The sequence below is a fragment of the Spodoptera frugiperda genome, chromosome 25, assembly GCF_023101765.2.
Source record: "Spodoptera frugiperda isolate SF20-4 chromosome 25, AGI-APGP_CSIRO_Sfru_2.0, whole genome shotgun sequence".
Lineage (NCBI taxonomy): Eukaryota > Metazoa > Arthropoda > Insecta > Lepidoptera > Noctuidae > Spodoptera > Spodoptera frugiperda.
Window position 1 is genome coordinate 19320743 of NC_064236.1, and position 144179 is coordinate 19464921.

The 144179-nt window shown below is 34.7% G+C and overlaps 1 protein-coding gene and 1 long non-coding RNA gene across 13 annotated transcripts in view; both read left to right on the forward strand.

The window, feature by feature from the left end:
- The first annotated feature begins 15306 nt into the window (after nt 1–15306).
- Nucleotides 15307–103899, forward strand: LOC118261935 (alpha-1,3-mannosyl-glycoprotein 4-beta-N-acetylglucosaminyltransferase A). 12 transcript variants are annotated; one of them, XM_050704257.1, is made up of 15 exons: nt 41445–41666; nt 56212–56348; nt 66005–66117; nt 67382–67484; nt 70431–70639; nt 71355–71467; nt 72017–72245; nt 73053–73265; nt 73641–73748; nt 77421–77620; nt 78098–78311; nt 78881–86824; nt 92777–92862; nt 93724–93922; nt 102515–103899. In XM_050704257.1, exons 2-12 carry the CDS (start codon nt 56219–56221, stop codon nt 78917–78919), a joined length of 1671 nt encoding a protein of 556 aa, XP_050560214.1. In that variant the 5' UTR covers nt 41445–41666; nt 56212–56218; the 3' UTR covers nt 78920–86824; nt 92777–92862; nt 93724–93922; nt 102515–103899. The 12 variants fall into 12 exon arrangements, with proteins under 12 accessions (XP_050560206.1, XP_050560214.1, XP_050560216.1 ...); XM_050704259.1 differs by lacking the exon at nt 102515–103899 and adding an exon at nt 102230–102504; XM_050704258.1 differs by lacking the exon at nt 102515–103899 and adding an exon at nt 101658–101935.
- Nucleotides 103900–137984: 34085 nt separating this feature from the next.
- The window catches only part of LOC126912459 (uncharacterized), an 18547-nt gene continuing 12352 nt past the window's right edge, over nt 137985–144179 (forward strand). Inside the window, exon 1 of the long non-coding RNA XR_007707173.1 lies at nt 137985–144179. This exon is cut by the window's right edge and continues 3720 nt beyond it. This is a non-coding gene — a long non-coding RNA (uncharacterized LOC126912459).

Sequence of the window (144179 nt, forward strand, 5' to 3'; positions counted from 1 at the left end):
AAAGTATGTCTTTAAATTTCTTTGTAAGAATAAACCACATACATTACTTCTACTACCAAATTAATACACCCTTTAATAAAAAAATATATCCTACAAGACCACAAACTATATACCACATTAAAACAAAATAAACAAAACACGTGAGCACTTGTGTGGACGAGTGTACTGGCTGTAATCTTAACACCGTCGATGAGGAGAAATTGTGCGAATGTTGTGAATGGAATCAACATTACGTGCCGTGCCTTGTGGAGCAAGATGCAAGCGACCGGATCAACTGTCTTTAGATGAATAAAGTGTAAAAAAGTGTGAGATCTCGAACTTAAAACGTTTGAGAGACCGATGGCTGTCTAGGCACTGTAAACCGGTCACTTACAATGGGATGCTCCATCTGCTTTTTTACCCATATGCTATAAAGTTAAATATAGGTAAATTATGACATATTACACTTCAATGTGATGATCATCTTATCGGAAAAAGGAAAAGAAGACTTATTTTGTCGTATGTATAGTATAGATATAATTAATACTTATATTTTTATATTGGAACAAAAGATGAGACTACTATAGTTACTTTAGGTTTTCTCTGATAAATAAACAAAAATAACAATATATTTTTTTTAAATCGATATAAAAAAAATGAAATTGTCACGTAACTCGCTACATCTTACAAATTGCACATAAAAATATATTCCTTGATGCGTACTTACGCAATGTATTCAAGATTCTAAGTCGTATTTACGCAATGGACGGCGCACGGTTTTTATTATAAGTATGAGATGAGATCGGCCGGAGCAGCGGATCAGCATCGCTGATTAACGGCCACGCTATCACGTAATCGCGAAATCTGGAGATTACGCATGATTACATGCTGATAATAAGTGCAACAGAGGAAGGACTGATGATCACGATGATGACGATAAATAAGTCCTGATAAGTGTCCGTTTTTAAAGATACATTAATTTAGTAAAGGAGATTTAAGAGTAGCACGAATGGGTCGGCTCAACCGGAGTTACACCACGACTTCACCGAAAACCGACGTGAAACAACCCTTGCGTTGTGTTTCGTTGTGTGAGTGAGGTTACCGGAGGCCCAATTCTCCCCTTCCCAATCTTCCTAATCCCCGATTCTCCAACAACCCTTAAATTACTAACCCTCAAAGGGCCGGCAACGCACTTGTAACGCCTCTAATGTTTCAAGTGTCCATGGGCGGCGGCGATTGCTTACCATCAGGTGATACGTCTGCTAGTTTACTTAGATCAATGTCAGAAAAATAATAGTCGATCAGAAACAAACTGTACAGTCAATATATAGGAGTGACATTGACTTGACCATTTACTAGTTTCAATAACTATTTGTCTAGAGAAACAGTATAAACTTAAAATGAAAGTTTTCGAAACAAGATAAATGGTTGTTTAAATAAATTGATCTACATTGAAACGCTGCCCTTATACATTCCTTGCACGTTCATTGAGAAGTGTATGGAGCAAATATACATTCCAATAAATTGATCATTTACAACTATTAAGCTGGATGTGAGCTACTTTAAAGAAAGTCTTGCTTAGAATATTAATTCTTAAATTTTAATAGAAGTCGCATTTTATTAAGTAGGACTGGGAACGTAAGTCAAAGACCTTTTAACCCAGTTCCAGAAAAAACAAAAAGGAAAACGTTTATTTACTCTTAGAAAAATATTTTTTGTGTAACTTTTTATTCAATACCTTCTAAGATTTCCTTCGTTAGTATAATAACAATCCAATAACATAATGGAATGCTAGAAACAAAAGTAAAACGAGAAGCCTTGCATAGGTAAATCAAAGTCTCGAAGCTTCGAAAGACTAAAGCAAAGAGGCGACGCGGCTCTTTGTAAGTAAACGACAATGGAAATCGCAAAGGTACTACTAACGCCATCTTCATTCGCTCAGGTAAACTAAAGCTTTACGTCTCTTGGCAGAAAGTTGTTTAATATTTTCTCTGTGTAATGAGTTCTTTAGAACAATCTGATGCTCCTTAGCTTGGATTTATCTGCAGCTTCAAAGGCAAAGGGGCTGCAAAGAGCGTAATTGTCTACAAGGCTAAATTCTAAAATAAATATTAAAGAAAAGAAGCATTTCTTTGCGTTTGTTGAAGTAATTAAATTATGCGCGCCGGGTACTGAAACCTTTTTATTAATAACGGTTTGCAAAGAGACTAAATTTTTTTAGTTTTATTAGGTTAGGCTTTGTCAGTCCTCCAACGGGTTATGGGTCCCTCAAAAACTAATAAGTACTGTCCAATATATCTTCTAATTAACAGAAAAATAGAACTGATGATACATCCTCTGACTGTTATTTTATTATAACTTTCTTGAGACATACTAAATTAATTATTATGTTATCAGCTCACTCACGTAACTGTTTGACGAGGAACTAAAGCCTACTCAACTAGTTTCAAGCCATGCGGAAGGAAAAACCAGAGGAACTAGTCGAAACTAGTCGAGTTCCTCGTCCAACAGCTACGTGAGTAACCCGATAACATAACAATTTTACTATGTCTCACACTAGTTATGTAACGAATATTCGCATTCGTATTCACGAATATCCTTTTCAGATATTCGCATTCGTGAATTTTTAAATATGACATTCGGTAAATCACTAATTCACACATAGATTCTGCAGAAAATTCTTTCTACTGCTTGCAATCTTTTAATACGGTGCATCGTGTTAAACAGCATTGTGATTACACCAAAATACTCAGTACACTATGCAGTTACCCTACGTCTTTTATCACATATCCGACCTAACTGGTATGTTGTTAGGATTATCAAATACAAGTGTCTTAACTAAATTGTGATCGAGCCCATTCCGTTTTGGTACAAAATCAATATTTACGCTGGATGACTGGACAACATTGTTCAATTTGCTTTTCCAATTTGCGGATATGTGCTATGCAGCCATGCTGCGAAGATGTGAAACTATGTGACTATTTCCACTGATACTATGCGAATTGGATGTGCTATGAAGATGCACCGCCACAAAATAACTGCTGAAAGTACTCTGCACATAGCTACACCATTTGCGATCATTCATAACGCACATCCATAGCACATATCCATACTACGTATCTTTCCATATTAAAAAACGTAGTATCTTATTCATACATCAGTGCTATGCTATTACCAATGAATATGATTGGTGGTAGCCAAACGCATGCATAGCAATTATCAACATAGCATATTACATTTCTGGTGGAAAAGCATACTATTAAAATTTCACAGACCCTATATACAGGCACCATGCGCCCTTAATCCATGTTGCGAGTATACTCTATTAATTAATTTGGTACTCCGACATTCACAAAAGCTTTCAATCTTTTGTAATACCCTCTGCATTGAAAAATTCAAAATGCAGTATAATTATTGTGCACCCACCGTTTACACGCATGTTCACTGCAGATACTCTCATCAGATTTTTATTAAATTTTCTCTATCAAAGGGTAAAACTTTTAGTACAGAGGGTGGGTCCCCTCCTCCCTGCATGTCAATCTAACTGTTCATGACAGCACCCTCAAAGCGTTGTTTCGGACAATGTATATGGGAATCATTTATTAACTTAAGCTGCTTTGGTACATAGAGGGCCATGTATGTGATGTACGCGTTGTGTACAAGTATATAAGGGACCGCGGGATCAAAGCGTTCGTTGTACATTGATTTTATAATGAAATGCGTTGGGTGGACGTTGTAAAAGTTGCTATGGAAATGAGCATTAAGAGAGCTGATGACGGTGTTATTACCGTAAACTCTTACTTAGGTACCCATGTACTTAAGGTAGTGTATCTTGTCTATTTCAGGCACGGCTAGAATTGCAGTTAGGGACAAGAACAGGAAAGAGAATGAGAGCTTGTGTAGAGATTTAGTCGAGCTTGTGTAGAAATTCATCATCATCAGCCTCTAAGTGACCACTGCTGACCTCTTCTTGCACGGAGAAGGTTTGATCATTAATCACCACGCTTGCTCAAGGCAATGGCAATTTCAAACTTATAATAAGGAATTATAAGGCCAGGTTTCCTCACAATGTTTTCCTTCACCGTTAGTCGAGTGGTGCAAACAATCTTAGAAAGAAAGTACATATAACTCGGAAAAAGTTACATTGTACTTTGCCGTTGGTAGGTTTCAAACCCTTCATGCATGAGAAGCGGGCTTTTTAAATGTCCGGGCCACCATGACATAATAAAACAGTTAGCTTTGAAGTTATTGAAAATTTCCCTATGAATGTCCAAGTATTATTAATTAAATAAATGGTAAATGACCAATCCTGAACCAGTATCACAGGGACCGCGTCATTTAATCATTTCAATTGAAACACATCCATTTGAAACTGCACTAATACGAAATGCGCTTTGAGGGACATTTAAGCTAGATGTTCTTATGCAGGCTTTATTAGCGGTGGACCAAAAGCCTTATTAAATGGTGCACGGCTATTGGTAAACATAAGCATATTACGAAACCTTACCAAATTTGCACAAGGCTTAATTACATCCTATATTAGGTTTATACCTGGACATGGAGGTTTCTCAGTATCGGATACAGTGCAGTGGCTCAAAAGTAATGAAACGTTCTGCAGTAACTAATATTCTGTGTGTGGTCTAATTCATAGTTGGAAGAGTAATTATTTAGTTCAATTTTAAAGTCGTCAAAGTATTCGCTATAGTTAAAAAAGGGTACGTATACGAATGAATAAATATACAAATTCACATAAACATACCGATACCTAGGTCAAATTATTTTATTTGGATAAAAAATGGATTATCGTAATATTCTTGCCTGGTAGAGTCATTAGACTAGTCGAGTTCCATTTATAAATAAGTTGATAATTCAATTAAAACCTACAAATTCAATTAATTTATGCCCCTTTTTTGAGATGGGGAAATCATCCAATGACTTCTCGGCTTTTCGAGCCGAAGCTCCGGTATACCCGCTAGGTAATCCACAGTTCTAGAAATTGAAATGGCCAACAAACAAATTTTTTCTTAGATTAAAAAATTAAACTCGGTCATACAATATTGCACCACACATTAATGAAAACCGTCCATATTTGTTCAGTAAATACAAACTAGGATATTATGACGAGCTTACCTTACATCTAAACGTTCCCGTATGTGATCAAAGGGTTAATGTAGGTCGTAATCCTCTATTAGTGCATATTACATTACAATAACAGTGTGTCTATCAGCCCACCTGCAGATATTTCACGCCCGCATGATTTGCTAGAGAATGACGACTTTGTGTTAGTGACGTGTACCCCGTGTGCATTCGAGGTTCGGGAGCGCTTTCGGCCATTGTTGAAAGTGATTGAACAGTATAGATACTAGTGGCTAATGGACTTAATGGGGATTTGCAAATATTCCTTAGTTAGAGGAGATACATAATTAAAACTTAAGATTTATTTTAAGAACATGAAGTACTTACGATTGCCCTCACAACTGATGGCTACAATACTTGAAATATTTCATTCATTTTTTCTCAATTAGTGTTGCTCCGAAACAGCGTCACTGTGGTGGTTGCAACTTTGGATTGTCTCCCAAGTGGCGAGTGCTCAAACACAGCTCAGCGCCGTGACTCGAGCCGTCGCGCTCGAGCTACGCCATTGTAGCTGAGCACTGGCTTTTTGCGCCGTGTTGCTTAATTATTTCCTTTTTGTTTTGTTTTGCCTGCTATATTTTATAACGGTGAATAAACTGTTTTTTATTTCTTTCTTTCTATCATCATACACAATAAACACTCGCATTAACAAAGGTACCACGAGTGCTTTAGAAGACACTCACAAGAGGTTAGTAACGGCTATTTGAGAATGAGATGTCCTATTGCTCGTTAAAATAATTAAGAATTGTGACAATTTTAACCCCACTTTTATAAACAGCTAAACAACTTCAAAAACAAAATACAAATTTGCTATACCACTTCCTTTTCTAAAACCCTAACCAATTAGTAGCTCAGACTCGCAAGAATATCTACCCTAGTATTATCGATGCCCAGTACACGAACGCTTAGTCCATTCCATTTTGAAGCTTAAGTCCATACAATTAAACTGGTCTTAACGAAATACGGCGAACGGGAATTAGTGAAAGTATCATAATTATGAGCTATGTAGAATCAAATGTGGAATTATTGGAAACTGAGACTGAATTTGGTATTTTGCGAAGTAATGGACAAGTGAGTTCGCGGAACGTTCTGGAATGAGTTGAAAGGAGGTTAATCCTTCTAACTATTGATGAAAATATATTTTTAGAAATTGAGATGTTTTTAACTAGTGATGAATTATTTATAGGAATTGAGGATGAAGATCTCTGTAATATTAAACTTTGGCTAACAAAAACAGGATTCTTAGAAAATAATCTTATGATTATTCGTATTGAGCTTCCATTGTAAAAGAAGAAACATTAAAGACTGGACTGTCATTATCTTTAGAAAATATTCCTAAGTATCCTAAAAAGAATATAATCATATTATTATATCTTCCGACTGATTCTTTTGTATTTATTCACAATCAGCGACTGTACTGGTTTTGCCTCTTTGGCAGGCTTTTTTCCTGAGGCGAAAGGGAGAGTCAGATTTTTACTAACTGAAAACCACCTCATTCCTACTCCTGCTCCTCGAGCCGGAAAGGGCCCCAACAACCCGCTAGTTCGCAGTCTTTTTGGGACCTAGGTCATTTTTGAAAAATTTAAAAAATGAGAAAATATTGTATACTGACAGAGCTCATTTTATTTTGTAAGCAGCGCTGCACTTTTGGTCTTCATTATAGCCTTTCGTAGAATTATCTCAACTACCTCGTGCGATCGATATAATCGTCTGTGACCAGTGATTTCAAAGTACATTAGGGTTTACTTTGCACCCCCATTCATTCTATTTGCTCTGTCTCGACGTGGAAAGGGGAAGATTTTGGGGGACCACGGCCACAGCTCTTTCATCTCCAAATGCTTTCAAATAGATTTGCATTTTTAATTAGTGTTTTCGGTTTGATTGAATGTTGCTTTTTTATCATGGTTTTGTTTAGATAGTTGCTAACAAGCTGCAATACGCCACTAATGAAAGCGTCCACTCCTTTCAATTTCATGATCAATTCTTTTTTTGATTTGGCATACCAACATCTTGACTTTTTAATTGGATATGGAAACAATAGCGAATACCCGAGCTTGACTAACTGTCAGTTTAATAGTTATTATTTATTGTGTGTGATGGAGACAGTAAAATAGAGTTGTTACAATTGGTCAAAGTATAGCACTATTGGCATCTGTGGTGCGCACCAACAAACAAAAGGCTGCGTAATATGATCACTGCAATTTCTGCGAGTCCTCTGGCGAAACACTGTTTTTAATTGGACTAACATGGCCAAATTTTTCAATACCGTCTACCGTAAAAAATTGCAGCCTGCTATTTGCTCGCCCTTTCGTAGGGATCAAATGTCCGCATCGTCATATACACCGATTTTTATTTACGTCTGGTCTGAGCTTTGTGATTTCCATTTGTAGTGATCACTTGTATTGTCAAGTGAATCGGGTCTGTGAACACTGATTTGCATTTTGTTTTTATACCAATTAAAAATGCATGGTCTGATTAACACATACAGTATGGAGATCACTCATATGATAGAAGTTTAACACTTCGTCCACATAAGCATAATACAACTAAATACTTTAACGAAAACAAAAAGTTCAAGAAATTCCGAACAAAATAAATAGTTAATTAAATTAATCAAGTATTAAATTCTGTGTGAACAGCTCCATAAACCACAATGTTGTAGGTTGTCTAGGAATATTACGGATACGCGGCGCTGCTGTAATAAAGCCATATTTGTAAAGAGTGTTCAAATTAGCTCATGGAGAATAATGCACTTTTTGGCTTACCTACTGGGCCTATTGGCTATTTCGTAAACCGTCTGCCAAGACGATAACAAATATGTGCTTTAAATTACTTAATTTAATAAGAGGTATCCCCCGGTATGAATGAGTTATTTTATTCTCAAAATAAGTAAACTTTGTAACTCAAAGTAAACATATCTTGAAGGGTAGCCGGATGGCTACCCTTCAAGATATGTTTACTCAAAGGTGAGATTGGATAATCTCACCTTTGAGTCGAAAAGGCTGCGAACGACTGCAAACTAAAGCAAACTCCTCAGTGAAGCATTGAATACTTCGAATCTCTCTCTATTCTACCCGTTGCGAATTTCGTGCTATTCACAATATTGTCGGTTGGATTTTGAGTTTTATGAATAAAGGATTTCGACTTCATTTCGTATGCACACACGTTCAGTTCGTTTGTTAGTACAATATCTATGATTGCAGAATGTTATGCATGTCCAATCTTAGTCGATTGTGTACCTTTTTCCATACACCAATGTCCATTTCCACTCAATGCTATTTTCACCTTACAGATGGTAGATGAGTAGAAACATGTTTGCTAAGATTTGTTACGAAGATGCGAGTACTCAAGAATGCAGTAGTAAGTTTATTAAGGTTAATTGAAAAAAAAAACTGTTCCATAAAAGCGACGGGTCTGAGTGTATGACAGACCCACTAGAATCTCTAACATTTAGGAACAGTTATTTTCAGGGTAAATGCTAAGTAATAATATGCTGAAATCAATCGAACTAAAATCGAACATGATCAGAGGCCACAAAACTTTTTTTATGGAATAGACGGCAAACGATGACTCGTTTGCTTACCATCAGGTGACCCTGATGGTAAGCGATAATTTGAATTTTGAATCTAAAAAGGCCCCAATATCAATCTAAATACATTTAAGCCCTTCTGTACAAGCGCGCGAACATTCATGGTGTTCAAATTTTACAAGCGTAAAATAACATAATGTAAGAAGACTACAAAAAGCACGTTAATACAATATCCAGCAACCAAGTACCGTTCGTAAGCAAACAGCAATTAAGAACTGGGGGCCTACTCTAATTCAACGAAAAACGAAGTTTCGGACGAAACTGCGCAGATTGTATACTACAATTCCATTTATTGCAAACTTTCGTGAACAAAAATGAACGAATGAAATGATGATAAATAAATAGGTTTTGATATGAATTTAAAAATAAAACGTTATTTCAAGTAATTTCAGTAGTAAATCAATAAAACTTACGGCCGAAGATTAAACGAAACTTCGTATTCGAGAACCGGAGTAGGCCCCCTGATCAAATTTCCATAGCCATCATTACAACAGTTTTTATTGTAAATAATGATCTTTTTCTTTACAGTACCTTTAATTAACACCCGCTATAGTCGTATAGTTATGTAATTGGAATCCATTATTGTTTCCCATTAAGATCTGACCGCGGGCGATGTCGGGTTGAATAACTAGTTTACTTTGCACTTTCGCTGATTATTCTTGGGCATCTCCGATGTTTGATTGTTCGGAGTTACAATTGAAGAATTAAGTTATTGTGGACACTGAAACACGTGTTTCATTGTACTTTTTTAATGGTATTTTTAAGTTTTTGTATTATTTAAAGATGGCGGTTTAAGGTAAGCGTCCACAGGCCTGCATCGTACGCACCGCACGCAACGGATTTTAGTTTGTCTTGTATAGAAACTCATACAACTGCGTCCACTGATCCGCATCGTACGGACCGCATCATCAGCAATGCCTACAAGCGATGCGTACTGATGACGTCATACGGAATGCGTACGACGCGTGCGATGCGTACAATGTGGGCCTGTGGACGCTTACCTTTACTCACCGTTGTCGGCAACATGTCGCGACGTCACGCACGCTCTTCATGAATAAGAGTCCTGTTGCGACTTGAGACTAGTAGAGCTTGTTTCAGCAATGTCATGTGAGTAAACTGTTATTTTAAATTAATATAAAATTTATTGGTATTGGTAAGTATTTAAATATTTACTTTAGTTAAGACAGAGTAAAAATCGTATTTCTTCACTCAATCGTAAGACATCCCCTGCAGAACAATGAGCTCCTGTTAATAATCAAGTTGCTTAGGGGATAGCATTTAGGTTACGATAAGGCTCGTTATAGCCTCGGTGGCTGCTTACCGATCTTTGCCAATTTACTTACTCTGAATAGAAACTAATTTAAGAGTGCTTCTCCACCAGAGATGGGCAATGCAATGATGCTGTGGATGCGTTTGGAACATTGAAACACATAGCTTAGTGGACTTGGTGTACGCGGGCTCAGCTAAACTATTTTTTTTTATATCCAGCTTTCCTGGATTATTATTCGCATAGCTAACATAGCTGAGTATCAGTACCGTATCTAAATAATCTATAAAGTACGTACGTAACTTTGAAAAAGTCACATTGGAACTTGCGGTTGGTAGGTTTCGAATCCGCGCGTTCTTTTATGAGAAGCGGGCTTAAGCGTCCGGGTCACCAAGAATTTTTCTTCCGATAATCTGATATCTAATTCCTTCAGTGCAGTGCCGTCTTACCTTAACTACCTATGAAGCTTACCAAGCCACATCCTCCATTAGATTATTACATGAAACCTTACTTTAAAGGTTTCACGTGGGTCAGGGATTACTTTTGATCTGAAATACTAGTAACGACTAGCTGTATGATACCTGTGGCCAATTTTATGCACCAATTTATTATGTTAACAACAGGTAGGTCTTTAGCCAATCAATGATTCGATTCTGGTATATATTTTTTTATTTATTCAATGTTATTACTATAAATAACGACTGGGACAGATAATGAGTTAAGGATAAATTAAATTAATAAAGTTGTTTATTTTATTTTAACATCCATACAATAAATTAAGTTCTATTATATTCCTTAATCTTGCATTATATTTTTAATTTGAACAAATCACGGGTGCAGGGTAAATTAAAGGGAATCGGATCACAAGATCAATCAAACTCTCATGAATTTACATAACAATTCCCGATATAGTAGTAACAGTACCGACCGTTATCGAATAGCTACCCAACAAGAACGGTATAAATATTACAAATACGGCCATATGGCCTATGCCCTTCTCAGTGACAATAAGACAACAATCTTGTCCATCTACAATGAATTACATAAGTGTTGCGAAAGGGCAGTGAGTTCGAAACTCGAGCGAAACAATACATGGGATGAGCTTAATTATGGGGCTTGTGTTACGTGTGAATGTTATAATGAACTATGTTTATAGGAAGACATGCTTTATGTAATGTTTTGGGACCGAAATTGTTGTAAAATCATTTTTAATGGATATTTAATATCTTACTGTTATCATAGATGGCAATGTTTGTGTGCACGTTTGTTACTCAATCGCTAATCGATAGTACAAATATGGACATAAACATTTATACAAAAAGCCGGCTAAAGCACGCTTTAAACGTATGATAGATAATACTTTACTATTAAGCGGTATCTATTTTTGATTAGATTATGATTAGACGGTATCTATTTTTATGTTCATCTATTTTTTTCGTTTTGTTTAACATTTTATATGTAGTGATGTCAAGTACTTACTATTTAATACTCAACTTAAAATTCCCGAGTAGTTTTGCCGTGAATTTATAACGCTGCATTCACACTCTCTGTGTCTTTTTTTTTTTTTTTTTTTTTTTTTCAGGGGGAAAATCATCCAATGACTTCTCTCGCCAGGGCAAAGCGAGAGGGAGTGTCAGACTCTTACTGACTAAAAACCACCCCGTTCCTTCTCCTGCTTGTCAAGCCGGAGCCCCGGTAAACCCGCTAGGTAGTCCGCAGCTCCGGATAAGCATTAGCCCTATTGGGCCCCATCTGTGTTGGTCTGATGGCTCTTTGAGGCGCGCGCGGAACGCAACGCGCCGCACGCACGGGTCTGGTTCTGGTCGGGCGGCGAGCTACCCTTGCTCACCGTCCGCAGACACTCTCTGTGTCTGATGTTATATATGTGTAGGGTTGTCTGAGGTTGCCTCGTTTGGGCAGGGTTTAACACTGGTACTGCGTTAAGTGGACTCGCCGCGCGGGGCCACGCGCCTGGTGCCCGTCGCAGTTTCTACGTATCATTAAAAACGGACTGTCATTTTATTTTACTCTTCGTCGTTTTGTTACATAAATTATTTTTTGCATCGATATGACTCTTAATACACACACACGCGTATAGTTGAGTACACGCTGCTCACGCGCCCGTCACGGACGTAAAGTCCAGTTTCAACCCTAAACATACACAAAATCAATACCTAACAATTTCATTTCATGTAGAACGTTGCAATATGTGGACGTGGTTCGTGGTCCGTCACGTACTCCGAAGGCTTATAGTCTCAAGAGGTAATCGCCACACCCAAGGCACTAAGCAAACAAGACCACAAACAGGTGGTCACGTACATTAAAAGCCGGAGACCGTGCACCACTTCACTATAAGTCTCCTCAACATAAACCGTGTTTGCCATTATCTTAACGCTTGGCCGTTGGAAATCGACGTTAAATTATTTTAATGCATCAAGTATTTTTGTAGTAATACTTAATATAGTCGTGGTTAATTGTAGTGTGTGACATAGGTACCTACTATAAATATTAATTATACTTATTATTTAAAAATAATTGATGAGAAGGGCACGGACCAAGAGTCCAAAGAACTAATATTATAAATAAAAAAAATTAAAAAATCGAAGTAAGGTTCAACTATATTATTATGTTACAATTCCTTAGTGGGATTTTACGATATCCTAGTAAAACAGAGGTGGTGACCGAAGTATTTTATCCTATCGACGCCTCCAGGATGACCACTTAGTAGGTACGTCTCTAAGCCTCACTTGTTTAGCTCTGTTCTGTTCAAATGTTTGCACTTCAGTACCGTGTGCATTATTACACTATGCAAACTCCAGTTCTGTTTGCTCTTAAGTACCGTGTGCATTACACTATGCAAACACCAGTCCTACCTGTTGATCTTGACTGGCAGACTTCAGTGGGTAATATCCTGCCATCTCGATTGCCTTTTTACGTGGAAAATGTTTAAGTGAACTTTCTTTGATCTGCGCTTGACTATGATGTGTTTGGGCAACAGACTTGTACATCTGTATCGACATGTGCTAGATCCCAAAATTGATTTTTCCTGCTTCAAGGGATATTATGGAGTAGACAGATTTTTTTACAGCACGGTGCCGCGCTCGCTCGTTGCTTTGATTAATCTTTTTTTTAAACGTGCGGGTGTGCTTCGTCTGCGCCACCCACCGGCGTCTCCTCATATCCTGAATCAATACCCTTTGCGTCAATCCCCTGCACTTTTCCAGTAAATATTAAATTACCTTGCCAATCTGATCTAGGTTTCTATAGAAACTTGTTTACCCATAACATCACTTCAATCTCCCATTCTCCGATCAATAGCGTCTAATGGATACTCTCCTTGATTGACATCTTCATTGAAATTCAGTCATTCAGACGTAAGCTACATTATCTGCTATCTAGCCTTAACATAAACCTTGGCTAACTACAATGGTGAAATGACAGAATCCATTAGGTATCCCTAAAGGGTTACTTAGTACCGTAAAAGCTCTTGCATTCCTCATTAGCTGATAACATGGCTGTAACTTGATACCTGATACATCATGAAAGAACTCCTAAGAGTTTTTATTATAGACTCCTACGTAGGAGAAAGGCTAGGGTTGAATTTATTTTGTTATAAAGAATCGCTTTGAAAGCCCGGTTCAGCTTGACGTTGTGGCGACACATTGACAAGTGACAGATGACAGATGACAGAAGTCGCACATAGACTATCGACGAGCAAATCAATGGATGACGTCACAAATATCCTGCATCGCACATATTAAGTTTGCATGCGAATTAACACGGATAGAAAATCCCAACGAACAACAGTTGGGCAGAAAGCCCGCCAGGCTGATCACCTCGCCTGGTCGAAGGATCCTCCTTTTCTTAGGGAACTTTACTCGCTGTTCCCTAAAGTGGTGACCCCCGACGTGATTGAAACCAACCTTCACGGAGCAGATCAGCACCGTCATCCTCATCGCCACCTCCCTCACCCATCACTTCTCCGCTGAGCGGTAATCAAGTCGCAGCCAACCAGCATCCTCGGCCTCATCAGGGACCACCACTCGCTACATCGAAGATATGCAGCCTGGTTCTTCCCTACGGCCTCATCAGCGTCTAGGCACAGCACTCTCTGCACACGGTCTGAGGACGTCTTCTTCCCGTCAACGCAGACGCCAGCCACTACGCACCTACCCTCGCAGCATCAATTCCCCGACTCACCGTGGGACACTGCGAGCTTCACTACTCCGACTCACTGGAGTATCACCCTGCACCGCTCACCCGACTCACTGGGCATTCAGCGGCACAGTTCCGACTCACTGGAACTAGGGACATTCTACACTGGCTCTGGCACCGCTCATCTCAAGCATCGACAGCCGTCTCAACAGGATCGACCTCCGGTCTTGGGGGGGAGTGATGTGGCGACACATTGACAAGTGACAGATGACAGATGACAGAAGTCGCACATAGACTATCGACGAGCAAATCAATGGATGACGTCACAAATATCCTGCATCGCACATATTAAGATTGCATGCGAATTAACACGGATAGAAAATCCCAACGAACAACAGTTGGGCAGAAAGCCCGCCAGGCTGATCACCTCGCCTGGTCGGAGGATCCTCCTTTTCTTAGGGAACTTTACTCGCTGTTCCCTAAAACGTCATAGTCATTTTTTTTTATATTTGATGGGTCGACGTTTGGCCGCTATCTCGCCTGGTGGTATCTAATGATGCGGCCTACGACGGAACCATTTACGGCCTGAATAAAGTGCATGTTGCACTTAACGCTTGTTATCTGAACTTTAGGCTAAGGATTAATGAAATAAATGTTTTGGCTTTAACTTTAACCTTAACTTCTTGTCTATCGGTACTTATATTATTACTTTCTTTAATTTTAGATTTTTTAGTTCTTAAATTACTTCGACAACGGAGGCCTAATTTCCCCCTTGCCAATCTTCCCAATCCCCAACAACCCTTTATTTCCTAACCCTCAAAAGGCCGGCAACGCACTTGTAACGCCTCTGGTGTTTCAAGTGTCCATGATCAGGTGATACGTAAGCTCGTTTACCGGCCGTGATCCATAAAAAAAACTATTTATAATTTAATTATATCTTAAACACTCGCCGCACTAAAGTCAATATAGCCGGTGTACTTGTAATTTCGTAACAAAGAATGAACAAAAACATTTTTTTTAATAGCTAGGTACTAAATAGTACCTACATTATTGGTACCTAGTATAATTTCCTTCGTTATCAATGCTTAATTATCATAGACCCGCCATTAACTGCCTCCCATAAATCCTGCTCACTAAACTTTTAATTAAGTAAACACATGAACGCCGCATATCAGTTCATCGGCGCGGGCGGCGTATTTTGTTCCATGTGAACAGTTTCGCGGGGCGCGGTACGTCGTTTGTACTAAGTCTTGTCTGCGAAACAAGAGAATATAGAAGAGTTGTGATTACTATCCTGAACAATAGTCTAGTGGGAGTCAGTGAGCATACGGATCACCTGGTAAGGAAACCCTTTAGCTTTTCCTCTTACACATCATCGTATAATAACTCAGCTTTGTCTACATGCCAGTTACTCAGTTCGCTTCGATCCAAAACTTCGATGGCCTTCCATTCTGTAAATATCTCGATCTGTTGAACGCGTGCCAATTAAAAACGATAAATTCTTTCCTCAGTGTTGCTATGCGTGGAATTGTAAAGAAATTTTGTAGGAACATTCCCTTGTCGTTTATTTATTTATTTTTTTGTATTTTTCCCATCATTGCTATATTATAGATTATTATCTTATACACACTAATTATCGTCAAAATATCTTCTTATGATGATAATGTGTTGTAGTAATATATTATTTACAAGTTGTGCACGACGAACCTATACATAGACTACTACATTTCAAATATTTGGCGCTTTAAAGATATTAATAATCGCAGAATGTATGGGCTGTTATGTGGCTTGAAACAAATCGAGTGACCCCGTCAAACAGTTACTCGAGTAGACCACGACCCCGCGGGGTCGTGGTCTATAGTCTATAGTTATTATTTATTATTATTATTTATAATATTTATTATTTATAAATAGCGTAGTAAAATATTCTGCCTCGTTGGTCGAGTGGTCGCAAGTGTGACTGCCGAACAAGGGGTCTCGGGTTCGATTCCCGGGTCGGGCAAAGTATTGCTGGGCTTTTTCGGATTTTCAAAAATTTCTCAGTAGTAGCACGGAGTCTGGAATTGTGTCCAGGATATGGCAATAGGCTCACCCCCTATTACATGGGACTTATAATACAAAAATGGTGAAAAGTGGGTGTACATTGTATAGCGGCATTACGTGTCGCAATGTGCACCTCTGCCTACCCCTTCGGGTATAAAAGGCGTGAAGTTGTGTGTGTGTGTGTGTGTGAAAAATATTCTCTAATTGAAAAAAAAATCCTTTAAAGTTCCATCGATTAAACTGGAAACTTAACTAGTGATCCCCATTTCATGAATAAGCAGTAAAACGTACATCTTAGGTCTCATCACAAACAGCCATAGTGGATCCCTCGCTGCAAGCAAAGTAGATGTGACCGCAGACCAACTTATACAAGACGTCTGGCAAACTGGCGCGCTGCACTTCATATTTCCATGCATTTACAAGTACCTAGTGCATAAGTTTTGAACTAACTGAGACCTACAACATTATGTTATCTTTCCCGGCTTGGTTGAGGATAGAGGGAGTGTCAGATTCTAAATGACTTAATCCAATGTCGATCAATGTAGTTAGAACGGGGTGGTTTTTAGACCACCCGGTTCCTACTCCTGCTTTTCGAGCCGAAGCCCCGCTAATCCGCTAGGTAGTCCGCAACTCTGGGTCGGGCATCAGCCCTACTCTTGTTCTAGTCGGGCCGTGAGCTGCCCTTGCTCCCCGTCCGCACACTCGCAATATTGTGTCATTTGACGTTGTAGTTTGATATACAAGCCTTTGATGGGAAATGCAAATTAAATGAAGTATTTCTTAAACGTAAAATTACAAATTAATATTCAACTAATACTTCAAATAAAAGTTTACCACTGAAAGCAACTTTAAAAATAAATATTCTAGGTAAAACCAATGTCTAGAAAGAATAGGTCTTTGACTGATAATAATGAATTTATATACTTAATATATTATAAATAGAACTAAAGATTGTAACTACTACTGAAATAAGGTTAATCGAATATTCAGTTGCAGGTTAAAATCGATTATAACATAACCGCAAGAAAATCTCAACTCACACAGTCTGCAATACGATCGAAAATTGCTTTTCATTATACCTTCACCCTGTTTCGTCGAAAACATAACAGCTTATTCCGAAGCTACTTTACAGGAACTGGACAGTGCGATTTTGGAACCCAAAATAAAATAATTAGTTTTAAAAACTCCTTTTAAAATCATTACGACCTTGTCATCAGGGCAATTAATTGTACAAATCATCTTCAATTCCATTATTAGATCAGCAAATAGTTCCTTAATATTGCATAGACACGGCGAAGGAAAATAGGAATCCTATAAGTTTATGTTATTAATTTGAAATCACCAATCCGCCTTGAGCAAACGCAAGGCAATTAATGCTCTTATCTTCTCCGTGTGAGAAGAGGCCTTTGCTCAACAGCGGGCACTTATAGGCTGTTAATGGGTACAAGGCCATCTTATTTAGATCCGTATATAAAAAAAAATATTACCAATTTTCGTGATAGCACAACTATAAAATTAGAAATGTATGTAATTCAGATTTTTATAATATACCGCTAATGGCTTGTTTTAAAAATGTTAAAAGTAATGATGTATGTAAAGAAAATAAATCATATTTATTATACCCAGCCCCATATATGCAGGTTGCCCGGGAATTCTGGGAACTGAGCTCAGTAGCTCGGATAGGGGGGTTACCTCCCGTTGCAATATGCTATTGGGAGGGGGGGGGAGTTCCACCCGCCTCCCCGCGTAATCAAACATGTCGACAGCACTGGATTTCTGCATCACACCCTGATTCCGTGACATGTAGATGTAGATGTGTACATAGGATTTGTTCTGAATAAATAAGGATGTTGAGATTTTAATAATGATGTTCGTTTTACCCATAATTATATATTTGTACAATAGTAGATTGGTACACGAATGTAAAAAAATCATAAATAACTACATTTTACAGCAAAATCAATATCGTATTAAACAAACCTATTGTATAAAAACATTCTTTAAGTAGAAAATATATTCGTGTATTTAAAGAAAAATTTAGTGTAGTTTGTTTCGGCATTTCTTCTCAGAGTAGTCGGATAGGAAATGCCTCATCTAGCTATTTGAAATATTGACGTGTAAAAGTGTTATTTTATAATCTATTTACAGAAATAAATATCATTTATAATTTTTTATCATTAATTCGAAGAGTGACACAAAACTAAGTAGGTAGTTTTAAGATTTCCTGATGGGTATAACCTGGGTGTCTTCAAAGCCCGAGTGAATAGGTTGCTTATGGGCAGACGTGCTCCATCGTAGGCCGCATCATCACTTACCATCAGGCGAGATAGCGGCCAAACGTCGGCTCATTTAACATAAAAAAACATTAAAGTCGCCTGATGTAAAACCACGAGCAAATATTACGCACAGACACATATTGCATTGGAAACTGCACAGGAGGATTTATAGAGGACTAAAGGATTAATTAATTACGTAAAATATAAACTTTGTACCTTTAAAACAAACAAACTGATTGACAGCCCAACTTAATAGTATTTCTTTGTATAAACATTGGCGAATGGATAATATCAGTTTCCATCTTGTAAAATACAATTTATTGAATACCATTTTCAAAGTTCTCCGTATTGAAATAAAAACAAATTTTACGGAATGGAAAGGATTTTATATTTAAAACCTAGCATTTTTTATAAATTCTATATTTCACATGAATGCTTTGTATTTCTGAAAACTATAGGTACATGGCTATGTATTTGAGCTTAAACATTCAAAATATGACTATTACCTGTAACATGAGACGTGAATAAAATTAATTTAATTTCGCTCCAGGACCAATAATTGAATTAAATGGAAACGTATAAATTTCTACATTAAACATATACTTAATTAGCAAAATTACGCTCTATTATATCCATCAGTATTCAACACAATATCTGATCTGAAAGCAAATGAGTATTAATAACGCCTGCCAGAATTCTCACTGCAATGTGACTTAATGAGATTATTACGGATCGTTTTTCACTAGGCGCGTTCAGCATTCACACCATTATAATATCAATCAATGTACGAGCAAGTCACTGTTGATGTGCAATAACAATGCAGTTCCACATTAAACTGTCTGTCTGTATTGAAAGGTTGATATTCAACTGGCAGGTCCGGAACCCACCAAAATGAAGAGCATTAAGGACGTGATATTTGCATTTACAGTTGTCATAATGTAGTGAACTAGATTCTAGTCATTTACATTGTGTGTATCGGTTCATATACCTACATTCGCTTTTTGAGGATTTTAAACTATCAAGAGTCATTACTCTTGGGAATAAAGGGAATAATCTCGTGGCATGACTTTCTGTTGCTTGAGGGAAACGATTGAGATTTTTATTTTTAGACTCTGCACAATATGGGGATACAATATACATGTACCAGTCTCATAACATTTCACAGACAATAACCAAAAATCAGCGTAGGTACCTAAAAAAGGAGCATGGTAAAAGACTACCCCTTGCACATCATACTATCGATCGGAACCACCCTTTGTAGCCCGTAGGAACCCTAATAAAAATATTGCGTCATCTACTACAGGGTGGTCTTGCATCGTGATTGCGATACAGCCCTACAGCGTCGGCCTATTGTCGATATTCCCGTGTACTCCATCTAGATCATGATCACATCACACGTGCCATCAACTCTCATTGTGAAAAGAAACCTTAAATGTATTGCGGTAATAGAGCATTTCCCATGACAGTGTTCGATAATATAGTGTGTGTAATGTGTGTAGTTATTTCGGTGCAAATGTAATGCAATACTGACAGACCAATTTTGATTGGAAATTTTGAGGCTTCTGATGCTGAAGATTAAAATTTTCATTTGTGTTGATATTGCATTATGAATGTGAAACTTTTAGCAATGAATAGATGCTATATGAAAAGGATAACAAAGGATGAACAAAAATTAAAGATAAAAGTTAATTTTAAATATTTCCTATTTACCTACATAGCGTAGTGAAAAATTGTTCTTAATTCGATGAATGTTTGACATAACTGAATCAGAAATTCCAATGTTTTTATAAAGAAAAAGTGTTAAAAAAAAACAAAGAAAATTCTTCATAAAAATGGCGATAAAAATTTAGAATACTTGAAACGCTTTCCTCAAAAAAATCTAACAACTATTTTCCATGACTCAATTATTTCGTCTAAATAACGGAGTAATGGAAAAATACCGAACCGAGGACCGTCTTAATAAATTTTAAAGGAAAATGAGAAGGAATTTTCTTATAAAAGCTGATCTTTCAATAGAGAACCAAGTGGACAATTAAGGCGACATCGAGTTCATTGCGGGGCGGGCTTTTCAATAGCTCTCTCGCAGAGCAGACCTCACTCGAGACCTATTTCCTAGTCCAATAAACTGTCGGCAGGCATTCTTAACTTGCAGGGAAATGCAGCAAATTATTAAATATCCCTCAATATTTTCTATAGAATTTCAAATGACCGAGTATTTTGACAAGCAATGTACCAACGGATATTGCGAGTCTACCGTACTGTACATTATAGTACATTTTTATTGCATTAAATTTTTCAGTTTTATGTCGAAAGGTTCTTTTATAGACAATGTTCAGGGCAGTTAGTAAATCGTTGTGAAGTTTGATGTAATTAGGAGCACTCTGCGTATAATGGAAGTGCATGTAAAACGTTCAGGTACAATGAAATTTAGTGCCCTTTATGTTCGTTGGAAAAATGTATTCGTTTTTTTTTAAAGCTTTTTTAAGAGGGAAAAATCATCCAACGACTTCTCCCGCCTTGACCGAGGCGAAAGGGAGTGTCAGACTCTTACTGACGAAAAATCACCCCGTTCCTACTCCTGCCTTTCTAGCCGACGCCCCGGTAACCCCACTAGGTAGTCCGCAGCTCCGGATCGTAAATAAAAGCTAAGATAGTACAACATATTTATAGAAGAATAAAATTAAATAACCTTTGTTAATCTGATCACGCATTTTATCTAAGTTATGGAGTTTGCCTAAATCCACAGTATATATTATGTGCACCTACTAAATTAGTAGCGGCAAAACGCTGCTACGCGTCTCGCTACGCGCTACGAACCACGCGCTACGGGCGTAGCCCTCCCCCGCAACTTAAGAGCAAAATTAGGGCTAGGGGTATAGATTTTGGGATGGAAATGTAGGGTTAGACTGTTTCACACAATCAGATCTTATGTAGAGACATGAGATAATCAGAATGCTAAAGATATTTGATAATGTAAGCTACATCGTTTTTTCAACTGAAAACCAGTGCTGTGCTTTCTGTGCCCAGCTCATACCGAGGTGGCAACCCTTTCGGCTTGGGCATGTTGCCACCTTGTTATTTTATTTTATATTTTAATAGATTCTCTTTTATGCATATTATTATAAAGAGTCGTTGTTTTCTTGTTTTTTTCTACATCGTTTTTTATTCTATTGTGTTTGTACTGTGTTTATTTATTTATTTTATTTGTGTGTATTTTTGGTGCATCGTGCTCGGTGCTGGATAAATTATTTTTCTTGTTTTTTTCTTTTTTTTATTCTTCTTTCTGACTAACATTTTACTTAAAAAAAAGTTTTTTGTGAAAATATTCTAGTTATAACAACAAGTTTAATTATAAATGTAACCACTTCCAAAATAATTTCCAGTTACACAACTTCAGTATACAACACCACAAAACTTTAATACCATATCGTACTCCACCTAAACCGTTTAGTAAAAGCAATTACTCATTCGTGCATTACAAAAACAATGCACAAAATATATATTAACACGATCTATCAAAATACTCAATTAAATTAACCACCATGTTTATCCACCCTGGACATTTGGAAATAATGGGTGATAACAGATTCACATTACAGACTACCTCCTGCCCGCGACTTCGTCCGCGTAAAATAATGACTTCAAACAGATTTAGGGATTGTTTTTTAAAATAAAAGTAGCCTATATTATTCCTTAGTACATTTGCTATCTGCCAAAAAATACCTGTCAAAATAGTTTCAGCCATTTCAGAAATTAGCCGAAACAAACAGACAGACAGACAAAAATTGTGTTTTGGATGTATGCATAGTATTTATATTCATATACAATTATACATGTAGTAAAAAGCGGTTATTTCAATATTACAAATAGTCCCTCTAATTTTATTTATTAGTCTACATTTTGTAATTAATATTTCGATTAAACGGTTGGTTGTGCGGTTAGAATCTATTTATCTTAATTAGTGTTATTAATCAGTCATTTAGTACCTAACAATGTTCATGTTGAAACCTAGTTATGGAAAGCGATAGCATTAATAATATTTAAAACATTAATTATTATAGTCGTTGTTTTGGCCGCAAACTACCAGTAAATGAATTTAAATCAAGTGACACTAAGTGAAAGGTTCATTTTAGTAATCAGACCATTTGATCTGGATACTTTTTTGAGATTTATAGTGGAAAATCTTGGGTATCTTATGTATAGTAAATATGTATTGTAGTATATAATACAGCACTACATAGTATAAAACAAAGTCGCTTTATCTGTCCCTCAGTCCCTTTGCTCAAATCTTTAAAACTACGCAACGTATTTAGATGTTTTTTTTTAAATACGTAATTCAAGAGGAAGGTTTATATGTACAACTCTAGAATAATATATTACCACTGCACCCATGTAAAGCTATTGCGGGTCGCTAGTTTTTTTATAAAGATAAATAAACATAAACAACACAGATCTAGTATTAAAAAAAGTTTTTTTAGTTTCACTTGTATACCTAATGTTTTTTTACACTTTTAAGTTCAGCTTCACATTTATTAAAAACACGGGCACAAAAAAAGTAAAAAATAATTCCTTTGTGTCACACCATAACAGGGACTGAAAACATTGATTGAAACTGTTGTAAAACAATATGTGAAATACGTGTTTATGCCCCGCGGGCCTATAGCAAAAAAACATAAAAGAATCTGGTAAAGTGCGAGTCAGACTATAGTATGATGGTCCCTATGTTACTTATTTTTTTTTATTATGTAAGTTCTATGTTATAAGTAATGTAATAGGGGGTGCGCCTATTGCCATATACTGGGCACATTTCCAGACTCCGTGCTACTACTGAGAAATTTTCGAAAAACCCAAAAAAGCCAGTAATTTTTTCGCCCCTACCGGGAATCGAACCCGAGACCTCTTGCCTGGTAGTCGCACTTGCAACCACTCGGTTAACGAGGCAGTCGAGTCGAGAGAGAGTTATATTAAATTTTATATCAAATTCCAAACTGAAATTCAAATTAATTTATTTGTGAACACAGGTAATGCAAAATGGGTATTAAAATAAAATATTCATTAATAGTATCTCCATTTTCTACCAATGAAATTGGTGTACAAATAGTTTTTAAATATGTTAGGCAAATTACAAAACATCATTCATCATCAATTAAACAGGTACAAAATCATCATTAGAGTATGTCAAAATTTATCATTTATATATTGGTCAATTGACAAACAATCACATAAAATCTTAAACTTAATTTACAGCTCCAGAGCTGCGGCCTACCAAGCGGGTTTGCCAGGGCTCCGGCTCTAAAAGCAGGAGTAGGAACGGGGTGGTTTTTAGTCAGTAAGAGTCTGACACTCCCTTTCGCCTCGCTCAAGGCGTGAGAAGTCATTTAATGATTTTCCCCTCTTTAAAAAGTTTAATCTACGGCTGTGTATAGCTGGTAAAGTCTATACTAATAATAATTATTATTATGAGTTTTCTACTTACCGAGGTACCTTATAACGAGGTAAGTTGTCTAGTTTCAAAGCCACGATGGGGACTCAAAGTCGTGAGCAGAATTCTGCGACAGGACAGCCAACTCGTCGCATCTTTTTGTAATGCCTATAAAAATAAAAAAAAAATCAAGTGTGAGTATGGGAGTCAACTTACAAATTTCTTTTGATATTACGGACGATTATAGGAACGAAGGAGTCTTCTAACAATTTTATTTTGGTATTTAATGGTCATAGGAACAAGGGACATATTTTATACATTATTTATTTTGTTCAATCAAATTATTTCAATTGATTTAACTACCACTGTTCATTAGATTCAGTTTGGACGGACAGACGGACACTAGACGGATGGACAATAGGATTTTAATACAAAAACAGTATATTTTACCATTTGGAAACGGAACCCTAAAACAAAACAAAGAGGTTTTCAAATATAACGCTTTTTCAAATAAAAACGTATCAAAATGATAGTATTTTTATTTATTTATTTCCAAACTTTATTACAAACTTTGTTTGGACTGTAGAATTTTGTATTCTACAGTATTGCTATTAAATGCAAATACCAAAAACCCATAGGAAATGAGATATTTCCAAAAAAGCGAAAAGAAACCATATTTGGGACCTTTGGACCTTAAAATTTAATAGTTGCAACACCCTACCATATGTAGGTTTTGAGACAAGTTTTAGGGTGTCAATATACAAGTATATACAAAATTACAGCTATAATTGATATAATGCGAGGTACCCATCTCGCATTCCGAGATTCTTACCTAATTTAACCTTATTTGACTGGACTATAAATACTTTTTGTGTCCTATTGTGTCCACGTTGTATCTATCTAGTCAAAATCAATACACACTAATATTGATGGTACATGATTGTACAATGGATATTACCATTCTGATATATTTTTTTGAAACATTATACTTCCAAAATACCTACGTGTTAGACTAAAATGCAATGCTAACTTTCTTTTGCTTGCAAATTGCTTGTAAGCTTTTTGTTAACAAATCCTTTAAGAAATAAATATAAATTCAACTGCATTATATAATCTCCACATTACTACCAGTAAACACAAGTAACAAATTTTGTTACTATACTACTATAAAAGCCCTGGGCTAAGAACCTTTTAGTCCGTGCTATACTCACACGTCGATCACAATTACGCCGCAGACTGCGACGCCAAGATCGATACTACCATGTGGACTGCATTATCTATCAAGATTGAAACTAATTCACTGTATATAGAAGCTTATGAACTGACAACCAAATAAAGATAGAGAATTAAACAAAATGGTATCAGAAAAATAAAAAGAAAAGGAGTACAAGACTATCAGACCACCACAGATGGAACTCAGCACGGTTAGTGCCCGATATAGAACCGCGGATTACTTAACAGGTTACCTGGCTCGAAGAGCAGCAGTAGAAACGGGGTGGTTTTTAGTCAGTAAGATTGTGATACTACCTCTCGCCTTTTTCAATGCGGGAGAAATAATTGTCTAAATTTAGCTCACCAAAAAAGAAAATGCGCCCTCCAGGCAGGGGGCTAGGTGGACCGAAGATTTCCGTAAGGTGTCCGACTACATACAGCTAAAAATCGAGCCCAGTGGCGTGCTACCACGCCAAAGTAGTCTATCTCCAGCTAAAAATTACATCACACCATGAGAGTAAGTGATCAGAAAATGCATTAAACATTATCCGTGCAATTGGCTAGTTTCTATACGAGTTTAACCACGGTTACCGAAATCGGTTAGGGAATAGTTCCCACACCAACCACAACGCCACTTAATTACAACTTTTGCCTGATAAAACGTTTTAAACATTGATTTTCCAACCGAAAATAATGCAATTATCTCATTATTTGGTAGCACTTTATCTAAAATGGGGTTTTAACCAAATCAGCGTTCACTTGTTGAACTTTGAAGAGGTATCACAATTGTGTTCACAGGTAATTAAGTAAAAATAAATCGAGGTTGGCTATGGAATTAATTTGTTGACCAATCAGAGAAAAGTACACAGTTATAATAATACCATTATGGTCCAATAAATTTACTACATGATATTTCGAATCCGGATTACTGTATGTAAGCTGCTTAAATATAACTGTGTATATTTTAAGAGTACATTTAAACGTTCATTAATTAGTCGCCATAATTCAAAACAGATTGCACTAAATAATTAACTAGTTCATAATACGCATTAAACTATTGTTAATTATTGCAATCAAACATAATGTTACTAGCTAATAGTATTAGTATTAAAATTAAATAAATACAATGAAAACGTTATAAAATTCACTAATTCAATTGTTAGTTGCGGTATTAGTGAACGGAACCAACACTCATAAGTCAACAAAGGCTTCCCCCTTAGTCCTCCACGAAGAACGACAAGCCGCCACCTGCGTCTATTGTTTTGTATGTAGGTTTAAAAATAACTGTTAATCCAATATCGCGAAATTAACCACTGATCGGCTACTCAGGCAAACAAGGATTACAAGAAAGACTTAATCGTTTAAAATCTAACAATATACTTTAACAATAAATCAAACCATAATACAAACATTTGTTTGGACTACAGGTAAACAGATTTTCTACCCCCTATTGTTCCAACATTGTAACTATAAATATATTCAAATAAAATTAATATACACTACTACATTGATAGCACATATCTGTGATATAATTTTTAAACATTAGTCACCAAAATAGTTATACGTTTTAGACATAAAATGTAATGCTCACTTTCTTATGAAATTTTATTACAGCTTTTCTATATACGGGAACAATACCAAACTCTCATCGCAGCTATCACTTAGAATTTACTTAAACAACAGCAAATCTATCTTTACAAAATCAACCTTTATTTTCTGCATACAATTTGGTTGACCGAACAGCCACGCAAATACCAAAATAACTTTTAACTTAAAAGCATGTTACCAATCAAATTACCTAGGCACGTATTGGGGGGAAAATAATGGCACAAGCCAATTGAATGGGCTTAAAAGAGTCTGACACACAGTTGATCTCTCGCCATGAATGCACAGACCAATGTATTATTTAGAACTGGTTTCTTTAACGTGATATTTTAGAGTATATATTATAAAAGGAATGAATGACAGTCCCTAATAGTCTGATGGTAGATAAAGTCTTTATGCCCACATGTGGCTGAACCTTCTCAGTTTGACTGACCTAATTTAGTTAAGTAAAATGAACACTGAATACATGGTAGTGAATACTCAATTGTATATTGACCATGTCATTATTATTATAAACCAAAGAATGCCCAAGGTTAATAAAGGGTTGGATCCAGTTTGTTTAAATAGTGGCGCAGAATCCAATATAAAGCAAAATCTTAAAAATATTTTTTTATGGAATAAGTACGCAAGCGAGCAGACGGATCGCCTGATGGTGAGCAATCGCCGCCGCCCATGAACACTTAAGATACTAAATAGAAAAACTTCCTTACCTTGCTGTCGGCCTTTTGGGGGTTAGAAAATTAAGGATTGTTGGGGAATCAGGGATTGGGAAGGTTCCCCCTTTCCTGGGCCTCCGGTAACCTCACTTACACAAGCATTGTTTCACGTTGGTTTTCTGTAAGGCCGTGGCATCACTCCGGTCGTGCCGGCCTATTTGTGCCGAAGCATGGCTGTCCTACACTTTTAAATATAAAGATAATTTTATCCATATCTGTTCGCTCATAGCATGAAGAAGACTGATGGTAACACAGTAGCTACTATGGAGTTCAGCTAATTTGATTAGCTTTTTACCCTTCACGAGGGATGGAGCCACCATGTCCATTAGTCTTGCACGGGATTTAAATCTGTCTATAGGATTAACTAGAAAATAGCTAAAAGCAACATGTTACAGGACGTCGATAAAACTAATTTGTCTCACTGTACTTAGTCCGACTGTACTTTGCCAAGCAAAAATGCATAGAATGCCAAGTACAATCAGTTACGTTGTTTGGTATGCAGGCAAGAAAAAGGATTGACATATATTTTTGTAATAACTATCGTGACACTTATTAAATTAACTAAAATCACGGTTTACTCACGTATATTAGCGGAGAAAAACTCTATTATTTTGCGAGTCACAAAGGGACTCTTAGCATAGGCACTGTTAGCCATGATTTATGAACTTAGCGGTGGACCGTGAACAGTGGCTCGCGGTGTGGTGCGCGGTGTGGTGCACCCCTGGACGCTGCCGCGCCTGTTAGCGGATTTACTGTTTACTACTCTAATGTTTCTCATAGATATAGTTAGTATATCATCATAGTTAGTATAGTCATCAAGCATATCTGATCTCTTAATGAATGATAGTATTCAGATAAAAACAAATTGGACACGTCTACTTATATTATTGTATGTTTGCAAATAACTAAAATTTTAAAAAAATACTCGCGAAGGGGAAAAAGGGTTATGAGGACCAAAACTTGGTCGTCTTCAACATAATATAGGGGTTTATGAACATAAGAATCATAGTTGAGTGAGATCACACGATGTTTTTTTTGTGGGACAAGCCCGCCCCAACTTCCCATACCGCTGCCACTCCTGTAAGCCAGAATCTACAGTAGATACATGAAAACACCAGAACATTGAAGTCCGGCGCGTCCCAGGGACATGAATGACTGTCTTGGATCCCGCAACGAAATAAATCAGAAGATATTATTAGAGGAGAAGAAAAGAAAACGATAGTTTCCATTTCCCTCGGTGAATTTAATGCAGGAGACAGAATGACTTAAGCCTTAAGGCACAAAGAGAATCCACAACTGGGAGAAGCCCAGTCACCAAGCACCACGGAAATTTGACTTAGAACTAAGTGGGTCATATGTGTGAGCTGTTATACTTGCTTCCAATAATAATAGGTATGGCAAAATCGCCTAAACGCACAGAAATTTGTCCTAGATTCCACAAGGTCCATATAATAGACAACACCTAATGAAACAATTAAATTATCTAACATAGTGTTACGCTCAGATTGCCAGAGACCGCACTCCCAGAGTATGTGATGGGCGGATTGCTCATGTTGGAACTCCGCTGTCGAACATTGGACATACTACACGAAATTGACAAATATAATTCAAACTACATCTAATATACAAAGAAGGGTGAAGAAGGTAAAAAGAAGAATAACATAAAGATTCCTAAATAACCTAATTTGTTTCTAGGTTAACCATAAAAGACAATATTTTTCGCGGAATAAGCCATCACTCCCCATTGATAAATATTAAGCAGACCATTGTAGTGACACATGTGACCACTGACCCTAAAGGTTAGCGGCCATCATTGTGGAAGATCAATTTTGAAATAAATATATATTAACTAAAATCAACGTCAAAATATCATCGGGCTTTGCAGTTTCAGTTACCATGACATTAATTATGGTCATACTTTAAGCTTTAACATCATTCAGTAACGTTAGTAATAAGAGTTGCAAAATTATTAATAGGTAATTGTGTTCTAGGGATACAAATGACATTAAGTCTTAGTTAAAATGTTTTTAGAATTGTATAAAAGTAAGTACTTTAAAAGCATTTGATTAACGGCCAGTTTCAATAACCTATCTATCTGTAGATTTGCCTACTAGAGATAGTATTTTGACATAAGCTTAATACAAAATGTGTAAAAATTCTATCTCTAGTATGCAAATCTACCGATAGATAGGTTCACAGGATAGGTTATTGAAACTGGCCGTATGTATATGTAAAAATCATCAGCTTGTGTGGATAGGCAAAAAATTTTAAGAAAGCGACATCTATATTCCTTTTTAGTGAATTAAAGAAGTCAACATACCTCTGTTGTCATAGCAACGCCTAATATAACTTATCTTTTATCCGACAGAGGCCACTAGGGGTCTTGATGGTCCCTTACAGAATGGTAAGAGTGTTTGGGTAATTTTGTTGGAACCGTTGCCTACTAACGAAATAAGTTTTAATGTATGCTAGTAAGCTAAGTGTACCTTATATTATTTTGTAAGAATAGAAAAATGTACGTAGAATGGTGATGGTGAACGTGAGTTGTGTATTTGTTAAATCTATTATTTTACAACTTCATTCATGTGTTATATAGTGCTGTTTGTTGTCCCTAATGAAATAAAATAAAATTAATTAACTCGGTTTTATTCAATACTAGCTTCGGCAGTTGCGCCTGAGTTACCCGAATTAAAAGTAGCCTATGTGTGAATCCAAATTGTGATCTAATTTGAATTCAGACAAGAAGTACTCTTTAGCAACAAAGTTACATAATTGTATATTATGCTTATAAGATTTTCACATTTTTAATATAATATGCAGGATGTTGGACATTTTAACATATCATTCTTTGCTTAATATCCGTTCAAGGTCATTGTAACGAGCTGAGAACACAAATCACCCTTTCTTCTCATATAAGGATATGTGATGCAAGGTGCAAAAAAATGGGGTGTCTGCGAATTCTAGTTGAAACGAGTTTATAAACATATACAGTTTAATTGACCGTCTCTGGATAGTCGTTCCCATATTCGTTCGAATAATGAGGGAAATTCAAAGGATATGGGTAAATGTCTCGCACATTTTACACTGCTACCCTTTACTTGATGCAGACTTGAGACATGTACTCTTCACAGGTACATGATTTGCTTTTTAAACGATTTCATTTAAATTGATCTGTTTGTTTGTTTGGGTCTAGTTTAGTCATTGGCATTTTGCACCTTTCCTGGCGACAGATCGATATGATATTTGGTGCACACTCTTAATCTTGGTGACTATATAATATAATAAATCATCATAATCATTAAAACCGTTCAACATTAAAATGTAGTTCGACGCTTTATGTTATTTTATTTCTTTTTAGGTATTTTCAAGTTGTAAATACTTGAGTCATGGTTGTTATTTAGTTTATATGTTATAATTTTTGTTATTTTTTAATTACAAATAAAAATAATTTATAACATAAAACAATATTTGCATGTATTACTTGTTTTCATTAATATTAATTGTTTATCACACGCGATAAAATAAAACTGTTTTTTAGATTCAAGGGTCACTCTGCAACAGATGACGATAATGATAGATGAAATTAAAAGCTTCACCGCTAGTAAATTTGCTAACTACAAAAACAACTCATTAAATGTGTAACAAGTGGTACAGAACCCCTCTTGCGCACGAAGGAATAGAGGTAAGACGGTAAAGAATCTTCGCGAAAAATAAATGAGAAGGTTTTTAATAAGATCGATTCTAATAAGATAACTGTATAGTGCAGTATCTGTGGGAGGCTAAAAGTCCGGAGATAATGCGAACCAATTAGCAGAAGGGAAAATGAAATGCCAGACTTAGGGTCTGTTCACACAGCTCGCCGCCCGACCAGAACCAGACCCGTGCGAACGGCGCGTCGCGTTCCGCGCGCGTCTCATAGAGCCCGACCACCACAGATGGGGCCCAGTAGGGCTGATGCCTGATCCGGAGCTGCGGACAACGTAAAAGGTTACCGGGGCTCCGGCTCAAAGCAGGAGAAGGAACGGGGTGGTTTTTAGTCAGTAAGAGTCTGACACTCCCTCCCGCCTCACCCAAGGCGGGAGAAGTCATTGGATGATTTTCCCCCATCAAAAAAAAAAAAAAAGGGTCTGTTCACACAGACTGACTCATACATACATACTCATACGCTTGGAGTGATGACGGCATAGCGGAGTCACCAACTATTTCACATACTGCCCTCAGAGACATTTATTAATTACTTAAACTATTCCTTAAGTAACGAATTTTTATGGAAAACAATTTCCTAAGGACTGGGTTGAGTAACCATTAAGTGACTCTGAGTGTGACTGGCTGGAAGCGCTTATGATTTCACACCAAGCGGTTTTAAGCACTTTTAAGGACGAACACAGTGCACATTAAAAAATAAACCTTAATACAAATACTTAAAACTCTGTTTCCAACGTGATAAAAATTTGCTCTGCTCTCCGCGCCGGTCTGTGTGAACACCCTAAAAGTTAGCCCTAGGCGGTAAGGGCGGACTGGCAGGAGAAAATTCAGGTTAAAAAGAAATTATGAACTGATACCGACTGCGGTGACCGGCGTAATTAGTAAACTGTCTGGACTTTTACAGGGAGTTTTTGCTCGTGCATTCAAAGGGAAAAAGTTTCATGTTTTTCTTTATCGTTTCCTAGATTCTGTTTAGATAGAGTTGGATAAATAACATTAATTAGTTAACTAATAACTATGAATGATTTGAAATATTTTATTACTGAATTTTGAAACACATGTTGACGAATCTGAAAAGAAATCCGGTATTATGTGGTTGTTTTAGTATTTTGACGAAAAATGTTTTGGAAAAAGAAAACATATTTAAAAAATCTTCAGCGGGTCTATAGTAGCATAAGTATATTGTATTATTAATATTAACCATCCCTAATATATTATATTTAAAATACCGGCTACATAATTAGTTGTTTCAAATTAAAGTCTTATAATGTTACTGCTCACCACTGAAAGGTCTTTTCAGAACATACACCGCGTGGTGTTGTTAGGGTCTCTGTATAAACAACGAGGGGAGATGTTACTTTGAAGTATTGAAAGGCATGAAGTGTTTAATTTCTTAACAATTTGTTACTGCGCAGTTACAATTTAGAGAGCTGACCCATTATAAAAATATGACGAAGGGTGAAGAGTATGAGCTGCGGACAACATAACAGGGACTACGGGGGCTCCGGCTCAAAGCAGGAGAAGGAACGTGTGGTTTTTAGTCAGATAAAAATCCCACATTCCATAATCTTTCTTTCCAAAAATGTAGGCGACATCGAAAAAAAAACACATTAAATTTAATATAAGTTTCAGTAAACTTGTGCTGCTTACCTTAATAATATTTTTACAATTTATTAAAAGGAGATTTAAATCAAAGGCCAGTTTTATAACAACAAAAAGTTCACTAAAGTCAACAAAACAAAAAATTAAATCCGCTAAGATCTCTTAGCGGGTTTAAATTTTCTTATAACTTAACTAGACTAGATCCTCTATCAGTTTGCCCTTCATCGTACCGACTCGACGTCTAGCGATCAACGATCTAATTTTCCATCCAATTAACTCATACTACTGATACTAACTGATCATATTTATTAGAAAAAATAATATCTGCTTCAATAGAAAAGTTTTCAATTTATAATAATTTCAATTGCTTTACATTAACATTAACATGATTCAAAGAAATTGCGTCTCAATTATTTAATAGCAAAAAGTTCATTTCTCCTTATTACACGTATAAAACGATTTACCACGAAACGTTTCAAGAAATCAAATTATTAGTAAAATTAAAAATTGAAGTTGATTTTCTTTGAGCGAATGAAATTTGAAATTAAAATATCGTAGGTTTTCTAAAACTAAGTAATATGTAAATACATGGTTTTTAAGATTCTAGTTTCAGATATATTTTTGTATTGTAAATTTTACATTAGTAGGATATTACTACATAATTGTGTTCAAAGTTCTAGGCTAAAGTTTACTATTATGTTTTCAGATCCTATTTTCAGATAAACAGTATTGTACATCCTACATTTCAATGCAACAAAGTAAAATATCATAAAAATCTATGTATCGTTAAAAGGTTGAAAGTTAACATGTGGAAATTAATGGAATATACGCATGAGGTGATCATCATCACCATAAGCATTACCAACACACAATGTAAGTTAAGTTATGGATACACCAAGATACCCAATAATAGAAGACAGAATATTTTACATTATAAATACGGTACCACTAGACATATACATAAATCAATAATAAAAAAATAATTAGCTAACATAACTATTCAACAAGGTTACTCAACTAGTTTCCACTGAAATCAGTGCCCATATTCATGACAAAAGTACATGTTTGTCATGAATATGGGCACTGATTTTATGGAACAGTCGAAGCGACGCGAAACATGTCGAATATACGTAGGTATCTCTCTATTGTAACCCATCTTTACACGAAACGCAATTACATTTCGATTTAGTTTTCAGATTTTTAAGATGTCAATAAACCATATTACGAGATACGTCAGGATTTTTGGAACTTTCATTACTTTAAATTAGTTTTTAAGTAAACACAACATCGCGTACGATCACGATACTACAGCGCAAAATTTACGTGACCTTACTGGTGTAACTGTTTAATATACATAAAAAAATATAAAGATCAGCACAATAATTTACGTGTTCAAAAGAAAAATCACAGTAAGGCTGACTCCAAATTCGCGTGTAATAATTGAACATTATCATCATCATCAGCCGAGAGACGTCCACTGCTGAACAAAGGCCTCCCTTTTGTCCTCCACGTGGAACGACAAGTCGCCACCTGCATCCACTGTATAATAATTGTAATTGTACTCGTACGATCTACTTAAAATGTTTCCCCCTGTCTTACGTAGCGAATCGCACATAAATGATAACTTCTATTTTAAAAGGAATATTAGTAATCCTTTATTTTACAATGATAAATAATAACATAATAATTATACTAAGCCCTGATCACCGGTAGCTTGGATTTATCCCGTTACTGGTGGGCTACTGCTTTTTATATTTTTAAATGTTTTATTTTTTTTTCTTTTAATTTAATATTTAAAAATGTAACAACCAAGTAAAAGAAATAAATGAATGATCAAAATACTAACCATCACAGCTAACAATAATATGAGAAAACTTGAAATAGAATTTTCCAAACATTTTCTCATACGGACACCCGTCTCCATTATTTTTCTTCTCTACACTAAATGAAATTATTTTTCAATTTAGTTTTCAGATTTTTATGGTGTCAATAAACCATATTACGAGATACGTAAGGATTTTTGTAACTTTAATTACTTTAAACTAGTTTACAAGAACTTTTAGTTAGTTTTCACTATAATCGGGTACCATTACGATACTACAGTGCAGAAATTACATGTGCAACCATAACTGTTTACAAACAGAATCCAAATTAACACACTAGTTTGCGTGTTCGAAGGAAAAAAGACAAAAAAGCCGACATCAAATTCGCGTGTAATCATTGTAGAATCGATTCAAAAAGTTTCCCTTACCCTTACGTAGCGAATCGCACATAAATTATAACTCCTATTTTAAAAAGAATATTAGTAAAATACCTTAGAAATCTTATAAAAAAGTCCTTAATTTTATTATAATAACATATACTAACAATCACAGCTAACAATATTACGAGAAAACTTAAAACAGAATTTTCCAAACATTTTCTCATACGAACACCTGTCCTCATTATTTTTCTTCTCAACATTTAATGTGATTATTTTTCAATTTAGTTTAAAGATTTTTGGAATGTCAATAAACCATATTATGAGATACGTTAAGATTTTTTAAACAATAACTACTTTAAACTGGGTTTTAAGTACATAAATTGGAGTTGAGTTAAGTACGACTACGCGGGAAAGTACATGAATATAATTCAAGTTTCATTTCGGTTCTATTCTGTACCGTCAACCAGACTGCACGGTTGGTGCAATGGCATGGGCAACTGGCTGCCGCGCAACGGGTAGCGGGTTCGATTCCCGCACGGAGCAACTCTTTGTGTGATCAACAAATCATTGTTTCGGGTCTGGGTGTCATGTGCATGAATGATCTTGTATGTTTGTAAACGCACCCACGACACAGGAGAAAATCCAATAGTGTGGGGCAACGCACTTTTTTGCGAAAAAAAACCAAAAAGTACTGTGGAAACCAGAATCTTAAAAAGAACTTTACCATAATCCCTATACTTGGCTATAATTTTCCTATATGTGACTATCACAGCTAAAAAGCCTTTAATTGGCTACTAATATTTAAAACATCTCAAATATTCCGACCGCGAGCTATTCTCTCTACGTACATAGGTACGCATCTCTCAATTGTAACTCATCTCTACACTTAATGTAATTATTTTTCGATTTAGTTTTCAGATTTTTAATATGTCAATAAACCATATTACGAGATACGTAAGGATTTTTGAAACTTTAATTACTTTAAACTAGTTTTTAAGTAAACACAACTTCGCGTACAATCATGATACTACAGTGCAAAATTTATGTGACGTTACAGGCATAACTGTTAACTGTTTAATAAAACAAATATTAATATTAGCACAATATGTTACATGTTCGAAAGGAAACAAAACACATATAAGCCGGCTTCAAATTCGCATGTAATAATTGACCGATCGACTCAAAAACTTTCCGCTTGTTTCACGTAGCGATACGCGCATAAATTATAACTCCTATTTTAAAAGGAATATTAGTAAAATACCTTAGATATCTAATAAGAAATCTTTTATTTTACAATTATAAATTAATATACCCTAACCATCATATAAAAAAAAAATTAAACAGAATTTTCACCAATTTTTCTCGTACGGACCCCCCGCCCCCATTATTTTTCGTCCCAGCATTTAATGTGATTATTTTTCGATTTAGTTTTCAGATTTTTAGAATGTCAACAAACCATATTGTAACATACTAAAATAATTTCGAGACAATTATCACTCTAAACTAGTTTTTAAATCGCCCAAACTTTTGCCGGCGGCAAACTGACTAATGGGTCATAAAGTTCGATCGTCGACGTGATAAATTCGACTCAAAGTACTAAAATATTGAAAACTATGAAGTGAAATCATGTTCGATGAATATTTGGCGATTAACATTACATGAATATCTATTTTCAGGTGATTTTTATCAGTGTTTACTATGTATTACAAGCGATATATTGACTCATGTGCATACATTTGCATAAGAAAATTTTAAATGACCAAAAAACTGAGAAAAAGTTAATAAATTTTTGACGAAACTTTTATACGACGCTTGGTTATACGTTATACAATATTTTGATATAAAATATTTTTTTCTAAGATTATCTTTTCTAGTCTAGGCCTAAAGATTTTCTAGCTTCAGTGAAAGACAAGCTTCAGTCAATATTTTCGTAAAGTTATAGTTGTTTCGTAATTAAAACATAATTTTATTTGTTGTTACAGTAAGGCGTGATCTACACTCGCGAGCAACCAAATCGACTCAACCTACATGTACGCATTCGTAGATGTTTTCTTAAAAAATACTGAATTGTTTTTAAAAACCGATTTACCATTTGAAAGCTTACAACTTCAGCTTTAAATTGGTACCATTATTATAAAAATTGTATCAGCACTTTTTAAAATATTTAAAATTCAGTGGACAAGATATTTGCTCACTGTTATAATACAAACTACCCCTATAAAACCTCCACATTAAGGTTAATTTCGAGCTTATCGAAAGTTGATCGTACACATCTCCGTAAACGCTTCATTTTATTTCCAAAAATTTGGATAGGACACCAGAAGATCGCTCAAACGTTTTACCGGAACAAGGCTTAGTCAGCGAAGAGTTGCTGCTCCGCTGAGTTTGAGCCAATCCGCAGTATCAATAGTGTACAGAAGGTATCAAGATACTCGTGCCTTCAATCGAAGACCAAGAATAAGCCGCCACCGGTCCACCTCGGAGAAGACGACCGTTTTATTATTTCAATTACGAAATCGTCACTATGACCGGTGTCGATGTTCAACAGGAACTCAGAAAGTTCGATTAGTGGCTGTCAGCGAGTGGAATATTTGAAGGAAGCCAACCTCACCCCTTGCGACAGGCCCGAAATTGACGACCCGCCATCGGCAAGCGCGCATTATTTTTCTCGATTTAGAACAGTGGTGAGTCCTATTTTGACGAATGCAGTGTTTGCGCGGTAGTCGTTTTACAAGTGTTCAATTGGATATGTCCGGGCTAAGCACAATCCATGTTCGTATTCCGCTGTAGTGCATTGTTGCATAGTTGTTCTCGGGCAAATTTTGCCGAAACTGACTGTGGCAAGGGGTGAAACCGTCTTCGTACTGTCCACTCGCTGACAGCCATTAATCGAACTCTTCTGAGTTGAACATCGACACCGGTCAAGTGAATTTCGTAGTGAAGTTAAATTAATAAAACGATCGTCTCTCTCCGAGGTGGACCGGTGGCGGCTTTACTTGGTCTTATTGAAGGCACGATGTCTTGATACCTTCTGTACACTCTTGATACTGCAGATTGGCTCAAACTCAGCGGAGCAGCAACTCTTCGCTGACTAAGTCCTTGTTCCAGTAGAGCAACGAGTTGAGCGGCTTCTTCTGGTGTCCTATCCATAATTTTTGGAAATAAAATGAAGCGTTTTTGCGGAGATGTGTACGATCAACTTTCGATAAGCTACAGATAAAGTTAACCTTAATGTTTTCTAAGAGTTTGTGTTATAACTTGTTGGTAGTCTAGGCCTAAAGATTTTCTAGCTTCAGTGAAAGACAAGCTTCAGTCAATATTTTCGTAAAGTTATAGTTGTTTCGTAATTAAAACACATTTTTATTTGATGTTACAGTAAGGGGAGATCAAGAAATAAATAAACAGCAACATTTCGTTTTATTAAGTTTTATTTTAAACCAACTTATACAGGACAAAGTTCAAGAAAATGTTATTGGCATCGTTCCAGGTTATAGTCTCTCAATTCCAGGGCTGGGTAGGTACCTGAGCTGCCACAAGAAACAAGTGCTTTGTTTTCCACAAACAATCACGTTTTCCAGTCGACAAACAATCAAGTTGGACCATTGTACGAAGTTAATTCAGTCACAAAAGAACTGCCCTCATTAAAAAAGCATTTCTTTCAACTTCCAACTTGTAAAGGCCGAAGCACTAGTAGTGGTACAATTAAAAAAAAAATACAAAAAGAAAGCTAGAAGTTACTCTAACTGACTTCCTTTTGTTTAGAAAACGTTTATAGCAAGTCGGTAACCGAACGCCGGCGAAATGACGAAGAAACTGAAAAGGTTTCAGTTTCAACACAACTTGGAGCAGCAACAGGTAGCTTACCTCTCAGAAAACAAACAATATTAAGTAAAAAAACTGAGTTTAGAAGACATTTTTTCCTCAACGTGACCTCTTTTCTTCGATTATATAGTTAAAACGTGATTAGGACGCGTGAAATACCACGAAAATGGGGTTTTCGTAATAGTTTTCGTAGTTCTGTGCTGTAGCGACGTACGTCCGTTCCCTGTGAAAGTCTGAGCGACACTGGCTCTCATCCCCTGCGCTGGTTCCACTACACTTTGACATAATCGCGCCGCTGCCATGTTGCTACGTTCGGATCTGCTTCTCTCGGCCTGTTGAATTCAGTTTAGTGTGGTTTTCCCTTTCAGGACGTGTTATGAAACCCACATCAGTGAGTATTGTATTCATTTTCTCTAATTTTCCTGCCTTTGTTCTCGTTACAACGTTGCTTTGTTGTTTTTTGCCGTTTGCTCTATCAAAATCAATTTTGTGCGGTGTTTGTGAGTATTTCTTGTTTTTATGAGATAGTTTCAATAAAAAGTGATGTGTTTTGACCATTTTTACATTGCTATAGCCTATTTTTGTTAGATTTTCTTCGATTAATGTGGTTTTTAAGGCAATGTTTTGATTTTGAGGTTATGTTGAGCGTTCATTGACCCAGTTTCGGGGTGGTTGCCTCACCCCACCGTGCGCGAATTTGTGCTAGTCGCCAAAAACAACTTGTGAGATTCCGAAAACAAAACACGATCGTATTGGCGTGTAAACTCTCTAAACACGGGAGTTATTGTTAACAGATCCGATTAAACGTGTAAATTACTTAATATTGGAGCTTATTATTTTAAAAATAGTGTTATGGCTTTATAACAGGGGTAATAAAATTTTGTATACACAATGTACTAATAGTAAAATAATAAATAATTATTTTTTATGACAAATGGTGTCGTTTTAGTAATTTTTAATAATTTGTCGATGAATAAAACTAATAAAGCTTTAAAACTAATTATTTTTTTTAGATTTTTTGCGTAATTAACACGCTACAAAATTTACGACGAATAATTTAAGAAAATAAAAATAGTTATTTGAATATTTTTGTAGAAAATATGAAGTTAACATTAAATCTTATAATTTTATACCAAAACTAAATTATTAAAAATCACAAACAATCTGGGTACACTATTAGATAATATAATATAGATAGTACATTATTAGATTTCATGCTAATTTTATATTTGTCCAAAAAATATATTATATCTAATAATTTCATACCACAATAAGTTATTAAAAATCACAAACTAACTTGGTACACTTAATTTAAAACAACTTACCATTTTAATTTGACTTATCCAACTACAACGAACTAACAGACAACAAAACTTTGCACTAGTAACAATTAAAACACATTAACAATTCACAGTCGTCATAAAAAAATAATTAACTTACTTTACACTTTACGTTATACTTTTTCAAACTTTTACAACAACATCAGTCCAGTATATGAATGAAAAGTACACTGAAAAGTCTTTAAAAATAGTTTTTTTACACTTTCACACGCGAAATTTTCACTCATAAATGAATATTTGATTGCCGTCGGCAAATTTTATAACCCCATTAATGATAAAAACTTCATAACTTTGTCAAAACAATATTTTTAAGCTTTATATGTCAATTTTACGGTAATTAATAAACTTTTCATATTTTTTATACTTGTAAAAACTTTTTAAACTGTCTATAAGTATTTTATTTTCACATAACTTTGCTTTCCGTCACTGAAGTTAGTCTTTTATATACTTTTTTTCGTAAACGCCACTTTTATACTTAATAAAAACACATTCGTTTAATGTAAAACGATTAAATATGACGAATAAATAGTAATTTAACTCGATAAAATTATTTTATTACAGTTTTTAAGACACATTTCACTTGCCGACGGCAACTTGAATTTCACGGAACACGTTAAAACTTCCGTATTTTTCGCCGCAACTTCGTAATTTTTAACACGATTGTAATAACTTATTACGACGTTCGGAAAAACTTATTTCGGCACGGATTCCACGTAGTTTCCCGAACTTAGTCGTCCGGAGACTAAGTCCATGTATGGAGTTTCGCCGGAACCAACCAATTTTCCGAAAAAAATCAAATTTTCCACTATTATCTTTTACCAAGTAGCGGCATATGCATTTATTTAGAATTTGAACGATTTTTTGAAGAAAATGTGATTTTCTTAATATTTTAAAATTCGATAAATTTTATTCATAAGGTTCAATTTCCCGTGCAGCCTCGAATGGGCGTATACCGGGGTTGGGGTGCGTGGGGGAGGGGTAGAGTGGGATAGCAAGCATCCCGAATTTTCTCCGAAGCCAGGAACCTCGTGGTTGAGAATGATACTTAAATAATTTTATTTTCCACATTTTGCATTAAGTTTCGTATTTTCTTGCCATAGCATTAAAAACTATAATTATTTCCCTAATTTTCATCAAATCTTTTTCTCTCTAGATGAATTCTTTAAAGAGTTATTGGACAAAACGTAAAACGGCGTAGAACATTCTAGAAAAAGGAGAGAACGGGATGAGAGAACTTTTGCCCCTCTCGTATTTCCCGAACGCAACCATCCCCTTGCACGATAATCCTTCTGCGCATGGCGCAGAACCCAGCCCACTCCCGGGCTGTATAAAAAGGAGCGCCAGGGAGAGGAAATTTCAGAAGATCGCCGGGTCTCGTACTAGCAAGACGTCTGTTCCACGGTCGGGAAATCAGTATTCGCCTGTAACTCGTGCCGAGTGGTCGTGCCGCGCTCCTCCGCGTTCCCCTGCCTTTCCCTTCCTATAAAAAAATATCTTTTCCAATTCGAAAAAAAAACTTTAAAAATAACCGGGTTAATTTCGCGTAAAATAAAATGCAGTGTGCTGTCCTGTGGCGGTGGTAGCAGAATCGCAAGTAAGTGGACTTAATTTTTTATTTCAGTTTTATTTTATTTTGAGTTTTTCTTGGTTTAACTTGATTTTTTTCCAGCGAATATTATTTTTTATGTTATGTTTTATAATTTTTCTTACGTTTCTTATTTTTGCGACCGTCAATAATTTATTTCTGCTTGATTTTTTATTATTTGCGATTATTTTACAGGGATAAAGAGAAATTGTATTTTACTCCAAGCGAAAACTTTCGGGCAGGAGAATAATTCTCCTGTACTGCTGCTGGCGTAAAAACTAAGTCCGCGAATGATCGGCGAAGCGAGTTTATAACTTTTCCTATGCATTGCAAATTTTTCCTAAGTTGAATTTGAACTTAGAATTTTTTCAAACCATGTCTTCACTGCAAAATTTTTCCTAAGTTGAATTTCAACTTAGAAATTTTTCAACCCATGTCTTCACTGCTAAGTTGAATTTCAACTTAGAAATTTTTCAAACCTTGTCTTCACTGCAAAATTTAAACTAACACTTTATTTTAAAAACTTCTGCGACTCCGAATTTATTTAAAGCTTAATTAAAATTTTCTAAGTCGGGTTAAAATTTAAAACACAAAATTCGACTTAGAAAAAAATATTTAAATTAAAAATATAGCACTCCGACGAAAATAGAGTTCAGTAAAATTATTTGTTTCGAAATTATTCGAAGTTCACAACGCGCGACGCGATTTCACGCACGGTAACTTAGTTTACGGCGGGCGTTCGCGACCGGTCAGACGTAGCTCACCGGGAACTCTGGCTGCCTTAATTTACCCGGCTTTTCCACCCGGCTCTCTAACTCCCCCGCGTCTGTGTCGGGATTGTTCGGAAATACTCAAATTGATCTTTAACCGCTCAGTAAAACAGTTTATTTTACAATAAATAATTCTCGCGCCGGGCAAATATTTGAAATATTAGCTACATTTTCTTAATTGCGATTCGACCCTTTTTTATTAGTCTGCGGACTTGTATTTAAAATGAAGAAAATGTTCGTCTTGTATTTTTGCCGTCGTCGGAGCGAATAATGGGCCTGATTTTAATCAGTTATGTTCTAAGTCCCAAAAATTGATAATTTCGAAATCGAAAATTGAAAATATTAATTCAACTGGCCTATGGAAGAAGATTGGACACTCAGCGACTTCGGACTTCGCGAGAAAATTATTTTCTTTAATAAAAAGCACAAGTAAAAATGTTTTTTGCACTTTAAAAATTCTTGGTGTGGATTTTGATTGCAAATGTGGTGCGAATAAGTATTTTTAAACGTTGTGGGTTCGATTCCTACAACGTAAAAATATTTTTCGACTTAAAATATTTTTTGTAAGGACTTGGACTCTGAATGTGATGCGAATGTGATTTTTTTATATATATTTTTTTAATTACGGGTTTGATTCCTGTTACTAAAAAAAATATGCTAAGTCTGAATGTGACATGTATGATTGTATTTTTAAAATATTGCGGATTCGATTTCTCCAAAGAAAAAAAAATATTTGTCTTAGAAAATTTTAGTTTTGGGACTATGAATGCGAATGTTGTTTATTATTTTTAAACTTGTGGGTTCAATTCCCTCAAGGAAATATTTGCTGAGACTTTGGTTCTGTATGTGTTGCGAATGTGACTTTTACAATGTTTTTAATGTTACGGGTTCAATTCCTGCAATCATAATTATGATGTATTACAAAAAAAAAAAATATCTCTCTGAATGAGATGAGTGAAAATAGTATTCTTTTTTAGTTATGCGTTTAAATCCTGCATAGGGAATATTTTATCGACTTCAAAAATTTTTTTCAACGCATATGACTCTGAATGAGAAGCGAATGTGAAGGAAACGTGGAAAGGAATGTGTGAAAATTGTGTGTAAGGAAAAAGAGTAATTTGGGAGCTCTTTATGTATATGGAATAATTTTTAACATTACTATGAGTAAAAAAAGTTATATAAAAAATACTTACTTGCACAAATACTTGCATTCAAGTACATACATGCACACATACCTGCATTCAAGTACATACATGCACACACATTCCTGCATTCAAGTACATACATGCACACACATACATCCATTCAAGTACATACATGCACACACATACATGCATTCTCGTACATACATGCACACACATACATGCATTCAAGTACATACATGCACACACATACATGCATTCACGTACATACATGCACACACATAGCTGCAATCACGTACATACATGCACACACATACATGCATTCACGTATATACATGCACACATACACCTGCATTCACGTACATACATGCACACATACACCTGCATTCACGTACATACATGCACATATACACCTGCATTCAGGTACCTACTTGCACACATACACCTGTATTCAGGTACACATACATGCACATACCTGCATTCAGGTACATGCACACACATACCTGCATTCAGATACATGCACACACACCTGCATTCAAGTACATACATGCACACCCATACCTGCATTCAGGTACATACATGCACACACATACACCTGCATTCAAGTACATACATTCACACACATACCTGCATTCAGGTACATACATGCACATATACACCTGCATTCAGGTACATACATACATGCACACACATACCTGCATTCAGGTACATGCACACACACACCTGCATTCAAGTGCATACATGCACACACATACCTGCATTCAGATACATGCACACACACACACCTGCATTCAGGTACATACATGCACACATACACCTGTATTCAGGTACATACATGCACACATACACCTGCATTCAGGTACATACATGCACACATACACCTGCATTCAGGTACCTACTTGCACATGTACACCTGCATTCAGGTACCTACTTACACATACACCCGCATTCAGGTACATACATGCACACATACACCTGCATTCAGGTACCTACTTGCACACATACACCTGTATTCAGGTACATACATGCACACATACACCTGCATTCAGGTACCTACTTGCACACATATACACCTGCATTCAGGTACATACATGCACACATACACCTGCATTCAGGTACCTAGTTACACATATACACCTGCATTCAGATACCTACTTGCACACATATACACCTGCATTCAGGTACATACATGCACACATACACCTGTATTCAGGTACCTACTTACACATATACACCTGCATTCACGTACATACATGCACACATACACCTGTATTCAGGTACATACATGCACACATATACACCTGCATTCAGGTACTCACTTAATTAAATAATTTGAGTTTAACATTAATTAAATAATTTTAATTAAACATTAATTAAATAATTTTAATTTAACTTTAATTAAATAATTTGACTATAACTTTAATTAAATAATTTGAGTTAAACATTAATTAAATAAAATTAAAAACTTTAAAAATATGATCATAATACAATTAAATTAAATATTTATATTAAAGCAAAGCTAGGATTAAATGAAACCGATCCTATAGCACCTGCCAAGCGTGGGGATTTTGGGGAACCCGTTTTTAGGAAGGAGGTCTTTTACTTACTGATAGAGTAAATAAAATATTTTGATATTAATTTTTGTACAAGCATTTATTTTAATGAGGATGCATACCTACTATTCAGTAACAATACATGTAATAACAATACACTCTGCATAGTATTGGATTAGATTTTTAATTATAAGTACAACACAGAGCAAAGAAACAATATGTGTTGAGATCTCCTTTATCATTGATATTATTATTTATCCGCTACTAAACATGACAGTGCATGGCAAAAAAAAATCATGCATACATGCATGCAAGCATGCCAGTTTAACTGAATCTTCAAAGTATTGCAACTTACTATGCGACTGGTTCACTAACTCACATGTACACAGGATTTAAATAATTTTTAAATAAATAGGTATTTAAAATAAAATACAAAATATATTTGCACGCATGCATAAATATACATTCAAATATCTACAATAAAACATTGAAATCTACTTGCATAATTTATTCCAAACATTAGAAAAAAATATTCAAATAATAATAATTATAAATCATTTATTTTTGATTTGATTAATCAATCATTAAATTGTATTGTTTGATTTAAAAAATAACTAAATAATTAATCAAACAATATTTTAAAAAACAATAAGCCTATGAAACCATTTTAAACAAATAGACATCACCAAATCATTAATATTTATTAACCAAGTACGAGCCAAGTATCTCTGGCCATTTAACAAATACGATATATTGTATGCAGTGATTATTTCCTAGACACAGTCTCGACATAATATTATGAACAGAAACAGCTGTTGCTTACACCTCATGTTTTGAAGGCACTCGACTCGATTCTATAAACATAGCGTACTCGAATGAATCGATGAGATTGAACCCGCTATGTATGTGTCATATGCAGGTGTAAATTGATATGCAAAATATGCATCTATTCAAATCGATTGTAGAGTTTTGCTACGATTTTCGTCTAATTTTGTTTGAAATTATTAGAAGAAAAAGATTTTTAGCTAAAAATAAAATATGATAGGAACACACCACTCACACTGAGCCCTACTTCGTGAAGTCTAGTCGGTTAGGAAACTACTTTATCTAAGCTGAGTTATGGCTGAACTGGCATTAATGCACACATTGATTTGAAGATCATAAAACTCAGTGTCAATGTTTGATGATCAATGTTTGGGATTGATAGTGACTCATTTCAATATTTATAATCATTATTATATCAGCCACAAGACGTCCACTGCTGAACATGGGCTTCTAAGTACTGGGTTAATTAACCTAATGTTGCCCCTCCCTAAACTAGGAGACACAGAACATAAAAACATCAAACCTATTTAAATATTGAGTTTTCTTTTCTGTCAGTCACCAACAACTTACGGCCCTGCTCGGAGAAATATAATGGTTACTTAAATTATTCCTTAGTAACGATTTTGTGGAAAAAACAATTGTTAAGGACTCGGTTACGTATCAATTAAATGAGTGAGTATGGTGTGACGTTAAATTCATAAACACTAAAACTCGACATCGTATCGTCACGCCATTTTATCCCCGGAGGGGTAGGCAAGAGAAGTGCACATTACGGCACGTAATGCCACTGTACAATGTAAACCTACTTTTCACCACTTGTGGTAATAAGTCTCATGTTATAGGTCAATGAGCCTATTGCCATATACGGGGCACATATTCCAGACTCTATGTTACTACTCTGATTTTTTCAAAAAACCAAAAATCAATAGTACCTACTAAAAATCTAACCAAGATATAGAAAGCCAATATTATGAATGGACACTGTCTTTAATCGATTAACGACAAAACATCAAACAATAATATGGACAGTGCCAATCGATACTGCAGTAATTATAACTCATTACTATCCGAGTGTAAACAACCAGCTGACACCTTTGTCTGGCGGTCACAATGACTTGCCACTAACTGCACATCAACATACACTCTCCAAGTCACTACAATAGACTTTAGACTCTGTCTTAAATATGTTAGAGTTGATAATGTGTTAGCAGTCGTAGGTAATTTGTTACTGCTTTGTTCCGTTGTGCCTGATACAGGCGCAATTCTAAGACTTTTCTAATCGATTTCCTTAATAAAAGTCTGCGGAAGATCGGTTTTGCAGTAGCGAATTTTATAGGCTAGGATAAAATTATAGTAACAAAAATGCCCATGATAAAATGTATTCTTCACTCTCATGATGTATTTGTACATATCTGGAATTCACTTCAAAGAATAAAAAGCATTCACAATGAAAAATGTGTAGGGACTTGTTTAATAACATAATTGTTCAACTGTACTGTACACGCCCATCTCCCCCTCGGGAACACACCGATGACGCAGTCTAAGGGTACTTTTCACAAGAGAAGTGCTTTGTAGCTATGCTACGATGATGTAATTGGTACGCTGTGAAACTATGTAACTGTTTCCACTGATACTAAGCTATGTAGCTTGGGTGCACGAGAAAGATATGCAGCTCGAGATGCCCCGATGTATCGATAGTAGGGAATAGCATCCCTATTCCATAGCAGTACATCCTATGAGGATCGCATTCATAGCTCCGACGCGCATTTTTCGCATATAAAAATATAGCTTAGTTGAGTCCATTTCCACCAATGCTAAGCTATGTGTACAAACAAATATGATTGGTAGAAGCCAAACGCATCTACAGCAACGTAGCATAGCACATCTCTGTTAGAACAGCACCCCGGGTGTAAACAGGTATTTTTTTCCATGGCACCAAAACTTCCGTGTCCGGTAAGTACCTGCGTCATTATTTACCATCACAGTTGACTTATCGATGCGATGGAAAATCTGTTAATTCTCTGTCAAATTTTACGGCCCACTGAATTATTGATGTTATATGACAGGTAACTGTTCCCGAGACACTCTCATCCTCTTTAATCAATCCACCTTCCCGGCTTCGGCATCAAATCCTTTTATTACAATCCGACTTCCTTCCGACAGTAATAATATAATATCGAAAAAGGCAAATGTTTGATGTAAACAGTAAAAAAACAAGGAATATTATATATAAATAAACAAACCTATTTTCCTTTTGTGTGTTTAAGCCTTTAACTGCCATCAGAAAACTGTTGAAGGCGAATCCTCCACTAACGTAGGTCACCGGTGTCCTACGCGGTAGTTAGCATGTTAATGATGGATAATGCCGTCAAATCAATTCGCCTCTGATCCCGTCCCACTCAATACGCTACACAATAACAGCAAATTATAACGAATAAAAGTATACGAATCGATGTACAGCGAGGCCCACGCGTGCCCTAATTAAATTCCCCAGAGAAATCATAGAAAAACTATGACCTCTAACGATATAATATCATGATTAAGTATTTAAGTAACCGACATACCTGTAATAACTCGCATTACGGCCATTCAAACATATTCCTTCTACTACTAATAAGGTTCATTTTCCTCTGTCGCTATCGAAGTAAATATTTCTCGTGATATATTGCCATACTTGTAGCTTAATACATTTTTAGTCGAACATCAACAACTTCGTTCAATATAAATGTCGTTATTTTTTTTCTATTACTGCTAGAAAGTATTACTCAAGGCCGTAACAGCTCAATTATGAAATGGCGAAGAATACTTGATCATTATAGATAGATAGCATGGTTGAACAAGGCTACATTCCCATGCATTGTCGACCATTGTGAATATAAATAATTTAGCAGCTAACTGCGCGAATTCAAAAGACTTGACTTCATAGAAAATCTTCCTTTTAATAACGAACTAAGTTCTCAATTTACACGTCTGTACTCAGACATGTCAGAGCTCTAACAAATAATTTCGAACCCAAAAAATCATATGATTTACATTAAACGTTCCAAAATGAATCCTAATACAAAGAAAATAGAAATTGAAATCAGTTACTCTCATAAGAGCATTGAGAACGTCTAACTTTTTTTTCTCTGATAAACAAACTCGAACTAAGGAATTATGTGTTCAAATTAAAAAGTATTGGGAATCGAAGCCGCGAACTGTCCAACTTTTCTGATGACTTCTTCGAGTTTGTTAAAATTGAATAAAGATTCTGCAATTGAAGGATTATGGGGGATTGGAGTGCAGATTCAATTTTAATTATGTTTTTTTGTAAGTCTTATTGAATGGGGTTTTAAGTCTTAGGTTCGATTTCCGGTCGAGAGAAGATTGAATATGCATATAGGAATCAAGCAATAGGTTCAATGTCTATTACATTCTAGAATTTATAACGTGACTGAACTCTGCCTACCCTTTCGTTGGTTAAATACCGTGATGTTAAAGTTTTTCATCGTTCATAAAAATATCGCAATATTATAGTTCATATAATCGTCACAATAAAAACTCATAGTTTGTCCTTTGAATATAAAAACTCATAGTTGTAATTCCTAGATCAGTTTTCCTCATTTTGTAATAAGGAAATTGTAAATTATTTTGAGGGCCAGCACATCAAGTTATCCTAGTCAGTATTATCAATATTTTACTTTATTACTGGGTGGTACGGTTTTTAATCGACTGACAGAACTTGATCATTAAAGGTAGTTTGAATCGCTGCCACTATAGATTGCATTACTACACTCGGCGTCACAAAAATCGCACCTCTTGGAAAATTGTAAGTTTAAAACATGTCCCGCCAGTAACGAATAAAAACTCATATTTTGTACTATCTTATCCAATTCTTAGTTATATTTTCTTCATTTTGTAAATACGGAAATTGTAACTTAATTTGAAGAGGCAGCACATTAAGTTATCCTAGCTAGCATTATCAATCATTTCAGGGCTAGGGAGGGTAACACTAGGTTTTACGGTTGTTTATTGCTGATAAAATAAAATGTAACTTTGATCGTAACCATTTGCATTTGGCTCGCTTTTATTCCCTGGTATACAAAAAACCAAATCCATTGATTTATTCTTAAACTTAAATGAATTGCCTTTCCAATGATACCTTACAGTCATATGTCTGCCATTGATTAATAGGGTTAAAATGACTATGAAGGGAACTTTTAAAGAGGTGCGATTTTTGTGACGCCGAGTGTATTATGTGGCTGAAGTATGAGCTAATTAAAATCGTCTAACATTGTAATAATTGAGAGGTTACTTATTAGAAGATTTTAGGTTCGCTTTCAACCCGGACACTGACACTCCCTCTCGCGTCGCCCAAGGCGGAAGAAGTCATTAGAAGACCCCCCCCCCTCATAAAAAACCTAAACCTTGAAACCCTGAAATCTAAAATCCTTTTCTTGGCAGTCGCCGTACCAAAAACATTCTACAGCAGCCAATAGTATCCTTAGCATTTAAAACCAAACAATTTTGAACGTCAAACCAGAATTTCAAATCAGTGCCCGTCTTAGAACTAAGCTGCATTATTAATACAAATGAACTATAATAACCAAGCGTCATTTTACAAACAAACAAACTTGACAAGTAATTTAACCGTCAATACCTGTCACCCAGACAACAGCATGTCAACCTACCCCATTTCTCCAATGCATCTTCAACTTAAACCACCTGTAATTAAAGTCGAAAGTCTATTGGAAGTTAACAGTTGATTGGAGTAACTTGACGTGACGTTTATAAATGGCTAAATATTTTACAAAGCAAAGCATACCTTTGACAGGGTTCCAAGTAACATTGGGTTATAATACTCGTACCTTGGTATTAAATCGTGGCATTTTGGCTACAATTATTGGGTTAATAGTTAATTTTGACATGGTAGAGAAGGGGTTTGTTGCTGTCTATTTTCTTGCAATATACCTATTTGCCTGCTGGCAAATTAAGTATATTGCTTATTGTACTGCTGTACAACATAGTCAGGTAGCATTAACTATGTGGTGTGATGGAGTCGAATACAATTTCTCATAACCATTCCCACATTCCCTGCAAATGTCGTCAGACCTGAATAAGACACTACACATTTGATATAGCCCTGACAACAGCACTCTCTGATGCTTCATCAGATCTTAACCTATGAATAAGAAGATGAATCGTTGACTGAATAAAATAAAATAAATGTAATATTATTAAAAACTTGCCTTAATTGACAATATGAGATCAATTTAAGATTTTACTTTTATTTCTCCTAGTTCCTGGAGATCAGAGACTTGACTTTAGATATAGCTGCAGGGTACTTTAGAGGCACTCCATCAAACAAACAAAAAATATTTTTTTAAATCAGTCTAGCTTTTGTCTTAACAGCACCTAAAATATTTTCATAAGTTTTTTCATGTGAATATGTAAAAAAAATAAGGTAGGAAGTATGCCATTTTTTATATCATTTTATCTTTTTTTGAGATATGTTACATCGTTATAAGACATGGGGCAACATTGATCCATCACCTTAAATGTATCAAATACGGTATTTCAGAACTATTCAACACTTGACTTCTACGTAAGTTTCTTAAAATTTAAAAAGCCACACTCATCTATTAGAATTACATAAAAATAAATTCTCTAGTTTAAATTTTAGAAGACACAATACTACTGAGTTCTTTCGATAGTTCGATTCGTCATGCCATTGTTTCCAAGTGCCGGAGCATTGTTTAAATTAATCAGCGACATTAACTTGTTATGTATAGGATAATCATTGTCTGATTAACATTAACTAAATTATATACATTGAAATTCACACTAGACATGTTATTAAATTGCTATTGAATAATATTTGAATGTTTTGACTGTCTATCCGTTTAATTGATCGTGTGCATGTCCAGCTGACTGCCGCAGTCTGAGACATTTAATGATTACTAACTTAAACTATTACTTTCTAACGATTTTTTATGGAAAATAATAGCTAAGGATTGGGTTAAGTGAGTAGTAAATGACTCTGAGTACCGCGAGAAGAGTTATTAGACTTCTTATTGTAATGATATCTCAATAAGTGTCAAATAAACTGCATTTATAACGAATAGTTTGAATTTGTAACTAACACGTCGACAAATTTTATAAAATCAAAAAAACAATTTGTCCTCTATAATTGAGTCGATAACAGTTAAAACCTATAATATATTTCTTCATTTTCACAATCATACTTAACAGCCCGTCTTAACATCCCAATCAAAGTATTTCACAAAGAATTAGACGTAGATCTGAACAGTTTTTGCTACATCTCGAACGTGTGAAATAAATTAATATTATCTTTAGCCAACAAATTTTTGATTAAATATGCCACAAACAGTCGCGGTTACTTTACGAAGTATCTATAAAACTTTTCAGACAGCCAACTAGTGTAATAACCTCGAAACCCTCAGTTAAACGCGTTACAAATACGATTTTAGCTTAATTTCTAAAACGATGGACTTACGAAATTAATTTAAGTATTTCATTTAATGTTCAAAGATAAAGTTTGAAATTTAATTCGAGTTACAAGCAAAGGAAGAAATTAACATATTTTTCTTTGCTTGTAACTTTGAAAGTAGCCAACATTTTTGGTAAAAGAAATGTACCAAAAATATGCACGTTAGTAATGTTTTGGTAAATAATGTTACGTTTGGCTAAAACTCAAACGTTCAAGAAGAGATCGTTTTCCTTTTTAAAAGAGTGGCTATGCGCGTATGTCTTGTTTGGTGATGTGTGTGTCCATAGGCGGCACTGATCGCTTACTATCAGGCGGACTAATCCTTAAAAAATCATGCCTTGTGCATTGTAGTAGGCAGAAACTAAATGGTCTGGTCTGGTCATAGTATAATTGTAGAGACACACAACAGAAAATTTTAGTCGATCATACTTTTTAAAGAGAGACAAAGAAATTATCAGTACCGCATTCAATATCAATTTCGAATCACCACTTTTTTAAACAAAACACAGACACACTCAAAATTCTAACAGCGTCTGAAGTTTAAAATTAAATACCGTAGCCTCCACCCTCGTACCTCGGTAAATAAATGTTTGAACGCTACGTCTAGACGTCTCCCAGACCCCTAGTTGAGGGGATCGAACAATGCACTCTGATGTCCTTAGGGACCGTCTGGGATTCTCGTCTAACTATAGAACGTAGACTTTAAATAACCTCTAATCTAGTTATTAGACTTTCTTAAGTAATATTGAAAGGATTTTTTGATGTATTTTGTATTGAGCTTATGTATGTTCTATAGTTATAAGTTAAATCTATAGATTTTTAACGTGATAGGATTTTCTCCTGTGTCGTGGGTGCGTTTACAAATATACAAGTTCACATAGACATGACACCAAGACCAGAAATAAGAACTTTTGGAACACACATTGACTTGCTCCGTGCGGGAATCGAACCCTCTACACCGCACCAACCGTGCTGTCTTTTGGATAATAATACGTATGTAGGTAATAGGACCGGTCGTAACTATATCAAACTTAGATTTTAGATCTCTCTTAGATTCAAATTCACATAGTGACATAACTTGAACAGGTTTTAGGGATCTTAAGATTACAATTGTATTTCTAGTGTAGTAAGCAAATTTATAAAGAGACTGGCCTAGCTTAGGTCACATTCGAAGCGTGTGTTTGTTTATACATAGGCCTTTTCGTAGTATATAGGTATTTAAAGTATGTGTTGTTTATACGCCGGCCTGCCTCGTTGGTTGATTAGTCGTATAAGTGCTATAGTAGAGCAAAGAGCGTCGGGCTACTGATGGGATTTTCAATTTTTTAATCTTAGTTATTGTATGGAGTCTGGAATTACATCTAGTATTCGGTTATAGGCTCACCCTGTACATAATTGGAGTCATAACGTGTAAAAGTCAGTGTAAAATTCGGGAATTAAAAGGCATGACGCTATCGTGTAAAAGGTTCAAGTTCGATTGCCCGGTTAAGCCAATTCATTTGGTTTCAAAGTCATATCATTTATTCCAATTAGTGCAACAAAGGACTTGTGAAAGTTAAATAATAAAAGTTGGTGTGTCTGTCGCTGGGTGCTTAATTGTTTGTGTTGCTTATTGTTTTGTGGTGTCATTTGAAATTATGTTACATTGTTTAGTGATGTTATTGTGGATTTAAGTAAATTTTGAGTTTAACAACGAGTTGCACATCAGATTTTAGGCAACCTTCGTTGCATCGCAACAAAGTTAAATAAGGTATACTATGTGAGTGTATTGTACCCACATCATTATACTTATTCTCAGGCCTCATTATACTATTCTTCCTGCTTGGTCAAAGCGAGAGGGTAAAAGTGTCAGACTCTTACTGTTTAAAAACCACCCCATTCCTACTCTTGCTTTTTGTAGATATCAGCCCTTCTAGGCCCCATCTGTGGTGGTTTGAGGGCTCTTTAAGGTGTGTTTCACATTGGGGCTTATAATACGGTACTTATTCGAAAGAATTAACGACAGTTTATTCGAAAAGGTATAGTCGAAATTTTTAAAAAACATATACTTTAGAACTACCTCTCAAATATACAATGAAAAGGCAACAATGAATTACACATTCTAGTGCATTAGAACCTTATTGATTGACAATTAGACATAATAATTCTAGCTTCAAAACCAATTAGCTGCACTTCCATTAGACTGTGAATAATAAATACACCAATCACCAATTGCAGTCATCAATATTTCAGGATTTCAGGCGGTTACCGCTGAACGTGTCAGCTGGTTGCAGCTATTATAATAATTAATAATTATAATAGGGATGATGACGGGGTATGAAAATTTAAAAATCTATTTAGTCCGTCAATTGTCTTGAAAAAAAAGCATATATACGGTCGAATTGAGAACCTCCTCCTTTTTTGAAGTCGGTTAAAAATATTAGACACGTATCTTTTTATTTTGTCGTATGAGAAAACAATAAATAATTAAAGTTTAGGAGTGAGAGCTACTTACTTTTGAATATAAAACGTACAAAAAAGTGACGTCACGCAATATGTCGAAATTATTGGATTCTGTAAGAAAATAAATGACAGACATTAAAATAAATATTAATCACCTACTCTATTAATCACCTTTCTTCAGTACGTATGCACTGTTTTTATTATCTGTTTATATTTTCACTTCTGCCATTAATTACCGGAATTGTTTTGATAGGTTAGCATTAGCTGCTGTGGCTTTGAATAGGTCTACTTTCCGATAAAGGATTTCTCAGTTTTAATTTTTTTTTCTGATAATATGGATCGATTTAATATCTAAAATAACTAAATAATTTTTCATCCATACATACATCATAATCATTAGCCTATAAGTGGCACACGAAGAAGGGTTAAACATTAATCACCACGCTTGCTCAATGTGGGTTGGCGATTTCAAACTTATAATCAGAAATTAGAAATAAGCCTAGGTTTCGTCACGATGTTTCTTTCACAGTTTGTCAGTGGTGTCTAAATAATCTTCGAAAGTAGATATACCTAACTCGGAAAAAGTGACATAAGTATTTGTAACTCGGAAAGTACATATAACTCGGAAAAAGTGACGTTGTTAGTAGATGCATTAGAAGCGGGCAACCGAGCCAACAAATACATTATTTTTAATATAGTATTGTTAATAATATGTATATTTGCATTGGACCTCATTACTTATATTGGACAGGGCAGATTTTGTTTGCATTTTGGACATCGTTGATGTGCAATTTTATTTGTTTATTGTGAAGGTTACTGTTTTAACTGAAAGCCTTGTTTGTGGGTTATTACTTTTCGGGTAAATAAATAATATTTGAAATCAATTTTCCCGTAGGTGTTAATTATTCTTGTGAAAGTGACTATTGAGTCAGTTGTTTTGATGTTGATTATGGGTATCGAAAATCTAATGCTGAAGCGAATTTCGGAAGCGGTTTTACTTTATATTTGTTTTTAACTTCATCATTACTCGTGCATCGTAATTTTTTAATGAATATATGAACAATTATGTACGGCCTGGCTATTTTTTTTTTTTGGAAATCTCTCTAAATGTTACGCAACATTATGAAACTTACAAAACTGCGATTGTGTGCACTATCTCTTTCTCCTCTCCTTTTATCTTTTTTACTCCTTCTATCTTTTTTAAAATTAATTAAAACTTTATTCAAAACAGATATTACTGTTACGATTTCTTTCACACGTAACTTATGTACTTTTAAAAGGATATTAGACCTTATTTCAGTTGGTTATAAAGTCTTAATTTCTTTGTTACAGTCTCGAAATGGTGCTTCAGAACAAGGTGAGCCGCGCGCTCACTAGTCGCTTGATAGCACCAAAGAAGAGAATCGCAGCATGCCTTGCCGTACTACTAGTCGGGGTCTTTACATACATCGTGCTTTCCTCCGCTTCCTGTAAGTCTTAGAATCATAGTTTATTTTATTATATAGTAAGAATAATATGAGCAGACAGATCACCTTGCCTTAGTCGTTATTACAACTACTGTGTCAGAATGGTCGATCATTGAGCATTGCAAGAGGGATGCAGCTATGTAGGTTGTATAGCTCCGTCCCTCTTGCACTGCTCAATGATCGACCATTCTGACACAATTGTAATAGCAGACTAAGGCCCTGATGGTAAGCGATCATGTACACACAGACGAGAGACAAGTGCGTTTGCTAGCCTTTAGATCACTTCGTATCCACAATAAAGTCTATTTTTTGTCACCAAATACTCGTAGATGTCCAAAGAATTTCGTTAAAAGACAACAACTCAGTTTGATTACACAATGTGGCAGGAAAAGAGTGTAATGCTATTCGACTATTGACCGCCTTGTGTATATACGTAAAAGGACCTTTTTATTGTATTTTAAAATAATAAATATACGAATTGCTATATATTACTAATACTTACATAATAATATCTATTACAACGACTTTATTAATCAAAATCTGTGTCGTCACCTGTACACCAATATACCGTATGGAGACCTCTTATGACTTAATTTAAACCATTAATTTATTATCATTTTGACTTATATTATACGTCTCAGTAAGTTGGCCCAGTAGATAAGCCAAAATGTGCGTTGTCCTCTTAGAGCTAATATGAACATTCTTTACAAATAAGGCATTATAACAGCCGCGCCACATGTCCGTAACATTTCTAGACAACCTACAACATTATACTTCTTCTGTGGTCAGGGAACATGAAGCTGAACCCACAGATTTTAATAGATGATTAATTAAAATATATTTATTTTGTTTAAATATTTCCTGTTTTAAATTTTTGGTTTTCGTTGAAATATTTAGTAGTACCTATTATGTTTTTATGGATTAGTACGGTAATACTTGTGGTTTCATTTAAATCATATTATGAATGATCTCCATACTGTATTTTGTATTTATATCGTATCAGTCACTATTTTATTCACAAGACCACTACTATTGAACCAAGACGTTTCCCAATGACTGGTAGATAATTATTTACAAATGTCTTTTACCTTAACCATTCTGAACCATGCCATTCAAATTACCCCACGCGGTATGACAACGGTGGATGCACTCCACATCGCCTAACCACCGTGTAGTCAATCTGCCGCATATAATTAGGTAGCTGTCATGTGCAATTCGATGCAACCGTATCCATTACGAAATTATAGTTTATAGTTTTCGCATATTCCAGGTGCATTGGTTTGACTACACATAACTTACAGTTGGCCATGTGTATGTCTAAGTATTTAGAGGACAACTTTCATGCCACTAAGTGAATGTGCATTGTGCAGTAATTATTATTAACATCCTAAAAAATATCTTATTTTTTTACTTTCTGTGGCTAACTAATCGCTTAACTCGTTCGAAACTGTATTAAAATTCGTCACTAAGTTCCCTTTGAATAATAAAAAAAGACTTAAGTCCGACTGTCATATAATTGACAAGTCATTAAAAAAACCGAGTTGAATTGAAAATAAGCCTTATAAATATGCCTGTTCAGTCTAATCTAGAACAAATTATGTATGTGCATTTTTATAGGGATTTGTATCATAAAACTATGGAATATCTTCTCCTCAAACATATTACACAATACATGATAACAATATTTAATAAAATCGTCTGAAAAATCTCCTACAAAGGAGAAAACAATAAACTTCTGATTTAACTGTACCTAGATACAGTTTAATAGTTTATTGGTATAATAATTTATTTATAAGTAGCAATCACGATGAAAAATCCAATAACACTTTCCCTAACCCGGGTATTAAACTCAGGATATCGTTACGATATACCAGATCAAAAATTACCCACTTTAATGTGCGTATTTTTGCCACAAAGTGCATGTTCTTTGTATGGAAATTATAGAGTATTATTTAACTTTGTGGGAAGGCAAAGCGTAACGTGTAGGGTGTTTCCAGGATAGATAGTACTTAAATTATTACGGAACATATAGTATGTATACTAAACTATAATAGTTGGTTACTAAATAGACCGCGTTTTGTTTTCGATATTGCAGAATAAAAAGGGCTAAATAAATAGGTTCCATTTTTTTGCTTTTTATGTTAGGGTATTAAGACGGGGACTTTAATATACGGTTGTTGTGAGTTCAATTCTCGCATGAAACAATAATTGTTTGGATGATCGCTTTGTTGTTCTGGGTACAATGAGCATTTCAAACTGCTTATATGTTTGTAACAAGAGAAAATCTATTAGTAGAAAATACACCCACACAACGTTACGCCTTTTATCCCCGAAAGGGTAGGTAGAGATGCAAATTACGGCACATAATGCCGTTATGTACATTCATTCTTCACCATTTTTGTTGTAAATCCCATGTAATAGGAGGTGAGCCTATTGCAATGTACTGAGCACAATTCCAGATACCGTGCTACTACTAAAAAATTTTTCGAAAATCCGAAAAAGGTCCAGTAATATTTACTTTGCCCGACCCGAGAATCGAACCCTAGATCCCTTGTCCACTTGCGACCACTTGACCAGTTTTTAATCACTATAATAATTTTGGGACCATCTTATGTACACTTAGTTGCAATAAAGGGTTTGACTTTGGCCAGCAAGGCATTCTTTGAAAATCTGTATAAATATCTATGAGACAAGTTATTTACGCAGATACTTCTTTATATAGGGTCTACTGAATATGGTTCAAAAGTCAAGTTACAATTCTGCAATCTAGACTCCAGATAACAAAACCCAGGTCTAAACTGCATCATTGTTAAAATGCTAATATGAAAACTCTTGCACTAAAGGGTCCTGCTACATACAAAATCATTTTGAAAATATCTCCAATTTACATAAGACTTATTGTTCGAAATGCAACTTTGTATCGACGGAACAAAGGAGGATTTTCTATGATTCGTTCTGTTTTTTTTTCAAGTTCGTGACCTGACCTAGATTTCTTCTACGATTCTTAATCTTAACAATAAAGAGTATTGTTAAGTATGAATGGAATTTTTCCTATAAATGTAGTGTAATTAGCGGACAAACATCCAAACATCTAACAAGTCTAACATCAAAAAACAAACTTTAACAGTTATAATATTCTTAATGATTTGCCGTGTAACACTTTTACATGGCAAAGATAAATCTACAATGATCGCCTATGCATTCATGTTTTCCTGGTACCTACACTCTCCACTCCTCATGTGAAAACCACTTAGTGGATTAGGGGGCAAACGAGGTCACCTGATGGTAAGCAATCACCACGCCCATGGACACCCGCAACACCAGATGAGTCATATGTACGTTTCCGGAAAAGTGGGTCCTTTATTACGAACCAAAAAAAAATTGACTATTCTGTGATGGTACCAATCTATTTATACCATTACTTAGAAACCACACTTCTACTTTTTCCACCCCTTTAGAAAACTAGACCTTATTATGTCAGCCCAAGATTCAAAGTTCTAAGTCTACTTCTCTCAGTACCACAATACACTTTCCTTAAAATGAATATTGTAACATGACATATCATTTGTTACCTACATGCTGTTGTTTACTAGAGCTCTAACTGACAGTTTCAAGTTGGTAAATAATAAATATTATGCACTCGTCTTCTGGGAACATTTTCCCTCATTTTCTTTTATAATGAGGGGTCATTTCCTCAGTGTTTATTTTGTTGATAGATACGTTTCAATGTTGTAGACATTATAAAGTAAAAGACTGTTATTACTTTAAAAAGAAAACCTTGCCCCGAACTATGATATTCTCCTGTGTCGTGAGTGCATTTACAAACATACAATTTCACATGCACATGACACTCAGACCCGAAACAACGATTTGTGGATCATGCAAAAAGTTGTTCCGTGCGGAAATCGAACCCGCTATACGTTGCGCGGTATCCAGTTGCCCAACATGCAGTTAACTCTATCTGTACAACCAAACTATTTAGGTGTCACGAAAGCTGAATTATTAAATAAGCCATTATAGTGACATGCATAAATTATACCCATTATTCCACCATAAATATGACAATACCATGTTGGACGTCAACGACTAATTGTAAACGCATTACTTATGCACGTACTCGAATATGCGTTTTCAGTGTTATTTTAAATGGTGATCCGCCCTGGTTGAATTATTTATAATACGCTCACAATACATATAAATAACTAACATTTAGTTACTTTGCTATCGCACTCGTATTGAAAATCGAGCCAACAAGCTCTGTTAACATACCAGAACTGAATGCGAGTAAACCGTACAGAATTTTCACTCTCATTCCTGAAGCTAAGCATGGAACCTGAACAATTTAAAGATCTTAATTGCGCACTACATTAGAGTGTCAAGTTTGTGCGAAATATTCCATCGTAGGCATCTAACAAACAGAAGCATGGACAAAGCGATTTTGTACACAAATATTTGGAACATTTCAGCCGAGTACAAGCGATTGAGGCTTCGAAGCTTTGTCATGTCAAAATATGATAACAACTCAGCCATTTGCTGCTCGAAAATCTGAGCCAGCTATGGGAAAATTCATCTCGTTCAAATTGATTCAGTTTACTAGACTATCGAGCTATCAACTATGCGGTGGACGAGCATGTGTATTATTGTGTAGGTATGTGTAAAGCATGTGTATTATTGTGTAGGTATGTGTAAAGTTCTAGACTGTAGGTCGGTTTATGATGTTAGTGATAGATTAGATCTGGTTTAAAGTAAGGTTGTTTTAGGAGTTAGTATTGGGCTTAGTAGGTGGGTATTAGTGATAGCACAGCATCTTAGAAATAAACTAAGTGGTACAGCAATGTTAATTTCGATTTTTCGATCATCATCGTGATATAGAGGTTCGTTTTAGAGATATTTATTCTAAAACGAATCTTTCTTTCACCTCGATTGCAATTTAGACACATGAAAAAACGAAAAAGTTTTAACATAGATTTGATTAAGTAAAAATATATTATTCTAATGACTTCACACTTACTCAATAAGAAGTCAATCACATAACAATATAGTACAGTTAATTTTAAAGCTTAGTCCACATGAGTGGTGGTACCCGGTATATTCAAAGGGGCTACAGTTGTATACAGTTGTATGTCTGCTCGTCTGGACATGTCTTACTCCTATGACGTCACGCTGAGTTCGAGACGATACCTGTCGCGAAAGTAATGGGGGTTAAAAATAAACTAAGATTAAACCTAGTACACAGTAAAAGCTTTAAAATATTATGGGATAGGTACATTATTGTCAATTCGATAAAGTTAGTTTCAAGCTGAGTGCCGATGACAAGGCAAAGTTTTTGTAAAAACTCCAGATTAAGATCAAGGCTTCAGAGACATTTTTGATATTGAAAATCGATCAAATTTTAACGAAAATATTGTATACTTAATAGGATCTATCCTAGTCCGATGATTTTACTTTACCAAAGGATGTAAGGGCGAACAGTTTCATTAATGTTGTTTTAAATAGGTAATTATAGTTTAAAAAAGATTTCAAACTAAAATAATGTGGTAAACTTGATCTTATCAAGCCATATTTTTATAATAACTATCATGAGATATACTAAATTAACTAAATCTCACGTACATTAATAGAGAAATGCTCTACTAGTTTCGAGTCACAAAGGGAGTCTTCGTCATACGCAGCCGTTGCGCTTGTGATTAAACCGTGATTTTGAGTTAAGCGATATTGGCCCTTAAAAGCGAAGCTTAAAGTATAGCACAAGTGTGTGTGTGTCTATCGATTCCTTAACATGAAGTGACAAGCGGCAAGTTCCGCTCCTTATAATGTATAAAATATACATAATTTTCTATATGCTATATATTATACTATATAAACACGTTACCATCAGAAAATGCCTTTGATGCTAAATTCGTTACTAATCAAAGATTATCGCATAATATGACGTCATGTCAAACTGTGATACCTTTTCAGTCTTATTAAAAAACCTCGACTAGAACAAGATTAACTTTACTCTGAGGATTAAGTTTGAAGTATCTAAATTTAGTATTAATAAATGCGGAGTAAGGAGAGATTAGCTTGCGCTAATCCAAGGTTACTCTTAGAATAAAAGTTAATCATAAGCGCTACATGGTTTAACGAATGAGTAAGCATAGAGTATCGACTATTTTGAATGGTTTTTATAATATTTATAATCATCTGGCCAACTGTAAAATACCTTTTCTTGGTATCGACTGTTGTAATTACTTTAATTTTATGCTGCAATTTAGAAATATTCCGTTAGACAACTGTAAGGGCGGGCCCCCACTGGGGCTTGGCACGGCAAAGGATTTTAATACAAATTAAGTTATTTTGAACCTTTTTTCAATGAATTTAGAATTTATGTTACTTTATTTTGATACCACGATGCCGCGGCACGCCGCGGAATGTGTAGACAAGAGGTTGACATTTCTGTATCCTTTTATGCTTTCGACGTCAAAAGATTTTGTTTATTGTTTGACAGATATTGACAGGGTTTCGTGAAATGGAAGATTTACTTTACTTTTTGGAGTACCTACGTATATTTTTTACTATACTAAACGCCTCTTTCACCACCTTCATATATGTACCCGATAAACTTATATTATGACAGATAGTACATACAAATTACGTTATTAATTCAAAGTTATCTGATACATTGCGGCTATCATATTATGTAATGTATTGTTGACGTTTCAAAAGTACCCAAGTATATGATTTATTTGGAATAAATGATTTGACTTTATACTAAATATGAAACTATGTTTATAAGTCTTTCTTCGAAGTCACAACGAAATGTGTTAAAAGTACCATTTTTGTGTGTGGAAATAGGCAAGAGCCTGATGTGTAATACCTGCTACATATTTTTCTTTGAATACGCAGGTGAAACCGTATGTTAAGCTACTCATATCATAACGTTATTTGGCGAATAAGTTCAATGTTAAGCCTGTTTAGTTTACGACCATTTTAGTCCTTTATAGGCAAGCCTGTTACCAGCACATCTATGTATTAATGGAAATCCTGTCTAGACATTGCGTAGTAATGGACTATATCTCGGTATATAAAATAACCTTTAGCTTATATATATTTACGTTATACTTCGATCATCATCTTGCAGTACGTCTTAATGCCCTGAAAGATTAGATTCCGAAATCTAGCTTTTATATCAAGATTATCAGTACCATATAGGGTAAACAAAAGTATTTGATTTTGTTTGTTTGATATAACCTTGCTAACTGTACCTTAGAATGAAGTGAGATATCGAAAGAAAAATAAAACTTATAATTTTTAATTAATTTGTCAATTTATAGTCTCAAATACTTTTTAATCTAGGATTGTGATTAATACTCATTACCTAATCTAAGTGAGGCTTTTCACCGACAGTAGGAGAATTACAGGTTCATGATAATGTTTTAAATATAGTATATTTCTACTACTATTTCTATATTATTCCATGAATGCATGACATCACAGAGGAGTCGGAAAACACGCGACTTATCTTTTTTAAATTCATCTTGTTTAATACAAGTATCTGCACTGGTGTGACTGCAGTGATCGTGGCATACTTTCTGTCATCGACCTATTTGTTAAATATGCCAGTAGGACTTGGAGCATTTTAGTTCCTTAAAAAAGTAGTGGTGGCTTTTTAAACAAGTTTAAAATATTTATATTATAACTTTCGCGAGAAGTACAAAATTAATTATTATTATATTATCGGTTAACTCACGTAACTATTTGACGAGGAATTCGACTAGATTCAAGCCATTTCAGAGGCTCAAACAATGATTATTGTTATATGTAATTCCACTAATGTATACATAATATGTATAATACATATAATTCTTTCTTTCCATTACACTTATAGTAATTTTATTATATACAATTTTTATTGTTATCTCAAGTTCAATTCCCGGGGCAACAAAGGTCATTAATTTGTTTTTCATTTTAGTATCTGCATCTTCGGAGAGATTCGAGAAAATTCTCTCATTTTACGAAATATTCTCTCGCCTAGGGCTACCAGACATTAACACAGCCGCAGACATTTTGAAAAAAGAACGAGTACAGTCACCCCTGAATCGATTTTGTCGCCAGACAGAGTGGTACAGACGCAGGTGATGCTATCCCGATCTCTCAAAATTCGTTATTACATTTTAAACTTTGTACTAACGGGTTAAGGTTGGGAAATGTTTGATGTTGGGTGTACCTTGATGTATTGCTGGTGCCAGTGCATGAATTCGAAATTCTCTATTCAAATGAACTATGTTTCGCTGAATATTTTAGTTCTAGTCTGGGAATGAAAAATCAGATGCGTCCATGTTTTGCTCTGACGGTGAATAATTGTGTGGAGGGCTGTTATTAGATATTTTTTAACTATAATTATATTAATGATAAAATGACAATAGGTTACGATATATTTATCGTGAAAAACTAAATATGTTTTTTTAGAATTGCTCGTAATATCTACCCCATGGTGTGAGGGGTGATTTATTAAGCCAAACTTACCGTAGGTGATAATTACTTGTTTTATTAGGTACATACTTTAAGGTCCTTAACAAATCGTTCTTTGCAAACGTTCTAAAAACCATGTGGTTCACTGTGCTCTAAGCACATTTCTGTATACCCCTTAACCTCTCATACGGCGTATATATACGGTGTATAAGACACAATAGAAAACACATTATGTCTCGTGTCGATCTGTATTTGTATAACATTAATATTTCAAAATAAAATACGGTTTATTCACGACTACTAACCCATCATATTCTTTAGTCAATATTAAATACCCCATAAATACTGCAAAGGGTTCCTTTTCAATAATAATTTTCTCTTTTTCAATATTTTGTGTCAATATAAATAAATATCCTTTGTAGTCCCTTCAACTATGTTGTATATTTGTTTGACAATAGGCTATTAAACTATATTATTATATTTGCTAAGGACATAATATATGTATTCAAATATATAATATATGTATTCAAATATATTTCTTTTATCTATGGACTGATTGACTACGTCCAACTGGTTTTATTAACAGACAAAATTTCTTATTGACTGAAAAAGATATGTACTTAAATATGTTTTTTCAGTCAATAAGAAATTATGTCCAACTTCTCAATACGTACTTTACTCGTACTTAATAATATTAAAAAAAAACTGCGATTGATTCCTGATATACTTTAACTTACCTTAACTTTATTACTACCTTAACTCTTTTCTCTTCTAGTAAAGTTTCGTTGTCAGTATTTTTTTTAAAACCCTTGTAATAATAAAATTTACATTTGGTATTTCTTTGTCTTTCTGGTTTCTATTAAACGTACTTACACCTATTTTTACGTGAAAATACATTTTTTTTTTGTTTGAAAAAACGTTGCCCCACACTAGGATTTTCTCCTGTGTCGTGGGTGCGTTTACAAACATACAAGTTCACATACACATGACACCCAGACCCGAAACAACAATTTGTGGATCACACAAAGAGTTGCTCCGTGCGGGAATCGAACCCGCTACCCGTTGCGCGGCAGCCAGTTGCCCAGCCACCGCACCAACCGTGCAGTCTTATCATGTCATTTATTTTTTATTGTCACCGCCCTTCCTATCTGTCATATTATTTTGTCATTATTTTTTTTTATTTTAGCTATTATTTTATTTCACAGCTCGCCTGGAACGAGAAGAGCGGATGGAACAGTTACTAGCGAGTATGAAAGATCACCTCGACTATCTCGACTCCCAGTACAGGGGGAAACAAGAAGCGGTATTGACATTACAGGTAATTTGAACTTTATTGTTTACGCTTTATAGGCTACTTTAGTATACGGGAAAAAGAATTAAGCATTCTACAGTTGGATAGTTTCCTAGATCATGCTATTGAAGTCAAACATTAGATGACGTCATTCGTAAAGTCGCCAGTAGTAAATCTCAATTTCAATCTAGTTCCCCGATACCTTAAAAGAAAAGGCAGATTTTAAAGATCTTCTATAAATGACACACTCAATGTCACGCCTTTCATCCTCGTAGGGGTAGGCAGAGGTCCATATTACGGCATGTAATGCCATTGTACAATGTACACTAACTTTTCACCATTTGTGTTATAAACCCCATGTAATAGGGGGTGAGCCTTTTGCCATATACCGGGCACAATTCCAGACTCCATGGTACTACTACGAAATTTTCGAAATACCGAAAAAAAAAACCAGTAATACTTCGCTCGACACGGCAATCGAACCCGAGACCCCATGCCCAGCAGCCGCAATTGCGACCACTTGACCAACGAGGCTAACATGCACTAATGCATGCATGAAAAGCGGGTGTCTTATACCCCAAGCTAATTTGGCATCTAAATACAATTATACCTTATGTAGGTAATTACCTAAAATACTGGACTCAAATTAGTTCTTACCTACTTTAAAATAAGGTACATGTTCGTGCCAGTTCAGTAACTAATATAACTGGATTAGTGTCGGCGAGACTTCTGAAACACAATTATGATGACTATATCTGACATATTTCAGTTGAAAAACATACTCTATAACGTGGTTTATAAGACTCAATTTGTCAAAGCATCAAGTCTATGCTTAACATACATATTTGGATGTTTAGACATGTATTCTGAATCTAGACGTAATGTTGAGTTAGATAGAAATTATGCTGGAAAAGGCTCATTGTATTTTTTTATTGCCAACTAGTAACTTCAGTCGTGTTTTCGACGAAATATGTTCGACCGTGTGACTGCTCATTTGGTTGTTGTGTTAAGTGTCTCGGGTTCGATTCTCGTACAGAACTATGTTTACGATTACCTCAGAATTTCCTATATTAATCCACAACTAGGTATTATTTTAAATACTCTCATACAATCTTTAATAATAGAGGCATTTTTGAAATGCCTGCCACGATAGTAAAATGGTCGCAAGCATGACTGCTGAGGAAATGGTACCGGGTTCGATTCCCTGAGTATTTAAAAGAAATCTAAATACGTGGGATATCTTTGTATTGAAAATCTGTAGGTTTTTAATATGTTAATGTATTTTGTTCAGGCGAAGATGTTTTCCGGCCGTGGTAACAGCTCTCAGAATCCTCACGAAATCTCTTTGGCGTCACTGTCGCCATCTGTCCAAATACTACTAAAGAACATGACAGGTAATTATGACATCTAAGGTTTTGAGTATAAGGTCCTAATTTGTTTGTGGAAATTACGGCAAACGCCGCTTTCTTAATATAAAAGGAAAATTCATTGACAGTAGTAAAAATATCAATACAAAAAAAAAATCAATTGAAACATGCTTTTTTCTAATATTTCCATTTTAACATAGGATCTTAATATAATACTTATGTTATTAAGGCGTATTTTACAATTAATAATTAAGTTTTTTTTAGACTTACTGACAAATAAACCGATCTTAATGCATACGAAAATACAGCCCACATTTTTTGTAAAAGATAATCATGTAGATGTATGTATGTATGTATGTATGAGTATTAGAGTAATATAGAACGGTAGAACGATAGTTTAAAACCCGGGAAACGAAGTGTGATAGTTTTCATCCCAAAAATCTCACGGAAACAGGAACTACGTATTAAAATCTAACGTACGTTATAAAAATACGGACTCTCTCTCTCTCTTTTAAACTTTTAACCCTATTTGGTTTGGATACGTAACAACGATGCATTTAAATCTGGAAAGCAATAATAATATAAGAACGGAAACAATGCGTTAAAATCGCTAAACACTCTATCTTTTAAAAAACACAAATTCAGCCAGTCATTATTCTACGCAGTCAAAGTCGCGGGCAACTAGTATTATTATGTACTCGTTTATAATCTTCTTTTTTGATCTCTGATTTGATACTCAAATAGAATTGTAATAGAAGGATAAACCTTCAAAACTGCCCTTTGAAGGTTTATCCGTAAAATCCATTTAACGTAATCAATAACAATAACAAAACATAACTTTTGTAGTTGTTATAGTTATAACAATCACAATAGTTATGTTTTTGTTTCATATGTTATCATTATATTATCATACCTATGTGTATATTGGGTATCTTTACCCACTACCCTAAGGCCTACAATATCAAAGGTATCAAAATATGTATAGGTAATATAATGGTTGTTGATATTAAACACTACAGAATACTTGAGCACGTAAACAAGGCACTTAATATAGATAAAAGTATTTGATTCAATGAACATTTTCAACATTCCCATTCGAGTATTTCCGAGAAATACCTAATTAGGTAGATGGATTCAAACTAAAAATGTAAGCAAACATCTTTATAATAGGAATCCAAGGAAGGATATTGGATATTTTTTTAATAAATGTTATATTGAAAAAATTAAAAGCTTCTCTCGATCGTCTTTGATAGCTGGTTCCTCGAAACGTTTCGGTTAAATTCCACTTTTTATTCCTAACAATCTTTATTGAAACAAACATTTTACTCTTTCGCGTTGAAGATTGAAATCTATATTATATCTATACAATTACATGTATATAAAAATGTATTACTATTTATCAGTCTCACTAAAACTCGAAAACGGCTTGACCAATTTGGCTCATTTCAGTCTTAAACTACTTATATTTGTGAAATTTCAGGGTAGGTTTAAAACGTGAGAAAAAAAAAATTAAATACGTTACGGAGTTTGCTGGGTCAGCTACTAGTTTTGAATAAAAAAGACATTTTGCATGTTGCCCATGCCCATTATAGTTCTAATCTCTATAGTACCTGGTGTGAATTGAAACTAATCGTATAGGTGTAACCCAGTTGAATAATTAGTTACAACCTAATAAAATTAATGTTTAAGGTGCTTGAAATGGTCGGATTATTACATACGACGTTAATAACTTTTAATTTATATTTATCATATACGTATCATGTCTTCGCAAATTTCATACAAGGCATCGTACGTCTACTTTATCGCTACCTATTCTTTATTAAACACCAAGTTCGATTCGTTTCATTTTAAACCTAAATTGTAGACTAGCCTGGACAGATAAATGTGTCTAGACCTAGAATTTATATTTATTCGGACTTTGAAGCGATTTATGCTGAAGCTGTATTTGATTAAGATGGATAGAAATTTCAATGCCAATGCAACGTTACATTTATTTATAGGTCTTAAGTTTTTTGTTGCAATTCGATATTGAACGTTTAAGGTTATATTTATTTACATATTATTATGTCTCCGTCTTTTTACGGATCTCTCATGAAAGGGACTGCCCAGTTATGTTATGAATCATATGAAACGAGGGGTGAGCCTATTGTCATACATCGATCATAAATCCAGACTCCGTGCTGACTATTACTGATATGATTATCTTGTGCAACTTTACATTGTGTACAATACAATATACTTAACCTTTAAAAATAAATGTCGTAGAAATGTAGTGAAGGGTAGCAAACGTGACTTTAAAGACATTGTTAGTAACAGCAGTGTCATTTCTGCTACGCGTCAGGTCAGCATTGCCTAGCCCTAGTTTTTCTGATCCGGAGCTGCGGAATACCTAGCGGACCTACCGGGGCCCCGGTTCAAAAAGCAGGAGTGGAACGGGGTGGTTTTTAGTCAGTAAGAGTCTGACACTCCCTCTCGCCTCGCCCAAGGCAAGAGAAGTCATTGGATGATTTTCCCCCTCAAAAAAAAAGTTAAATCGTAGTTTAATTTTACTTGAAATTTTTAACATAGATACCTTCTATTAAAATTTCTCGCAACGCACTTATCGCTCCATTGTTGAGTCTAACGATGGCGATGATCGCTCGCCACTGGGTGATTCGTCTGCTCAGTTTTGTCTAATGTACCTATTTGAAGGCTTTACTACAAGTCCGATTACGAGACGCCTTTGCTAATATAAAATACTTCAAACGTATAATAGGTAGTTGATATTTTTCTTACTGTTATTTCGAAAATCACGGCTTTAAGATAGGCTTATTCTGTCTGTGAGTCAGCTTGACCTCTTAATTTTACAAACATTTCGACCTTATTTTTCAACTGAATTTTAATATTGTTCAATCATCAGGAGTACCTCTATAGCAAATTGTTTCTTCATCGACTTGGAGTAGCTCTAACCTCAAAAATGCTCTTCATCATTAGGTACTAAAGCAGCGTCAGGTATCTACACGAAGCACATCCAACAACTAAGGATTCCGTTCGTGTACCAACTGCTGCCGCACCTCATGGATGACCCTCAGAGTCTGAAGCCTGCTTACCACATGAGTGGAGGCAGGTCTTTCTGCGACATCGTCGTTGGGGTGCCAACTGTCAAGCGTGATAAGGAAAGCTACTTGATGGTGACTTTAACGGTAAGGGGCTTTTTGTTTTTATGATTTGTTAATGAAAATCAAGATGTATTTAAGTACATCAAAGCATACATTCGTCAGTTATGTTTCAATCCCATAATAACCGACATATTAATCCTTCGTATTAATCTGTAAAAGTACTAAGTATATCTAAGTTTAATTGAGGTACATATAAGCCGTACATTTGTATCGAAACAAGTTGCAAGCGTCGTTCCTCGGCGCATGTGTGGCCAGATCTACCCTGCACTACGTATACCTAGGACGGAGAGGGGTATACATAGAGTGGCATAGACTGATGGGCCCACCGCCAGTGCCCAGCGGGGGCTCAGCTGGAGTTCAGCTGTGTGCAGTCAGACTGTGTGAGCCGGTCCAGGGTACAATCCTTGAACCCACAGTGGTGGCATGCTCAAGCTTACAACTCTCAGCATCGCCACGGGTATGTTGCCGGGTAGCGCATTCATGCTTGATGACTAACCAAATGTACGGAGAGTAAAGCTCCACGTTAAGGCCCAGAAAATCTAATGCATGGTTTGTCTGGTCACCCTCGTGGATACATTTCTAGTTTTAAGTTATTTGTAGAAACCATCGTTGTAGATGGTATTAATTAGATATAAGACTTAGTGTAAACATAGTATTAAGGTACAGAAATCCCAGTGTTCTAGGTGGGATTTCTTAGTTATAAGTAGTTCGTAATTGTAATAAATAAATAATCCCCTAGCACCTCGTCGCTGAACTGAGTCCGGCTGATGTGAACAACACCCTCATCGTGGTCATGGTTGGGGAGACGGAGCTGGACTACGTGCTCCAAATCGCAAGGCAGATCGAGACTATGTAAGTACACACACACGAACATCCACTATTCTCTGTTAAGCCCGTATCCCTCCCGCTTTCGAGGCCATTTGACTCAAGAGTATGTATCCATACGGAACATTAATATCTAACCGACTGCTAAAACAGACATCTCTAAATCGCAGTTTAGTGAACGGTTTAAGAATACATTCATTCATTAAAGTGTTGTATAGACCCCGGTTATGTTATTAGACAACAATACTTAAGACACCAGTTAATAAAATAAAAGCTTGACTTGAGAATGGGCATTCTAGGGGAACCCAGATCTGAGCTACTACTACTAACTTCATATAGAGTTGTGGATTCGACTTCTTTTGCTAGAAGGATTCTGTGGCCTGCAGATAATGTCAAGAGGAGACTAGCATTTGTGTTTCCATGACATTGTCTAATTGAACATTAAATGAACTTCGTCTTCATGAAAAATATCTATTTCCATATACACTTCATTGTCATCTAATTCTATGTTAAGAAATACGTGTAACAATTTCCAGACGACAATAAAAACCACACGATTTTTCCTTTCCCAAACAGGTTCCCGAAACAGGTGGACAGTGGCTTGATCGAGGTCATATCACCAAGAGATTCCTACTACCCCGACTTCGACAAACTACCAGTGACATTAGGAGATTCTCACAAACGAGTCAAGTGGCGCTCAAAACAGAATTTGGATAACATCTTTCTAATGGCATACGCCCAATCAAAAGGCACTTTTTACCTGATGCTTGAAGATGACATCATAGCCAAGAAGAACTACATCCAGGTGAGTGGCATATTCGAGTTTTTAGTGACAATTATAAAGTACCACCGTACACTTTAATTGTGAATAAAGCGGAAGGCTCTTGAGGTCTTCACGACTTATTAAATGTACGGACAGAAAATTTCCCGAGGATAACCCTCTAAGTTAAATCATAAAATATGGTTTACTTCGAAAACCCGTGGATACATTCATATATAGTAGATTATTACAAATAATTCCTAATGTGACTCTGGTGAATGACTTCGTAATTTTTCTGACTATCTTAAATAAATAGAACTTGAGACACAACCTACAAAAACTGTATGGGAGATTTTACAGAACTAACATTTAGTAAAATACCCTATTTAAACTAGGAAATTCGGTTCAAAATGTTGAGTTTGAGAGGTTTACCTCAGTAATGGGACTCTGTAGCTGTTACGTAGGTACCTCGATAATTTAGAAGCCACCTGAAGTCTACTTTATTTCATTGCAGTCTCATTTCCCGTCAACGCCTGTAAGAAATTACACGGACATTGAAATCGTGGGAAAATCAGATTAGAAGTAAATGAGTTTGGTTGCTTATTTAGATACTTGATTGAGCAATTGAATGTGGTTTGTTTATCGAATTCATATTCAATTCCACATTGAAAATCAGAGGTTTATAATATAAACTAGCTATAGATAAAGCAGGGTTGTGTTCTAAAAATATCGAACACGACAAAAAAAAAATCTTATTTAGTCAAGCAGTTTTGAAGTTATGCGTGTACATCCATTTCAATCATCCGTCAGATTTCCACTTACCAAATGCTTTTATTTTCTTTCTTCCACCAGAGTATAAAGAAATACACAGCCGCAACTACTGTCTCCAATCCGAACTGGATTTTCATCGAATTCTGTCACGTCGGGGGCATTGGGAAACTGTTTCGGTCGTCGGAGCTAATAAAATTCATCAGTTATGCCCAGATTTTCTACAACAACCTCCCAATTGATTGGCTACTCGAAAGCTATTTAGCGGACCGAGTGTGCACCCTGGAGAAGACTGGCGTAAGTATTTATTTATTCTTTACTAAAATTGTATACTTTGGAATATTCCTAAGACGGATCAGCTTTATTTTTAAATCTACTCCAAATTAACAATGTTTATTGTCAAAGCTACATTTCTCCTGATCTTTCTTAATGAATATTCGTTTGTAACCCGTGGATCCTCGACTATGAGCTTGTTGTCACTCATAAGTTAATAACAGATACGGGATATTAACTTCTAGCCACCTACTAAACCAGAGATCTTCATATCTCCGTTTAGTGACAGCTGAGAGTACATTCGAGCATAATTTTTTTTGTATATTTACTACTCCTTGTAGAAAAGCATTCAGGTAAACAAGTTCTCCTTGATAGTTCAACCTTTTCGTTAATTTCCAGAAAAGCTGTGGAGCTGCCAAAGAAAAAGTCAGGCCTAAATTCAAGCCCTCACTCTTCCAACACATTGGTCTCTATTCCTCGCTGAAGGGGAAGATTCACAAAAGCGGGGTAAGTTGAACATTTAAATATTACATTTGTTTTAGATTATTTAAAGTCTCATTGTTATCTTCATACCTCCTCTAATATCCATAGCAAATAGGATTTGCAACTCTAGAATACAATATAATTACCTATATAAAGTGGCAGAGTCTAACCAATACCTATTGGAGGGAATTTGCCTAGATATAGAAAAGACAGACTTATTGCATGATCATAATATCACATATTATACGCGTACAAAAAAAATGTTGGTTGAGCAAGTTTTACTTGCGATGAGACTATACACAATACAATGTACGCAGAGTATATATGTATGTACTTTGTGCATACATATGCCACGTTTACAGTATCTTAATAAAAAAAAATACCAGCGCTTTGTGTCGGACTGATTTCTTGAATCTGTATAAAATAAATGTAATTAAAATGCTAAATAAACGTAATTAAAATATTTGTCTAAAAAATTTAAATACATGTATAATTTTCATGAAGTAAAAAGAAAAAAATAACAAGTCACTTGTGTAGTCCAAACAGTTCCATCTTCTATACAAGTCATCCCATGATCCCACAGCTTCATCAGTCCTTTAGTTCTTAGAACCTACCAGCTAACATCTAACACTCACTGCTAAAGGCAGTCATTTTAAAACCTACTCACTTTAACAGAAATTTTACGAACAAGGTATCACACTCCTCTCACAACCGCATCCACTGATGAACACTTCACATCCATGATCCATATATAAAAAAAAATAATAATCAATATAAACAAAAATACCTTTAAAACCATCCTCGTATATGTTATTTCATCAATCATGAAAAAATAAAGTCACTTTAAAGCGTATCCGCGCTTCTTGGTCCAGCACGGTTGCCCAAAAATAGCACTGAATCCATACATACATCCATCCATTCATCCATTTTGATCCAACAATTGAAATCCCCACTGTACTGTAATACCGATTTTTATTATACATCCTAATTTTATTTGACTTTACATTTTCGTAACGTTCTCGTCATACATTCATCAGCTTACTCCCCAATTCAAGAGTGCTCTAAAAGATTTTACTCCAAAAAGACGGCTAAATAAAGTCACTTTAAAGCGTATCCGCGCTTCTTGGTCCAGCACGGTTGCCCAAAAATAGCACTGAATCCATACATACATCCATCCATTCATCCATTTTGATCCAACAATTGAAATCCCCACTGTACTGTAATACCGATTTTTATTATACATCCTAATTTTATTTGACTTTACATTTTCGTAACGTTCTCGTCATACATTCATCAGCTTACTCCCCAATTCAAGAGTGCTCTAAAAGATTTTACTCCAAAAAGACGGCTAAAAAAAGTCACTTTAAAGCGTATCCGCGCTTCTTGGTCCAGAACAGTTGCCGCAAAAAAAAGCGCTGAATCCATACATCCATCCATTCATCCATTTTGATCCAACAATTGAAATCCCCACTGTACTGTGATACCGATTTTGTTATACATCTTAATTTCATTTTCGTAACATTCTCGTCATACATTCACCAGTTCACGCCCCAATTCAAGAGTGCTCTAGAAGTGAAGTGAAGACTCCAAAAAGATGGCCAAAGACAAAATAAAGTCACTTTAAAGCGTATCCGTGCATCTTGGTCCAAAACAGTTGCCCAAAAAAAAAAGCGCTGAATCCATACATACATACATTCTTTCGTCCATCCTGATCCAACAATTAAAATCTCCACTGTACTGTAATACCGATTTTGTTATACATCCCAATTTTATTTGACTTTACATTTTCGTAACGTTCTCGTCATACATTCATCAGCTTACTCCCCAATTCAAGAGTGCTCTAAAAGATTTTACTCCAGAAAGACGGCTAAAAAAAGTCACTTTAAAGCGTTTCCGCGCTTCTTGGTCCAGAACAGTTGCCGCAAAAAAAAGCGCTGAATCCATACATCCATCCATTCATCCATTCTGATCCAACAATTGAAATCCCCACTGTACTGTAATACCGATTTTGTTATACATCCTAATTTCATTTTCGTTACGTTCTCGTCATACATTCACCAGCTTACTCCCCAATTCAAGAGTGCTCTAAAAGATTTTACCCCAAAAAGACGGCTAAAAAAAAGTCACTTTAAAGCGCATCCGCGCTTCTTGGCCCAAAACAGTTGCCGCAAAAAAAAGCGCTGAATCCATACATCCATTCATCCATTCTGATCCAACAATTGAAATCCCCACTGTACTGTGATACCGATTTTGTTATACATTCTAATTTTATTTGACTTTACATTTTCGTAACGTTCTCGTCATACATTCACCAGCTCACGCCCCAATTCAAGAGTGCTCTAGAAGTGAAGTGAAGACTCCAAAAAGATGGCCAATAAAAAAATAAAGTCACTTTAAAGCGTACCCGCGCTTCTTGGTCCAGAACAGTTGCCGCAAAAAAAAGCGCTGAATACATACATCCGTCCATTCATCCATTCTGATCCAACAATTGAAATCCCCACTGTACTGTGATACCGATTTTGTTATACATCCTAATTTCATTTTCGTAACGTTTTCGTCATACATTCACCAGCTTACGCCCCAATTCAAGAGTGCTCTAGAAGTGAAGTGAAGACTCCAAAAAGATGGCCAATGAAAAAAAAAGTCACTTTAAAGCGTATCCGCGCTTCTTGGTCCAAAACAGTTGCCCAAAAAAAAAGTGTTGAATCCATACATACATACATACATTCATTCGTCCATCCTGATCCAACAATTGAAATCCCCACTGTACTGTGATACCGATTTTGTTATAAATCCTAGTTTCATTTCACTTTACATTTTCGTAACGTTCTCGTCATACATGCACCAGCTTACGTCCCAAATCAAGCGTGCTCTAAAAGATTTTACTCCAAAAAGACGGCTAAAAAAAGTCACTTTAAAGCGTATCCGCGCTTCTTGGTCCAGAACAGTTGCCGCAAAAAAAAGCGCTGAATACATACATCCGTCCATTCATCCATTCTGATCCAACAATTGAAATCCCCACTGTACTGTGATACCGATTTTGTTATACATCCTAATTTCATTTTCGTAACGTTTTCGTCATACATTCACCAGCTTACGCCCCAATTCAAGAGTGCTCTAGAAGTGAAGTGAAGACTCCAAAAAGATGGCCAATGAAAAAATAAAGTCACTTTAAAGCGTATCCGCGCTTCTTGGTCCAGAACAGTTGCCCAAAAAAATAGCACTGAATCCATACATACATCCATTCACCCTGATCCAATAATTCAAATCCCCATTGTACTGTGATACCGAGTTTGTTCATTTTCTGTATCATTAACTGTCCATGTTGTGTCTTTTGTCGAATACATGTATCGTTCACAAGCAATAATCCATCGATGTCCATCGATCGTCCAACCCACTCAATTAACCGTATACATCGACTATACTCTCCCACCATACACCCATACACTCCATCCGAGTACTCCACTATCAACATCAATATAAATGTAAAAGAATATAATTGAAAAAATGAAAAAGAAAATAAATGAAAAAAATAAAAAGATTAATGTACAGTTGAGAGAAACTGATATTGATGAAATCAGTCTGTGATAGAAGGGCTGTTACAACGCAAACGGTGGCACACTCAAATAAAAATTATCAGTAATTACATTGGAAACTATGACCAAGTTCTAAAATTGTGATCTTCGTATTTTACAGGATGCGAAATTCAGAGCGGCACCGAAATTCTTCCCTCATACCGATAATCCTCCACTGAAGACAATTAAAACAGACATCATTGAGCATACTATGCACACCCTACAGAAGGCCTACGATGGTCAAACATTCTTTTGGGGCCAGAGACCAAACAAAGGGAACTTTGTGGAATTCTGGTTCGAGAAGCCTATTGTCATGACACAGTAAGTGGTCACAACTTTTTACTATATTATTATAATTATGTAATATGTTTTCTTATTGTTTATCTCACACTCATTTTAATTTTCATCTTTTTTTTTCTTTACGGTCTACTGTCGTCTGCGACTCACTTTCATCGAACATCAGCGCTTGACATACTGCTGAGGTGGAAGCTCTTTCAGTTCGGGCAAGGCTGACCATTCTCTTTTTCATTTTATTTTCCGTTACTATTTTTGTTTTATTTTGATTTTTCTACTTTGTTTTGTCTCCGTTCGTACATTATTAATACTTGTTTTTTTATTGCTTCATAATTCATGATATTGTGCTTGTGATGACTTAGCTTCGCACCGCATACACATGACAACGACACATGTGTACGACATGATGAAACAAAGAATCGCTCCATCTGAAATCATTATACAAATATAGACTCAAAATACTTTTTGAACCAGTAGTTTCATAATATTTTTTTATTTTTTCAGCTACATCTTCCGCAGTGGTAATCCCGACCACACGAAAGATTTATTCTATAATACGACGTTGGAAGTACGGGCCGCTCATAATCGTAGTAATTTTACTGTGATCAGTACCTTTGATGAGTTCGGTTTAGCCGAAGGTGACCTCTCTATGGGTCCCATCACTGCCATTCGCCTGCGGGTGCAACGCAACAGTAGATTTTGGGTCATCCTAAGTGAGGTAAGTTGTTTTGGACATATTATCAATATTTTTATGATTTCTTTTGTATGATCCATTACTAAAATCAAAGATCTTTTTGATATTTACACTTTAACATTACCACTTGTCTTATGATAACTATCAATTGAATCCCACTATCTTTCAATGCATCTGAATAAATCTCTGTCCCTGACAAATGAGCAAATTGCTTTAAAGTGACAGCTATAGCCGTTCGCTCGTCGGATTAGATGATTTGACTATCAAATAGTCTAGACGTTGCATTAACTGTAGCTCAAAGTCATTAGCATATACAACACTGATGTTATTAATGTGCTGTTGTTTTACATTCGCGGTGAATTTTTTTACACCATAACGATTACCTACATGTTTTTAGATGCCAATAAGATAAATAAAGCAACATCAGTTTTTCAAATTAGACATTTCTTCTTCTTTCTTTCTTCTAAAGATTTTTGTAAACGTCAAAATCTAAATTTAAGCTCTTTGCTCGTTTTAGCTAATATCCAAAATCATATATCACAAATAGTTACTGCATAAGCAACCAGTTCTGAATTATGGTTTTCTAATTCCAGATCCAAATACAAGTGGGCCCAGCGCCAGAATCCAGGTGACAGATACCGAACTCATCCTGGGACCGCATCCTGCGCAACCTGATAAGAGCACCGATGCTGTGAGGCGGTACAAGGTAGGAGCGGCCTAGTTCTAAGTGTCATATTGTAACCATTTACGTGTATCGAATATTGTAAGCTCCTATAACTAAATTATAGGACTATCTGACTTATAGGAGGTTAGGGAATACTTTGGACATGGTACTACTCCTACGCTTCAACTTTGGACGTGGACTTTACTCTGAATTTACCGAAACACCGTTATTTTCACACTCAACGTAATGCAGGATTATAAAACTCGTATCGTATCAATTGGACTTTTAATAATAATTTTAGTTAGTATCTACATTATTCGAGAAAAATCGATCGTCTTCCATGGTCGTGAGTGTAACTTGAAACGTTACGCTTTCGTTAGTAGAATAGTAACCATTTACTAAATTAATAATATCCTTGTAAAATACTCTCTTCAATCCTCTTTACCTTTCTCGGTTAAACTCAAACATAATATTATATTGGCAACCATTTTTCTGTACATTCCTATTATGAGGGATTTTTTGTCCCTTTCCTGAATACCCCGTTTCATCATTTATCATCATACAAACGTAACAACAACAAACGCGTCGGTGGCAATTTTTAAGAGTAAATCGAAGTCTCCCTGTACTAAAATTTGCAATGCCAATTATATTTAGAACCGTATTTAATCATAGATTAGGATTAATTTTTGAACTTCACTAACTATCACTCCTTCAACTGTGTACAATAAACTTCCGAATACAATTTTTCACTTTTAATACAGTACAGTACTTAATAACTAAAGTAATAGAACTAACATCAAAGCACCTCTACTATAGGCAGATCGTGGCTGAATGAATCGTCACATGGGTCATCAATATGGAGATCGAGAGAAATAATTAAAGCTAGTACTAAGTTATAATAATTATTATTAAATGTACAAAAGCAAAGACACAAAAGTGAGCGCCTTAGAGTAGAGGATTTGATGTCGCGCCCCCGAGCGCTCAGTGTACAGTGTGTTGGTTTTAACCGAGTTGGTAACAAGTTCCTAGCCTGATGAATGTTGTTACGCGACAAAAAATAATTCCGCAATGAAAGAGTATCCACTATCTTTTGTTTAATTTCATTCTCTTATTAAGAAATCTTTGCTTCGTTACGACTCAGCTATTTACCTGACGACTAAATGCGATTCTGAAGTCACCATTATAACAGATTCTCATTACACCAAATTTGGATTATAATAAGAAATGAAGACTAATCATATCCTTTCAGTCCTACAGTCAGTTAAATATTACTAATATTGTCAATCTTGCAATGGTGCACTTAATCAAATATTTTATAACCTTTCACTTTTCAATCAAGCCATACCTCGAATAGGTGTCAGTCTGCTAGCTCCATACAGCACCTTCTTCAAATTATTAAATAAATACTTTCATCCTATCATTCCAATTAGTCAATACTGCAAATAAACTAAAATCTTTTTGAGTTTTATACAAAACTATTCTATACAGTACAGCATTACGGTTCGTGTTTCCTATACTTCTAACACGTTTAGTTACTGCGTTAGATTTCATCAACAATGACCAACCAATGGGTGTCACATTTATCAAAGTAGTAGCCAGAGGAACTATTTAAAAATTTAACGCCTTGTCTATTTAAATATTATTCCATTCGAAGCTACACTTTGGAACGAGCAACTATTATAGCTTCACTGACAGACAGAGTGACCGACAATTCAATTTGATGATCCAAAATTATGTAATTAAGCATTAATTGAAATGCTTTGATTTTGATTTTGACTTTGAAAGTATAATTTTATTAATAATATAATTAAGAGTGTTCTCAGACTGTGAACATATTAGGTGATCATGCTTAACGACATGTTCTACTCGTATAATAATATATACAGGCAAAATAATATCCCGGGCATTCTCTTGAAATTAAAATTAATTAATAGTATTTATCGGAACCAGAAGCGGGTATAATTAAAAAAAAAACAACTCACTTTCACAACCTAAATTTGTTTACTACAATAATGATTTACACATTAACAATGGCATCAAACAGCCACTAACATACATGTACACACATCGGAAAACCCACTACCCTAAATATGTGACCTATTACAAATCGCGTCGATACCAATCCAACAACCTTACCACTCGGAGGCGCTCGGGCAAAAAGGACTTGCTGCACAGCGGGCTATTTATAGGCGTTGACACACGATTTACAATAAGTCACTACGAATTATGCTAACAGTATATTTAAAAAATGTTTTGTTATTTTTGAATAACTATCGTGACTCATACAAAATTAACTAACCATCACGGTTTACTCACGTATATTAATAGAGAAAAGCTAATACCAATTTCGAGTCGCAGAGAAACTCTTCATCATAAGAAAGTTTGTTGTTGAAATTTAACGTACAGCACGTGGGGTGGGTGGGAGGTAGGGTACCGGAAATCCGAACCGTAATACCCTGTACATAAAGTGTAAAGTAACATATTTTCAGAATCAGAAAGCATTTAGTTCGTTTAGGTTGAAAAAAATTCTCATATCTTCCTCTTTTAGACATCAGGTGAAGAGGATTTATATTATAAAAAAAGTTGTTAAGTTTCCAAACAATACCGTTATATATGTTTATTGTGACGTTTTCCAATTTGTTGCCCCACTGCTGTAATCGTCACTTATTACGTGAATACGGACAATACAATAACGTGACGTCATCGTCAGTCGAATCTTGTTTTCCATTCAATTGAATGTTTAGAAGAGTTGGTAGTTACTTGTAGAGCTTCTATTTCGTATAGTTATTTATATTTCGTATAGTTAGTTGTATTTCGTATAGTTATTTATAATATGTGTTAGTTTATATTGGCAATACAACGAAAATTAGTAAATGAGTACGTCATCTATTATAATTATGTAGGTACTATATTATATGAGTTTATGTATGTTATGTTTGATGTGTGAAAGAGGATTTGAATGAATGTGATGTCAATAGAACCTAACTATATAGCTATTTTAGCCCCATAGTTCCATATCATACACAGTTAAAATTACCTACTATAAAATTACATTAAAATATAGACTTAATTTGTTTTATAGATAAGTACTCGTATGAAAACGCCATGAAGATTAATATTGATATAATATTATAGTTTTCAATTTTACTTTCATTTATAAATCATATGCATAATAATTTAATAAAATAAATAATTAATTAAGTACTTATAATACTAAAAACAAAAAAAAAAAATACAAAAAGAAAATAAAAATAATACAAAAAAAAATATTTTGGAAATGTAAATAAATCGCCAAATTGAAAGTGATATTAGGATAACATATGCTTTGGAGTTTCATAACTCAAGCCGTATTAAATAATAATTATAATAATGTACATATATAATAATACGTTATAATCTCATATCTTTTTAATCTTACATTAATGATATATAAGTATACTACCATCTAAGTATTTGGTTAAAAATTTAAAAAAGTATATTTTTATAAAAAAAAAAAACAAAAAGCGATACAAAAAAATCTATTGTACCATTTATACTTTTTATACTCGTATGTAACATATTTCTAAGAAACAAACTATGTTATAAAGTATGGAGATCACACATATGACTTAAATGAAACTACATTTTTTAGTTATGTATGTAAGTTGCTTTAATTGGTTATCTACCGTTGTAACTTTTGAATTAAATAAATAAATAAATACAAGTAGTACTCGACCACAGAAGCATAATACAACTAAATATTTCGGAATAGCTCCTCGTACTTAGACTACAGAGGAGCTGTAATATAGACGTGACAACCATTCCTAGACAGGAATGTTACGGTCATGTGCCGCGGATGTTGCAATGCCGAATTTGTAAAGAGTGTTCAAATTAGCTTAAAGAGAAAAATACACATTTTGGCTTACCTACTGAACTCTATTTTCCTCATTTTTCGTATATTCGCAGTCAAGATGGTAATAAATATGTTGTTTTAAATTGAGTCGATAGAGGTTTCTCCATTCGGTATAACATAGATACCTATTTTATTTTAATCTTACCGATATATAATCTAACAATGCTGAATAATGTATAAATAGGGTTTCCACCTTTATAGCACTTCCAAAATCATTGTCCTTTGAAAAATATGTCCATTTTTAATACCAAAAACGACTATTTAAAAAATGTTACTTGCTGTTTCAATTCTAGATAATATCTGTAGTATTTAAAAAATATACCGAATACCTAAGCATCGTGGTACTAATAAATACTATTTAGGAATTTTGAAAACCAATATATCTCTGACCTTGTATTTTTGCTTGACCTCGACATTTAACAATAGATCCCTAGCTCGGCAGTAGCATTTATCATTATAATATTAATACGTGATGCAAAACCTTTCGACCCCTTTTTACGAAAATTGCGCGGACGTAGGAGCATAAAATTTGGTACACTTATAGTATATGTGTAGGAGAAGTCCAGAACGCTAATATTTTTCAAAAATAATGCCTATTATGTACATTAAATCAATAAATAAAACATTACACACACTACCTGCATAGTATCGTATTTGACAAAACGTCAAAATTGACAGACATTGCGATGATATTCTCACTTCTCATATGAAAAGAGGTTTCTCATTGAAGGAGGTTTGGTTATTCATGATGCGCCGGAATATATTAATTTGAAAATTATCCTTGAACGTATGTTAAGTGGTATTGTAAATTAAATCGTATATGGTCGAATTTCGACCACTAGGCGACCACTAGTCATTATAATTTCTTTATCTTTAATACATTTGACTGCACGGTTGGTGCGGTGACTGGGCAACTGGCTGCCGTGCAACGTGTAACGGATTCGAATAATCGTGTACACAGACATTCTTGTCATATAACTGTTCTTCATAATAAGACAAATTTCTTAAAAACAATATGCCAATGTAATGTTAAATAGTAACAACGGCTTCTAGTTCATGTAACTATCTTTGAATACTGAAATAATACAATATTTTACTGCCGTTATATTTTTGAAAGTGATATAAAGATGGAAATATTACAGCATTGTTTTTTTAACACGATTGGACAAAGTGACCCCCTTAATTAAGCATTTACGTAGCTGTAAACAGTAAGAAATAATTATAATTTTAAAAATTAACATGTTTTCATAATGCCCTGAAAAAAATACTCACGAAAAAATTACATTTCATACATACATACATACATATAAACAATAAATACATACATACATACATAATATCGTATTTCACACATTGAAATGACCAAAAGAATTTGTATTCCCGAATGTAAATTAAATAACAAAAATATTACATGTATACATCATGTACAGTTAGACCCTGTACACATAGAATTTTTAACATCCAATATTTTAACTGTACAGTCGGAATTTTAATATAAACATGAATATTTTTCAAATTAAACTGCATCTATCTCTAATTCTCTATATTCTATGTAGTGCAATGTACATTGGACAATAAGTTCTTTTACGGGTATATTTCAAATCATCAACTCAATATATAGCATATTATATTCTTATCTTCATAACTTTCATTAGATCTCTAATAAAACATAATAATATGTCGAATATGCTCTCATAAAAACTAATAAAAATATTCGTTATATATTTAAGCATGTAAATATAATTGAAGAGTAACTTATAGGGGTAAATTAATTATAACTAATATTATAGTATAATAATGTACATTTTTCTCATTATATGACATTGAATAGGTAAATAAGCTTTAATTAAATAACTATATTTGGCAAATTGTAATTAGAAGACCATGATAGTGGCAGACGAATATAAACTCTCGCGTTTATTCCATAGCGCCACATAATATATTACCTATCAATTTTTTTAACATCACATTCACAGAATGCCTGGTCGATCAAATATGGCCACTCGCCATCACATAAGATACGTACTAATTTCAGTTTCTCTACGTTCCGGGACATTTCACTTATCCGGTACTAAGACTGGGATAAAGCAAGTTTCATAAAGTTAAAACAACGTATCATATAGTTAGAAATATCCGTATCAACCGCTAGACGTTCACTGCCGAATAAACCTCTCTTTTAGGTAGAGACTACAGCAGATAAATAACAAGCAATGTATAGTAATAAAAATAAATAATAATATATAAATATTTAAACGCGACTCTTCTATACAAAAAAGAACTGAATTCTACCTTTATGATAAAACATAATCCTCTTTAACTGTTTACTCTAAAATACAAACAGCACTCTTACAAATAGATAAGTCCTAGAAATACCATTAAGTCAATAAAAATCAATAAAAAATGCTATTGTATGGAAGAAGAAGAAACAGCATTTATTCAACAGAAGAAACGTACATTATATATACGAAGATTATATAAATTCCTTTATAAATGTTTTTATAATATACTTACTTCAAGAACTACTTAACTAAGATATAATAATTTTATTTAATGTTTTAGGCAAAGTAACAATTTTTCCTCAGACACGTTTATACTACCATTAGAACTTGAGACGGGATATTTACCATGTGTAATCATTTCGATGAGTTTCCGATATTTCAGAGGTGTCAGAGGTGCAAAAAACAAACGAGATAGAGGTTAGACTGATTTGTCTGCTCGTAAACATCCACCCGCATTTACTCCAGTTCATCCGTGATCATGGCGCTTGCAACAGTGCCGAAATATGGGAAACTCATCAAAATAATAAACATGGTAAATATCCCGTCTCAAGTACTAATAAAAGTGTTAGTAACCATGTCAGTTTAAAAACTTACAACGTTTTTGCTACAGTTAAATGTATTAATCAATTTCCCTCTGTGTTAGAATATTTATATAAATATATCGGTGACCACCGCGCGATTCGCGATGAATAGCATACTCTATGATCGCAAGGAAGTCTCATCCACAGATGTAACGTAATACTAATGAGCAAATTATGGCAGATTCTTCCATCTTCGTAAAAAGAACATCTTATTTTATCAATAAGTACGTTGTTAGCTTCAATAAAAGATAGTTTGAATTGACTAACAATCGAAAAACACATTAAATACCTATACAATTTTTTTTTTAAATAAAACTTCACTAGCTTTTAAAAGCCACAAGTAACATTAATAAATAAACTCTTTGCCTAAGATATTATTATGATTGCAGTTAATTTTTATAACACTATTTCAAACTAAACTAAAGAATGGCCTTGTGTTGCTCTAGGTAGGACGCGAGCATGTAATAAACTTACATTCCTAAATTACTTGGATATTAAAGCTTAAGATACTGAGTCCCATTGGTTTAATGAAAATTTTTGCCCAATATATTATAGGTACTAACAGTTCACTTTGGAAATTTTGAAAAAGATGTTGTCTTGGATCAGACAACAATCATTTATCAATAACTGGCGGTAACCAGGTATCAAGAAACGTGTGATGAATAGTGTCAAAGTTTTGTTTGAGAAGACGGTGTTGTCGATAATGGTAGTGACAAAATATAGTCTCTACAAGTTCTTGTCTACTTACGATCAAGTTTTATGCTTGAGTATTACTTGGATATTAGGGCTTAAGATACTGAGTCCCATTGGTTTAATGAAAACTTTTTGCCCAAGATATTATAGGTACTAACAGTTCACTTTGGAAATTTTGAAAAAGATGTTGTCTTGGATCAGATAACAAGCATTTATCAATAACTGGCGGTAACCAGCTATCAAGAAACGTGTGATCAATAGTGTCATTGTTAATTGGAGGATGAAAGAATAGAGTATCTTTTAAATAGTCTCTACAAGTTCTTGTCTACTGACGATCAAATTTTGTGCTTGAGTATTACTTGGATATTAGGGCTTAAGATACTGAGTCCCATTGGTTTAATGAAAACTTTTTGCCCAAGATATTATAGGTACTAACAGTTCACTTTGGAAACTTTGAAAAAGATGTTGTCTTGGATCAGATAACAATCATTTATCAATAACTGGCGGTAACCAGGTATCAAGAAACGTGTGATGAATAGTGTCATTGTTAATTGGAGGATGAAAGAATAGAGTATCTTTTAAATAGTCTCTACAAGTTCTTGTCTACTGACGATCAAATTTTGTGCTTGAGTATTACTTGGATATTAGGGCTTAAGATACTGAGTCCCATTGGTTTAATGAAAACTTTTTGCCCAAGATATTATAGGTACTAACAGTTCACTTTGGAAACTTTGAAAAAGATGTTGTCTTGGATCAGACAACAATCATTTATCAATAACTGGCGGTAACCAGGTATCAAGAAACGTGTGATGAATAGTGTCAAAGTTTTGTTTGAGAAGACGGTGTTGTCGATAATGGTAGTGACAAATAGTCTCTACAAGTTCTTGTCTACTTACGATCAAGTTTTATGCTTGAGTATTACTTGGATATTAGGGCTTAAGATACTGAGTCCCATTGGTTTAATGAAAACTTTTTGCCCAAGATATTATAAGTACTAACAGTTCACTTTGGAAACTTTGAAAAAGATGTTGTCTTGGATCAGACAACAATCATTTATCAATAACTGGCGGTAACCAGGTATCAAGAAACGTGTGATGAATAGTGTCAAAGTTTTGTTTGAGAAGACGGTGTTGTCGATAATGGTAGTGACAAATAGTCTCTACAAGTTCTTGTCTACTTACGATCAAGTTTTATGCTTGAGTATTACTTGGATATTAGGGCTTAAGATACTGAGTCCCATTGGTTTAATGAAAACTTTTTGCCCAAGATATTATAGGTACTAACAGTTCACTTTGGAAACTTTGAAAAAGATGTTTTGTCTTCGATCAGATAACAATCATTTATCAATAACTGGCGGTAACCAGGTATCAAGAAACGTGTGATGAATAGTGTCAAAGTTTTGTTTGAGACGACGGTGTTGTCGATAATGGTAGTGACAAATAGTCTCTACAAGTTCTTGTCTACTTACGATCAAGTTTTATGCTTGAGTATTACTTGGATATTAGGGCTTAAGATACTGAGTCCCATTGGTTTAATGAAAACTTTTTGCCCAAGATATTATAGGTACTAACAGTTCACTTTGGAAACTTTGAAAAAGATGTTGTCTTGGATCAGATAACAATCATTTATCAATAACTGGCGGTAACCAGGTATCAAGAAACGTGTGATGAATAGTGTCAAAGTTTTGTTTGAGAAGACGGTGTTGTCGATAATGGTAGTGACAAATAGTCTCTACAAGTTCTTGTCTACTTACGATCAAGTTTTATGCTTGAGTATTACTTGGATATTAGGGCTTAAGATACTGAGTCCCATTGGTTTAATGAAAACTTTTTGCCCAAGATATTATAGGTACTAACAGTTCACTTTGGAAACTTTGAAAAAGATGTTGTCTTGGATCAGACAACAATCATTCTATATAATATATTATATCATCATTCTATATAATATATAATATAATATATTCTATTATAAAAGACTGAGTAATTGTTTAAAGATATAAGAATTAAAATTTATGTTATGTCTCAAAACTGTTTAAGCTAACTCTGTGATTCAATGACTTATATAGTCCTTTTTTTTTGTGATTTTGTTTTATTTTAAGATTTGGAAAATTTTTAACTTTTTATTTGTGATTCAAGAACTTTGCACCATGTACTATTTAATTTTCAGGCTCTTACTTAGTAAGCTACATATTGCTGTATAATTTAATTTTAATATTGATTAATTTCGCTGTAACTTAGATTCACTCAATAGTCCTACTCAATAATGTACTCAAGATGTCTCAACTCAAGTCCCCAAGATACAGGATTATCCTAGTTTGGGGGCTACCGATACACTTGATGACAACACCAAAATTAAACAAATTATTGTGATATAGTATAAGACCATAATGATTGTGAAGTTCGTTAATAAATTTATTCTTATTATTCTTATTCTTATTTATCAATAACTGGCGGTAACCAGGTATCAAGAAACGTGTGATGAATAGTGTCAAAGTTTTGTTTGAGACGACGGTGTTGTCGATAATGGTAGTGACAAATAGCCTCTACAAGTTCTTGTCTACTTACGATCAAGTTTTATGCTTGAGTATTACTTGGATATTAGGGCTTAAGATACTGAGTCCCATTGGTTTAATGAAAACTTTTTGCCCAAGATATTATAGGTACTAACAGTTCACTTTGGAAACTTTGAAAAAGATGTTGTCTTGGATCAGACAACAATCATTTATCAATAACTGGCGGTAACCAGGTATCAAGAAACGTGTGATGAATAGTGTCAAAGTTTTGTTTGAGAAGACGGTGTTGTCGATAATGGTAGTGACAAATAGTCTCTACAAGTTCTTGTCTACTTACGATCAAGTTTTATGCTTGAGTATTACTTGGATATTAGGGCTTAAGATACTGAGTCCCATTGGTTTAATGAAAACTTTTTGCCCAAGATATTATAGGTACTAACAGTTCACTTTGGAAACTTTGAAAAAGATGTTTTGTCTTCGATCAGATAACAATCATTTATCAATAACTGGCGGTAACCAGGTATCAAGAAACGTGTGATGAATAGTGTCAAAGTTTTGTTTGAGACGACGGTGTTGTCGATAATGGTAGTGACAAATAGTCTCTACAAGTTCTTGTCTACTGACGATCAAATTTTGTGCTTGAGTATTACTTGGATATTAGGGCTTAAGATACTGAGTCCCATTGGTTTAATGAAAACTTTTTGCCCAAGATATTATAAGTACTAACAGTTCACTTTGGAAACTTTGAAAAAGATGTTTTGTCTTTGATCAGATAACAATCATTTATCAATAACTGGCGGTAACCAGGTATCAAGAAACGTGTGATGAATAGTGTCAAAGTTTTGTTTGAGACGACGGTGTTGTCGATAATGGTAGTGACAAATAGTCTCTACAAGTTCTTGTCTACTTACGATCAAGTTTTATGCTTGAGTATTACTTGGATATTAGGGCTTAAGATACTGAGTCCCATTGGTTTAATGAAAACTTTTTGCCCAAGATATTATAGGTACTAACAGTTCACTTTGGAAACTTTGAAAAAGATGTTTTGTCTTCGATCAGATAACAATCATTTATCAATAACTGGCGGTAACCAGGTATCAAGAAACGTGTGATGAATAGTGTCAAAGTTTTGTTTGAGAAGACGGTGTTGTCGATAATGGTAGTGACAAATAGTCTCTACAAGTTCTTGTCTACTTACGATCAAGTTTTATGCTTGAGTATTACTTGGATATTAGGGCTTAAGATACTGAGTCCCATTGGTTTAATGAAAACTTTTTGCCCAAGATATTATAGGTACTAACAGTTCACTTTGGAAACTTTGAAAAAGATGTTTTGTCTTCGATCAGATAACAATCATTTATCAATAACTGGCGGTAACCAGGTATCAAGAAACGTGTGATGAATAGTGTCAAAGTTTTGTTTGAGACGACGGTGTTGTCGATAATGGTAGTGACAAATAGTCTCTACAAGTTCTTGTCTACTTACGATCAAGTTTTATGCTTGAGTATTACTTGGATATTAGGGCTTAAGATACTGAGTCCCATTGGTTTAATGAAAACTTTTTGCCCAAGATATTATAGGTACTAACAGTTCACTTTGGAAACTTTGAAAAAGATGTTGTCTTGGATCAGACAACAATCATTTATCAATAACTGGCGGTAACCAGGTATCAAGAAACGTGTGATGAATAGTGTCAAAGTTTTGTTTGAGAAGACGGTGTTGTCGATAATGGTAGTGACAAATAGTCTCTACAAGTTCTTGTCTACTTACGATCAAGTTTTATGCTTGAGTATTACTTGGATATTAGGGCTTAAGATACTGAGTCCCATTGGTTTAATGAAAACTTTTTGCCCAAGATATTATAGGTACTAACAGTTCACTTTGGAAACTTTGAAAAAGATGTTTTGTCTTCGATCAGATAACAATCATTTATCAATAACTGGCGGTAACCAGGTATCAAGAAACGTGTGATGAATAGTGTCAAAGTTTTGTTTGAGAAGACGGTGTTGTCGATAATGGTAGTGACAAATAGTCTCTACAAGTTCTTGTCTACTTACGATCAAGTTTTATGCTTGAGTATTACTTGGATATTAGGGCTTAAGATACTGAGTCCCATTGGTTTAATGAAAACTTTTTGCCCAAGATATTATAGGTACTAACAGTTCACTTTGGAAACTTTGAAAAAGATGTTGTCTTGGATCAGATAACAATCATTTATCAATAACTGGCGGTAACCAGGTATCAAGAAACGTGTGATGAATAGTGTCAAAGTTTTGTTTGAGAAGACGGTGTTGTCGATAATGGTAGTGACAAATAGTCTCTACAAGTTCTTGTCTACTTACGATCAAGTTTTATGCTTGAGTATTACTTGGATATTAGGGCTTAAGATACTGAGTCCCATTGGTTTAATGAAAACTTTTTGCCCAAGATATTATAGGTACTAACAGTTCACTTTGGAAACTTTGAAAAAGATGTTGTCTTGGATCAGATAACAATCATTTATCAATAACTGGCGGTAACCAGGTATCAAGAAACGTGTGATGAATAGTGTCAAAGTTTTGTTTGAGAAGACGGTGTTGTCGATAATGGTAGTGACAAATAGTCTCTACAAGTTCTTGTCTACTTACGATCAAGTTTTATGCTTGAGTATTACTTGGATATTAGGGCTTAAGATACTGAGTCCCATTGGTTTAATGAAAACTTTTTGCCCAAGATATTATAGGTACTAACAGTTCACTTTGGAAACTTTGAAAAAGATGTTTTGTCTTCGATCAGATAACAATCATTTATCAATAACTGGCGGTAACCAGGTATCAAGAAACGTGTGATGAATAGTGTCAAAGTTTTGTTTGAGACGACGGTGTTGTCGATAATGGTAGTGACAAATAGTCTCTACAAGTTCTTGTCTACTTACGATCAAGTTTTATGCTTGAGTATTACTTGGATATTAGGGCTTAAGATACTGAGTCCCATTGGTTTAATGAAAACTTTTTGCCCAAGATATTATAGGTACTAACAGTTCACTTTGGAAACTTTGAAAAAGATGTTGTCTTGGATCAGACAACAATCATTTATCAATAACTGGCGGTAACCAGGTATCAAGAAACGTGTGATGAATAGTGTCAAAGTTTTGTTTGAGAAGACGGTGTTGTCGATAATGGTAGTGACAAATAGTCTCTACAAGTTCTTGTCTACTTACGATCAAGTTTTATGCTTGAGTATTACTTGGATATTAGGGCTTAAGATACTGAGTCCCATTGGTTTAATGAAAACTTTTTGCCCAAGATATTATAGGTACTAACAGTTCACTTTGGAAACTTTGAAAAAGATGTTTTGTCTTCGATCAGATAACAATCATTTATCAATAACTGGCGGTAACCAGGTATCAAGAAACGTGTGATGAATAGTGTCAAAGTTTTGTTTGAGACGACGGTGTTGTCGATAATGGTAGTGACAAATAGTCTCTACAAGTTCTTGTCTACTTACGATCAAGTTTTATGCTTGAGTATTACTTGGATATTAGGGCTTAAGATACTGAGTCCCATTGGTTTAATGAAAACTTTTTGCCCAAGATATTATAGGTACTAACAGTTCACTTTGGAAACTTTGAAAAAGATGTTTTGTCTTCGATCAGATAACAATCATTTATCAATAACTGGCGGTAACCAGGTATCAAGAAACGTGTGATGAATAGTGTCAAAGTTTTGTTTGAGAAGACGGTGTTGTCGATAATGGTAGTGACAAATAGTCTCTACAAGTTCTTGTCTACTTACGATCAAGTTTTATGCTTGAGTATTACTTGGATATTAGGGCTTAAGATACTGAGTCCCATTGGTTTAATGAAAACTTTTTGCCCAAGATATTATAGGTACTAACAGTTCACTTTGGAAACTTTGAAAAAGATGTTGTCTTGGATCAGACAACAATCATTTATCAATAACTGGCGGTAACCAGGTATCAAGAAACGTGTGATGAATAGTGTCAAAGTTTTGTTTGAGAAGACGGTGTTGTCGATAATGGTAGTGACAAATAGTCTCTACAAGTTCTTGTCTACTTACGATCAAGTTTTATGCTTGAGTATTACTTGGATATTAGGGCTTAAGATACTGAGTCCCATTGGTTTAATGAAAACTTTTTGCCCAAGATATTATAGGTACTAACAGTTCACTTTGGAAACTTTGAAAAAGATGTTTTGTCTTCGATCAGATAACAATCATTTATCAATAACTGGCGGTAACCAGGTATCAAGAAACGTGTGATGAATAGTGTCAAAGTTTTGTTTGAGACGACGGTGTTGTCGATAATGGTAGTGACAAATAGTCTCTACAAGTTCTTGTCTACTTACGATCAAGTTTTATGCTTGAGTATTACTTGGATATTAGGGCTTAAGATACTGAGTCCCATTGGTTTAATGAAAACTTTTTGCCCAAGATATTATAGGTACTAACAGTTCACTTTGGAAACTTTGAAAAAGATGTTTTGTCTTCGATCAGATAACAATCATTTATCAATAACTGGCGGTAACCAGGTATCAAGAAACGTGTGATGAATAGTGTCAAAGTTTTGTTTGAGACGACGGTGTTGTCGATAATGGTAGTGACAAATAGTCTCTACAAGTTCTTGTCTACTTACGATCAAGTTTTATGCTTGAGTATTACTTGGATATTAGGGCTTAAGATACTGAGTCCCATTGGTTTAATGAAAACTTTTTGCCCAAGATATTATAGGTACTAACAGTTCACTTTGGAAACTTTGAAAAAGATGTTTTGTCTTCGATCAGATAACAATCATTTATCAATAACTGGCGGTAACCAGGTATCAAGAAACGTGTGATGAATAGTGTCAAAGTTTTGTTTGAGACGACGGTGTTGTCGATAATGGTAGTGACAAATAGTCTCTACAAGTTCTTGTCTACTGACGATCAAGTTTTTTGCTTAAGTATTACTTGGATATTAGGGCTTAAGATACTGAGTCCCATTGGTTTAATGAAAACTTTTTGCCCAAGATATTATAGGTACTAACAGTTCACTTTGGAAACTTTGAAAAAGATGTTGTCTTGGATCAGATAACAATCATTTATCAATAACTGGCGGTAACCAGGTATCAAGAAACGTGTGATGAATAGTGTCAAAGTTTTGTTTGAGACGACGGTGTTGTCGATAATGGTAGTGACAAATAGTCTCTACAAGTTCTTGTCTACTTACGATCAAGTTTTATGCTTGAGTATTACTTGGATATTAGGGCTTAAGATACTGAGTCCCATTGGTTTAATGAAAACTTTTTGCCCAAGATATTATAGGTACTAACAGTTCACTTTGGAAACTTTGAAAAAGATGTTTTGTCTTCGATCAGATAACAATCATTTATCAATAACTGGCGGTAACCAGGTATCAAGAAACGTGTGATGAATAGTGTCAAAGTTTTGTTTGAGACGACGGTGTTGTCGATAATGGTAGTGACAAATAGTCTCTACAAGTTCTTGTCTACTTACGATCAAGTTTTATGCTTGAGTATTACTTGGATATTAGGGCTTAAGATACTGAGTCCCATTGGTTTAATGAAAACTTTTTGCCCAAGATATTATAGGTACTAACAGTTCACTTTGGAAACTTTGAAAAAGATGTTGTCTTGGATCAGACAACAATCATTTATCAATAACTGGCGGTAACCAGGTATCAAGAAACGTGTGATGAATAGTGTCAAAGTTTTGTTTGAGACGACGGTGTTGTCGATAATGGTAGTGACAAATAGTCTCTACAAGTTCTTGTCTACTTACGATCAAGTTTTATGCTTGAGTATTACTTGGATATTAGGGCTTAAGATACTGAGTCCCATTGGTTTAATGAAAACTTTTTGCCCAAGATATTATAGGTACTAACAGTTCACTTTGGAAACTTTGAAAAAGATGTTTTGTCTTCGATCAGATAACAATCATTTATCAATAACTGGCGGTAACCAGGTATCAAGAAACGTGTGATGAATAGTGTCAAAGTTTTGTTTGAGACGACGGTGTTGTCGATAATGGTAGTGACAAATAGTCTCTACAAGTTCTTGTCTACTTACGATCAAGTTTTATGCTTGAGTATTACTTGGATATTAGGGCTTAAGATACTGAGTCCCATTGGTTTAATGAAAACTTTTTGCCCAAGATATTATAGGTACTAACAGTTCACTTTGGAAACTTTGAAAAAGATGTTTTGTCTTCGATCAGATAACAATCATTTATCAATAACTGGCGGTAACCAGGTATCAAGAAACGTGTGATGAATAGTGTCAAAGTTTTGTTTGAGACGACGGTGTTGTCGATAATGGTAGTGACAAATAGTCTCTACAAGTTCTTGTCTACTTACGATCAAGTTTTATGCTTGAGTATTACTTGGATATTAGGGCTTAAGATACTGAGTCCCATTGGTTTAATGAAAACTTTTTGCCCAAGATATTATAGGTACTAACAGTTCACTTTGGAAACTTTGAAAAAGATGTTTTGTCTTCGATCAGATAACAATCATTTATCAATAACTGGCGGTAACCAGGTATCAAGAAACGTGTGATGAATAGTGTCAAAGTTTTGTTTGAGACGACGGTGTTGTCGATAATGGTAGTGACAAATAGTCTCTACAAGTTCTTGTCTACTTACGATCAAGTTTTATGCTTGAGTATTACTTGGATATTAGGGCTTAAGATACTGAGTCCCATTGGTTTAATGAAAACTTTTTGCCCAAGATATTATAGGTACTAACAGTTCACTTTGGAAACTTTGAAAAAGATGTTTTGTCTTCGATCAGATAACAATCATTTATCAATAACTGGCGGTAACCAGGTATCAAGAAACGTGTGATGAATAGTGTCAAAGTTTTGTTTGAGACGACGGTGTTGTCGATAATGGTAGTGACAAATAGTCTCTACAAGTTCTTGTCTACTTACGATCAAGTTTTATGCTTGAGTATTACTTGGATATTAGGGCTTAAGATACTGAGTCCCATTGGTTTAATGAAAACTTTTTGCCCAAGATATTATAGGTACTAACAGTTCACTTTGGAAACTTTGAAAAAGATGTTGTCTTGGATCAGATAACAATCATTTATCAATAACTGGCGGTAACCAGGTATCAAGAAACGTGTGATGAATAGTGTCAAAGTTTTGTTTGAGACGACGGTGTTGTCGATAATGGTAGTGACAAATAGTCTCTACAAGTTCTTGTCTACTTACGATCAAGTTTTATGCTTGAGTATTACTTGGATATTAGGGCTTAAGATACTGAGTCCCATTGGTTTAATGAAAACTTTTTGCCCAAGATATTATAGGTACTAACAGTTCACTTTGGAAACTTTGAAAAAGATGTTTTGTCTTCGATCAGATAACAATCATTTATCAATAACTGGCGGTAACCAGGTATCAAGAAACGTGTGATGAATAGTGTCAAAGTTTTGTTTGAGACGACGGTGTTGTCGATAATGGTAGTGACAAATAGTCTCTACAAGTTCTTGTCTACTTACGATCAAGTTTTATGCTTGAGTATTACTTGGATATTAGGGCTTAAGATACTGAGTCCCATTGGTTTAATGAAAACTTTTTGCCCAAGATATTATAGGTACTAACAGTTCACTTTGGAAACTTTGAAAAAGATGTTTTGTCTTCGATCAGATAACAATCATTTATCAATAACTGGCGGTAACCAGGTATCAAGAAACGTGTGATGAATAGTGTCAAAGTTTTGTTTGAGACGACGGTGTTGTCGATAATGGTAGTGACAAATAGTCTCTACAAGTTCTTGTCTACTTACGATCAAGTTTTATGCTTGAGTATTACTTGGATATTAGGGCTTAAGATACTGAGTCCCATTGGTTTAATGAAAACTTTTTGCCCAAGATATTATAGGTACTAACAGTTCACTTTGGAAACTTTGAAAAAGATGTTTTGTCTTCGATCAGATAACAATCATTTATCAATAACTGGCGGTAACCAGGTATCAAGAAACGTGTGATGAATAGTGTCAAAGTTTTGTTTGAGACGACGGTGTTGTCGATAATGGTAGTGACAAATAGTCTCTACAAGTTCTTGTCTACTTACGATCAAGTTTTATGCTTGAGTATTACTTGGATATTAGGGCTTAAGATACTGAGTCCCATTGGTTTAATGAAAACTTTTTGCCCAAGATATTATAGGTACTAACAGTTCACTTTGGAAACTTTGAAAAAGATGTTTTGTCTTCGATCAGATAACAATCATTTATCAATAACTGGCGGTAACCAGGTATCAAGAAACGTGTGATGAATAGTGTCAAAGTTTTGTTTGAGACGACGGTGTTGTCGATAATGGTAGTGACAAATAGTCTCTACAAGTTCTTGTCTACTTACGATCAAGTTTTATGCTTGAGTATTACTTGGATATTAGGGCTTAAGATACTGAGTCCCATTGGTTTAATGAAAACTTTTTGCCCAAGATATTATAGGTACTAACAGTTCACTTTGGAAACTTTGAAAAAGATGTTTTGTCTTCGATCAGATAACAATCATTTATCAATAACTGGCGGTAACCAGGTATCAAGAAACGTGTGATGAATAGTGTCAAAGTTTTGTTTGAGACGACGGTGTTGTCGATAATGGTAGTGACAAATAGTCTCTACAAGTTCTTGTCTACTTACGATCAAGTTTTATGCTTGAGTATTACTTGGATATTAGGGCTTAAGATACTGAGTCCCATTGGTTTAATGAAAACTTTTTGCCCAAGATATTATAGGTACTAACAGTTCACTTTGGAAACTTTGAAAAAGATGTTTTGTCTTCGATCAGATAACAATCATTTATCAATAACTGGCGGTAACCAGGTATCAAGAAACGTGTGATGAATAGTGTCAAAGTTTTGTTTGAGACGACGGTGTTGTCGATAATGGTAGTGACAAATAGTCTCTACAAGTTCTTGTCTACTTACGATCAAGTTTTATGCTTGAGTATTACTTGGATATTAGGGCTTAAGATACTGAGTCCCATTGGTTTAATGAAAACTTTTTGCCCAAGATATTATAGGTACTAACAGTTCACTTTGGAAACTTTGAAAAAGATGTTTTGTCTTCGATCAGATAACAATCATTTATCAATAACTGGCGGTAACCAGGTATCAAGAAACGTGTGATGAATAGTGTCAAAGTTTTGTTTGAGACGACGGTGTTGTCGATAATGGTAGTGACAAATAGTCTCTACAAGTTCTTGTCTACTTACGATCAAGTTTTATGCTTGAGTATTACTTGGATATTAGGGCTTAAGATACTGAGTCCCATTGGTTTAATGAAAACTTTTTGCCCAAGATATTATAGGTACTAACAGTTCACTTTGGAAACTTTGAAAAAGATGTTGTCTTGGATCAGACAACAATCATTTATCAATAACTGGCGGTAACCAGGTATCAAGAAACGTGTGATGAATAGTGTCAAAGTTTTGTTTGAGAAGACGGTGTTGTCGATAATGGTAGTGACAAATAGTCTCTACAAGTTCTTGTCTACTTACGATCAAGTTTTATGCTTGAGTATTACTTGGATATTAGGGCTTAAGATACTGAGTCCCATTGGTTTAATGAAAACTTTTTGCCCAAGATATTATAGGTACTAACAGTTCACTTTGGAAACTTTGAAAAAGATGTTGTCTTGGATCAGACAACAATCATTTATCAATAACTGGCGGTAACCAGGTATCAAGAAACGTGTGATGAATAGTGTCAAAGTTTTGTTTGAGACGACGGTGTTGTCGATAATGGTAGTGACAAATAGTCTCTACAAGTTCTTGTCTACTTACGATCAAGTTTTATGCTTGAGTATTACTTGGATATTAGGGCTTAAGATACTGAGTCCCATTGGTTTAATGAAAACTTTTTGCCCAAGATATTATAGGTACTAACAGTTCACTTTGGAAACTTTGAAAAAGATGTTTTGTCTTCGATCAGATAACAATCATTTATCAATAACTGGCGGTAACCAGGTATCAAGAAACGTGTGATGAATAGTGTCAAAGTTTTGTTTGAGACGACGGTGTTGTCGATAATGGTAGTGACAAATAGTCTCTACAAGTTCTTGTCTACTTACGATCAAGTTTTATGCTTGAGTATTACTTGGATATTAGGGCTTAAGATACTGAGTCCCATTGGTTTAATGAAAACTTTTTGCCCAAGATATTATAGGTACTAACAGTTCACTTTGGAAACTTTGAAAAAGATGTTTTGTCTTCGATCAGATAACAATCATTTATCAATAACTGGCGGTAACCAGGTATCAAGAAACGTGTGATGAATAGTGTCAAAGTTTTGTTTGAGACGACGGTGTTGTCGATAATGGTAGTGACAAATAGTCTCTACAAGTTCTTGTCTACTTACGATCAAGTTTTATGCTTGAGTATTACTTGGATATTAGGGCTTAAGATACTGAGTCCCATTGGTTTAATGAAAACTTTTTGCCCAAGATATTATAGGTACTAACAGTTCACTTTGGAAACTTTGAAAAAGATGTTTTGTCTTCGATCAGATAACAATCATTTATCAATAACTGGCGGTAACCAGGTATCAAGAAACGTGTGATGAATAGTGTCAAAGTTTTGTTTGAGACGACGGTGTTGTCGATAATGGTAGTGACAAATAGTCTCTACAAGTTCTTGTCTACTTACGATCAAGTTTTATGCTTGAGTATTACTTGGATATTAGGGCTTAAGATACTGAGTCCCATTGGTTTAATGAAAACTTTTTGCCCAAGATATTATAGGTACTAACAGTTCACTTTGGAAACTTTGAAAAAGATGTTTTGTCTTCGATCAGATAACAATCATTTATCAATAACTGGCGGTAACCAGGTATCAAGAAACGTGTGATGAATAGTGTCAAAGTTTTGTTTGAGACGACGGTGTTGTCGATAATGGTAGTGACAAATAGTCTCTACAAGTTCTTGTCTACTTACGATCAAGTTTTATGCTTGAGTATTACTTGGATATTAGGGCTTAAGATACTGAGTCCCATTGGTTTAATGAAAACTTTTTGCCCAAGATATTATAGGTACTAACAGTTCACTTTGGAAACTTTGAAAAAGATGTTGTCTTGGATCAGATAACAATCATTTATCAATAACTGGCGGTAACCAGGTATCAAGAAACGTGTGATGAATAGTGTCAAAGTTTTGTTTGAGACGACGGTGTTGTCGATAATGGTAGTGACAAATAGTCTCTACAAGTTCTTGTCTACTTACGATCAAGTTTTATGCTTGAGTATTACTTGGATATTAGGGCTTAAGATACTGAGTCCCATTGGTTTAATGAAAACTTTTTGCCCAAGATATTATAGGTACTAACAGTTCACTTTGGAAACTTTGAAAAAGATGTTTTGTCTTCGATCAGATAACAATCATTTATCAATAACTGGCGGTAACCAGGTATCAAGAAACGTGTGATGAATAGTGTCAAAGTTTTGTTTGAGACGACGGTGTTGTCGATAATGGTAGTGACAAATAGTCTCTACAAGTTCTTGTCTACTTACGATCAAGTTTTATGCTTGAGTATTACTTGGATATTAGGGCTTAAGATACTGAGTCCCATTGGTTTAATGAAAACTTTTTGCCCAAGATATTATAGGTACTAACAGTTCACTTTGGAAACTTTGAAAAAGATGTTTTGTCTTCGATCAGATAACAATCATTTATCAATAACTGGCGGTAACCAGGTATCAAGAAACGTGTGATGAATAGTGTCAAAGTTTTGTTTGAGACGACGGTGTTGTCGATAATGGTAGTGACAAATAGTCTCTACAAGTTCTTGTCTACTTACGATCAAGTTTTATGCTTGAGTATTACTTGGATATTAGGGCTTAAGATACTGAGTCCCATTGGTTTAATGAAAACTTTTTGCCCAAGATATTATAGGTACTAACAGTTCACTTTGGAAACTTTGAAAAAGATGTTTTGTCTTCGATCAGATAACAATCATTTATCAATAACTGGCGGTAACCAGGTATCAAGAAACGTGTGATGAATAGTGTCAAAGTTTTGTTTGAGACGACGGTGTTGTCGATAATGGTAGTGACAAATAGTCTCTACAAGTTCTTGTCTACTTACGATCAAGTTTTATGCTTGAGTATTACTTGGATATTAGGGCTTAAGATACTGAGTCCCATTGGTTTAATGAAAACTTTTTGCCCAAGATATTATAGGTACTAACAGTTCACTTTGGAAACTTTGAAAAAGATGTTGTCTTGGATCAGACAACAATCATTTATCAATAACTGGCGGTAACCAGGTATCAAGAAACGTGTGATGAATAGTGTCAAAGTTTTGTTTGAGACGACGGTGTTGTCGATAATGGTAGTGACAAATAGTCTCTACAAGTTCTTGTCTACTTACGATCAAGTTTTATGCTTGAGTATTACTTGGATATTAGGGCTTAAGATACTGAGTCCCATTGGTTTAATGAAAACTTTTTGCCCAAGATATTATAGGTACTAACAGTTCACTTTGGAAACTTTGAAAAAGATGTTTTGTCTTCGATCAGATAACAATCATTTATCAATAACTGGCGGTAACCAGGTATCAAGAAACGTGTGATGAATAGTGTCAAAGTTTTGTTTGAGACGACGGTGTTGTCGATAATGGTAGTGACAAATAGTCTCTACAAGTTCTTGTCTACTTACGATCAAGTTTTATGCTTGAGTATTACTTGGATATTAGGGCTTAAGATACTGAGTCCCATTGGTTTAATGAAAACTTTTTGCCCAAGATATTATAGGTACTAACAGTTCACTTTGGAAACTTTGAAAAAGATGTTGTCTTGGATCAGACAACAATCATTTATCAATAACTGGCGGTAACCAGGTATCAAGAAACGTGTGATGAATAGTGTCAAAGTTTTGTTTGAGAAGACGGTGTTGTCGATAATGGTAGTGACAAATAGTCTCTACAAGTTCTTGTCTACTTACGATCAAGTTTTATGCTTGAGTATTACTTGGATATTAGGGCTTAAGATACTGAGTCCCATTGGTTTAATGAAAACTTTTTGCCCAAGATATTATAGGTACTAACAGTTCACTTTGGAAACTTTGAAAAAGATGTTTTGTCTTCGATCAGATAACAATCATTTATCAATAACTGGCGGTAACCAGGTATCAAGAAACGTGTGATGAATAGTGTCAAAGTTTTGTTTGAGACGACGGTGTTGTCGATAATGGTAGTGACAAATAGTCTCTACAAGTTCTTGTCTACTTACGATCAAGTTTTATGCTTGAGTATTACTTGGATATTAGGGCTTAAGATACTGAGTCCCATTGGTTTAATGAAAACTTTTTGCCCAAGATATTATAGGTACTAACAGTTCACTTTGGAAACTTTGAAAAAGATGTTGTCTTGGATCAGACAACAATCATTTATCAATAACTGGCGGTAACCAGGTATCAAGAAACGTGTGATGAATAGTGTCAAAGTTTTGTTTGAGAAGACGGTGTTGTCGATAATGGTAGTGACAAATAGTCTCTACAAGTTCTTGTCTACTTACGATCAAGTTTTATGCTTGAGTATTACTTGGATATTAGGGCTTAAGATACTGAGTCCCATTGGTTTAATGAAAACTTTTTGCCCAAGATATTATAGGTACTAACAGTTCACTTTGGAAACTTTGAAAAAGATGTTGTCTTGGATCAGACAACAATCATTTATCAATAACTGGCGGTAACCAGGTATCAAGAAACGTGTGATGAATAGTGTCAAAGTTTTGTTTGAGAAGACGGTGTTGTCGATAATGGTAGTGACAAATAGTCTCTACAAGTTCTTGTCTACTGACGATCAAGTTTTATGCTTGAGTATTACTTGGATATTAGGGCTTAAGATACTGAGTCCCATTAGTTTAATAAAAACTTTTTGCCCAAGATATTATAGGTACTAACAGTTTACTCTGGAAACTGTTGGATTCAGGTAATATCCACAATTATCAATACCGGCCTGTGAACAGCAATCAAGAAATTATACATAAGCATAATTAGACTTCCAATGTTCTTCAAATATTGGGGTATTGCTTCAAATAAAAAAAAATGGGAATAGTTCACTTTTTAATTAAAGTTCGTTCTCTCGAAGCAATTTCAGTTGGACCCGGGTATGTCCTTAAACTGCGACCAAACACCGAGGGGTAGGCAGAAGCATTATCACAGATGAGATTAAGAGTGTCTTGAGTCTAACATGTCGAACGTTCTTTGGTAAAATTGTCATGTCTGTGTTCATAAACCTGGTTTCCCCCGAACCTAATGTGAATGGGACGGTCTTAATTAACTTTAAGCACCGAGTCTTTTCTTTCTTTCCCTTCTCAGTACACAAGCCGCTGGCTGGTACTGAATTAAGTAAATGTTATTCATTCAATAATTATTTGTCATTGCTGGACGAGTATTACTCCTGATTGGACCCGGGTATGTCCTAAAACTGCGACCAGACACCGAGGGATAGGCAGCAATATTTTTAAGTATACACATACTTAAAAATATTGCTTAAATATATATCGGTGTAAGGATGCTTTTCCACCAGAGATGTGCTATGTAGCTATGCTTCTAAGATGTAATAATTAAGTTGCGAAACATTGTGATCGTTTCAACTGATACTAAGCTTTATAGCTGTGCGAGGAAGATGCGCAATTCACATCCATAGCATACATCCATAGCATGCATCTTTCAGCATAGAAAACATAGTTTAGCCATTTAACTATGTGTACCAATGAATATGATTGGTTGTAGCCGAACGCATCCACAACAACGTAGCATAGCACATCTCTGCACCCTAATAACTGCGATTCCCAAGCCTTCCCTATCTATACATATAATAAAATCGTAGAAAAGTGCTGTCTGTACATTGAAAATAAAAATAAAAAAAATAGCAGGGGTTATTGTTATGTCGATGTCGAACCCAAAAATGTAATTAACTTTTTTTTTGTCTGTTTGTCTGTTTGTCTGTTTGTCTGTTTGTCTGTTTGTCTGTTTGTCTGTTCGTCTGTGCGCGCGTTTGGTTATTTAATCTCAGAAACGGCTGATCCGAGTTGGATGCGGTTTTCACGAATATATTGTGGGATGCTTAAATTTACATTTAGTGTTTGTTTCATGTCAATCGGTTCATAAATAAAAAAGTTATGTCAAATTAAAGAATCACGTCGAACATTCTATGCTTATACCATTAATCTCCGCAACTATTTGACGGATTTGGTTGAAATTTGGTACAGATATAGTTTAGAACCTTAGAAAGGACATAGATATATTTTTATTTCAAAAATTTCAAAAATCAAAAAATAAAATAAAAATAAAATAAAAATAAAATAAAAATAAAATAAAATAAAAATAAAATAAAAATAAAATAAAAATAAAATAAAAATAAAATAAAAATAAAAATAAACTAAAATCTATACATATAATAAAATCGTAGAAAAGTGCTGTCTGTACATTGAAAATAAAAATAAAAAAAATAGCAGGGGTTATTGTTATGTCGATGTCGAACCCAAAAATGTAATTAACTTTTTTTTTGTCTGTTTGTCTGTTTGTCTGTTTGTCTGTTTGTCTGTTTGTCTGTTTGTCTGTTTGTCTGTTTGTCTGTTCGTCTGTGCGCGCTAATCTCAGAAACGGCTGATCCGAGTTGGATGCGGTTTTCACGAATATATTGTGGGATGCTTAAATTTACATTTAGTGTTTGTTTCATGTCAATCGGTTCATAAATAAAAAAGTTATGTCAAATTAAAGAATCACGTCGAACATTCTATGCTTATACCATTAATCTCCGCAACTATTTGACGGATTTGGTTGAAATTTGGTACAGATATAGTTTAGAACCTTAGAAAGGACATAGATATATTTTTATTTCAAAAATTTCAAAAATCAAAAAATAAAATAAAAATAAAATAAAAATAAAATAAAATAAAAATAAAAATAAAAATAAAAATAAAAATAAAAATAAAAATAAAAATAAAAATAAAAATAAAAATAAAAATAAAAATAAAAATAAAAATATCGATTCAAATAAAAATATATATGACGCAAATTTGAGTGTTTTTTAAATAAAAATAAAAGTAAAAGTAAAAATAAAAATAAAAATAAAAATAAAAATAAAAATAAAAATAAAAATAAAAATAAAAATAAAAATAAAAATAAAAATAAAAATAAAAATAAAAATAAAATAAAACAAAAATAAAAATATAAAAAAATAAAATAAAAATAATATAAAAATAAAATAAAAATAAAATCAAAAAAAAATAAAAATAAAAAATAAATTTATTCCGGACATACAGCGCCATCTATTGTTCAATTTCGTTACTTATAGTACGGAATTGAACAATGTCGGGCTGTTCCTATACTCCGTAGATAGATGGCGTTGATCGCGCAATGGTGTAATTACAATTGTTCAGTTCATGTTATTGTTTTAATTCATTGGAAATTTGTTTTTACAAAATAGTAAAAAGCAATGAAAAATATAACATAATACAACTTTTAGTACAAAGAAAACGCTCTAACGGAGTATAGATAATTCTATGTCGATCGTTACACGACTTCGGTTCTGTTATTGTTTTAATTCATCGAAAAAAGTTAACAAATAGTAAAAAGGTATGAAAAAATTATATCAATATAATTAAACTTTTAGTACAAAGAAAATGCCCGAACGGAGTATAAATAAATAATCCAAGTTGTCTTTATCCTCGATAGATGGCGTTGGGATCGAAATAGATTGCGCTATGGTTTTGTTACAATTATTTGGTTGGGTATCGGCCGAGCGCTTCGGTACTATTGTAGAAAATGTGTATTATCAGTCGTATGATTATTTGTCTGTAGTGGTCCTGCTGTTTCGTATATTCTAAATTGGTTTCGTTGTATTTGTCAATTAATAAGTTTATTTGTTGGGTTTTCCTGGTTTTCTGGTTAAACTTTTTAACGTAGGTTTAGTTTGATATCGATTATTAGTAGTTACTGTAGTTAGTTTTTTTAATAAAATTGTAAGTCTAATTTATAAATTAATTAGATTAGATTTAAGTCGTTTCTTTTAAATTATTTAGTTTAAGCTTGGTTATTATAGCATAAAGGATAGGTTCTAATATAATTTCTTTTTTAATTGTTATAAATTCGTAATTCGTAGCTTTCTTTAGTTTTAAGTTAGTTTTCATCTTAAGTTCGGAAAGATTATAATATTTCTTTAGTTAAAGTCCGTTTTTAAACTATTTTTTCAATGCCCTAAGTGAGTATACATCTATTAAAATCAAACGCAGAGCTCATTATGTTGATTTTTGAAGAGTTCCCTGGAATATCTTCCACATCTCATTTTTGAAAAGATCCCGCGAGATCGGGAACTCATCATCATCATCATCATCATCAGCCTATAGCTATGGGAACTATGTGGTTAAAACCAAAAATTTGCCGGAAGTCACTATTCCACGCGAACGAAGTCGCGGGCAAAAGCTAGTAAACAAATATGAAATTAATCTGAACAAATATTAGTGTCCATAAATTTTCCTCACGCCATATGGATTTCGTTTAAACATGACATCTTTTAGTTTAAATAACTGGCATATTGAACAGACCCGCATGATATGCACACATTTTAATTTACTTTTAAAACCTAAACAAAATCTTAACCCTCATTTTGAAAGTACTGATATCTTAAAATTTATACAGCATGTAACAGAAACTATTTTCGTTTGGTTATTTAAACATCCTACATAGGTTATTTTAAGCCTCACTATTTGAACAATTAGATAACGTAAAAGAACGCGAGAGAGCTATGCATTGAAACGTATGGGATCAACTCGACCGGAGGGACACCACGGCCTCATAGAAAACCGGTGTCAAACAATACTTTATTGCTTTATTTCTTGAACTATAGCCTAAAAGTAAAACGTTCCTGTGTTCAAACGTTTACAAACATGAAATTTCATTTACCTACTACACTCAGAAAACATCCAATAAAGCTTAACGTTTAGAAAGAACAACCTCGTCACATCTTAATCAATTCATATCAGCTGAATGTATAATAAACTTCAAAGAATACAATGTAATCGTCCTTTACAGAATAAAAAGTATCTTGTATCACTTAAAAAATACAAGTAAGGAACAATGTTCGAAAAATAAATTTCTTGTTATTATCTTAAGGAGTGATACCACGACCTCACAAAAAACCGGAGTGTAACAATGCTTGCGTTGTGTTCCCCGTGTGAGTGAGGTTACTGGAGGCCCAAATTCTGCCTGTGCCCCTGTGGCGGAGATAGCTTATCTCAGGTGGCTTGAATCAGGTGATCCGTCCGCTCGTTTGCCGTATCCTTGTTGGTGTCATCCCCTTAAAACTTTTTGTAATGCCCTGGCTGTTAATAATTTAAATGGTTAAAAGTAAAACAAATATTTATTAATTAAGCAATTCAAATTAAAGACATAATTATTTTTTAACCAAGCCGTGTGGTGACGGCGTACAGAATACATTTATCACCACCCCATTTCTTCCCGTGGGTGTCGTATGAGGCGACTAAGGGACTAATTAAGGGTGATTTTTTAAGCACAGTTTTTTTAATCGTATAAAGCACTCAAATTTTCTTCAGATTCTTAAAATTTATTATTTGAATCGATAAATTATATGTTATTTACTTTATGAAGATAAATCCATTCAAAAGGATAAACTATGCATCACTTTCTCGAGCGCAACCTACAACCTACCTATATTCCATGAATAACGCGTGTTATGTCATCCTGTTAGGCCTCAATCGTGGTTGATCTGTCCACATAGACTAACTTCTTCACATTACCCCACAAGAAATAATCAAGAGACGTTAACTCGCACATAATCTTGGCGGCCATCTGCTCACCAAATTCGCCCTTCGACATGTGGGACAAAACTAACTAGGGCAGAAAAAATCATCATCATGTAAACAAAATAAATGGGGAAGAAACCAATTTATCGATTCAAATAAAAATATATATGACGCAAATTTGAGTGTTTTTTACGATTTCAAAAAGAGTACGCTTATAAAATCACCCTCAATTTAACAAATACTGTTTTTCCACCAGAGATGTGCTATGTAGCGTAACTATGCGACGAAGATGTAGCTAAACTGTGAAACTATGTGACCGCTTCCACTGATACTAAGCTTAGTTTCAGTGGAAATGGACACATAGTTTCACAGCTTGGCTACATCTTCGTCGCATAGTTACGCTACATAGCACATCTCTGGTGGAAAAACAGTCTAAAACATCAGTTAATTCACAACAACACAATGAATTAACATTATTCCTACACAAATGTTTTTTTAACAGATTTAAACATCTTGAATTACTTTAATTATACATGAACATCTGAAAACTTTATTTTAAACATTATTTACTCATTCGAAATAAATTTAAGTTATGTCACAAATGTATAGGGTGTCCCAACAAGAACGCAAGATTTAAATTTGAAATAAAACGCAGATATTTTTTAAAAAATGGTGAAAACTTTATAATTTCGTAAAGTAGAGAGGACGAGGTTATCTATGGAACAATACATCGGGCAGATGGCTGCCGCGGCTTTGCCGGTACATACGCGATCTTTTAATGAAATTTTCAATGACCGTTTTGCATAAATGCTGCGGTATTTTATTAATACAGCGTCCAATTTCCTATTTAAGGCTTGAGTCGTCGTCGGCTTATTCGCATAAACCATCGACTTTAAGAACCCCAAAGAAAAAAAGTCAAATGTTGATAAATCACAAGATCTAGGCGGCCAATTCTGGACTCCAAAACGTGAAATAACACGATCGGGGCATGACTGATGCAACAATTCAAATGTTTCTCTGGCTGTATGACATGTGGCGTCATCTTGTTGAAACCACATGCCCTCCAAATCCATTTCTTCAATTCGAGGTACGAAAAAACTAGTTATCATTTTACGATACCGAACACCATGATTGACTGTTTGCGCTTGACCTGCCTCATTTTCAATCGTGTAGCGCTCCATTTTTACTAACCTCGTACCTTATACTAACAAATAATAACAGGTGTTCAAATGTCAAACAATGACACTTCGAATGCCGCCAAATTTAAATCTTGCGTTCTTGTTGGGACACCCATTATAACATTTTTACACTCAACTAAAAGCTTTGTTATTGCAGAATCAAACACCCTGGGTTGCTTTAAACACACTTAAAAATTAATTATTATGATCGGCTTCCTCACGTAAATGTTTGACGAGGAACTCGACTAGAATGATTCTCTCATATCCTCATGAATATGAGCCTCTTGCATGGCTTGAAACTAGTCGAGTTCCTCGTCAAACATTCACGTGAGTAAGCCGAATATAATAATTAATTTAGTATGTCTCACGAAAGTTACAATAAAATCAAACTTAAAAATAAAACAAATACATAATAAATTACTTTACAGCATTATACATCATGAGTAACTTTAAATAATTACGTAAATCTGAAAATAGACCTAATTAATTCTAAAGCGTTGTTTCAAATTCAAGTGTTTATTAGTTTCTAAAAAGGTATTATATTAAAATTTTGCACTTTACTAAAGGTTTCCTTTTACAGACTTAAACATACGGGATTATTTTAAACAGATGCTACATATTTCAAATTAAATAGATTTATAAATTCATTTGTGTATCTATTATTTTCTGTTACAATATATGTTAAGTAATTATATGAATAACATCACACTACACATTATGTTTGTAACAAGCTAGCTAAAGCTTTCTTTTGCACACTTAAACATTCTGCGTTACTTTTAAGACTTCATAAATTATTTTACAGCATTATACACCCTGAGTTACTTTTAACAGATACTTACAATATTTTAAATTCCAAAAATTTATACATTCATTTACAGAATTACACATCCTGAATTACTTACAATATTTTAATTTCATAAGATTGATACATTTATTTACAGAATTAAACATCCTGAATTAATTAAAACATGACATTTTAATTTAAAAAAAGCAGACTTAATTTCAAACAGTTTTATAACTCTAAAGTATTTATGTTTCATTTCCGTTACATAATATATTAAATTATTAACACTCTTATAAATACTCTTTCTTTTGCAGACTTAAACAAATCGGGTTACTTTACTGTATACGTTCTTAAAAAATATTTCATTCATATTATTCAATTCCAAAGATATTTTTTAATTATTATTAACACATCAACATCCTAAATTACTGAAAAATGCAGATAAGTATAGAACAACTAAAATTTTTAATTATTATTACAATAATTCGAAATAAAATAAATTTTCGTCTTAAAATTATATTAAATTTTAACACTTTACGAAAAGTTTCCTTTCACTCACTTAAACATCGTGGATTGCTTTAAATAGATACTGAAATATATTTTAAATTAAATAGATTTATATACTCATTTACAGCATTATACATCCTGTAACTTACTTACTTTAATACTAGAAATTTGAAAATAGACAAAATTTATTCCAATTTTTTTTTTTTAATTCAGGGGTGTATGTATTATTTCTGTTACAAAATGATTTATTCTTTATAACATTATGCTACACAAAATTATGTTTGTTATCAAGTTAATGCTTTCTTATATAGACTTAAACATCTTGCGTTAAATTAAACAGATACTGAAATATATTTTAAATTCCAAAAATTTTCACATTAATTTACCGGATTATACATCCTTAGTTACTTTTAACACATAATTACATTTATACATACAATATTTAAAATAATGAGATTTATGCATTCAATTACAGAATTACACATCCTGAGTTACTTTAAACGCGCACTTATTTAATATTTTAAATTCAAATATATACGAATTTCTGACAAAAAAAAAATATTTAAAATTTGAATACATTAGTAAAAGTTTCCTTTTACAGACTTCAACATCCTAGGTTGCTTTAAATAGATGCTGAAATATATTGGAAATTAAATAGATTTCTTTCTTTTACACCATTATACAGCATAAGTTAAAATGCGGAAAATAGACCAAATTAAAACCAAAATATCACTTTAAGTTCAAGAGTGTATTATTTTTTGTCACAATCTAATATAATATTTTTTACATTATACTACACATCATTATGTATGTAACAATAAACTAAGCACTTTCTTCTACTGATTCAAACATCTTGCGTAATTTTAAACACAGCAATGTTCAAAAAATTCAAGATTTCAAAATTTATTTCACAGAAAAAAACATCATGTGTTACTTTTATCAAATACTTATAATATTTTGAATCAAGAGAATTATACGCTAATTTACAGAATTAAACATCCTGAGTTACCTTTAACACATATCTACAATATTTTAAATTCAAGAAATTTATAAATTCGTTTACAGAATTAAACATCCTGAGTTAGTTTTAACAGATACTTACCATATTTTTAATCAAGAAATTTATATATTAATTTACAGAATTACACATCCTGAGTTACTTTAAACATGGAAAATAAACCAAATTAAAGCCATTTCATTACTCAAAGTCCAAGAATGTGTTATTTTTTGTCACAAAATGATATTCTATTATTTATTACACATCATTATGGTTGTTACAATAAACTCAGAACTTTCTTTTACTGATTCAAACATCATGCGTTATTTTAAATACAGCAATGTTCAAAAACTTCAATATTTCAAAATTTATTTCACAGAATTACACATCCTGGGTTACCTTTAACACATATCTACAATATTTTAAATTCAAGAGATTTATAAATTCGTTTACATAATTACACATCCTTAGTTACTATTAACATACTTACATTATATAAAATCAATGAAATCAAGGGATTTGTTCACGAATTTAAAGAATTAAACATCCTGAGTTACTTTTAACACATATCTACAATATTTTAAATTCAAGAGATTTATAAATTCGTTTACAGAATTACACATCCTTAGTTACTATTAACATACTTACAATATATAAAATCAATGAAATCAAGAGATTTGTTCACTAATTTACAGAATTAAACATCCTGAGTTACTTTTAACACATATCTACAATATTTTAAATTCAAGAGATTTATAAATTTGTTTACAGAATTACACATCCTTAGTTACTATTAACATACTTACAATATATAAAATCAATGAAATCAAGAGATTTGTTCACTAATTTACAGAATTATACATCCTGGGTTACCTTTAACACATATCTACAATATTTTAAATTCAAGAAATTTATAAATTCGTTTACAGAATTAAACATCCTGATTTCCTTTATCAGATACTTACCATATTTTAATCAAGAAATTTATATATTAATTTACAGAATTACACATCCTGAGATACCTTTAAACATGGAAAATAAACCAAATTAAAGCCATTTCATTACTCTAAGTCCAAGAATGTGTTATTTTTTGTCACAAAATGATATTATATTATTTATTACACATTATCATGGTTGAAACAATAAACTCAGAACTTTCTTTTACTGATTCAAACAACTTGCATTATTTTAAATACAACAATGTTAAAATAATTTAATACTACATAAACTATTTCACAGAATAATACATCCTGATTTACTTTAAAAATACAAACAAAAACAGACTATTTTCAAATTATTATTTTAAATTCAAAGTAAAATTAATTTATGTCACAAAATAAAAACTGATAGATCCTAGACTAGTACTTTAAACACACCAATGTAAATATATTCAAACCCTCATGAATTATTTTACAGAATATTTATACATCCTGAGTTACTATTACCATGTGAATGTGAACATAGACCAAATTAATTCCAAATCATTTCTTTGAATTCAAGAGTGTATTATTATTATCGGTTACATGATTATATAATATTTGGAACTTTCTTCTGCAGACTTAAACATTACACTACTATATTTAAAAATCAAGAGATTAATACATTCATTTACAGAATTACACATCCTGAGTTACCTTTAACAATATAAAGTTAAATTCTTTCTAATTTACAGAATTACACATCCTGAGTTACCTTTAACACATATAATAATTTAAATTCAAAAGATTAATACATTAATTTACAGAATTACACATCCTGAGTTGCCTTTAACACATAAAATAATTTAAATTCAAAAGATTATTACATTCATTTACAGAATTACACATCCTGTTACATTTAGGACATAAAATCATTTAAATAAAAAAATATATACAATAATTTACAGAATAATACATCATGAGTTAATTAAAACATGACACATAAAGCCGCAATGAGTAGATATTATTTAAAATAACATTTTATGTTCAAGATTATATTAATTTCCATTACAATCAAGTAAATTATTTTTTTGCAGACTTAAACATCCTGCGTTAGATTAAACAGATATTTAAATATATTTTAAATTCAAAAGTATATTATTTTTTATAGCATGATTTATCTTAAACTAGTACATAAAGTGTAAAAAATATGGATGTAACGTAATTAAGATCACAATTAATAAACTAATTTAATTTAACTCTTAATTTGGCATTATATGTATGTTATGTCCAATTTAACTAAGAAAACAAATTTCGTCGAAAAAATACTCCGTTATCTTTATTGCTAAGTTTAATCAACTTGGTTCATAATTTTATTAATCATTCATGCTTTGACAAGTCATTACATAAAGCAAAAATTTTTTTTTAGTGAAGTTTTTATCCAATGAAGTGTTCAATATACGAGAATCTTTAAAACAAATTAAATATATATTATGTATTATAATAATGTAGAAATATATATGAGTATCCTTAGACATAGTTTACCTGCGGCTAATCCTAGGATTGCTGTTCCACCATTCAAGACTATTGTTTAAGTAAGTCATTATTTGCTTGTCATTGCCGTCAATTGACTACTTTGATCACTTATTTAAATACGTAATTTGATATAAATATACTCATGTAAATAACTATGCAAAAATATTTCCAATTCAATTTGGCGTTGTTAATTTCCATTCGCTATTTTGTCATGTTTCGAGTAGCATCGAGTTTATTAACGTATAATCATATTTAGATTTATATTACTTAAACATTTTTCACAAGTACGATTATATTATTGAATTTCATAATCATTTCCCTAAACATTTATCTCATTTTAATCTTGTAAATACATTTTATTCGTCTATAACCAAGCTATGAATGTTTGCTTACTATGGGAGCAATGTGTATCCACGAGTAATAACATAATCATAAAAATAATTATAGTTCAGTGTTACGTTGACACATTTGTAATTTTTCTATTTAGCTTCATTGGATCTCTTTAATATCGTGGTAATAAATATCATGACGTGTCTCTAATTGATACCGATTGTGGGTAATTTTTAAAATATCTTCGCATTACGTTGAGCTTATTACAATGTTCATAGTCCACGTTACGGTGTAACTACACAATTTCAAATTGTTCTCCACCAAGGATGATACGACCTGTACCATGTCCAAACCATTACGCCTAACAAAGACTGCTATATTGTGATACATGAAATAATTTTAATGTAGGAGTAAATATCGACTTATTCTATCCAATACATAGGTACACAAATATCGTTTTGTACCTTACATATGTTGTGCGGCTTACTCAAATAACTGTTTACGAGGTAACTTGACCACTTTCAAGCCTCACAAGGGCCCATAATCAACATGCGCGACAACAACGTGGCACGCGCCGCGCAGTCTATTCTGCCAGGTATAAGTCAGAAATAAATAAGTATCATAGGTATTGGAAAGAGTGAAGCGTTATTTAAGCTGTAAAATGTATATAGGTAGGTATATTTAAAATTTTCGGTTCTTTTCAACTATTACGGAAACCAATAAGGTTCCTGTGTTCTTGTTTAGTGGGTCCATTTCAAAATGGGTGTACCCACATTTTTCTATTCTTTGGACTGCAAGCACTGTGCGTCTTGAATTTGTAATGTATCATAGGTAATGTAATAAATAGCCTAACTAATGAATGTTGTGACACATCTTGGTGTTTTACATTATAATTAGCCATTTTTGACATAATGATACAGTGAAATTGAATTTTATTTTTTTCAATAAATTGTTTTCACTCATTTCATTTTTTATTTATTCCATCTTTTTCATGAGTCTTGGTTACGAGATAACCAATACAGACCCCTAACGGGGACCCCTTCAATGATACATACATAAACTATTCTTAATTGCTTCTCATTTAAGAATAACGTATGTATAAGTTAGAGGTTAGATTATAACTTATTGCTATGACTTACACCACAGCTTATTCCTAAATAAGTAATTTAAGGTATTTTTAGAAGTAAAATTACATTGCTCTTATGAAAATATACATTTGTCGGAACAACTACGCCCCTTATGCTATTGTTGCTTGGTTGGTTCCTGCAGCAATACATAAGGGTAGGGTGCAAGAGGAAACCACGGCTACATCTCGGTACCTCAACCGCCAACCTCACCTACGCGAGGTGCACCCGGTTATCGCCGACGAGGCTCTGGCGACCGGCAAATGGGCGGAAAACTCGTGCAGTGCTGGCGACTACTTTCTGATCCAGGGCAGATCTTGGATCCGAAACGCCAGTCTCTGCACACACCAAGCTGAGACTATTACACGCTTGGTACTCTTACCTAAACCCCAGCTAACTTCAATTATCTATCCTTATGTTCCCTCTTGTCTCATTCAGGTACAAAACCTCTAGTCTTCAACTGTGCTTCAATACAATTTTCATACACGATTTACTAGAAGAAATTTAAACAATCTAATGACTAAACTCCGTAATTACTAGGATCACATTTTCTCAACACTCACTGTATCTAATATACAAACATATGTAGTTATTTGTGAAACTTTAACCACATCTTTATCATCGTACAGTGGGTGCCATCATCAAAAAATAAATACTATTACAGTAGAAAACGTTGAAGAGCATCTGTTAGTAGTCATACATTCGCATAAAATACAGAATTAACTTATTTACTATTTAAATATCAACTGTCTATGGGGTTAGGTAGCTAATTGAGTGTACTACGTGAATTCGAATGCCTGATAATGAAATATTATATTGTCGAACATTATAAATATGACTTCTATTTATAATGATTGACTAATGTTTGATTGTGTGACATTCAATTTCGCGTAGTATATTCTCTAAATTGTGCCATTGGGTCAGTTCAGACCGGGACGTGACGCGACGATCCCAAAGTGCGCGAGGCGCCGCGTCTGGCCACGTCGCGGTGTGAGCTGACCCAAGACTTTTTATTTTGGTACGGTACTTATATTAATTTTGTTAACATTTATTTCCAGCTGTTACCTCTTGTGTTATACGATTTTTTTCACTTGTAGTACTTTATTTTTGTAACGTTAATTTTTCTTCTCTTTACTTTGTTTAGTTTGTCGTATTTTTATTTTTAGCAATTTGTTCTTACGTTTTGTTATATCTTTACCTCACGCGTGCATAGCAACAAGAGTTAGAATCCATCTATTGACTTTGAAAGAGCACTAGATTTACTTATTGCGCAGACTAAATTGATTGTTGACATTCAAGTCAGCATTAACAGCTATCACAAAGTATGACAGCGCATGGTACTGCGATTACCTGATTAACTAACATCTTGATGTTGAATATCAACAAGATTTATTTCACATGTCAGTAAACCTACAACCCCTAGTGCTCAGCACATCAAGCATGAAACAGTACCCTTAGTACGATTTTATTTTACGTTCAACGAGGTCGTAACGAGAGCGCGTTCGGCGCTCTGATTGGCCAGCATGAATTAACCGACCAATAGTCGTAAAGCAAACTCGTACTAAGGGTACATGTCCTGGTTCCGTGCATAGTGGTGAGGAGCTATCCTCTGTCTCTTTTCTTCCTCTAGGTACTACACAGAATTGTAGGGTATTCTGTTTAATAATACAAAGGCGTTAATATGCTGTCATTTGAATCACGCACAAAGTAAAATTATTGTGTCGCAGCAAGGAGATCCTTGCAAGGAGATCCTTGCTGTGACATTGTATTTTACACCCCTTAGTTTTAAGTTAAGCTGGCGCCGTAAGAAAAATTTAAACAGGATACTGCACAATTTTGTCGCTCTAGAATTTTAGACTTTCCAAATCACTGTAACTATCACTTTAATGTACATTTTTAGTTTTTTTATTAGTTTTTTCAGTTTCCTTATTTTTAGTTAGGGGTGTAAGGGAGAAATTATGGTATAGTTTCTTCAAAATGTCAACCTCACCTGCACGTGGTGCACCCTGCTACTACCAACGAGGCTCTGACGACTCCGATACTATTAAAAAGCTGACAAAGTCCATAAAATTCTTGGATACAATAAACTACGAATTCAAAGATACGAAAAGCCTTCTTGAAAGGTAGATATGTATAATCGTAAAGTTTTCCTTAAAGAGGATTGCAAATAAATTCTTTAAATAGACTCATTAAATTCGCAATGCAAATTGTATAACTATATAAAAATATTAAAATAATATTTGAAACCGGAAAAATGTATTACTATCCCAAATAATTATTGAGATTTTTTTTAAGTTGATTTTTTTAATATTCACCTCTGTCGTGGGTGCGGATCCATAATAACAATTTGCGACTTACGCAAAGAATTTCTCCGAGTGGGAATCGAACCTGCTATACGTTGTAAGGCAGTCGGTTGCCCAGCAACCGTGCCAGCCGTATAAACAGTATTGAGATAAAGGACAACCATCAAGAAACTCATGTTGAATCAAATTTTAAAATTAATTTTAATGGATCTTCCTTTGTTCATTGCCATTCAATTAAAGTGAAAGTTTATGCTTCCATAAACATCATTTATCAATAACTGGCTGTAAACAACTATCAAGAAACTATACAAATATAATACGACACTTAATTAAAAATAGCCAATCATTGTTTTTCTTTAAATTTGCAATCCGCTTGCTGCTACTGAATCAAATTGATAAATCCGTCTCTATGTAGATGAACTTGGTTTCCCTACACATAATGTGGATGGGATGGTTTTCTCTAACTTTCAGCAATGAGTGGTTGCTTTCTTTGCCAGTACACGAGCTACTGGCTGGTACTGAATGAAGTTGGGAGGAAGTGTAACGGAGCAGGATTTTTTAAATATTCACTACAAGTACTTGTCTAAATGTCGTCTTGGGTTCAGCTAACAATCATTTATCAATAACCGGCTGTAACAGCTATCAAGAAACTACATAATTACAATAAGTCGTTAGATTAACGTACTATCCTCATCTGGTGAGAAGTCAACTTTTTAAATCTTTGTAATAATCAAAGATCTTTCTCTCGAAGCAATTTCAGTTGGACCCGGGTATGTCCTAAAACTGCGACCAGACACCGAGGGGTAGGCAGAAGCATTAACATTACATAATGTGAATGGGATGGTGTTTATTCATTTTAAGCAATGATACGTTGCTTTCTTTGCCAGTACACGAGCTACTGGCTGGTACTGATTCAAGTTGATATTCGATTATGTATTATCTGTCATTTCTAGACGTGTCTTAGTCCCGGTCGAACCCGGGTTCATCTTAAAACCGCGAACAGTAGCCGATGGCTATGATATTTCATCCCACTTTCCTAAAAATGGGTTGACAATGTAATATAGTCTACAGTGTGGGGCGATATTTTACGCGTGATTATCTAAAACTAAATTCATTCTTTAATATTTCTACTTTTTTCTCTATTTCTATTTATCTCAATGTTGTTTTGGAGTCAGATAACAATCATGTGTCAATAACTGGCTGTAAACAACTATCAAGAAACTATACAAATATAATACGACACTTAATTAAAAATAGCCAATCATTGTTTTTCTTTAAATTTGCAATCCGCTTGCTGCTACTGAATCAAATTGATAAATCCGTCTCTATGTAGATGAACTTGGTTTCCCTACACATAATGTGGATGGGATGGTTTTCTCTAACTTTCAGCAATGAGTGGTTGCTTTCTTTGCCAGTACACGAGCTACTGGCTGGTACTGAATGAAGTTGGGAGGAAGTGTAACGGAGCAGGATTTTTTAAATATTCACTACAAGTACTTGTCTAAATGTCGTCTTGGGTTCAGCTAACAATCATTTATCAATAACCGGCTGTAACAGCTATCAAGAAACTACATAATTACAATAAGTCGTTAGATTAACGTACTATCCTCATCTGGTGAGAAGTCAACTTTTTAAATCTTTGTAATAATCAAAGATCTTTCTCTCGAAGCAATTTCAGTTGGACCCGGGTATGTCCTAAAACTGCGACCAGACACCGAGGGGTAGGCAGAAGCATTAACATTACATAATGTGAATGGGATGGTGTTTATTCATTTTAAGCAATGATACGTTGCTTTCTTTGCCAGTACACGAGCTACTGGCTGGTACTGATTCAAGTTGATATTCGATTATGTATTATCTGTCATTTCTAGACGTGTCTTAGTCCCGGTCGAACCCGGGTTCATCTTAAAACCGCGAACAGTAGCCGATGGCTATGATATTTCATCCCACTTTCCTAAAAATGGGTTGACAATGTAATATAGTCTACAGTGTGGGGCGATATTTTACGCGTGATTATCTAAAACTAAATTCATTCTTTAATATTTCTACTTTTTTCTCTATTTCTATTTATCTCAATGTTGTTTTGGAGTCAGATAACAATCATGTGTCAATAACTGGCTGTAAACAACTATCAAGAAACTATACAAATATAATACGACACTTAATTAAAAATAGCCAATCATTGTTTTTCTTTAAATTTGCAATCCGCTTGCTGCTACTGAATCAAATTGATAAATCCGTCTCTATGTAGATGAACTTGGTTTCCCTACACATAATGTGGATGGGATGGTTTTCTCTAACTTTCAGCAATGAGTGGTTGCTTTCTTTGCCAGTACACGAGCTACTGGCTGGTACTGAATGAAGTTGGGAGGAAGTGTAACGGAGCAGGATTTTTTAAATATTCACTACAAGTACTTGTCTAAATGTCGTCTTGGGTTCAGCTAACAATCATTTATCAATAACCGGCTGTAACAGCTATCAAGAAACTACATAATTACAATAAGTCGTTAGATTAACGTACTATCCTCATCTGGTGAGAAGTCAACTTTTTAAATCTTTGTAATAATCAAAGATCTTTCTCTCGAAGCAATTTCAGTTGGACCCGGGTATGTCCTAAAACTGCGACCAGACACCGAGGGGTAGGCAGAAGCATTAACATTACATAATGTGAATGGGATGGTGTTTATTCATTTTAAGCAATGATACGTTGCTTTCTTTGCCAGTACACGAGCTACTGGCTGGTACTGATTCAAGTTGATATTCGATTATGTATTATCTGTCATTTCTAGACGTGTCTTAGTCCCGGTCGAACCCGGGTTCATCTTAAAACCGCGAACAGTAGCCGATGGCTATGATATTTCATCCCACTTTCCTAAAAATGGGTTGACAATGTAATATAGTCTACAGTGTGGGGCGATATTTTACGCGTGATTATCTAAAACTAAATTCATTCTTTAATATTTCTACTTTTTTCTCTATTTCTATTTATCTCAATGTTGTTTTGGAGTCAGATAACAATCATGTGTCAATAACTGGCTGTAAACAACTATCAAGAAACTATACAAATATAATACGACACTTAATTAAAAATAGCCAATCATTGTTTTTCTTTAAATTTGCAATCCGCTTGCTGCTACTGAATCAAATTGATAAATCCGTCTCTATGTAGATGAACTTGGTTTCCCTACACATAATGTGGATGGGATGGTTTTCTCTAACTTTCAGCAATGAGTGGTTGCTTTCTTTGCCAGTACACGAGCTACTGGCTGGTACTGAATGAAGTTGGGAGGAAGTGTAACGGAGCAGGATTTTTTAAATATTCACTACAAGTACTTGTCTAAATGTCGTCTTGGGTTCAGCTAACAATCATTTATCAATAACCGGCTGTAACAGCTATCAAGAAACTACATAATTACAATAAGTCGTTAGATTAACGTACTATCCTCATCTGGTGAGAAGTCAACTTTTTAAATCTTTGTAATAATCAAAGATCTTTCTCTCGAAGCAATTTCAGTTGGACCCGGGTATGTCCTAAAACTGCGACCAGACACCGAGGGGTAGGCAGAAGCATTAACATTACATAATGTGAATGGGATGGTGTTTATTCATTTTAAGCAATGATACGTTGCTTTCTTTGCCAGTACACGAGCTACTGGCTGGTACTGATTCAAGTTGATATTCGATTATGTATTATCTGTCATTTCTAGACGTGTCTTAGTCCCGGTCGAACCCGGGTTCATCTTAAAACCGCGAACAGTAGCCGATGGCTATGATATTTCATCCCACTTTCCTAAAAATGGGTTGACAATGTAATATAGTCTACAGTGTGGGGCGATATTTTACGCGTGATTATCTAAAACTAAATTCATTCTTTAATATTTCTACTTTTTTCTCTATTTCTATTTATCTCAATGTTGTTTTGGAGTCAGATAACAATCATGTGTCAATAACTGGCTGTAAACAACTATCAAGAAACTATACAAATATAATACGACACTTAATTAAAAATAGCCAATCATTGTTTTTCTTTAAATTTGCAATCCGCTTGCTGCTACTGAATCAAATTGATAAATCCGTCTCTATGTAGATGAACTTGGTTTCCCTACACATAATGTGGATGGGATGGTTTTCTCTAACTTTCAGCAATGAGTGGTTGCTTTCTTTGCCAGTACACGAGCTACTGGCTGGTACTGAATGAAGTTGGGAGGAAGTGTAACGGAGCAGGATTTTTTAAATATTCACTACAAGTACTTGTCTAAATGTCGTCTTGGGTTCAGCTAACAATCATTTATCAATAACCGGCTGTAACAGCTATCAAGAAACTACATAATTACAATAAGTCGTTAGATTAACGTACTATCCTCATCTGGTGAGAAGTCAACTTTTTAAATCTTTGTAATAATCAAAGATCTTTCTCTCGAAGCAATTTCAGTTGGACCCGGGTATGTCCTAAAACTGCGACCAGACACCGAGGGGTAGGCAGAAGCATTAACATTACATAATGTGAATGGGATGGTGTTTATTCATTTTAAGCAATGATACGTTGCTTTCTTTGCCAGTACACGAGCTACTGGCTGGTACTGATTCAAGTTGATATTCGATTATGTATTATCTGTCATTTCTAGACGTGTCTTAGTCCCGGTCGAACCCGGGTTCATCTTAAAACCGCGAACAGTAGCCGATGGCTATGATATTTCATCCCACTTTCCTAAAAATGGGTTGACAATGTAATATAGTCTACAGTGTGGGGCGATATTTTACGCGTGATTATCTAAAACTAAATTCATTCTTTAATATTTCTACTTTTTTCTCTATTTCTATTTATCTCAATGTTGTTTTGGAGTCAGATAACAATCATGTGTCAATAACTGGCTGTAAACAACTATCAAGAAACTATACAAATATAATACGACACTTAATTAAAAATAGCCAATCATTGTTTTTCTTTAAATTTGCAATCCGCTTGCTGCTACTGAATCAAATTGATAAATCCGTCTCTATGTAGATGAACTTGGTTTCCCTACACATAATGTGGATGGGATGGTTTTCTCTAACTTTCAGCAATGAGTGGTTGCTTTCTTTGCCAGTACACGAGCTACTGGCTGGTACTGAATGAAGTTGGGAGGAAGTGTAACGGAGCAGGATTTTTTAAATATTCACTACAAGTACTTGTCTAAATGTCGTCTTGGGTTCAGCTAACAATCATTTATCAATAACCGGCTGTAACAGCTATCAAGAAACTACATAATTACAATAAGTCGTTAGATTAACGTACTATCCTCATCTGGTGAGAAGTCAACTTTTTAAATCTTTGTAATAATCAAAGATCTTTCTCTCGAAGCAATTTCAGTTGGACCCGGGTATGTCCTAAAACTGCGACCAGACACCGAGGGGTAGGCAGAAGCATTAACATTACATAATGTGAATGGGATGGTGTTTATTCATTTTAAGCAATGATACGTTGCTTTCTTTGCCAGTACACGAGCTACTGGCTGGTACTGATTCAAGTTGATATTCGATTATGTATTATCTGTCATTTCTAGACGTGTCTTAGTCCCGGTCGAACCCGGGTTCATCTTAAAACCGCGAACAGTAGCCGATGGCTATGATATTTCATCCCACTTTCCTAAAAATGGGTTGACAATGTAATATAGTCTACAGTGTGGGGCGATATTTTACGCGTGATTATCTAAAACTAAATTCATTCTTTAATATTTCTACTTTTTTCTCTATTTCTATTTATCTCAATGTTGTTTTGGAGTCAGATAACAATCATGTGTCAATAACTGGCTGTAAACAACTATCAAGAAACTATACAAATATAATACGACACTTAATTAAAAATAGCCAATCATTGTTTTTCTTTAAATTTGCAATCCGCTTGCTGCTACTGAATCAAATTGATAAATCCGTCTCTATGTAGATGAACTTGGTTTCCCTACACATAATGTGGATGGGATGGTTTTCTCTAACTTTCAGCAATGAGTGGTTGCTTTCTTTGCCAGTACACGAGCTACTGGCTGGTACTGAATGAAGTTGGGAGGAAGTGTAACGGAGCAGGATTTTTTAAATATTCACTACAAGTACTTGTCTAAATGTCGTCTTGGGTTCAGCTAACAATCATTTATCAATAACCGGCTGTAACAGCTATCAAGAAACTACATAATTACAATAAGTCGTTAGATTAACGTACTATCCTCATCTGGTGAGAAGTCAACTTTTTAAATCTTTGTAATAATCAAAGATCTTTCTCTCGAAGCAATTTCAGTTGGACCCGGGTATGTCCTAAAACTGCGACCAGACACCGAGGGGTAGGCAGAAGCATTAACATTACATAATGTGAATGGGATGGTGTTTATTCATTTTAAGCAATGATACGTTGCTTTCTTTGCCAGTACACGAGCTACTGGCTGGTACTGATTCAAGTTGATATTCGATTATGTATTATCTGTCATTTCTAGACGTGTCTTAGTCCCGGTCGAACCCGGGTTCATCTTAAAACCGCGAACAGTAGCCGATGGCTATGATATTTCATCCCACTTTCCTAAAAATGGGTTGACAATGTAATATAGTCTACAGTGTGGGGCGATATTTTACGCGTGATTATCTAAAACTAAATTCATTCTTTAATATTTCTACTTTTTTCTCTATTTCTATTTATCTCAATGTTGTTTTGGAGTCAGATAACAATCATGTGTCAATAACTGGCTGTAAACAACTATCAAGAAACTATACAAATATAATACGACACTTAATTAAAAATAGCCAATCATTGTTTTTCTTTAAATTTGCAATCCGCTTGCTGCTACTGAATCAAATTGATAAATCCGTCTCTATGTAGATGAACTTGGTTTCCCTACACATAATGTGGATGGGATGGTTTTCTCTAACTTTCAGCAATGAGTGGTTGCTTTCTTTGCCAGTACACGAGCTACTGGCTGGTACTGAATGAAGTTGGGAGGAAGTGTAACGGAGCAGGATTTTTTAAATATTCACTACAAGTACTTGTCTAAATGTCGTCTTGGGTTCAGCTAACAATCATTTATCAATAACCGGCTGTAACAGCTATCAAGAAACTACATAATTACAATAAGTCGTTAGATTAACGTACTATCCTCATCTGGTGAGAAGTCAACTTTTTAAATCTTTGTAATAATCAAAGATCTTTCTCTCGAAGCAATTTCAGTTGGACCCGGGTATGTCCTAAAACTGCGACCAGACACCGAGGGGTAGGCAGAAGCATTAACATTACATAATGTGAATGGGATGGTGTTTATTCATTTTAAGCAATGATACGTTGCTTTCTTTGCCAGTACACGAGCTACTGGCTGGTACTGATTCAAGTTGATATTCGATTATGTATTATCTGTCATTTCTAGACGTGTCTTAGTCCCGGTCGAACCCGGGTTCATCTTAAAACCGCGAACAGTAGCCGATGGCTATGATATTTCATCCCACTTTCCTAAAAATGGGTTGACAATGTAATATAGTCTACAGTGTGGGGCGATATTTTACGCGTGATTATCTAAAACTAAATTCATTCTTTAATATTTCTACTTTTTTCTCTATTTCTATTTATCTCAATGTTGTTTTGGAGTCAGATAACAATCATGTGTCAATAACTGGCTGTAAACAACTATCAAGAAACTATACAAATATAATACGACACTTAATTAAAAATAGCCAATCATTGTTTTTCTTTAAATTTGCAATCCGCTTGCTGCTACTGAATCAAATTGATAAATCCGTCTCTATGTAGATGAACTTGGTTTCCCTACACATAATGTGGATGGGATGGTTTTCTCTAACTTTCAGCAATGAGTGGTTGCTTTCTTTGCCAGTACACGAGCTACTGGCTGGTACTGAATGAAGTTGGGAGGAAGTGTAACGGAGCAGGATTTTTTAAATATTCACTACAAGTACTTGTCTAAATGTCGTCTTGGGTTCAGCTAACAATCATTTATCAATAACCGGCTGTAACAGCTATCAAGAAACTACATAATTACAATAAGTCGTTAGATTAACGTACTATCCTCATCTGGTGAGAAGTCAACTTTTTAAATCTTTGTAATAATCAAAGATCTTTCTCTCGAAGCAATTTCAGTTGGACCCGGGTATGTCCTAAAACTGCGACCAGACACCGAGGGGTAGGCAGAAGCATTAACATTACATAATGTGAATGGGATGGTGTTTATTCATTTTAAGCAATGATACGTTGCTTTCTTTGCCAGTACACGAGCTACTGGCTGGTACTGATTCAAGTTGATATTCGATTATGTATTATCTGTCATTTCTAGACGTGTCTTAGTCCCGGTCGAACCCGGGTTCATCTTAAAACCGCGAACAGTAGCCGATGGCTATGATATTTCATCCCACTTTCCTAAAAATGGGTTGACAATGTAATATAGTCTACAGTGTGGGGCGATATTTTACGCGTGATTATCTAAAACTAAATTCATTCTTTAATATTTCTACTTTTTTCTCTATTTCTATTTATCTCAATGTTGTTTTGGAGTCAGATAACAATCATGTGTCAATAACTGGCTGTAAACAACTATCAAGAAACTATACAAATATAATACGACACTTAATTAAAAATAGCCAATCATTGTTTTTCTTTAAATTTGCAATCCGCTTGCTGCTACTGAATCAAATTGATAAATCCGTCTCTATGTAGATGAACTTGGTTTCCCTACACATAATGTGGATGGGATGGTTTTCTCTAACTTTCAGCAATGAGTGGTTGCTTTCTTTGCCAGTACACGAGCTACTGGCTGGTACTGAATGAAGTTGGGAGGAAGTGTAACGGAGCAGGATTTTTTAAATATTCACTACAAGTACTTGTCTAAATGTCGTCTTGGGTTCAGCTAACAATCATTTATCAATAACCGGCTGTAACAGCTATCAAGAAACTACATAATTACAATAAGTCGTTAGATTAACGTACTATCCTCATCTGGTGAGAAGTCAACTTTTTAAATCTTTGTAATAATCAAAGATCTTTCTCTCGAAGCAATTTCAGTTGGACCCGGGTATGTCCTAAAACTGCGACCAGACACCGAGGGGTAGGCAGAAGCATTAACATTACATAATGTGAATGGGATGGTGTTTATTCATTTTAAGCAATGATACGTTGCTTTCTTTGCCAGTACACGAGCTACTGGCTGGTACTGATTCAAGTTGATATTCGATTATGTATTATCTGTCATTTCTAGACGTGTCTTAGTCCCGGTCGAACCCGGGTTCATCTTAAAACCGCGAACAGTAGCCGATGGCTATGATATTTCATCCCACTTTCCTAAAAATGGGTTGACAATGTAATATAGTCTACAGTGTGGGGCGATATTTTACGCGTGATTATCTAAAACTAAATTCATTCTTTAATATTTCTACTTTTTTCTCTATTTCTATTTATCTCAATGTTGTTTTGGAGTCAGATAACAATCATGTGTCAATAACTGGCTGTAAACAACTATCAAGAAACTATACAAATATAATACGACACTTAATTAAAAATAGCCAATCATTGTTTTTCTTTAAATTTGCAATCCGCTTGCTGCTACTGAATCAAATTGATAAATCCGTCTCTATGTAGATGAACTTGGTTTCCCTACACATAATGTGGATGGGATGGTTTTCTCTAACTTTCAGCAATGAGTGGTTGCTTTCTTTGCCAGTACACGAGCTACTGGCTGGTACTGAATGAAGTTGGGAGGAAGTGTAACGGAGCAGGATTTTTTAAATATTCACTACAAGTACTTGTCTAAATGTCGTCTTGGGTTCAGCTAACAATCATTTATCAATAACCGGCTGTAACAGCTATCAAGAAACTACATAATTACAATAAGTCGTTAGATTAACGTACTATCCTCATCTGGTGAGAAGTCAACTTTTTAAATCTTTGTAATAATCAAAGATCTTTCTCTCGAAGCAATTTCAGTTGGACCCGGGTATGTCCTAAAACTGCGACCAGACACCGAGGGGTAGGCAGAAGCATTAACATTACATAATGTGAATGGGATGGTGTTTATTCATTTTAAGCAATGATACGTTGCTTTCTTTGCCAGTACACGAGCTACTGGCTGGTACTGATTCAAGTTGATATTCGATTATGTATTATCTGTCATTTCTAGACGTGTCTTAGTCCCGGTCGAACCCGGGTTCATCTTAAAACCGCGAACAGTAGCCGATGGCTATGATATTTCATCCCACTTTCCTAAAAATGGGTTGACAATGTAATATAGTCTACAGTGTGGGGCGATATTTTACGCGTGATTATCTAAAACTAAATTCATTCTTTAATATTTCTACTTTTTTCTCTATTTCTATTTATCTCAATGTTGTTTTGGAGTCAGATAACAATCATGTGTCAATAACTGGCTGTAAACAACTATCAAGAAACTATACAAATATAATACGACACTTAATTAAAAATAGCCAATCATTGTTTTTCTTTAAATTTGCAATCCGCTTGCTGCTACTGAATCAAATTGATAAATCCGTCTCTATGTAGATGAACTTGGTTTCCCTACACATAATGTGGATGGGATGGTTTTCTCTAACTTTCAGCAATGAGTGGTTGCTTTCTTTGCCAGTACACGAGCTACTGGCTGGTACTGAATGAAGTTGGGAGGAAGTGTAACGGAGCAGGATTTTTTAAATATTCACTACAAGTACTTGTCTAAATGTCGTCTTGGGTTCAGCTAACAATCATTTATCAATAACCGGCTGTAACAGCTATCAAGAAACTACATAATTACAATAAGTCGTTAGATTAACGTACTATCCTCATCTGGTGAGAAGTCAACTTTTTAAATCTTTGTAATAATCAAAGATCTTTCTCTCGAAGCAATTTCAGTTGGACCCGGGTATGTCCTAAAACTGCGACCAGACACCGAGGGGTAGGCAGAAGCATTAACATTACATAATGTGAATGGGATGGTGTTTATTCATTTTAAGCAATGATACGTTGCTTTCTTTGCCAGTACACGAGCTACTGGCTGGTACTGATTCAAGTTGATATTCGATTATGTATTATCTGTCATTTCTAGACGTGTCTTAGTCCCGGTCGAACCCGGGTTCATCTTAAAACCGCGAACAGTAGCCGATGGCTATGATATTTCATCCCACTTTCCTAAAAATGGGTTGACAATGTAATATAGTCTACAGTGTGGGGCGATATTTTACGCGTGATTATCTAAAACTAAATTCATTCTTTAATATTTCTACTTTTTTCTCTATTTCTATTTATCTCAATGTTGTTTTGGAGTCAGATAACAATCATGTGTCAATAACTGGCTGTAAACAACTATCAAGAAACTATACAAATATAATACGACACTTAATTAAAAATAGCCAATCATTGTTTTTCTTTAAATTTGCAATCCGCTTGCTGCTACTGAATCAAATTGATAAATCCGTCTCTATGTAGATGAACTTGGTTTCCCTACACATAATGTGGATGGGATGGTTTTCTCTAACTTTCAGCAATGAGTGGTTGCTTTCTTTGCCAGTACACGAGCTACTGGCTGGTACTGAATGAAGTTGGGAGGAAGTGTAACGGAGCAGGATTTTTTAAATATTCACTACAAGTACTTGTCTAAATGTCGTCTTGGGTTCAGCTAACAATCATTTATCAATAACCGGCTGTAACAGCTATCAAGAAACTACATAATTACAATAAGTCGTTAGATTAACGTACTATCCTCATCTGGTGAGAAGTCAACTTTTTAAATCTTTGTAATAATCAAAGATCTTTCTCTCGAAGCAATTTCAGTTGGACCCGGGTATGTCCTAAAACTGCGACCAGACACCGAGGGGTAGGCAGAAGCATTAACATTACATAATGTGAATGGGATGGTGTTTATTCATTTTAAGCAATGATACGTTGCTTTCTTTGCCAGTACACGAGCTACTGGCTGGTACTGATTCAAGTTGATATTCGATTATGTATTATCTGTCATTTCTAGACGTGTCTTAGTCCCGGTCGAACCCGGGTTCATCTTAAAACCGCGAACAGTAGCCGATGGCTATGATATTTCATCCCACTTTCCTAAAAATGGGTTGACAATGTAATATAGTCTACAGTGTGGGGCGATATTTTACGCGTGATTATCTAAAACTAAATTCATTCTTTAATATTTCTACTTTTTTCTCTATTTCTATTTATCTCAATGTTGTTTTGGAGTCAGATAACAATCATGTGTCAATAACTGGCTGTAAACAACTATCAAGAAACTATACAAATATAATACGACACTTAATTAAAAATAGCCAATCATTGTTTTTCTTTAAATTTGCAATCCGCTTGCTGCTACTGAATCAAATTGATAAATCCGTCTCTATGTAGATGAACTTGGTTTCCCTACACATAATGTGGATGGGATGGTTTTCTCTAACTTTCAGCAATGAGTGGTTGCTTTCTTTGCCAGTACACGAGCTACTGGCTGGTACTGAATGAAGTTGGGAGGAAGTGTAACGGAGCAGGATTTTTTAAATATTCACTACAAGTACTTGTCTAAATGTCGTCTTGGGTTCAGCTAACAATCATTTATCAATAACCGGCTGTAACAGCTATCAAGAAACTACATAATTACAATAAGTCGTTAGATTAACGTACTATCCTCATCTGGTGAGAAGTCAACTTTTTAAATCTTTGTAATAATCAAAGATCTTTCTCTCGAAGCAATTTCAGTTGGACCCGGGTATGTCCTAAAACTGCGACCAGACACCGAGGGGTAGGCAGAAGCATTAACATTACATAATGTGAATGGGATGGTGTTTATTCATTTTAAGCAATGATACGTTGCTTTCTTTGCCAGTACACGAGCTACTGGCTGGTACTGATTCAAGTTGATATTCGATTATGTATTATCTGTCATTTCTAGACGTGTCTTAGTCCCGGTCGAACCCGGGTTCATCTTAAAACCGCGAACAGTAGCCGATGGCTATGATATTTCATCCCACTTTCCTAAAAATGGGTTGACAATGTAATATAGTCTACAGTGTGGGGCGATATTTTACGCGTGATTATCTAAAACTAAATTCATTCTTTAATATTTCTACTTTTTTCTCTATTTCTATTTATCTCAATGTTGTTTTGGAGTCAGATAACAATCATGTGTCAATAACTGGCTGTAAACAACTATCAAGAAACTATACAAATATAATACGACACTTAATTAAAAATAGCCAATCATTGTTTTTCTTTAAATTTGCAATCCGCTTGCTGCTACTGAATCAAATTGATAAATCCGTCTCTATGTAGATGAACTTGGTTTCCCTACACATAATGTGGATGGGATGGTTTTCTCTAACTTTCAGCAATGAGTGGTTGCTTTCTTTGCCAGTACACGAGCTACTGGCTGGTACTGAATGAAGTTGGGAGGAAGTGTAACGGAGCAGGATTTTTAAATATTCACTACAAGTACTTGTCTAAATGTCGTCTTGGGTTCAGCTAACAATCATTTATCAATAACCGGCTGTAACAGCTATCAAGAAACTACATAATTACAATAAGTCGTTAGATTAACGTACTATCCTCATCTGGTGAGAAGTCAACTTTTTAAATCTTTGTAATAATCAAAGATCTTTCTCTCGAAGCAATTTCAGTTGGACCCGGGTATGTCCTAAAACTGCGACCAGACACCGAGGGGTAGGCAGAAGCATTAACATTACATAATGTGAATGGGATGGTGTTTATTCATTTTAAGCAATGATACGTTGCTTTCTTTGCCAGTACACGAGCTACTGGCTGGTACTGATTCAAGTTGATATTCGATTATGTATTATCTGTCATTTCTAGACGTGTCTTAGTCCCGGTCGAACCCGGGTTCATCTTAAAACCGCGAACAGTAGCCGATGGCTATGATATTTCATCCCACTTTCCTAAAAATGGGTTGACAATGTAATATAGTCTACAGTGTGGGGCGATATTTTACGCGTGATTATCTAAAACTAAATTCATTCTTTAATATTTCTACTTTTTTCTCTATTTCTATTTATCTCAATGTTGTTTTGGAGTCAGATAACAATCATGTGTCAATAACTGGCTGTAAACAACTATCAAGAAACTATACAAATATAATACGACACTTAATTAAAAATAGCCAATCATTGTTTTTCTTTAAATTTGCAATCCGCTTGCTGCTACTGAATCAAATTGATAAATCCGTCTCTATGTAGATGAACTTGGTTTCCCTACACATAATGTGGATGGGATGGTTTTCTCTAACTTTCAGCAATGAGTGGTTGCTTTCTTTGCCAGTACACGAGCTACTGGCTGGTACTGAATGAAGTTGGGAGGAAGTGTAACGGAGCAGGATTTTTTAAATATTCACTACAAGTACTTGTCTAAATGTCGTCTTGGGTTCAGCTAACAATCATTTATCAATAACCGGCTGTAACAGCTATCAAGAAACTACATAATTACAATAAGTCGTTAGATTAACGTACTATCCTCATCTGGTGAGAAGTCAACTTTTTAAATCTTTGTAATAATCAAAGATCTTTCTCTCGAAGCAATTTCAGTTGGACCCGGGTATGTCCTAAAACTGCGACCAGACACCGAGGGGTAGGCAGAAGCATTAACATTACATAATGTGAATGGGATGGTGTTTATTCATTTTAAGCAATGATACGTTGCTTTCTTTGCCAGTACACGAGCTACTGGCTGGTACTGATTCAAGTTGATATTCGATTATGTATTATCTGTCATTTCTAGACGTGTCTTAGTCCCGGTCGAACCCGGGTTCATCTTAAAACCGCGAACAGTAGCCGATGGCTATGATATTTCATCCCACTTTCCTAAAAATGGGTTGACAATGTAATATAGTCTACAGTGTGGGGCGATATTTTACGCGTGATTATCTAAAACTAAATTCATTCTTTAATATTTCTACTTTTTTCTCTATTTCTATTTATCTCAATGTTGTTTTGGAGTCAGATAACAATCATGTGTCAATAACTGGCTGTAAACAACTATCAAGAAACTATACAAATATAATACGACACTTAATTAAAAATAGCCAATCATTGTTTTTCTTTAAATTTGCAATCCGCTTGCTGCTACTGAATCAAATTGATAAATCCGTCTCTATGTAGATGAACTTGGTTTCCCTACACATAATGTGGATGGGATGGTTTTCTCTAACTTTCAGCAATGAGTGGTTGCTTTCTTTGCCAGTACACGAGCTACTGGCTGGTACTGAATGAAGTTGGGAGGAAGTGTAACGGAGCAGGATTTTTTAAATATTCACTACAAGTACTTGTCTAAATGTCGTCTTGGGTTCAGCTAACAATCATTTATCAATAACCGGCTGTAACAGCTATCAAGAAACTACATAATTACAATAAGTCGTTAGATTAACGTACTATCCTCATCTGGTGAGAAGTCAACTTTTTAAATCTTTGTAATAATCAAAGATCTTTCTCTCGAAGCAATTTCAGTTGGACCCGGGTATGTCCTAAAACTGCGACCAGACACCGAGGGGTAGGCAGAAGCATTAACATTACATAATGTGAATGGGATGGTGTTTATTCATTTTAAGCAATGATACGTTGCTTTCTTTGCCAGTACACGAGCTACTGGCTGGTACTGATTCAAGTTGATATTCGATTATGTATTATCTGTCATTTCTAGACGTGTCTTAGTCCCGGTCGAACCCGGGTTCATCTTAAAACCGCGAACAGTAGCCGATGGCTATGATATTTCATCCCACTTTCCTAAAAATGGGTTGACAATGTAATATAGTCTACAGTGTGGGGCGATATTTTACGCGTGATTATCTAAAACTAAATTCATTCTTTAATATTTCTACTTTTTTCTCTATTTCTATTTATCTCAATGTTGTTTTGGAGTCAGATAACAATCATGTGTCAATAACTGGCTGTAAACAACTATCAAGAAACTATACAAATATAATACGACACTTAATTAAAAATAGCCAATCATTGTTTTTCTTTAAATTTGCAATCCGCTTGCTGCTACTGAATCAAATTGATAAATCCGTCTCTATGTAGATGAACTTGGTTTCCCTACACATAATGTGGATGGGATGGTTTTCTCTAACTTTCAGCAATGAGTGGTTGCTTTCTTTGCCAGTACACGAGCTACTGGCTGGTACTGAATGAAGTTGGGAGGAAGTGTAACGGAGCAGGATTTTTTAAATATTCACTACAAGTACTTGTCTAAATGTCGTCTTGGGTTCAGCTAACAATCATTTATCAATAACCGGCTGTAACAGCTATCAAGAAACTACATAATTACAATAAGTCGTTAGATTAACGTACTATCCTCATCTGGTGAGAAGTCAACTTTTTAAATCTTTGTAATAATCAAAGATCTTTCTCTCGAAGCAATTTCAGTTGGACCCGGGTATGTCCTAAAACTGCGACCAGACACCGAGGGGTAGGCAGAAGCATTAACATTACATAATGTGAATGGGATGGTGTTTATTCATTTTAAGCAATGATACGTTGCTTTCTTTGCCAGTACACGAGCTACTGGCTGGTACTGATTCAAGTTGATATTCGATTATGTATTATCTGTCATTTCTAGACGTGTCTTAGTCCCGGTCGAACCCGGGTTCATCTTAAAACCGCGAACAGTAGCCGATGGCTATGATATTTCATCCCACTTTCCTAAAAATGGGTTGACAATGTAATATAGTCTACAGTGTGGGGCGATATTTTACGCGTGATTATCTAAAACTAAATTCATTCTTTAATATTTCTACTTTTTTCTCTATTTCTATTTATCTCAATGTTGTTTTGGAGTCAGATAACAATCATGTGTCAATAACTGGCTGTAAACAACTATCAAGAAACTATACAAATATAATACGACACTTAATTAAAAATAGCCAATCATTGTTTTTCTTTAAATTTGCAATCCGCTTGCTGCTACTGAATCAAATTGATAAATCCGTCTCTATGTAGATGAACTTGGTTTCCCTACACATAATGTGGATGGGATGGTTTTCTCTAACTTTCAGCAATGAGTGGTTGCTTTCTTTGCCAGTACACGAGCTACTGGCTGGTACTGAATGAAGTTGGGAGGAAGTGTAACGGAGCAGGATTTTTTAAATATTCACTACAAGTACTTGTCTAAATGTCGTCTTGGGTTCAGCTAACAATCATTTATCAATAACCGGCTGTAACAGCTATCAAGAAACTACATAATTACAATAAGTCGTTAGATTAACGTACTATCCTCATCTGGTGAGAAGTCAACTTTTTAAATCTTTGTAATAATCAAAGATCTTTCTCTCGAAGCAATTTCAGTTGGACCCGGGTATGTCCTAAAACTGCGACCAGACACCGAGGGGTAGGCAGAAGCATTAACATTACATAATGTGAATGGGATGGTGTTTATTCATTTTAAGCAATGATACGTTGCTTTCTTTGCCAGTACACGAGCTACTGGCTGGTACTGATTCAAGTTGATATTCGATTATGTATTATCTGTCATTTCTAGACGTGTCTTAGTCCCGGTCGAACCCGGGTTCATCTTAAAACCGCGAACAGTAGCCGATGGCTATGATATTTCATCCCACTTTCCTAAAAATGGGTTGACAATGTAATATAGTCTACAGTGTGGGGCGATATTTTACGCGTGATTATCTAAAACTAAATTCATTCTTTAATATTTCTACTTTTTTCTCTATTTCTATTTATCTCAATGTTGTTTTGGAGTCAGATAACAATCATGTGTCAATAACTGGCTGTAAACAACTATCAAGAAACTATACAAATATAATACGACACTTAATTAAAAATAGCCAATCATTGTTTTTCTTTAAATTTGCAATCCGCTTGCTGCTACTGAATCAAATTGATAAATCCGTCTCTATGTAGATGAACTTGGTTTCCCTACACATAATGTGGATGGGATGGTTTTCTCTAACTTTCAGCAATGAGTGGTTGCTTTCTTTGCCAGTACACGAGCTACTGGCTGGTACTGAATGAAGTTGGGAGGAAGTGTAACGGAGCAGGATTTTTTAAATATTCACTACAAGTACTTGTCTAAATGTCGTCTTGGGTTCAGCTAACAATCATTTATCAATAACCGGCTGTAACAGCTATCAAGAAACTACATAATTACAATAAGTCGTTAGATTAACGTACTATCCTCATCTGGTGAGAAGTCAACTTTTTAAATCTTTGTAATAATCAAAGATCTTTCTCTCGAAGCAATTTCAGTTGGACCCGGGTATGTCCTAAAACTGCGACCAGACACCGAGGGGTAGGCAGAAGCATTAACATTACATAATGTGAATGGGATGGTGTTTATTCATTTTAAGCAATGATACGTTGCTTTCTTTGCCAGTACACGAGCTACTGGCTGGTACTGATTCAAGTTGATATTCGATTATGTATTATCTGTCATTTCTAGACGTGTCTTAGTCCCGGTCGAACCCGGGTTCATCTTAAAACCGCGAACAGTAGCCGATGGCTATGATATTTCATCCCACTTTCCTAAAAATGGGTTGACAATGTAATATAGTCTACAGTGTGGGGCGATATTTTACGCGTGATTATCTAAAACTAAATTCATTCTTTAATATTTCTACTTTTTTCTCTATTTCTATTTATCTCAATGTTGTTTTGGAGTCAGATAACAATCATGTGTCAATAACTGGCTGTAAACAACTATCAAGAAACTATACAAATATAATACGACACTTAATTAAAAATAGCCAATCATTGTTTTTCTTTAAATTTGCAATCCGCTTGCTGCTACTGAATCAAATTGATAAATCCGTCTCTATGTAGATGAACTTGGTTTCCCTACACATAATGTGGATGGGATGGTTTTCTCTAACTTTCAGCAATGAGTGGTTGCTTTCTTTGCCAGTACACGAGCTACTGGCTGGTACTGAATGAAGTTGGGAGGAAGTGTAACGGAGCAGGATTTTTTAAATATTCACTACAAGTACTTGTCTAAATGTCGTCTTGGGTTCAGCTAACAATCATTTATCAATAACCGGCTGTAACAGCTATCAAGAAACTACATAATTACAATAAGTCGTTAGATTAACGTACTATCCTCATCTGGTGAGAAGTCAACTTTTTAAATCTTTGTAATAATCAAAGATCTTTCTCTCGAAGCAATTTCAGTTGGACCCGGGTATGTCCTAAAACTGCGACCAGACACCGAGGGGTAGGCAGAAGCATTAACATTACATAATGTGAATGGGATGGTGTTTATTCATTTTAAGCAATGATACGTTGCTTTCTTTGCCAGTACACGAGCTACTGGCTGGTACTGATTCAAGTTGATATTCGATTATGTATTATCTGTCATTTCTAGACGTGTCTTAGTCCCGGTCGAACCCGGGTTCATCTTAAAACCGCGAACAGTAGCCGATGGCTATGATATTTCATCCCACTTTCCTAAAAATGGGTTGACAATGTAATATAGTCTACAGTGTGGGGCGATATTTTACGCGTGATTATCTAAAACTAAATTCATTCTTTAATATTTCTACTTTTTTCTCTATTTCTATTTATCTCAATGTTGTTTTGGAGTCAGATAACAATCATGTGTCAATAACTGGCTGTAAACAACTATCAAGAAACTATACAAATATAATACGACACTTAATTAAAAATAGCCAATCATTGTTTTTCTTTAAATTTGCAATCCGCTTGCTGCTACTGAATCAAATTGATAAATCCGTCTCTATGTAGATGAACTTGGTTTCCCTACACATAATGTGGATGGGATGGTTTTCTCTAACTTTCAGCAATGAGTGGTTGCTTTCTTTGCCAGTACACGAGCTACTGGCTGGTACTGAATGAAGTTGGGAGGAAGTGTAACGGAGCAGGATTTTTTAAATATTCACTACAAGTACTTGTCTAAATGTCGTCTTGGGTTCAGCTAACAATCATTTATCAATAACCGGCTGTAACAGCTATCAAGAAACTACATAATTACAATAAGTCGTTAGATTAACGTACTATCCTCATCTGGTGAGAAGTCAACTTTTTAAATCTTTGTAATAATCAAAGATCTTTCTCTCGAAGCAATTTCAGTTGGACCCGGGTATGTCCTAAAACTGCGACCAGACACCGAGGGGTAGGCAGAAGCATTAACATTACATAATGTGAATGGGATGGTGTTTATTCATTTTAAGCAATGATACGTTGCTTTCTTTGCCAGTACACGAGCTACTGGCTGGTACTGATTCAAGTTGATATTCGATTATGTATTATCTGTCATTTCTAGACGTGTCTTAGTCCCGGTCGAACCCGGGTTCATCTTAAAACCGCGAACAGTAGCCGATGGCTATGATATTTCATCCCACTTTCCTAAAAATGGGTTGACAATGTAATATAGTCTACAGTGTGGGGCGATATTTTACGCGTGATTATCTAAAACTAAATTCATTCTTTAATATTTCTACTTTTTTCTCTATTTCTATTTATCTCAATGTTGTTTTGGAGTCAGATAACAATCATGTGTCAATAACTGGCTGTAAACAACTATCAAGAAACTATACAAATATAATACGACACTTAATTAAAAATAGCCAATCATTGTTTTTCTTTAAATTTGCAATCCGCTTGCTGCTACTGAATCAAATTGATAAATCCGTCTCTATGTAGATGAACTTGGTTTCCCTACATAATGTGGATGGGATGGTTTTCTCTAACTTTCAGCAATGAGTGGTTGCTTTCTTTGCCAGTACACGAGCTACTGGCTGGTACTGAATGAAGTTGGGAGGAAGTGTAACGGAGCAGGATTTTTTAAATATTCACTACAAGTACTTGTCTAAATGTCGTCTTGGGTTCAGCTAACAATCATTTATCAATAACCGGCTGTAACAGCTATCAAGAAACTACATAATTACAATAAGTCGTTAGATTAACGTACTATCCTCATCTGGTGAGAAGTCAACTTTTTAAATCTTTGTAATAATCAAAGATCTTTCTCTCGAAGCAATTTCAGTTGGACCCGGGTATGTCCTAAAACTGCGACCAGACACCGAGGGGTAGGCAGAAGCATTAACATTACATAATGTGAATGGGATGGTGTTTATTCATTTTAAGCAATGATACGTTGCTTTCTTTGCCAGTACACGAGCTACTGGCTGGTACTGATTCAAGTTGATATTCGATTATGTATTATCTGTCATTTCTAGACGTGTCTTAGTCCCGGTCGAACCCGGGTTCATCTTAAAACCGCGAACAGTAGCCGATGGCTATGATATTTCATCCCACTTTCCTAAAAATGGGTTGACAATGTAATATAGTCTACAGTGTGGGGCGATATTTTACGCGTGATTATCTAAAACTAAATTCATTCTTTAATATTTCTACTTTTTTCTCTATTTCTATTTATCTCAATGTTGTTTTGGAGTCAGATAACAATCATGTGTCAATAACTGGCTGTAAACAACTATCAAGAAACTATACAAATATAATACGACACTTAATTAAAAATAGCCAATCATTGTTTTTCTTTAAATTTGCAATCCGCTTGCTGCTACTGAATCAAATTGATAAATCCGTCTCTATGTAGATGAACTTGGTTTCCCTACACATAATGTGGATGGGATGGTTTTCTCTAACTTTCAGCAATGAGTGGTTGCTTTCTTTGCCAGTACACGAGCTACTGGCTGGTACTGAATGAAGTTGGGAGGAAGTGTAACGGAGCAGGATTTTTTAAATATTCACTACAAGTACTTGTCTAAATGTCGTCTTGGGTTCAGCTAACAATCATTTATCAATAACCGGCTGTAACAGCTATCAAGAAACTACATAATTACAATAAGTCGTTAGATTAACGTACTATCCTCATCTGGTGAGAAGTCAACTTTTTAAATCTTTGTAATAATCAAAGATCTTTCTCTCGAAGCAATTTCAGTTGGACCCGGGTATGTCCTAAAACTGCGACCAGACACCGAGGGGTAGGCAGAAGCATTAACATTACATAATGTGAATGGGATGGTGTTTATTCATTTTAAGCAATGATACGTTGCTTTCTTTGCCAGTACACGAGCTACTGGCTGGTACTGATTCAAGTTGATATTCGATTATGTATTATCTGTCATTTCTAGACGTGTCTTAGTCCCGGTCGAACCCGGGTTCATCTTAAAACCGCGAACAGTAGCCGATGGCTATGATATTTCATCCCACTTTCCTAAAAATGGGTTGACAATGTAATATAGTCTACAGTGTGGGGCGATATTTTACGCGTGATTATCTAAAACTAAATTCATTCTTTAATATTTCTACTTTTTTCTCTATTTCTATTTATCTCAATGTTGTTTTGGAGTCAGATAACAATCATGTGTCAATAACTGGCTGTAAACAACTATCAAGAAACTATACAAATATAATACGACACTTAATTAAAAATAGCCAATCATTGTTTTTCTTTAAATTTGCAATCCGCTTGCTGCTACTGAATCAAATTGATAAATCCGTCTCTATGTAGATGAACTTGGTTTCCCTACACATAATGTGGATGGGATGGTTTTCTCTAACTTTCAGCAATGAGTGGTTGCTTTCTTTGCCAGTACACGAGCTACTGGCTGGTACTGAATGAAGTTGGGAGGAAGTGTAACGGAGCAGGATTTTTTAAATATTCACTACAAGTACTTGTCTAAATGTCGTCTTGGGTTCAGCTAACAATCATTTATCAATAACCGGCTGTAACAGCTATCAAGAAACTACATAATTACAATAAGTCGTTAGATTAACGTACTATCCTCATCTGGTGAGAAGTCAACTTTTTAAATCTTTGTAATAATCAAAGATCTTTCTCTCGAAGCAATTTCAGTTGGACCCGGGTATGTCCTAAAACTGCGACCAGACACCGAGGGGTAGGCAGAAGCATTAACATTACATAATGTGAATGGGATGGTGTTTATTCATTTTAAGCAATGATACGTTGCTTTCTTTGCCAGTACACGAGCTACTGGCTGGTACTGATTCAAGTTGATATTCGATTATGTATTATCTGTCATTTCTAGACGTGTCTTAGTCCCGGTCGAACCCGGGTTCATCTTAAAACCGCGAACAGTAGCCGATGGCTATGATATTTCATCCCACTTTCCTAAAAATGGGTTGACAATGTAATATAGTCTACAGTGTGGGGCGATATTTTACGCGTGATTATCTAAAACTAAATTCATTCTTTAATATTTCTACTTTTTTCTCTATTTCTATTTATCTCAATGTTGTTTTGGAGTCAGATAACAATCATGTGTCAATAACTGGCTGTAAACAACTATCAAGAAACTATACAAATATAATACGACACTTAATTAAAAATAGCCAATCATTGTTTTTCTTTAAATTTGCAATCCGCTTGCTGCTACTGAATCAAATTGATAAATCCGTCTCTATGTAGATGAACTTGGTTTCCCTACACATAATGTGGATGGGATGGTTTTCTCTAACTTTCAGCAATGAGTGGTTGCTTTCTTTGCCAGTACACGAGCTACTGGCTGGTACTGAATGAAGTTGGGAGGAAGTGTAACGGAGCAGGATTTTTTAAATATTCACTACAAGTACTTGTCTAAATGTCGTCTTGGGTTCAGCTAACAATCATTTATCAATAACCGGCTGTAACAGCTATCAAGAAACTACATAATTACAATAAGTCGTTAGATTAACGTACTATCCTCATCTGGTGAGAAGTCAACTTTTTAAATCTTTGTAATAATCAAAGATCTTTCTCTCGAAGCAATTTCAGTTGGACCCGGGTATGTCCTAAAACTGCGACCAGACACCGAGGGGTAGGCAGAAGCATTAACATTACATAATGTGAATGGGATGGTGTTTATTCATTTTAAGCAATGATACGTTGCTTTCTTTGCCAGTACACGAGCTACTGGCTGGTACTGATTCAAGTTGATATTCGATTATGTATTATCTGTCATTTCTAGACGTGTCTTAGTCCCGGTCGAACCCGGGTTCATCTTAAAACCGCGAACAGTAGCCGATGGCTATGATATTTCATCCCACTTTCCTAAAAATGGGTTGACAATGTAATATAGTCTACAGTGTGGGGCGATATTTTACGCGTGATTATCTAAAACTAAATTCATTCTTTAATATTTCTACTTTTTTCTCTATTTCTATTTATCTCAATGTTGTTTTGGAGTCAGATAACAATCATGTGTCAATAACTGGCTGTAAACAACTATCAAGAAACTATACAAATATAATACGACACTTAATTAAAAATAGCCAATCATTGTTTTTCTTTAAATTTGCAATCCGCTTGCTGCTACTGAATCAAATTGATAAATCCGTCTCTATGTAGATGAACTTGGTTTCCCTACACATAATGTGGATGGGATGGTTTTCTCTAACTTTCAGCAATGAGTGGTTGCTTTCTTTGCCAGTACACGAGCTACTGGCTGGTACTGAATGAAGTTGGGAGGAAGTGTAACGGAGCAGGATTTTTTAAATATTCACTACAAGTACTTGTCTAAATGTCGTCTTGGGTTCAGCTAACAATCATTTATCAATAACCGGCTGTAACAGCTATCAAGAAACTACATAATTACAATAAGTCGTTAGATTAACGTACTATCCTCATCTGGTGAGAAGTCAACTTTTTAAATCTTTGTAATAATCAAAGATCTTTCTCTCGAAGCAATTTCAGTTGGACCCGGGTATGTCCTAAAACTGCGACCAGACACCGAGGGGTAGGCAGAAGCATTAACATTACATAATGTGAATGGGATGGTGTTTATTCATTTTAAGCAATGATACGTTGCTTTCTTTGCCAGTACACGAGCTACTGGCTGGTACTGATTCAAGTTGATATTCGATTATGTATTATCTGTCATTTCTAGACGTGTCTTAGTCCCGGTCGAACCCGGGTTCATCTTAAAACCGCGAACAGTAGCCGATGGCTATGATATTTCATCCCACTTTCCTAAAAATGGGTTGACAATGTAATATAGTCTACAGTGTGGGGCGATATTTTACGCGTGATTATCTAAAACTAAATTCATTCTTTAATATTTCTACTTTTTTCTCTATTTCTATTTATCTCAATGTTGTTTTGGAGTCAGATAACAATCATGTGTCAATAACTGGCTGTAAACAACTATCAAGAAACTATACAAATATAATACGACACTTAATTAAAAATAGCCAATCATTGTTTTTCTTTAAATTTGCAATCCGCTTGCTGCTACTGAATCAAATTGATAAATCCGTCTCTATGTAGATGAACTTGGTTTCCCTACACATAATGTGGATGGGATGGTTTTCTCTAACTTTCAGCAATGAGTGGTTGCTTTCTTTGCCAGTACACGAGCTACTGGCTGGTACTGAATGAAGTTGGGAGGAAGTGTAACGGAGCAGGATTTTTTAAATATTCACTACAAGTACTTGTCTAAATGTCGTCTTGGGTTCAGCTAACAATCATTTATCAATAACCGGCTGTAACAGCTATCAAGAAACTACATAATTACAATAAGTCGTTAGATTAACGTACTATCCTCATCTGGTGAGAAGTCAACTTTTTAAATCTTTGTAATAATCAAAGATCTTTCTCTCGAAGCAATTTCAGTTGGACCCGGGTATGTCCTAAAACTGCGACCAGACACCGAGGGGTAGGCAGAAGCATTAACATTACATAATGTGAATGGGATGGTGTTTATTCATTTTAAGCAATGATACGTTGCTTTCTTTGCCAGTACACGAGCTACTGGCTGGTACTGATTCAAGTTGATATTCGATTATGTATTATCTGTCATTTCTAGACGTGTCTTAGTCCCGGTCGAACCCGGGTTCATCTTAAAACCGCGAACAGTAGCCGATGGCTATGATATTTCATCCCACTTTCCTAAAAATGGGTTGACAATGTAATATAGTCTACAGTGTGGGGCGATATTTTACGCGTGATTATCTAAAACTAAATTCATTCTTTAATATTTCTACTTTTTTCTCTATTTCTATTTATCTCAATGTTGTTTTGGAGTCAGATAACAATCATGTGTCAATAACTGGCTGTAAACAACTATCAAGAAACTATACAAATATAATACGACACTTAATTAAAAATAGCCAATCATTGTTTTTCTTTAAATTTGCAATCCGCTTGCTGCTACTGAATCAAATTGATAAATCCGTCTCTATGTAGATGAACTTGGTTTCCCTACACATAATGTGGATGGGATGGTTTTCTCTAACTTTCAGCAATGAGTGGTTGCTTTCTTTGCCAGTACACGAGCTACTGGCTGGTACTGAATGAAGTTGGGAGGAAGTGTAACGGAGCAGGATTTTTTAAATATTCACTACAAGTACTTGTCTAAATGTCGTCTTGGGTTCAGCTAACAATCATTTATCAATAACCGGCTGTAACAGCTATCAAGAAACTACATAATTACAATAAGTCGTTAGATTAACGTACTATCCTCATCTGGTGAGAAGTCAACTTTTTAAATCTTTGTAATAATCAAAGATCTTTCTCTCGAAGCAATTTCAGTTGGACCCGGGTATGTCCTAAAACTGCGACCAGACACCGAGGGGTAGGCAGAAGCATTAACATTACATAATGTGAATGGGATGGTGTTTATTCATTTTAAGCAATGATACGTTGCTTTCTTTGCCAGTACACGAGCTACTGGCTGGTACTGATTCAAGTTGATATTCGATTATGTATTATCTGTCATTTCTAGACGTGTCTTAGTCCCGGTCGAACCCGGGTTCATCTTAAAACCGCGAACAGTAGCCGATGGCTATGATATTTCATCCCACTTTCCTAAAAATGGGTTGACAATGTAATATAGTCTACAGTGTGGGGCGATATTTTACGCGTGATTATCTAAAACTAAATTCATTCTTTAATATTT

What these genes read in the sequence shown, in the direction of transcription:
- LOC118261935 (XM_050704249.1), top strand. Translation starts at nt 56,219, where the DNA reads ATGGTGCTTCAGAACAAGGTGAGCCGCGCGCTCACTAGTCGCTTGATA. An exon ending in GCACCCTGGAGAAGACTGGC is followed by an intron (nt 73,266 to 73,640) that starts GTAAGTATTTAT and finishes GTTAATTTCCAG; the next exon opens with AAAAGCTGTGGAGCTGCCAA. An exon ending in GGAAGATTCACAAAAGCGGG is followed by an intron (nt 73,749 to 77,420) that starts GTAAGTTGAACA and finishes CGTATTTTACAG; the next exon opens with GATGCGAAATTCAGAGCGGC.